This window comes from Ochotona princeps, chromosome 10 (genome assembly GCF_030435755.1).
Source record: "Ochotona princeps isolate mOchPri1 chromosome 10, mOchPri1.hap1, whole genome shotgun sequence".
Lineage (NCBI taxonomy): Eukaryota > Metazoa > Chordata > Mammalia > Lagomorpha > Ochotonidae > Ochotona > Ochotona princeps.
In genome coordinates, this window is record NC_080841.1 from 14,768,025 (window position 1) to 14,892,201 (window position 124,177).

General features: G+C 52.9%; 2 protein-coding genes and 1 pseudogene across 10 annotated transcripts; all 3 read left to right on the forward strand.

Annotated features, from left to right (window-relative positions):
• Positions 1–5,397: 5,397 nt before the first annotated feature.
• Positions 5,398–88,815, forward strand: ATP2B4 (ATPase plasma membrane Ca2+ transporting 4). Of its 8 annotated transcripts, none has more exons than XM_058669042.1 (22): positions 5,398–5,914; positions 48,303–48,974; positions 60,907–61,104; positions 61,648–61,905; positions 62,422–62,547; positions 62,765–62,890; positions 63,929–63,964; positions 65,232–65,393; positions 66,610–66,824; positions 67,076–67,318; positions 67,878–68,119; positions 69,197–69,428; positions 69,828–70,007; positions 70,583–70,670; positions 71,064–71,170; positions 75,627–75,818; positions 76,217–76,430; positions 76,884–77,095; positions 77,867–77,974; positions 79,575–79,751; positions 82,226–82,333; positions 86,923–88,815. In XM_058669042.1, the coding sequence occupies exons 2-22, from the start codon at positions 48,782–48,784 to the stop codon at positions 87,235–87,237; spliced, it is 3,732 nt and encodes a 1,243-aa protein (XP_058525025.1). In that variant the 5' UTR covers positions 5,398–5,914; positions 48,303–48,781; the 3' UTR covers positions 87,238–88,815. The 8 variants fall into 8 exon arrangements, with proteins under 8 accessions (XP_058525025.1, XP_058525022.1, XP_058525024.1 ...); XM_058669039.1 differs by having other exon boundaries at positions 5,399–5,914; positions 82,226–82,413; positions 86,930–87,047; XM_058669037.1 differs by lacking the exon at positions 82,226–82,333 and having other exon boundaries at positions 5,403–5,914; positions 48,303–48,418; positions 48,662–48,974.
• A 6,334-nt stretch (positions 88,816–95,149) lies between these two features.
• Positions 95,150–96,378, forward strand: LOC101519579 (ubiquitin-conjugating enzyme E2 N-like; annotated as a pseudogene).
• A 5,807-nt stretch (positions 96,379–102,185) lies between these two features.
• On the forward strand, positions 102,186–111,810 carry LAX1 (lymphocyte transmembrane adaptor 1). Of its 2 annotated transcripts, XM_058669043.1 has the most exons (6): positions 102,186–102,398; positions 102,715–102,884; positions 107,089–107,198; positions 107,541–107,651; positions 108,169–108,248; positions 109,962–111,810. In XM_058669043.1, exons 2-6 carry the CDS (start codon positions 102,796–102,798, stop codon positions 110,841–110,843), a joined length of 1,272 nt encoding a protein of 423 aa, XP_058525026.1. In that variant the 5' UTR covers positions 102,186–102,398; positions 102,715–102,795; the 3' UTR covers positions 110,844–111,810. The 2 variants fall into 2 exon arrangements, with proteins under 2 accessions (XP_058525026.1, XP_058525027.1); XM_058669044.1 differs by lacking the exon at positions 102,715–102,884 and having other exon boundaries at positions 102,373–102,398.
• Positions 111,811–124,177: the final 12,367 nt, after the last annotated feature.

Here is a 124,177-nt window from a genome sequence, read left to right on the forward strand (position 1 = left end):
TCTGTGACAGGCCAGGGAGAAGGAACAAGAGAAGAACAGCTGGTCCCTGAGCAACAGGTTACTCTTTTTTTGGAATGGGATAATGCTAAGGGAAATCCACTATCACACTCACAGAAACCAGCCCATTGGGGAAATTCTGATGGGCGATTTCTCTGTTTCGATTCCCAAGAAGGTCAGGTCACACCTTGGTTTCAGTTTCAGGAGTTGGAATTTTAGCGTGAGTGACTCCAAGTTGTTAGATGAGTCTGTCTGAGCCCCGGGGTAGAGCTCAGGTCGAGGCATACTGCAACTCTTAGCTAAGGCCAATACGGTGTCCTGGGGAAACTAGCTGGAGCTGCTTGGCCCCGGCCCGCCATCTCTAGGTCTCCCATCTAAACCACACGGTGCTGCTGTGGCTAGCTAGCTCAACACACACCTGATGAGGTTGCCCAGGCCATCCACAGCCCCCACATCTCCTCCCAGGCTTCTCCTCTCTCCTTTCTCGGTTTGGATCTCTGCTTACATCACTCGTAAGGAGTTATTCGAATATCTCACCCTGGACCCAGCGCCATTTCCTCTTCCTCACAGCTCACGAAATTTGCACCAGTCCAGCCGTCCACCAATAGAGCATTTCACCTGAGATCCCACCCACCATCTCCCAGCCCCATCCCCAACTCAGCCCACTTACCAATCATTCTCAGGCAATCACCTGTGACAGTCTCAGGCACCAATCCTCTGGGGCCTGCCCTCAATCCCTCCCAATCTCCACCCCCACACCTTGCACGCTCACCTGAGTGACAAAAAGGCCCCAGGTGCAGCTCGCTCGCTCGCTCTTTCTTTCTTTCTTTCTCTTTCTCTTTCTCTTTCTCTTTCTCTTTCTCTCTCTCTCTCTCTTTCTCTCTCTCTCTCTCTCTCTCTTCTCCTTCCAGCCTCCCTTCCCCCCCCTTTCCTTCCCTTCTTCCCGCTGCTCTCCCACCACTCTGTCCTGTTCCTGCCCTACTGGAATAAACCTCCTAAGATACCTTGTTGCTCACGGTAAAGAACCAGGTGTTTTCAGCTCATGGTAAAGAAACAGGTTGCGGGAGTTAGCTGTGTGTAATAATAACTAGCATCACTCCCCTCACCACCCTCTCTTATCCCCTCCAAACCAGTTTAAAAATCACTCGGGTTTTCAGCTACTTCCACACACTTTCTCCTCACTGTCACAAGTCATCACTCTGGAGTTGTCTGTAGAAGTAGCTTCATATCTCATCTTTTAACAGGTACTACCTAGCTTATGGTAAGCACTCAGATGTGCACCTTCTCCTGTGGCTACCTCCGTGTACCTGTTCTGGGCCCAGTGGATGTGGAAACAGTAGGCATTCACTAAGCTCAGTAATGCTTCTTGAATGAGCAATGTGTGGTGAATGAGTGGATTTAAATGGCAGCCATCAGCTCTAGGTGTTTCTGTATTACTTTCTCTATTATTTGGTACAAGTGACCAAAAAGCCCAGCTTCCTCTAGCCGGTGCATGTGTAATGAGTCACACCATGCACTGGCGTGGCAGAAAGGCAAGGGCACACTCACACACACTGCCAACGCTCCTGCTGGGCCTTCCTGCCTGCCTCTCTGCAGGGACATGGCTCCTTCCCATTGGTGAACTCCGTCCACATGGCCATGAACTTGGCCTCTCTAATCCTTTCAGGGGCCTCACTCTTGCTGCTGCTCACCATTGGATCAAAGCTCTGTTCTGTCTTGGTCTTTGGTTCAAACACTCCAGGAAAGGAGGGGACCAGTTCAGCCTGGCACAGGTTGGGGCGGCACCTCTAGTAAAATGACAATCTCCCTCTGGACAGGACAGAACTTTCCAGAAGAGCAGTCTTGTGGCCTGGGTAGGATGGTTGCAGTTCTACCCACACAATGGGGATCCCCTCAGTTTGCAGTAAGGGAAGTATGGCAAGACCCCAGGAGGGATTGAGGAAACAGATGGCAAGAAACAAGGTTAATTATATTTCCTTCTTTCTTATAGATTTGCTTATTTATTTGAGAGGTAGAGAGAGAGATTAAGAGACAAAGAGATCTTCTATCTTCTGGTTCACCCCCCAAATGCTACATGGCCAGGGCTGGGATAGGCCAAAGCCAGGAGCCACGAATTCCAGCCAAGCCTTCCAGGTGGGTGGCAGAGGTCACCAGAATTTGGGACCATCTTCTTCTGATTTCCCAGGTGCAGGTGCATCAGCAGGGAACCAGCTTTGGCTAGGATGGTTAGGACAGTTTGTATGCCAACCAGCACTCCAAGATGGAGTGCAGGCTTACCCAACTGGCCCCTGCTGGTAGAATTTCCTTCAAGTGATACAAGGGGCCCACTGTCTCACCCCAGGAGACAAGTGCATCTAGAGCTTACTAAAAAAAAAGATTCATTTATTTTTATTTGAAAGGCAGTTAGAGAGAGAGAGAAAGAGATCCTCTATCCACTGGTTCACTCTCCAAATGGCTACAACAGCTAGAGTTGGGCCCAGCCTAAGGCAGAATTCTGGAGCTTCTTCTGAGTCTCCCACGTGTGTGCAGGATCCCAAGGATCTGGACCATATTCCGCTGCTTTCCCAGGCACATTAGCAGAAAGCTGGATTGAAAATGGAACGGCCAGGACTTGAACTGGCACCCATGTGGGATGCTGGCACTGCAGGCAGACGCTTAACCTACTCTTTCATGGCACTGGCCCCTAGAGCTTACTCTGAAGGAAGGATTTATTTTTTGCTGACTGTACACCTCAAACCTGCTGCTGGAAGAAACAAGGCAGCCAGGCTTTGGGATTCCAGAAAACCTAGGCTGTAGGGCTGACTCAGTTACCTACAAAGACTGGCCTGCAGCCCTCCCTGTTGACGGCCACCCTTTCTCCCATTCCTCTCTCCTGTTGACAGGTACAATGGGCGAGGAAGGAGCAGTGCAGGAATTCTCTTCTCTCATCTCCCAGCCAGTCGAGTGGACACCACTGCTCTCAGAGGAAGGAGGCCCTGAGCCCCCATCGAGGCTGGCTCTAGCTGCCTCCTAACCAGCCAGAACAGGGACAGCTTCAGGGTCTCTTCCCCCACACCCCTGCTGCAGAGCCTGCCCCCCTGGAATCCAGGGAGGTTGAAGAGTAGGTCCCGTCCCTCCAACAACAACCAGCCATGAATGGGCATCTTTGGCTCCCAGCTCCCTGCCTGCCTGCCCACTAGGCAGCAGGAGGAGACATTGCCTTTAATGGGACCACACATCTGGCTTAAATTGTTATTCCCCCAAGACAAGTTTACCGAACGGTTAGGCAATGCCTCCGCGCACAGCCCCTGCAGACAAGCTTAAAATATACTTTAATACATTTAAAGAGCCATTTCAGAGACAGGCTCTCTCATGATAAAGATGCAACTGACACTCATTGGGCACTAAAATGTCAAGTTGTTGCTCTCCAGCCGGGAGCCTGACAGCCAACGGCTCCCCGGCTCTGTTCCACTGACTCTCTTTCTCTGTCTAGTCCGTTGTGGCTGCTGCAGGCTCCTTAAGCCAGGCATTTTGGAAGGGCCTACACAAATCTCCTAAGGCACCTGTTCTGTCCTCCAGTGGAGCAGTCTGGGGAGCTGGGAGAGTTTGGAGGAGATGGGAGGGCTGGATGGAGCAAAAGGGGTTCCTCCAATCCCCTGGAAGAAAGAACACCGCCCCCATCCCATTTAGTTGAGGAAGAGGGGCACAGCAGAGCCAGGGGATAATTTGGGGTTTAGTTCCCAGGATAGCTGGTAGCAAGCACGCCCCTCCCTATCCCTATGCAGAGTCCCAGTTCCATGCAGAGTCCCTAGCCCAACCTCACTGCTCTAAAACAATTACTTTACCTTTGTTGATTTGACTATCCCAGGCTCAAAAATACGATGCATATGAATTATCGAGAAATGGTAGGAGAGCAAAAGAAAAAGGGGGGGAAATGACCCAAACACTAGAAAACTGGGGGTGGGGGGGTGGTTGATGGGCAGAAGGAAGCCAGACCCCTGGGACTTATTCCTAACTCCTGGAGGGTGGGGGGGGGGTGTTGGGGGAAGACCCAAGTGAGGAGGACAGGTGCATGAGGGTGTGGGCTGGGGCGGTCTGACCACACATGCCTTTTCTCTGAAACCCTATTGTGAGGGTTGGGGAGCCAATCAGGCAAGCTGTCAGCTGCAGCGGCAGCCTGGGAGGTGTGTGTCACGGCGCCTTCCTTCACCAGGCCAGAGCTAGGCGTTGACTGTGTTTGCTGAGGTGGGTATGGGAACCCATCCGTTCGTGAAGCAGCTGAGGGTGCGTGTGTATTGGGAGCCCTAAGGTTCCAGGCAGAATCTATGGGTGGCACTGTTGCGCAGGGCTGGTGGGCGTGTGGCTGAAGCAGGGCTGTGACCAACAGTTTTTTGGCTGTGTGCACGGGGGTCTGAGTTGTACAGAGGAAGACAGAAATGTGGGCCAGAGGAAAGAGGAGACAGGCTATGAGATCAGGCTAAAGAGGCCTCCCCTCGGGGCTTCATCAGGCACCAGACGCATAACCTGGTCCAGCCAGCCACTCAGTCCTCAATGTCTTCAACGAAGATGAGAACTGAATCTGTAAGGGCTGAGGCCACATCCTATACCTGCATGCCAGGTGAGAGTCCTGTTTCGTATGCATCTGCTGCCTCTCATCACTCTAGCTCCTCACACCTGGGAGGCTGTATCCCTGCCACCCATGTGGGAGACCCGGCTGGAGTCCCTGGCTCGTGGCTTCGGCTCAGCCCTGACCGTTGTGGGATTTGCTGAGTGAACCAGCAGATGGAAGGCCTCTATGTGTCTTTCTGCCTTTCAAACTAACCAGCCCCCGTAAAGGAAAATAAAACCATCTGCAAGATTCTGCAGCTACAAAGCTTTCGCTCAAACATGCTAACACTCTGGGATGCTCCTGTGGTCCTTGGCTGGGGCAAGAGGGGCAACTATGACAGGTGTGTGTATGTGTGTGAGCGCCTTGCGCGTACCCAAGCAGGTCCTTCTACTCGGTGATGCGCACCCCCCACCCCAACACCACCAGGCAGGGGCGCAGCAGGGGCGGAAGGGCAGAGGGCAGGTACCAGTGAGTGTCCACAGACACCCTGCAGGGTTCCTGGGTCCTGAAGCTGAGGAAGAGGTGTTGAAACCTCGGTAGGCGCTGCAGGAAGCAAATCGCCTGCAGAAGCTTCCTTTTCTCCCCTCCACCCAGCAACGGTCGCACACAGCCACCCACACCCAAACCCCACGCCCGCCCCGCCTCCAGCCCGCTCGGCTCGCTCGCGCTGGCGCGCGCGCTCTTTCCTTCTCCCTCTCTCACGCTCTTTCTCTCAACAAGTGAGAGCCGGGGCGTGGGAGGAATCCTGGGAGGGCGGACAAGTCCTCCGCTCCCTTCTCCTATTCCTCTTTAAGACAAACCAGGAAGCCGCGGCGGCCGCGGCTGCTGCTCGGATGGGGCCACCTTAACGGCGGAGTCGGGGTCTGGCGGCGCGCCCAGCTCCGCCTCCGCCGCGGCGCGCTCCGCCCCCGGCCCCGCCCGCTCGGCTCGGGGCGAGCCCGAGAACCCCGGGCCGGCCCGAGTTAGCTGGAGCCGTTGCCATGACAAGCGTTTTCTCCGCGAGGCTCCGCTCCTGACGCCGCGTCCGGAGCCCTGGGGGTCGCGAGGCAGCCTCGAACTTGCCAGGAGGGCTGCATCCCTGGGACGCCTGACAGAGCCGAGGCCCCCGCCCAGCTCCCCTGCGTCGCGCGTCTTCTTCCAGGAGCCCGGGCAGGGCCGGGGAGGAGACCCAGCCAGCCTACTCCCCCCCGGCGGCCTCGGGAGCGGCGAGGCGGTCGTCTCGGCCCCGGCGAGAGCGGAGTGGGGAGGGTCGGCCCGGCGCCGGCCCCGTGCATGGCTGCCCGAAGACAGCATCCCGCGCGGACCAGCCCGGATCGTTGCTAGAGAGAGGTAGGCTGTCCGGGAACGTTTGCAAACTTTACGCTCTTCTTTCCCTCTCGGGCGTCTGAAACTCCCCGCGTGCCGTCTTCCTAGCCCGTTCCATGCCCCTGGGCTTGGAAGATTTGGGGGTCCCCACCACCACCAGCAAGCGCGCGCGCGCACGCACAGATGCGCCCAATACTGCCTGCCTTGCCTCCGGTCGGCTCTGCGGAACCACACCAAAATCAAACAAGTGATGCCTTTTTCGTTTGCTCGTTCCGGACGGTCCGGGGATCCTGGCGGGGGGTGGGTAGGGGTGCGCAGAGATGCCTTTTTCACACCCAAATGAAGCTCTTGGGGGGGGGGAAGCGATTATCCATTACCCCCCCCCACACACACACACACGTGTCCATCCGCCCCTGCCTTTCCCCTCCCCCTTGGCTTGGGAACCAGGAGCAGAATGGAAAACTGTTGCAAAAATATTTTCCGCGTCTGTTCCCTTTCTCGAAAGCCCCAAAGAGAGATTGGGGGGAGGGGGAGCCAAAAATCTTCGGCGGGAAGGAGGAGCTGCGTATATGCGTGCATATGTGGGGGACTTGGGAGAGGGGCTGTCTCGGGAAGTGGGGTGGAGATGGGATGGGGAGTCCGGGAGAAGTTGGGGGTGTGCACAAATGAAATTTCTCCTGCTCTGCAGAGAAACCTCAGCAGTTTCTGCCGCTTGCAAAACATCCTCAGACGCTCACATCTATAATTAGCTTTGGAAAAAGCTGGGAGTTCCCTCGCACCGCCGGCGTGTGTGTGTGTGTGTGTGTGTGTGTGTGTGTGTCCCAAACCAACTGTAGGAGTGTCTCCCCGGGCGCCGCCCCGCGCGCCTCTCTGGCCCGAGGGGAACCAGGGTAAGGGGGTGCCTGGGAAAAGTTTGTCATTGCAAAATGATGGACTGGAGGCGTCCCAGGGGCGGCTGGGGTGGTGGCGGACTGGAGACTGGGACTGTTTCCCTTGCTCTGCCAAGCTCCTAGGCAAGGCCAGGCAGGCGCCTTCCTTCAGCCGACGGGGTGCCCCTAAACGCTTGCAAGGGCGCGGAGGTAGAGACTGCTGCACCCCTTAGGGAGGGGGCACCTGTGCTCCGTGGAACTGGGGCTGCGAGGCAGGCCTGGTCGGGAGGGAGGCTGTCGGAGGAAGAAGCTGGCTGGCGCTTAGCTGCCCAGGAGGGGAGCACGGTGGAGGCTGGGGGGGGGGGGGGTGGACTGTCGCCTCCTCCTCCTCCTGGGGGTGCGGGCTGGAAGGGGGAGTCTGAAGCCCTTTCCCAGAGCCGCCCCCATCTCCTCCCTTTTTTCCATTGGAAAGCTCCCACTCCCACTCCATGCTGCCTCCTTTGCGCTGAGGTTTTCTTTACTTGGCAGGAGGGGAGGAACTGGGGGTGTCCCTGCCTGGGCCAGGTGAGGGCCAGAGGCTGAGGTGAGGAGGAGCAGTCCGCCCCCTCCCCTTTCTGGGAGAGGTATGAAGGAGCTCTGCAGAGGTTGTCCTGAGGAGGGCAGGTCCAGGACCTGTGGCCCGCGAACCTGTGAGAGTCGGGTGTGGGGGAGGTAGCACCTGTGTCCACCCCCCGGAGAGTTGGGCTGGAGCAGAGAACTGGGGAAGGGGGAAGGCGAAGACTCCCGTGCCCTTGTTCAGCAGGGAGAGGAGGGGAATCCTTGTTTGTGCCTCTCGTCACAACAGCGGTCCCGCCCGCCACCATCTTGCTGAGGCGCAAGCCCCGAATCACGCCGGTCCCTTCCCGGCACCGGCTGCGGGTCCGGTTCCTGCCGCTGGGCTGCCGGTTTTCAGAGCTGCGGCGGCGGCGACGGGGGCGAGGAGGGGGGAGAATCTGGTAGACTTGGAGGGCTGTTTCTTGAGAAGCTGGTTCTGGGGCGCCTGCTCTGGCGAGGTGGGGAGTAGGGGGTGCTGCTCCCCTGCAGCCCAGCCCCGGCAAGGAGTGGGTGCTGCAGCCAAGCCACGGCCCCCTTCCCTCTCGCCTGTCTCTGCAGCCAGCAGCGCCTGCGGCTCGGCCCCACCCTCCCGGGCCCTGCCTCGGCGGCGCGGCGAGGACGGAGAAAGCACTTAGCAGCCTGGACCTTCCTGCCTCCTGGCCCCCACGCAGCCCTTTTCCCTTCCCACCTCCGTGTTCCTAGACTCAAGGTCGAGCGTTAAGGAGACTCTGTTGGCCTGGCTGCTTTTGACTGGCAGCGCCCAGCACAGTGCCTGAGCTCTGAAAGCTGTTTACCGAGAAGAGGTGGCTTGGAGGGGGGGAACTTGGGAAGCGAGGGGGAGCCTCAACCAAGCAGGTTCCTTTCTGGCGTTCTGCAGAAAGGGAAGCTGGCTCCGCAAGCTGCTGAGGAAAAGCTGACTGTAGGTTGTAATGTCAGAAGGTGTGGGGTGGGGGGTGGGGGCAGGCAGTAGTAAGGCAGTTAGATTTGCCCGGTGTGCTGAGTGCTGCAAGAACGAATGGGTGGGTGTCGGTAGGCTAGAATGTTGGGAGAATGCCCACCATTCCCTGCGACCTGAGTCCAGTCAGGACACGGGCCCATCACTGCAGCCACCTGTCAGCAGCTTCTCCTCTCATTCAAGCTCTCTTCCTCCAGGAACCCCCACAGGCTGTTTTCTTTTCTGTCAAAGCTCCCAGCCTGAAGACCCAGCACCCATAGACACAGCTCAGCCCACGTTTGGGTCATGCCCATGTAAGGGAGAACACTCCAGAGGCACCAGCCTTTGGAGTGAGGCAAGGAAGGTGTGTGTTCCCTGTCCCCTGTTGGGTTTGACCTTGCAGGGGGATGGTCCGCCCTGGACCTCACTGTCCTTCCGCAGACCAGCTGGCTTCTATTCCTCACCCCCAGGCCATGCCCCGTGTGGGATTCTGCCACTGGTATTCTAGGGTGTGTCAGGGTGAGGAGAGAGGGATGAGACAGACAAGGCCTCTGGGCTCAGTCACGAGGGAGTGACACTTTCCCCACTCATCTACCGTGTTCTATAGTCACGGGAAAGGCATGGTCCCTGGGGCTGGGGCACAGAAGGTTGGTGTGGAATGTTCTGTCCGCAGCTTCCTCTCCCAGCATCTCTCTTTGTCTCCTCTTTCCTTTTCCCTGGCCTGAGCCATTCTTGTTCCACTGACTTATTTCCTCTGTGTGTGGTACAGCAGCACTGATGGGCACTTTCTATTCTGCCTCCCCCTGAACCCAGTCCTGTGTGTTTAGCCCACTTGAAGTCAGACAGGATCCAGTAAGACCAGAGCCCAGGGCTCCTGGCTAGGAAAGACAGAGGCCATGGAAGGTAGCCCATGTGGGAGGCAGCCTAGGCTGGTGGGCACAGGCCACACTCTTTCTGGTCACGCCCACTCTCGGTGCTCTCTGGTTGAGGTCTCCAGCTGCATGGCTTCTCTCTGCAGGGCTTCCCTACATTTCATACACACAAATGCCCAGCCGACCGACATATTGGGAGGAGGCCCTGCGGTGGGAGTCCCAGGACCCCTCTTCTCTCTTACTGTCCTGCCATATCAGTTGAAGTACAGGTGGGGCGCTTAGGGTGGTATCTCATGGTGGGGAGGTGAAGGATGATCAGCCAGGTTCAAGACCAGCTCAGGCTACTTCACAGTGTTGCAATACCAATGTCAAGAGTACCAGCTAGCACCCCCGCCATGGAGGGGAAGGGAGCAGGCTACACCCACATTTACCCAGCACCCCTGCTTTCCTAGGGCCTCATTCAGAAGATGAACATTCACAGACATGGTACAAGTACACGTGGTGATATCTGTAATAGCAAATCACTAGGGAGGGAGGGTGGCATTGTGACCTAACAAGATAAGCGTCTGCGATCCCGTATGGGCACCAGTTTGAGTCCTGGTTGCTCTACTGTGATCCAGCTCCCTGCTAATGTGCCTAAGAAAGCAGCAGAGGATGGCTGAAGTGCTTAGGCCCCTGCCACTAGTGTGGCAGAGCTAGAGGCCTGGCCCAGATCCAGCTAATGCAGCCATTTAAGGAGTGAACCAACAGATACACTCACTCACTCTTTCTCATTCTGCCTCTCAATAAATGAAAAATATTTTTTTTAAAAAATTAGAAATCACTGAAAATTCCTCAAATCCCATCCTTTTGAGACTAGTTGAATGAGCAATAGTAAGTCTACACATTGGAGTATTATACAGCCAGTTAAAGGAAGAAGAGTGAATAGGAGTCCTATGAAATCATACGATGTGATTTCCCGGGATATTATTTAGTAAAAACAAAAGACATACTTTGGGGTGAGAGCTAGGAGAAATAGGAAAATGCTTTACGAAAGCCCAGAGGAAGGATAAAACATGAGCTGGTTACGATGGTTGCCTGTAGGGAGGTAGATGGGTCTACGCTTGAAGCTTTTCCTGTTCTACCTTCTCAGAGAGCTTTGATCCAAAAGAAAGACGCACTAAACCCTGATGTTGCCCACGACAACAAGGTGACTCACAAAACATCAGTTTAACTACAAAGGAAGTAAGTCATTCAAGGAATTTTTCTAAGCTAAATACTCTCACTATATGGCTGTATCTTTAGTGAAGTAGCTTTTCTAAGGATAAGGAGCTGGAAGGAAACCTTGAATTGTAGGCATGTTACTGGTAATGGTATAGTCGACACTGTTTTCTTTGCTGGAGGTTAGGTCAGATGAGTAACTGTTGCTGTTTGTGTTCATCAGGGTCTCACCTAGAGGAAGAGATAGGAAGATGGGATGGGAATGGGAAGGGTGGGGAGGGCTCTGTGCTGTTTGTGAGTTTCCTAGGTCCACCCCGCCAAGGGTCCAAGCAGCATTAAACACATGTGTACCTGAAGTTTAATTTTTATTTTTTTAAGATTCATTTATTTGGGGCCCGGTGGCGTGGCCTAGCGGCTAAAGTTCTCGCCTTAAACGCCCCGGGATCCCATATGGCCACCGGTTCTAATCCCAGCAGCTCCACTTCCCATCCAACTTCCTGCTTGTGGTCTGGGAAAGCAGTGGAGGATGGCCCAAAGCCTTGGGACCCTGCACCCATGTGGGAGACCTGGAAGAGGTTCCAGGTTCCCAGCTTCGGATCGGCACAGCACCGGCCGTTGCGGTCACTTGGGGAATGAATCATCGGATGGAGGATCTTCCTCTCTGTCTCTCCTCTCTGTATATCTGACTTTGTAATAAAAATAAATAAATCTTTAAAAAAAAGATTCATTTATTTGAAAAAGAGAAAGGAAGGGAGATCTTCAATCCACTGGTTTACTCTCCGAATGGCTACAACTACCAGAGCTGAGCCAGGTTGAAGCCAGGAGGTTCATCCAGGTCTTCTGCGTGGGTTTCAGGAGCCCAAGTACTCGGCCCATCCCTCACTGCTTTTGCCAGGCCATTAGCAGGAAACTGAATCAGAAGTGGAGCAGCCAGGACTTGAACTGGCACCCATATGGGATGCCAGTGTCACAAGTGGTAGCTTTACGTGCAGTGCCACGACACAATGCTGGCCTGACACCTGGGATTGAGTTTCAAGGACTGTTTCCCAGGGAAAAAAAAAACACACACACACACACAAAAAAAACAAGGTTGCTTGGGAAAGTGTGCAAGTCCAGGTCTGAGACCAGGAAGTCCAGGTGCACTGGACTGTGATAGAAAGCGAGCACATGTGTGTATCAAAGGGAATGTGTGTCAGAGGGCACAAGAGCTGGTTAATGGGACTTCCACAGCCAGTGTGGGATGAGCAGCGAAAAGCACCACATTGTAGACAAAGATTCCAGGAGGCCCTGTTGACAGATGCAGGGCTGAGGTACAGCATGGGGAAATCCTTAACAAAAATGTCTGGGTTGTCATGAACCTAAAACAATTTTTTTTATTCAATTGACAAAACTAATTTTATATATTTGTGAAGTGCAATGTGATATCTTGATATGTGTGTGACAGGGTGATTAACTCAAACTCACATATCCACCACCTCATATATTTTATCTGTGTGTGTGTGTGTGTGTGAGCAAAAATTTACTGTTTTAGCAATTTTGGAATATGTTACTTTTTTTAAAGATTTATTTATTTGACTAGAAGAGTTAGAAGGAGACACACACAGAGAGATAAAGATCTTTTATCTCTGGTTTGCGGTGGCCAAGGGTAGGCTGGACTGAAGCCAGGAGCCAGGGGCTTCTTCTGAGTCTCCCTTGTAGGAGTCTTTCCTTGGGCCATATTGTGCTTTCTTTCCAGGCATGCTAGCGGAGAGCTGGATCAGGAGTGGGGCAGTCAGGATCATCACTGTGCCTATTCAGGATGCTGGCACTGCAGGCGGTAGCTTTACCCGCCACGCCACAGCACCTGCCCATACTACACGACTGTCACCTGTAGTCACCATGTGCAGTAGATGACAGACGTGTTCCTCTGCCTGTGTGAAACCTCACGCCCCATGGCCAGCACGTAGTGACCTCCCCGAATCAGAACTTTAAATGCACTGATTGGCAGCCCCTCTCCACCCCTGCCGTAGTAACTGATTCAGACTAGCTCACTAATAAATCTGGTTCCTGACAGGCCTCCAACTCAGGCCGCCTGTGGCAGAAAGCCCCTGAGTGGAGAGCTTGGACTGAGGGCATAGTTCCTCACCCTTCTGAAGACGGAAGCCTACGCCCTCTGGTGTCTGCAGAGGGCCCGCCTCCTGGCCTGTGTGTGGCTGTACCTTCACACGGCAGAAATGGACCCCACCTTTCCTTCAGGACTCCACCCTCATCATCTAAGCGCTTCCTCCAAGCCCCGCCTCCTGATACCATTACCTGGGGATGTGGTCACTCCGTAGCACACAGCATCTCACCTTCCAGGTGACCTGGTCCTGACTACAGAGGGGACATTCTACACTGTCAGCTACGTAGTCAGAATCCACAGTTGGAGGGCATCTGACGTTAGCGTCACCCCTGAAGTGCTGCATACCCACCCCCCCTCCCAGTAGTTGTGAAAAATGTCCTGAATCTTTATAACAACAAGACAACATGGAAATGTCCGGTGTGAGCCAACCTCAGCCATGCTGAGCAACAGCTGGGTAAGACTTCAGAAACGCAAGTGTCATGGCTAGGGTGCATTTTAGAATAGTAACGATTTTTGCTCTAAATGAAGATATTTTATTCCAAGTTTAAAATATACCTGAATGCGTGTAGACTGTCGGAGCCTGCTGTCAGAAGCCTATTGCTGGCCTGAGTTGTAAATTTAAATGTAGACTTCATCAAAGGCTGTGGCTGACGGCAGGAGGCAGCCTACCCCGGTAGGGCAGGCCTGAACGCCTCTGTAGTGGTGACCAAGGGAGGACATCTTTTCTATATGGAACACTGTTTCTGATGGGTTTTATCATGAATTGTGAATTTGTGGATATGACACAATTTTACAAAGACACAAAAACATTTTTCTGTTACACATGTAAAAAAGGAAAAAAGAATGTAATGAAAAAAAATATTAAAATCGTGCAATATAGGACCAAGGGGGGACATTGTGAAGGGTGGAAACCAGTCTAGAATGAAAGAAAGCAGAGACATCATAGAGATGTGCAATGGAGAAACTTTGACTGCATCCCGAGTCATAAGCAAGTTAATAAGACATGCTGGGACAATTGGGCGATTATTTCCAGTAGATATTAAATGATATGCAATTATGAAGTTTTTTAGGTGTGGAGAATGGGTAATGTAGTTTTATAGAACAGTATCTTTATTCTTAAAGCTTATGTAAATTTGATTTGGGAGCAAAGTATGTACAAGCTACTTCCAAAGGACTGCAGTTGGCAGGGGGCAGGAGTGTGCATGTGGATGATAGTATTTTAGGAAGTTCTTGGAAAGGGAGAGTAAGCACTTCACCTATGGGTTAAGACGTTAGGCAAGATGCCCCTCCCTGCCATCAGGGTAGCTGGAATTAGTCCCTGGCTCCGGCTCTGGCTCCAGCTTCCTGCCGAAGCAGACCCTGGGAGACGGTGCAGATGGGCCCCGAGATGGACTTCCTGCCTCCCAGGTGAGTGGCCTGGACTGGGCCATCAGCTCACTGCTCTGGCCTGACCCAGTCCCAGCCGTTCAGGGCATCTAGCAGATGGAAGCTCACTTGTTCTCTCTCTTCCTCTCAAGTAAATAAATAAAATTTAAGCCATTAACCAAACTTTGTAAAAATTCTTGGAAAATAGAATCAAAGTGTGGATTTATTTTTGGACCTCCCACCTCTCCTTGGAACACATGTCCTGCCTGAGAGAGAGGATTCACCTGTAGCCCAGAGGTGGTTGTGGGTCAACCTTTCTGGTTCCTCTGGGATTCTCCAATCAGGTGATTGAGAGAGAACCTGTTGTGCTTGTGGGAGCCTTCACACCGGGGCTAGGCAGCCTGCCAGGAGTCCCTGAGCAGGGACCTAAATCACCTGGCCGCCCATTGCTACCCTCCCAGCCTGGTCATGCCTTGGGGAGAGATTGGGTTTCCAGAGTTCTGCCTGCTTCTCTCTCTCTCTCTCTCTTTCTCTCTCTCTCTCTCTCTCTCTCTCTCTCTCTCTCTCTCTCTCTCTCTCTCTCTCTCTCTCTCTCTCTCAGTCTCGTCTCCCTGGAAACTGTAGGCAGGGCCTGATGTTGACTCAGGGCTCTTTCATATAGGACAGGACTATTGATCCTCCAACTGGTCCCCCTTCTGTCTTTCCAGGGAGCCTGAAACAATGGGTGCCATGCAGTTGGAAAGGGGACAGATGGGGAAAAGTGTGCTGTTGTGTGCCCGAGTTGCCCAAGACTGGCAAGCAGAGCCTCACGCTCTGTGTTCTTAAGCCAGGCAGGTGGCATCTCTGGGCCCTCCTCTCACTGTAGCAGGAAACCAGGTTTGGCCCTTGAGACATTGCTGACTCAAAGGGAGCCAGAGAGGTACAATACTGAGTGCCCCAACCGAGCTCCTTTCCTCATGGCATCTGGCACCGGGTCCCAAACCATAGTTCAGCTTCATGCCTCTGTCCACCAGGACCAGGCAAAGGACCTACTTTGGCAATGCCTGCCTTGAGGTTTACAAGTAGGATGAGTTTCAGGATGTCCCCCTCTGCCTGCCTGCAACTTCTCATGGGAAATGTTTCCTTCATCCTCCCGTGATTCTGTCATGTGCCAAGCTGTCAACTAAGGAATATTGGCTAAAAGTAAAGACCAGGCCTTCGGGGTGGGGATGGGGGTGTGTTACTCTTCCCTAGGGAGCATAATCAGTTCCCCCAAAGGGTTATGGGACTGAATCGCATGAAACTTCCATCACATGACCATGTCTGACCTACAAAAGGCAATGTCATACGGCTCAACCCAAATAGTATCAGACATTAGGCTTGTGGGCAGGGCTCCGGGCTGGAGAGATGAGGTTATCATCGGAACTGTGGTTGGAGTAGGAAAAATGTGAGGCCAGCCACCAGCTGGTCGGACAGCTCGCCCTCCCTCTCAATTTAGACTTTGGCCCGGGAGGTAGACATGTTGACTGAGCCCTTTGCATAGACTCTGGTTGGGATTCCAGCACTGGCCTCACTGGTACCTGGCCAGGGCAGCTGTCCATGGATAGAGGGAAGTCTGGTCCGTCTACAGACCCTTATTCCTGCTTCCTGAATGTCTCATTTCATATCCCAGAAGCTGAAGATGGAGAATGATAAGAAGGAGGAAGTGATGCGGACCTGCCCTGCCCTGTCCTGCCCTGCCCTTCCTAAGGGAAGCTGAGAGAGCAGGAACATAGCCTCACAATCAGCCCCATCTGGTGCAGACATGCATGGCCTCGCAGTGGCTGGGAGTTGCTGATGGAACGGCTGGGAGCTGAAGAGGTGTTAGTGGGAATGGGGAGACCAGCATTTGGCAGGATTCGACTGGAAATTATTCTTGGAGGAGGCTTTTGCCAAACAGGATTTGAAGAAGAAAGGCCAGAAGATGGGATGGAGGAGAGAATAGGGTGGAGGGAGATGGGGAGTGGGGCTCAGGTGGAGGGGCCCAGCTGCTGTTTGACAGAGGAGCCTGGGAGGCGCTGGCCCACCTGCTGGAATGCCTCCAGCACCATCCGAGCTAGCACCCATGGCACCAGCACAGTGGCATCTGGCCTGCAATGCGCCTGCTGCCTACCTGCTCCTCTGCTGCCGATGGGCCATTAGGATGGTCCCCTCCCCACCGTCTGTGCTGCAGCCTTCCTGGTAGAGAGCCCCCGCTCACTCATCAGACATCTGTCACGATGTGCGGAGAGGCACAGCTGCCATCCAAACTTGCAGGAGCTTCCTGACCTTGAATAGGGGGAAAAGTCAAGCCGCAGGCTTTGGGTTTGGGGAGGAGAGGGCACAGCTCATTTTATCAGCCCAGGATATTTCAGATGGATGATGCTGGAGACACTTGCCCGGCGATGCTGGTTTGAGGCAGAGTTGGGGGAGCTGCAGCCCTGTTTGTCCCACTCCAAGGACTGTGTTGGGCGCCTGACTCCATCCTCTCCAGACCGACTTCTGTGTGGCTCATGTCTCCACACACAGTAGGGACACCCAGGCCTGGCCTGAGAGTGAGTGGCGATGGACAGCACAGTGAGCTCCCATGGCAGGGGTACTTGGAAAGAAGGGTGCTAGACACATTGCTGTGGTTCTTATTGTTGCTGAGCTCACAGACATCCAAAGTGATTCGCAAAGTTAAAAAGTGAGTAAGCCCCCTAGGGCCCTGCCCTCATTTTCATGGAGCGTGTTTGTCCTCACCACAGCTGGGAGGCTGCACTGGGAAGCAGGTGTCAGGAAAGAGATGGTGGGCAGGGTCCTTGGGCCTGGGTGTCCCTGGCCCCACCATCCTGAGGGCGTGGCTCCTCTGAGAGGTCCAAGGGGAGGCACTAAGTGTGGTTAGCGCATTTTCAGGGTCTGAGTCAACAGGGCGGAGCCGCTGTGATGTGACAGCCCGGGATGATTGTATTGCCAGAACCAATCTGTCACTCATTCGCACGTTTGCTTGTGCACTTATTCATTTATTCATTCAGCAAGCCCGAAGTGAACACAGACCATATGCCAAGCGCTACAACAGGGTGTGGGGAAACGCCGTGATCGAGGGGTGGAGAGGGGGTGAGAATTGCTCACCACCAGCTCTGCGTGTGCTCCCTGAGCCTGAGTGGGGGCTGATGAAGCTCCAGGAGTTTGTATTTATCTTCCTGGAGAGCACATTCAGCCCCAGGCCTTGGGGAAGGTGAGGCCTGGGCATGGCAGGCATGAGGCACCGGTGCAGGGCGGCCCTCCTCTCCTCAGCTTGAGGCAACCTGGGCCCTGGTACTCAGCTGAAGCTGAGTGTCCAGTCTGGTGTACATGTTCCCTGGGTGCATGGGCCTCCTGGTGCTGTGTGCTTGCCTCAGACTCTGATGGGCAGAAGCATCCATGGCTGGGAGGCCCAAGAGTGCCTCATGGGCACTCAGGAATGAAAAGGTTGACTTGCAGAGAAATCCCCCAGTTTCTCATCTAGTCCTCATTTCAGCCACTTCACCCAGCATTTGAGGGGGTGGGGGGCAGTGTGGCAAAAGGGCCAAGAAATGGGCTTAGCCCCAGTTGTGCAGCCTGCACCTGCTAATGCCAAGCCTGAGTTTCCCCACCTCTGACAGCAGTGGAGTGTCCCCTTTCCTCATCCAGCCTATTGGATCTTGTGGTGGAGAAATAAGTTACCGTTGGTAACAACACTGCATCAACATCAAAGTGCAAATTTATCTGCGACTTATTATTCCACTGACCATCCCTACTCCCTCCCTGTTGAGATTGATTTATTTATTTGAAAGGTAGAATGACAAGAGAGAGAGGAAAATGTCTTCCATCCCCTGATTCACTCCACAAATGGGTACAAGAGCTGGGCTGAACTAAGCCCAAGTCAGGAGCTCTAACCGGGTCTCTCCCATAGGTGGCAGAGTCAAGGATTTGGAAGCCTCAGCCAGTGCTTCCCAGGCACAGTAACAGGGTGCTGCATCAGAAGCAGAGTGACCAGGACTCAAACTGACCCTGTGCTGTGGGATGCTGGCTGGCATCCCAGTAGCAGTAGTACGAGTAGCAGCATAACCTGCCAGACCACCGTGCCTGCCCCACTGCCCCCTTTCTAGTTTACCATGGTCTTCCCCTCCATCTGTTTCCTGTCCTGTGCCAGAGCTTGCCCTCATTGTGCCCTCCATCTTTGCATGGCTTAACACCTAACACAGTGCTAAGATGCATCTTAACTAGCAACATTAACGGTAGAAGTGTTGATCCAAGCTTGAAATTAAACCTGGGTTGTCCTGTTTGAGACTGCAAACAGGGAGGCCAGCGCCAATGCTGTCCTCAATACGCAGATGTATAAAGAAGTTCCCAACAATGCACGTGGCTGAGAGCAGGCCCCGCCCAGCCCATCCCACGGATTTCCTCTTTCCATTACTGGGGGACTGACCAGTTGACAGCGACGTCCTGAGACTCACCAGCAGTTGTTAGATTTAGGCTGAGTGGCAGCTGATTTCCAATTATGTCATAACAGCCACCTTCTGAGGCAGGTGCAGGATTTGTGTTAGAGATCATTAGTTTGTAAATAGAAGTTCACACACAGAAGCAAGAGGCAGTGGAGACTTGTAAAGAGCCAAGTGACACGGAGCTTAGGAGTGGGCGCCTTCCTGGGCCTGGGAGCCTTCTGGTACCCACAGAAGGGCTTCCCTGCTCCCACCAGACTCAGCAGGGGAACCAAACAGCAGGCTCTGGCTCCTGGTCCGTGTGGCCTTCCCTCTGCCAGCTCTCAAAATCCAAATGTCAAGAAATGCTGCTGCTGGCTGAGCTCCCGAGTCTACCTGCTGCATCATCCGCCCCCACCCTGCAGGCTGTCTCACCCACGGGATCACAGACAGGAGCCACCTTTCCAGAGGGGAGTTCCCTTGACCTGCTATGGATTCAACTCCGATATGCTGCTCACATCAGACCCACCAGAACCCTGAGCAGAAAACACCCAGTGGACACTCCTGCCCATGAGGCTGTGCACGTTTGCCCAGGATCTGTGACGCAGGTGGGCCTGGGAAACAAATACTTCCATTTTTGAACCCTGCTCTGAGCCAGGCATTCTGTATACATTACCTTTAATTATTCCACCCCCTCTGTTATAGTCTGCACTTTACAGATACAAAAGCTGACACTCTGGGTTAAGTCGGGTAGGCGTTGGGGCTGATATCTGACCCTGCCTGTTGCCCCATCCCCCCCCAAGTCCCCTTTGCCTCCCAAACAATATGGCTTTACTTGACTTATCTGAGATGTAAGTGCTTTGAGGGTAAAGGGCTTTTTGTTCACCTTGAGTAGTACCTCACTTGTAGTGCATGTTCAGATCTCACCAAATGGGGTTTGCTTTGATCACTTCTGGACTCTTGGGTGTCCCAAAATCAGAGAGAAGGAGTGATGTTCCAGATGCTAGAGAAGGAACTGCTGAAATGGGAAGGGGCGCCTTCCTGGGGGTGCCTGTGGCACTTTAACCCTGCAGTCTGTGTTGATGGGGGACAAGGGGAGAAGTTTCTCTCTGTGGAAAAGCCTAAAGGGATACCCCACCCTAGACCCTGCTGGGTTTCCCATTCTGTAACCTGACCCTGAGACCCTTAGTCAGGTGGAGGGGGCAGGTGAAGAGAGATTTCCCCCCATGCCTGGAAAATCCATTGGCTAGATTTGGAAATAGGATGCAGAGGTCCTGAAATGATAGAGAGGAGAATGCTAATTGCCACTGGGTTTCCAGTCACTGGGGTCAGAACCTGCCAGATCTTGAATCCCTTCCCAAACCTTCCTCTATAGCAATCCCAGGGCTCTAGATCACCTCTTCCCCTGCAGATGGAGTTCGATAAGAGCCCTGGGGCAAGGGAGTCGGATAGAACTGGGACCAAGTGTGCCCACCCAGCTGTGAGACTGCAGCTCCCTTCATCTCTGCCTCAATTGTCTCTGGAAAATAGGGGTTTGTGAAGAGTGGTCTGAGGACCCAGCCCAGAGTGGGTGCTCCCCAAGTTCTAATTTGATCTCCTCTACTCCCTCGTCTTCTTGTTTTTCCCCATAAATCCTAGCATCGGCCTGCCTGCCTGCTCCCTGTCCACCTGTGGGCTTAGTGCATTCCTGCAAGGGTCATGGCTCATTATGTCCCAGTAGCCAAAAGGCCCAGAGGTCCCAGCCTCCTCTAGTTCCCCAGCAAAAGACTCGCAGGGCTGGGCAGTTCCATCATTTCTAAGATCCAGGTGACTCTCTTGGTACCAGCGCTAAGGTTTTTATGCTTGAATTTGAGTTTAATGTGTGCTGGTGTCCTGATGAATGGAGGGTAAGGGGCTGCACCTGGGCCGCCTCACCTTCCCCTACCCCACATTCTTCCCCAGGTAATAAATGTCAGTGAGAGCCAGTGCAGGGAAACCTTCTTGCTGATGAACAGAGTCAGAACCGGTGAGGAGGCATCATTGGGCTTTCGTGGAAGCCGTGGTCCAACAGAATCTGCACTGTTTGGGTTATCAAGATGAGCTGCCAGAGTTGCCACTGGATTTGAACAGACTACTGGATGAAGCAGGCAGGAAAGCCCCAGGCTGGCAGCCCCATGCACACCCACACAGAGAGACCTGTTAGTTGCTATGTGGCGGCAGCTTGGCCAAAACCATGCACTAACCAGAACATGGCATCCATGTGCTGGAAAGGGTGTGGCGTTGAGCATAGTCCATATTCCTGCTACGTGGGACTCACTTAGGTGCCCGAGGGAGCCTGTTGGAGTGAGGGAGATTGTCCAGTCTTCTCCCAGTTTCTCAGGTTTTGGCGGCTGGGCTGCTGCGACCCAGCTGTTCTGGCTGCGGCATTTTCAGCCGACCCCTGAGCTGCTTGAAGGGAGGGAGTGATGCCTGAGTCATCTCAGTCTACCCAGTGTTTAGCATAGTCACTGACTTGCAGAGTGATCGGTAGGGGACGGATAGATGGGTGGGTGGCTGGCTGGCTGGCTGGTTGAACAAAAAGAAATGTTTCTTTAGCACTGAGTCAAGATCACAGTTCAGCTTACCCACTTCCTTCCTGGGGCCCTTGTCCGTGTTCAGTATTTCCTCATCTCCTCCCTGTATAATTGCTGAGGTCTCCTGATCATGGCCATGGCTGTCTAGAATCCCACACTCCCCCGTGGACAACCTGGGATTTAAGCCGTTAAAGTCACTCTGGTGTTTTTTGGGAAAACACCAAACCTTGCCAAGCTTTCCATGTGTTCCTGTCTGAAATGAATAGCTTGGGCTCAATGTACTTCAAGGACATTTCAACTCCAAAATTCTCTGCTTCCTCCCACCCAAACAACCCTGTGGATTAATTATAGTCAGTTACCAAAATTTAAAAGTAAGATTTCACATAGAAATCCTAATTTCTTGCTTCTTCCCCCAAATCAGAAGCCCTGACAATACTGACCTACCTTGTTTTCCATAGCAACAGTCGGCAGGAGCTCATTGCCGCCCCATTCCCGCAAGTGTGCGCTTTCCTCCCAGTCTTCCCCTCCCCTGTCGCCTAGCGCGCAGCCGGCATCCCTCAGTTTTGACACTGCCTGTTCTCAGTAGGCGTTTGAATGTGCATACACTCAGAATAAGGGAAATATGACTTGTGAGGGCGGAAGCAAGGGTGCCTAGGACGTGGTAACAGCCTGAGGACTTCAGCTGAGGCTGGGAGTGGTGGGTAAAGCAGCCTTGACGATGCCCCAGGAGACTCTGCTTAGGGACCATAGGGACTTGACCTCTCATCACCGTGGGGTGCTGGTCTGAACAGGAGCTCCTGAGGCTCCCTCAGTCCCCTTCTGTATAACCGTGTGGCCTCCACGAGGAGGGCCTGGGCTACAGCTGAGGACCTTGGCAGTGGTGGTAATCCCCTTTGTCATGCTGCCCAACCTCCTCTTGTGTCTGGCACGAAGCAGGTCAGGCTACTGAAAGGTCACCCTGCTCCCTGACAGCGTCGGAGCTCCAGGGTGCCAGCTGTTTTCATCTGCATGAACTGCACCTGCTCCTGCGAGGCACAGCTTGTCTCCTGCACCTGTTGCTCTAACCAGCTGCATCTCAGAGCTCCCTGGAGTCAACCTAGAACTCTGACCATTGAAGCCTTCTAGCTGACTTGGGCTGAGTTCTGTCCAGTTTTAGCTGGGGTTGACACTCAGCCCCTGGGTCACCATGGCCAAGCCCCAGACAGCAGTGCCCGACTGTGGTCCTAACAGATGACATTCCCTGCGTATCGCCCCCGCCCCCATACACACCCCGTGTCTTCTCTTCCAACTTTCTGGTTTGCTTTCTGTTCTTACCCTTCTACTAACGCTTGATTATTCTATAGTCTGATCTAACTAGTTTTGTGGGGACTTTGTCTTAAAGGAGTATCTACAGGGCCGGAATTGTGATGTACTGGCATAAGCTGCCTCCTGTGATGGTGGCATTCAGTATTGGTACTGGTTTGAGTACCGGCTGCTCCACTTCTAATCCAGCTCCCTAACAATGCACCTGTGGAGAATGGCCTCTGAACCCACGTGGGAGACTAGAAAGAAGCTCGTGGCTCCTTGTTTCAACCTGCGTCAGACCTACATGTTAAGGCCATTTGGAGAGTGAACCAGTGGGTGGAAGAGCTGTCTCTCCCTCTCTTTTCTATAACTCTATAGCTTTCAAATAAATAAACAAGTGTCTGTTTTCTTTTTTAAAAAAATTATTTATTTGCATCTAATTTGAAAGGCAGACACAAATGGAGAAATTTTGCAGCCACTGGTCCACTCCCCAGAAGGCCACAATAGCCAAAGCTGGACCAGGCCATGTGAAAGCCCAGAGCCTGGGACTCCTCACAGGTCTGTCCTGTTAGCAACAGGGACCCAAGTACTTGAGCCATCGAATGTTGGCCCCACCCATGGGCCCTGGTAGTGTGCTTTAGAAGGACATTGGAACAGAAGCAGAGGCAGCACTTGGACCCAGATACTCCAGCCTGGGGTGCTGGCATCGCAGATGGCGCCTCGCTTGCTGCGGCAGATGCCTGCCCCTCCATGTTTGCTTTCTTCCCTTGATATTTCTCAGTCAGTCCTCCTTGTGCAACACCCCTCACCCTCTAATCTTAACCTTTTTGTGGGAACGCTGACACGTCTAACCACATTCATTTTTAAAGGTTTATTTATTTGAAAGGCAGAGTTATAAGGAGGCATGAAGAAGACTCTGAGTGAGCCGTCAGTAGCCCCGCAGCCAGGAACAAGGAACTCCACTCAGGGCTGCCCTGGCGGCGGCAGGGACCCAATACTGGGGTGTCACCTGCTGTCTCCCAGGTGTGTTGGGGAGCACTGGAGGTAGAGGCAGGATCTGAGCCAGACTCTCTGATAGGGACTGCACGTGTCCTGTGTGATGACCATTGCTCTAGTCAGAGCCATTGCATTTTCAGGCGGGCTTTGGTGGTTGCCAAGCAGTTGGTGAATTTTTATCTAGGTGGTTTTTTTGTTTTGTTTTGTTTTGTTTTGTCTCAAGGATTTCCCCCCTTGCTCCCAAATATAGAAGCATACAAGTAATACATAATAACGGCTCACATATATCAAACACATATTGTATACCAGACACCACGCTAGTGCCAGTTCTCCCTCATGGCAGCCCTCTAAGGAAGGCATCGTTGCTCCCCTGCCTTTGAAAGAAAGAAGCTAAGACTCCAGGAGGTGAAGTGCTTGATCCACCAGGTGGTGGCTGTATCACTCAAGCACACCTCCCACCCCCCCCAGAGTTTCGGCCATGTTCTGCTTGGACACAAGATCAACCTGCAAAGAAAGCTTCGAAAATTCAGAAGCTTGTGAGGAGGGAAGTAAGCTCTCGCAGGTCCAGGAAGAGCTGTTTGCATCCTGTAATGTAGGAACAGGCTTTCAACAGTTGATGGGGAAATGAAATGATAACGCACATTTTCTGTTTTCGAAGGCCTGCTCATGCATGTGGGAGAGTGCATGCAGTTTTCTTAAAAACACTGTTGAGAATACGTTGAATACTGACCTTTTAATTTTTTCCTACCCAATGCTCCCTCATGGGCATTCTGCTACATCATAAGGAATTGCTCACAAGTCAGCCTTGGATATGGCTCAGTGGAATCCAGAATAGCAGGCAACTGGAGGCAAAAGGTCAGTTTGGGTTTTTAGAAGATAAATCTGAGACTAGCATTATGGCACAGTGGTTTAAGCAGCTGCCTGTGACGCCAGCATCCCATGTGAGCACAGATTCCAGTGGGGCCCTTGTGGCCATTTGGAGAATGAAGCAATGGACTGTGTGTGTGTATGTGTGTGTGTCTAACTCTGCTTTTCAAATAAATAAATAAAATTTTTAAGATTATTTGTATTGGAAAGGCAGCTTTACAGAAAGTAGAAGAAACAGAAAGATCTTCCATCTACTGGTTCACTGCCCAAATAGCTGCAACAGCTGGAGCTGAACCAATCGAAGCCAAGAACCAGGAGCTTCTTTTGGGTCTCCCGTGTGAATGCAGCGTCCCAATTCTTTGGGCCATCCTCTACTGCTTTCCCAGACTCTAAACAGAGAGCTGGAAGGTAAGTGGGACAGCCAGCCAGGACACGAATCGATGCCCATATGGGATCTCAACGCTAGGAGGTGAAGGATTAGCCAGTTGAGCTATTGTGCTGGGCCCAATAAATATAAATTTTTTAGAAGAAGAGAGAAGGAACAAGATGGTAGTGCCAACATCCCGTGCATTGGAAACTGATTCTCAGAAGCCAAGCTGTGTTGGGCACAGGGGTCAGAAATGGATGAGAGAGGTCAAAGGTGAGAAAGCTCAGAGCTTGTGGGTTCACCTTTGGGACATTCCCTCCCGGGCCTCTGTGTCTGAGTCCCACGTGGAGTGAGAAGTGAGCAGGACAGCCTGCGTCTGAAGTAGGGGCTGAAGTCTTAATGACTTACACAGGCTCGGCTGAGAGCGGGCTTCCTGGAGGAGGCCGGCAACGCCCGGAACGCGGTTCCCGTAAACCAGTGTTGTGGGGTTACTCACTCCTGCCTCCTCCCCCTCCGGGTGTCTCTTAGATGTATGTAAATGAAAGAGAAGCTGAGTCCTTAAGCTGCAGCTACAAAGAAAAAAAGATACTGAAGACAATTTATCCAAGAGTGCAGTAGGGAGAGACAGAGGGCAAGGAGCTGAGGAGTGCTGGAGGCTGTCAAAATTAACAAAAGGGCAAGGTAACCCATTGAGAGTGTGTCTGTGTGTGAGTGATGGGGACAGAGGCCCTGCACTGCGCAGGCCCCTGGATGCCTGGGCACTGAGGATGCCCAGTAAAGACTGCAAGGCACCAGCCACTTGGAGGCTGTGCCAATGACTGCAGTACATTCAAGAATGTCAGAGTCCTGGTGGCCTCTGTGACAGATGTGGGCTGGTCCAGGAGATGTTGGCACATGTTTAGTATAGGATCCAGGGACCAACCTGAGCTGGTATCACTGTGCTGTGTGATTCTGGGTGAAGCCACAGGCCACTTGGTGGCCCTGGCATGTCCCTCTACCTACCTCCTTTTTAAGTTCTTGGGGAAGTGGAGGAGGACTGCAGGGATGAAGGGAGTTGCTTTGGGTTTCCCTCATGAGTGTAGAGGATTGATTGCCGAGACCCACCCAGAACCTATCCTCACAGCACAACAGGAAAACGGTGTTATCCCTGAGTATGCCACTCATCAGCTCAACTTCAACCTTTGCCTCTCCTTGAAACATCCACTCATGCAACATTGAATACCAGGGGTTGGTTACAAAGGGTGAGAGCATGCTTTGTGCCCCACAGAGTGCCCACCAATGCCAAGTTGCTATTACAAGGATTCTTGATTGGGAGGCCCCTGCTGGCCCTCCTCACCCTCTGAGGTGTGCAAGGTCATCTCAATTCCCCAGAGTAGGCTGCTCCTTCTTCATGTTGTAATCACAGCAAGCCTAAATGATGCCCACTCCAGACTGGACAGGCAGGGCACATGCTGATCCAACCCTGGGGAATGGGTCACCCATATTGCACACGTGTGCCCTGTTCTCCAGCTCCCTCCTCTAGGGGGCTGAGCAGCGGCCCATGAGGACATGGTGACGTGTGTCCTGTATGGAGTATCTCTTAGACTCTTCCCCCTTGCTTGCAGAGTGAGCCCTCAGCATGCCTGTGTGCTGTGACACCAATGCCTAGCAAGATGGCATGCTCAGCAGAGGCAGACGCTGTCCCCGAGGGACCGGACACGGGGGCTCTGGAGGAAGTTCTGCTGAGAAGTCCCTGAGCCACAGAAACCACAGGGTTTTGTTGAAGGGAGGCCAGGTGAGGGACGGGGCGGGACCTGGAAGGGGCACCCCGGAGGAGGCCTCCCTGGGCGTGGTCAGGACTACCTCTGCCACAGCTGCTGGGTGCGGCTGCCTGTCTCACCTGGGGCTTCCCAGGAGCCAGCCCTCTGGGGCCAGGTGGGGGGTTCCCTAGGCAGGCACACTGAGGGTTGGGCCCTGAGCCAACACCCCAGGTCCCCCTGGCGCAGGGCCACGCCCAGGCTGCTCAGCCTGTGTGGGGTGGAGTTGGGTCCTGTCCCAGGCATGGGAGCCGCCCCCTTCCTTCCTTCTGGGCCTGATCCCTTTGCCAAGTCCCTGGAGGAGGGACCTGGATCCGCACCTATGACCTGTGGCCCTTCACATCCCCCTCACCACACCCACCCCATCCCAGAACCAAAATTTCCAAGTGGGACTGATTTCTCCTTAGGCGGCAACCATGTTCCCATGCAGTGTATGAATTATGTTTGTTAAAGGGTGGTTCCACCAGGGTACTTCCCAACATTCATGGAAAACAAGATTACAAGAGAAGTTTATTTAAATTGTTTATTAAAATTGTATATCTAAGAAATCTTCAGGGCATCCAAAATGTACACTGTTTAAAAAAATGCTACATGGATTTTGGGGGAAAAAACATGAAAATAAACTTGCCTTTGATTTTCATGTACAAACGTTTGGAGGAACCCTGAGCCCATGAAAAGCAGCATTGCTCTGGCCCCTCTGCTCCCTGGTCGGCTGCTCTTGCAGTTACCAGATGCTGCAAGTGGAAACAGTGAAAACCTGAGGGGGTGTTATTTTATTTTTCTTTTATTTTTACCTCTCCTTTTTCCTTTGGCTTCATTTCTCAGGTGCACCATGTTGGGTGAATCGAATACATTTTCTTCATTGGCTTACCCATGTCCCTCTTGGGCCATTTATAGGTTATCAGTGGTCTGTAACAACCCAGTGAGCATACTTGAACCTGCCACCAAAGCCACCACACACTATCAGTACCGTTTTTCTCCTTCCTCTTTCATCCTCCATCTGAGTCACCATCCTGGAATTTTTTATTCAGCAGGATCTTGATAAGCGTGTCTCCCTAAAGGGATGTACTCCTTAGCTCTGCAGAATATGCTCTCTAAATAATATTCTGAGAATGGTCTTCTGGGACTTACTTCTTTGATGTGGTGTCATGATGCCAAAAAGCATGCCCGTCCAGAGTAGCCGTGTCACGTCCATCGTGACCGTTGCGTGAGAGCCTCCTGGGCCACACCACGGCCCTTCTCACTGGGATGAATAGCACAAAGGTCCCAGCTCCAGTCCCCTAGCATCCATGTGTGTGTCTCCTGGGTTCAGATCCTGGTAGGTGGATCTTTACCTGCACTACGTGTGTGGTCATTTTTGCTCCCGGCAGTGATATGGAAGAGACGGTGTTGTGAGCCTTTTCTTCCTTAAGTTCTCGGTGTGTTTGCCATCCATCTGCCTCATGTGAATGGCATTTTCAAGGTTCTGGGTCTGCATATCCTGGGGTCAGTCTCACAGGCATGGCAGATACTGGCACTTCCTATGTAGAAATAAAGAATCTATTTAATATGCTAAAAGCAGTAGGAGAAAACTGAAAAGAACAGTGAAGGACAGGGAACTCAGCTGACCAGGTGGACACATGGGTAACACAGAACCAAAGAGGGGGCCATAGCATAGTGCGTGAAGCCACCATGGGCTCCTGTTCAAAAGCAGCAAAAGATGGTCCATGGCATTGGGCTCCTGCTACCTTTGTGGAAGACCAGGGAGAAGCTCCTGGCTTGAGACCAGACCTGCTCCAGTTGTTGCAGCTGTTTGGTGGGTGAATCAGCAGATGGAAGATTTCGCTCTGTCTTCCCTCCCCACCACCCCGCCTCTCATGCTGTTTCTCTCTCTCTAATTGACTTTCAAATAAACAAATCTGAAGAAAGAATAGTTCAGGGGTTGGCCAACTTTTTCTGTAAAGGTCCATCACCTAACTTTTTTTTAGGCTTTACAGCCTTCATGCTCTCTGTTGTAACTCAACTTTCGCATCACAGTGTGAAAGCAACCATAGATTATATGTAAATGAATGTGTGTGGCTCTGTACCAGTAAACAGGCCACAGGTCAGATTTGACCCAGACATTATAGTTTGATGACCCTTTGGGATAGAGTAAAAAGACCCTCCCCCCCCAACAAGCATCTAATGAATGCTCTGGAAGGTGATAGTAGTATAAGATAGCGACACTATTTGAAGAAGCAATAATCTCAAATATTGATTAAATATTATCATTATATGTATGAGATCTGATTTGTCCCAAGCGACAAAATTTCACCCCATGATATATCATAATGAGACTACAAGATACAAACGACAAGTAATTTTAAAGTAAACCCAGAGGATAGGTTTCCTTCAGTGGAGTTGGTTGACAGTTGTTTTTGCAACATCAGCAATAGAAGGTTGAAAATAATAATATCGTCAAAGTACTAGGGGAAAATCATTGCTAAACACAAAATTCTACTATTGGAAAAAAATCTTTGCAAGAATATGTGCTGAATAAAGCTCTTTGCAGATAAACAGAATCAGACATTCCTATCAAAAGAATCCCTGCTAAAGAAACTTTTAAAGGAAAGAGTTCAAGAAGAATAAAAATTACCTAAGAGGTCAGTGAGAGTAGTGAGTGATTGAAATGGTAAACAGAACTAAATCTCAATAGAAAGTAGAGAAAATACAGGTGACAGTGTCTGATTTAAGGGGATAGCTATGAAGCTATAATTGTAGTCATTGGTAACCATAGTGTGATAATCAGAGCTTCAGTATTTCATGATCTTTGCTTTCTTTGGCCGGAGGTTAAAGATACTATGAATTGCCTCAACTGGCTAATCCTCCCCCTCAAACACCGGTTTCCATACGGGCCCCTGTCATGACCTGGCTGCTCCATTTCCCATCCAGCTCCCTGTTTATGTCCTGGGAAAGCAGCAGAGGTTGGCCCAAAGCTCTTGGCTTCAGATCAGCTCAACTCCAGTGGTCATGGCCACTTGCGGAGTGATCCAGGAGATGGAAGATCTTTATCTCTCCTTCTCTCTGTGAACCTACCTTTGCAATAAAAATAAATCTTTTTTAAAAAGATATTATCAGGAGTCTCTAAGTCAAATGTACATATTAATATTTCTAAACAAACAGTAAGAAACTAGATATGGTATAATTTCCAAGACAACAAATGAAGAAAATAGGAAATGGGGCAGTTTAAAAATAAATTTTAAGAATACAGTATAGGAACAAAGAATAACTATTTTTTGAGGAGCCTCCCTGTCATTCACTTTGCATCATTAATCTTCACAGTTTCATATAAAATTGATAAAAGAGTCAGGCACATGAGGCAATAAGAATGGTGGTTTCTAGTATGACTATAACTCTGCCTGAAACAAAGACTGGCACTTATCCAGACCACTCATGTTTGTTTCTTTTTGAAGATTTATGTATTTGAAAAGCAGAGTGACAGAGATCTTCTACCCACTGGTTCATTCTCCAGCTGTCTGTATAAGCTAGAACTGGACAAGGCCAAAACCAGGAGCATAGAACTCTATTCAGATCTCCCACGTGATTGCAGGGCCCAGGCACTTGGGCCGTCTTTTTGCTGCTCTCCCGGGCTCATTAGGGAGCTGGATCAGAAGCTGAGCAGCCAAGACTCAGACGGATACCCTAATATGGGCTACTGGTGCTGCAAGTGGTGGTTGAATATGCTGCATCACACGTTGGCGCTACACTCTCATTTGTTGAAGAATAAGTCAAATAGGTGAAAAGTACTGATTTTAACATGAAGATGAGCAGACCGAGGTCTGATAGAGGAGCAATGAGGTTGGAAAGCTGAGACTGAAGCTCGCCTGCTCTATTTGGGAACTTTGTGGTTCAGAGCATGATATGACAGTACTTTTAAATGCATGTGCAAACTGGAACTAAAAAGTAACAGTATTTTGGTGCCAAAAAAAAAAAATGGGAATCCTTTCATCTTCAGGGTCTCTGAAAAGTTCATGCAAAAAGCATGCTTTGAAAAGACTGCATGGATCCCTTTTTTTTTTAAGATTTATTTATTTTAATTACAAAGTCAGATATACAGAGGGGAGGAGAGACAGAGAGGAAGAACTTCCTTCCGATGATTCACTTCCCAAGTGACCGCAACGGCCGGTGCTGCACCGATCCGAAGCCAGGAACCAGGAACCCCTTCCGGGTCTCTCATGCAGGTACAGGGTCCCAAAGCTTTGGGCCGTCCTCAACTGCTTTCCCAGGCCACAAGCAGGGAGCTGGATGGGAAGTGGGGCTGCCGGGATTAGAACCAGCGCCCATATGGGATCCCAGAGTGTTCAAGGTGAGTACTTAAGCCACTAGGCCACAGAGCCGGGCCTATTCCACAGACTGTTTTGAAGTCCCTTCGTGTATTATACATCTCGGCTTTCTTATCTGTAAAATAACTCAGATGGTACCGCAGAACACTGCCCATTGAGACCCCTGGGGGTGGATGGTCCTGACTGGAAGTGTGCTCAGAATGCCCAAGCTGGGACTGCAGTTTAAGCATCCCACAGCAGTTGCTTTCCTTGCCTTCTGACCAGCAAGTCCATCCCCTTAGCTCTGGATTGAACCCGTGAAATGGGCTGAGAGAGCCTCCGTGGTGGCCACAGGAGTTCTGATGGGAGCATGCTGCATGCTACGTGGGGGCACGTGGGTTGTTAATTGTCTTAGAATCTTGTGGAACAAGATTGTCCTTGTTCTCAGGGGCTGATGGTGGTGGAGGTGGTATGTGTGGGGGGGAGTGCTAACCACCTTTCCCACAGCCCGGCAGGGCCAGGGGATGGGGAGAGGCCTGGGAGTCTGGACCCTTGCCTGCTGCAGGGTCTGTGTTCTTGACCCCTGTGCGCCTCGGCTGGCTCGGAACCAGCGAACCCGTGTGCCCAGGCAGCACGTCAAAGGCAGTGCTATGGGGAAAGAGAAGCCTTTGTCTACTTGGGGTTTGGATTCTGGCTCTGCTTGTCGCTCTGTGGCCCCAGATGAGGTACGCAGCCTGTTTTCCCTTCAGTGAAATGGGAGCATTCTGACTCTCTGTTTTTCCCAAGGTCTTTGGGGAGGACGAAGTGAAATGCAGTGCTTAGAAAGCCTACAGACTGCTCTTCATCCAGGGTGCAGAAGGCCCTAGCTATCCCTGCTCTAGTCAGGTTCCATGTGCATTGTGCTGCTCACCCGGGAATTTGGGGAGAGTGGGCAGATGGAAGCTAACCTCATACTCCCGCTCCTCACCTGCCCTCTGCCTACCACCCTCCGTGCCCTCTCTACCCCCACCCTGACTTAATGCAGGGTGTTCAGGAAGGCCAACCCCACCCCTTGCATGGCCGGGTCACCTGCTGAGTTGTTTGCTCTCATCTTGTGGACTCCCATCCCTGGAATGACCCCCCCATTGCCTCTGTGCTGCTGGCCTCCATTCTGTGACCATCCACAGCCCAAGCTCCTGGTGCCAGGCGGCTACTTAGTTCTCCCCGCCCCCACGCTTCTCCCCTGTGCATCCCAGTGTCTGTGAGCTGGCCTATCGCAAGTCCTTCGTGGAAGCAGTGGTGTTTGTCATTTTGTGCCTAGCTTACTTCATGTGTACGTTTTCAGGGTCCAACCACGTTTGAGCATCAGAATTTCCTTTGTGAGTCTATTTGTCTGCCCATGGACCTCCCCTTTTTCTTATTCATTCATTCATTTTTTTTTTATTTGAAAAGCAGAAAAAAAGAGAAAAATAGAACTTTGCATCTGTAGGTTTACTTTCCATATACCTGCAGTTTCGGACCAGGCCAAAGTCAGGATCCAGGAATGCCCACCTGGGTCTCCCATGTAGCTGGCAGGGACCCAGGTCCTTGGGCGATCCCCTGCTGCGTACCTGTGTGCACACGGTTAGGAGTTCAAGTCTCAGCTGCACCCGTGATTTCAGGTTCCTGCTAATGTACACCATGAGAGGCAGGGGGTTGGCTCAAGGATTTTGTCTCCTGTCACCCACATGGGAGACACAGACCAAGTCCCCATGTAACTGAGAACGGTCACGCACTGACTCCCAGGTGGTAAGGGAGGGTGACAGGCACCTGTGCTGTTGGTGAAGCCTGCGCTGAGGCCCTTTCTAGAGGTCCTCCCTTGCAGAAAGAGAAGAGACTGGCTGGCACCCCAGCCTTCCCCGGGGTGAGGGGGTGAGAGCTGCAGTCACCGCTGAGTCTCCGCTCTCAGTGCTGTGGGGTCTGGAGACTTCCCCGTGTTTATGTTTGGGGGGTTGTTTGTTTGGGTTTCGGGATTGTTTCCCCTTCTGTTTGGCTTGGGTGCACTTCATGCTTCTGCAGGCATTGGGCTATAATCTTAGGCCTTCTTAATGCGGGTGTGTCCTGCCTTCTTTATTTAGCCTCCCATGGAAGGGCCTTCCCTCTCCCTCCCTTTCTTCAAATCCTCCTCCGCCCTTTGTTGTCCTTTGTCCCTGCCCTCCACCAGAAGCCTTGCAGCAGCAGCCTCCGTCTACACCACAATCTGTACCTTCAAGGTGTGCCGCCAGAGGATGACACACACAGCCGTCACACACACACACTCAGCGTGTCTCACAGTTGTTCCTGGGAGGAAGCACGAGAAGTTTTATTAGTCCTGTGAGCTCATCAGGCCAGGAATTCCCCAGCCCCAGTGTCCTGGGTGGACCCGTGCTCATCTGCTTTGTTCTCTCTGCTGTCTTTGAGGGACCTGGGAGCCCCAGGCCTTGTCTGAGCTTCATCCGGGCTCTCCCAGTGTTTGTGTGGCCTCCCCCGAGTGACTCATTGGCCCTTTATGTCTTATAAAATCTCCTAGAGGGGTGATGTCGTCAGCCTCATCTATCTCACACGTTGTCACAAAGACCCGACGTCAGGAGTGCTCTGAAAACTGTGAGCCATTGTCTAGATGTGCGTTCTCCACACAGCCTTCGCCTTCTGGTGGGAGCAAATTGTCTGCCTGGTCCTGCTGATGCCGCTTCACAGGAAACCTCCTGCAGAATCGCCACGGAAGCCTGGGACTGGGAGACACCCGAGTCTCTGGTGCTTGTGGCTCAGGACCTCGCACTGGGAAGCCCAGGAGTGAGGGCAGAGACAGTTCCTGCCACTATTTGGTGGTTTCCTATAGAACTTGATCTGCATCACAGGCAATAGATAAATAACTTTGGCTCACAAAAGAAGCAGTAGTCCTCCCATCTTCAGCCTGGGATAGATAACTTTTTTAAAGATTCATTTATTTTTATATGAAAGGCAGATTTATACGGAGAGAGAGAGAAAGAGAGAGAGAGATTCAACTCACTGATTCACTGCCCAAATGGCCTAAGAGTCAGAGCTGAACTGATCAGGGACCAGGAGCCAGGAGCTTCTTCCTGGTCTCCATGTGGATGCAGAGTCCCAAGGCTTTGGGCCACCTTCTACTGCTTTCCCTGGTCATAAACATGGAGCAGCCAGGACTGGATGCCAGTGCTTGCAGGTGGAGGATTAGCCACTTGAGCCATGATGCTAGCCCTGATGAATGGCTTTTTAATCTTTTTTTGTTTGTTTGAAAATTAATAAACCTTCCCTATCCCCCTGAACCTTTTTTTTTCTTTTTCTTTCTTTAACAGTAATTAACTATGTAAAGATTGTCAACAACAACACAATAAAATAGGTTAAAAAAAAAAAAAGAAAATTAATAAACCTATTTTTTAAAATTCAGAATTAGACAAAGAGAGATCTTCCATCCACAGGTTTACTCCCCAGATGGCTGCAACAGCTGGAGCTTGGCCAGGCCAAAGTTAGGAGCCAGCTTTGTCTGTGTTTCCCATGTCGGTGATAGAAACATCGACACTTGGTCCATCTTCAGCTGGTTTTCCAGGTGCATTTATCAGGCAGCTGAATTGGGAGTAGAGCAGCCAGAACTCAAGCCAGCCCCCACACATGATGCCAGTGCTGCAAGAATGGATTGAAAGGGATTTCGGGATAGCTTGTGAGGTGCAGGAGCTTAGCTAAGGCTGACCTTGTGGACTGAGCTTGGCTAGGCCTGAACCCAGGCTCATGGGAAGGCTATTTTGGCAAGCTCAGCCCTGTTTGCAGTGCACCCGTTGGCCAGACTGGATTGGCTTCTGGTTTGCTTCTTTAGATGTTCCTTCAGGACTAATGACTGAAGGAGATGAGCCACATCAGCAGTCAAGTGCAGCTGCTAGCCCAGAGGCACATTCTTAGAAAGGTTGTAGAGAGATGAACTTGGCCCGTGGGTACAGTGCCCATCAGGAGAATCATAGAGGTACAAAGCCCTAGCACCAGCACCACCACCAACAGACATACAGACACAACTGTGTAGGAGCTCTGGGAAGACCTAAGCAAGTTCCAGTTAGCTCAGGGCATAGGGCTGAGCCCTTGATGCGGTGCCCACACTGCCAGTGATTGGCCTCCTGTAGCAGCTGGTGATGGTCAGAAAGCTGGGCCATAGGGTACCCATGGCGAATCATGGAGCACAGCCAGTGAACAAGCCCAGGAGGTATTTCTACCCCTCTGTTCTCGCCTTAGGTAGACGTCTGTCCTGCTTGCCTATCTAGACCACGAAAGGTTGTTGTCCAGCACCCAGCACAATTTGCCTCACAGGTGCTTAAATCTGAATTCAGGGTGGTGATATTAGACATTCACCAAAGCCCCCTATAAGGTTAGGTTTCTGGGAATTGTTTGATATAATCAGTAGGAAAAGCAGGGGCACCTGATTCCTAAAAAGGCCAGGAACTTAATTGGCTGGTACATTTATTAGTGATGAAGCTCTGATTCGTTCAGTTTAACAGCCTCCTAGCTTGTGGCTATCCAAGCCTGGCCCATTCGCCTCTAAGAAGGTGGCAGGCCACAAATGGTGTTAGTGCTGCCATGTCTGGGCATGGCAGCATCCCGAGCAGCTCTGTCTTCCTGCCATCTCTCCAGTTGGAGCCAAGCTGGCACCAATTCAGCGGGAATAGCCTCCAAGGGGGGCTCCCGTCAACTGCCCTTGAGTCTGAAAGGGAATTCCTTGGCTAGGTGGCCAAGGAGCTGATGGCTCCTGCTGGGAGGACTGGGTGGCACGCTGGCACTTGTTGCTGTCCTCCTGCCACTGGCCCCTTTGGAATGAAAGTTGAAAGAGACCTGACCAAGGGAACGGGCAATGGGCCACCTCCAGCTGTCACTGCTGGGACTCCTGACTCACCTGCCTTCCTGCAGGCAAAATTCAGAGCCTTTGGGAAGTCCCTGGAGTCCCCAAAGCATCTCCACTCTGGCCACTGGTTGGACATTGGGGTATGTAGGACCTGGCCCTCCTACTGATGGGGCCTTGGACCCTGGACTCTCCAGCAAGAACAAGAACTGTGCAGAATGTCTGATTCCTTTTGCCACTCTACACCCTACTTTCCCTTTGTCTCCCAACCCCCACCCTACCCCATTCCTGTCTTGACTCTTGCAACCAGTCCTAGAGCAAGCAAGAGGCAGGTCCGATCCTCCCTGTATTCTTGGGGCCAAACATCCATGTGCATTCTCCTGGAAACCATGACTACCATCTTGGATGTCTATGTGCCAAAACTGTGTACTCACACCTGGGAGCTCTCAAGCACATATCCTCAAGAAATGGGATGGCAGCCTTGGATGTCCTAAAGCCGCCAAAAGCAGAGAGTTCCAGAAACCCAACCACCCTAGATTATCTTTCTGCACATGGATTAGCAGCTGTGCCTGATCGGTTGTGCACCTCACTGGCTGGAAATCTAGGGTAGGTTCAACCGACACCTGGCTTCCTTCTGCTCTTCCCTTTTCTCCTTTGTCACGGTCGCTCAAACGGCTGCCTTCGGAGGTGGGATCTTTTAGCATGCACCAGCTTGCTTTTTTTTTTCTCCTGTCTTTTCTCCTTGACATGTTTGTCCTGCCTGCTCTGGCGCTACCTTTTAAAGCCCCGAGTTAGGAGTCCAGGGAGCTGCAGTGATTAACTGCAGAAGCCCAGTGGACAAATCCCACAGCCTTAGATGGTGAAGTTCCCATGGCCATGGCCTCCCCTGTGGAGGAGAGGCCACTCCTGCAGGAGGGAGGGGAAGGGGGCAGGCTGGCGTGTCCTCAGCTTCTCCTTGGACTAAAACCCTGAAGCAAGGGCCCTGCACCCCTTCCCCATGCAGCCCCTGCTGGTGGAGGAGATTTTGCTAACTTACAGCAGCTGGCTAGGGGGTGTGGAACCAGAGAAACAGGGAAACTCACTCAAGTAAACTTCAAGGCAAACAACATGAGAAGCTTGCGATGGCTGGACCCTGCTGTGCCAGGATGTCCCTTGCTGCCCATCCTCTGATGCTCCCTGTTAATTCTTCGTGGTGGGAGAAGATGAAGAAGGCAGCCATGTGCCTGTAGCCTCAGTGTGGGACCAAGGTGGGATGTTGGCACCATCTTGCAGCTTGTGGTTGGATAGGACTGGCTCACGACGTTCAGACAGCCACGGTCAAGTGATAGGCTAGGATGCCGGCTCCACCTGCCGAGTCTCCCAGCACCTTCCTCCCTTGTTCACACTCTGTTGGGAACTTGCTGAATGTCCCAAATCCTGCCTTTTTGTTCTTTCATCCTCAGAATATTTTCCATGTCTCCCCCCTTCCCTCCTCCTCCACAGCACCACACTTTGTGGAACCCACATACCAAGCAGCTTGCCTCTGCTTCAGGCAGTTAGCTGGTACATAAACATGGGAATTAGCCGGGCAGGCCCCAGATGGCCTTGGGAGAAGGTAAATGGACTCTGTGAGCCTCAGGCTTCTCATCCATGAATCCCAGGGACACAAATGGGCTCAGCTCTGGCACCAGCTGGGGCAGCCCCACAAGGCCCTCAGCACGTGCTTCCTTGCTCCTCCTGGCACCCGAGCCCGTGGGGACCAGAACAGGGCTGAGAGCATGTAGAAATGACCCAGGGAAAGAGGGTCCAATTCTACCCAATTATGCTGCCCCTGGAGAGGTGATTGGAAAAAGAGAGAATGAGGGAGATTGAGATAGCAAAAGGAATTGGTTACGGTGAGGGGGAGGGCCGGGTATGGGCACCCGAGAACAAAGCTGGCAGCTTGGGCATGAGGTGTGGAGAGAACAACAAGGAGGCAAAGCTGCACAGCACCTCAGAAATAAAAGAATCAGAAAAGTTCTGCTCCTGCCACTTCCCACAGCCCTGTTCACTGCCACCACCATCACTCTGTGGTATCCCCAGGCTTCCCCTCCAGGGTGTGTGTCACTGTGTGTGTGTGGGTGGGTGGGTAGGGGCAGTCAGAATGGTGGGGGTGCATTTCCCTCATCTCATCTCCCATTGCACCTGGGAACCACCCCCCTGCAATCAGTCCATCAACCTCAGGACCCAGAGAACAGCAATGGCCAGAGGTGGAGCAGGTGCTAATGGCATGGAACCCCTCCCAACTGGCCCTTCCTGGGACTCCCATACCCTTCCTTTCTTTCCTTGGAGAACAGAGAAGGGTGGCGTGTCTACCGATTTCATGTGTTGGGCAGTTGCTATGGTTGGGGTGGGACAGGAAGGAGATGCAGCCTTCGTGCTCCACGGGAACATCATTCACTGTCCTCACCCCTGAAGGGCTCTGCCAGCTGCTGCCGGCTAGGCTGAGTCACCCCCCACCTACCCCTCGTCTCCCCACTGTGGGCCTGTGGCAGTCATGGTCACCCGGAGTCTGGCTGAACAGGTGTCCTTTATAGCCCATGGTTTTGGGGAGACTTACTCTACCTCAGCTTTCTGAGACAGTTCTGCATCTCTCGTTACCTTTTTCTGTGTTTCCGCACCTTGAATGGCCACTTAGCTTGGGTTAAGACCCCTTAGCCCTCGAAGGAGGAGCTTGGGTCTCTGGGACACTGAAGGCATGTGGTCTTTCTAATCAGCCCACTGCCAGGTGCCCAGGGCAGGCCAGCAGGCCCCCTCTGGTCCTCCTCGCTGTCTTACTGCCCTCCAGGGCCTGGGCACTGATGGTAGTTGCTCTTGACAGGCTTAAGCAACGATGCCTGCTCTGCTCTTCTGACCCCAAGGTGCTGCCATGGCTGATTTCTGTCCCAAGAGCTGATTTTTTTCCAGTAGGACTTCGTCAGCTCCCCAGAGCTGTCGAACAGGAGTTTGACCTCTCCCCAGGGGCGTCACTCTCCTCTCCACTGGGTTCTCCTCCCCACAGGGATTGCTCCACTTGCTCTTCCTGAGCCGTGCTGGCATGGGGCAGACACCCAGTTAGAACAGGAGATGAAAAGCATCGCCAACAGTCTGTGCGGTTCACGCTTCTTGATGCTGCCCTAAACTTTATCTGTATCTGGTTGATGCATCTGTTGGTGGTGGGAGGCTCCCCGCCCCCCTCCACCCCAACATATAAGTATCCAGCAATTCAGAGGGAGCTGGAGCAAGGGGAGGGTTCGGAGGGAAGGGTGAAGCCTTACAGTGTCTTTTGGGTTGTATCTGTGACTGTCTGCCATACCGCTCACTGATTGACAACACAGCACATTTATCAAAGTCAGGACACACTTTCAGCTCTGGGGTGTGTATGTGCAGGAGGGGCGGGGGGAAGGAAAGATGTATCATTTCCACATGGGCTCCCCGTCCTTTCCTGCAGACAATGGCCCATAAGCCAATTCTTCTTTTTTTTTTTTTTCTGACTTGATTTTCAGCTGGGAAAGTACACAAAGCAGAGAGCCATGGGGCCTGTCTGATCACCGCCCACCTCCTCTGCCAGAGCCATTACCATGAATCAGGTGCTCATGGACAGGCTCTCCCAAAGGGGGCTCCAGCCTGCCTTTTAGCAGCCCCAAACCCTGACCCTTGCTGAAAGCCAGGGATCCCCATCACCCTGCAAGCTCCCCTTCTCCCCAAGCCCCCTCCCCAAAGAGAGAGGGTTGGCTTGAGTGCCCTCCATACATGCGGAGCACATATATCCCTTGAGTGCTCCTGGAGCCCCAGGGTGGCCCTGCTGCCCACAGGACCCCCTGAAAGTGGCCTTCACTCTGAGAGGAAGACGGAATGAGCAGGAGGCTGCTGCTGGGGGAGGCAGGCGAGGTACAGGCTCCCCTTTGGGAGACTGAGGCAGGGCCGGGTACCAGACCATGGTGGCCAGAACCACACCCTCCTATTTGCAGGGAACTTGCCCTGTTTCCCCCTTCCTGGTTTGGGGCAGAAGCTCCATTTTCTCCCCATCTCCTCTTCTCGGTCCTGAGAAAGTTGTGGTGGCTGAGTTGGGGTGTGTGTGTGTGTGTGTGTGTTTAAAGCTGTTTTAGAGGGTTGGGAAAGGAAAACTCTAAAATAATAAAAAGCAGCCCCCTGTGCCATGACAGGCACATAAATAGCTTCCCTGTAGCCAGGCCGCACACTCACTTTGCCATAGCAACCTAGAATGAGTGTTTATAACAGCCTGTCGGCCGGCTGGAAAACAGCAGCTGCTGCGCCCGGCCGCCCGCACGGGCAGCTGCCCTGGTCTTGGCCTTGGCCTAGGGATAGTGGGTGGTGGGCGGGTACTCACCCGGGACTGTCACAAAGGCAGGGAGGGTGGGGAAAGGCAGTCTTGGCTCCAGAAACACACAGTGAGGCTCATGGGGGTGGTGATGGTAATATTTGGGGTACAGAAGTGAGCCATGGGTGTAAGGGTTTCTGTTTTCCCTTTCTGAATCTGGTGCTCTGGGAGATGGGCTCTGGACCCTCCAGGACATCCCAGTGCCCACTCAGGCTTTGAGAGTCTTGCTCTGATGTCCGATGCAGGTGCAAGGGAGCATGATTGGTCCCCTTCTGGGTTGGAATCCAGAGGTGCATCGCTGGATCAGGAGTAGGCGGAGGCTTCATTTGCAACAGGAAGTGTCAGATGGCCCTGGGGCTGGCATTGTGGCACAGTAGACCAAGCCACTGCTTGTGACACTGGCGTCCCATGTCAGAGTTAAGTCCTGGCTGCTCCACTTCTCATCCAACTCCTCTTAATGTACCAGGATGCAGCAGATGACAGCCCAAGCACTTAAGTCCCTGCCACACCCACATGGAAGATGAGCCGGGGTTCCTGGACCCTGACTTGTGCCTGGCCCAACTTCTGTTGACCATTTGGGGAATGAAGCAACAGATGGAAGATCTCCATCTCCCCAACCTCCATCACTCCTTTGTCAAATAAATCTAAAAAAAAAAAAAAGGCGGAGGGGGGAGCCTTGGGTTGCCGCAGAGGTCTTCTGTCCGGACAGTGTGACCAAGGAGAAGGCCCTGCTAGCAGAGAGGTGAGCAGCTAGCAGGGAGTGGCTAACTTTCTCAATAAACACCAACTTCTCAGCATGGGGTCTTTGTACGCATTTGTCTGTGACTTCCAGAAAAAACCAGGCTGAGTGAAACCTAGAATGAGCAAAAGTGATGAGAGGGGAGAGGGTCTTTGTCCTCTAACAGGTGTGGGAGCCTGACCCAGGGTGGAGACTGGTTATGAGAGTGACCAGGTGGGATGGCCAGAGGGGAACTGCCACCGCAGGCTGGTGCTTGTCTGCTTCCCATCTTATTGAGCCCCTGAGGACACAGCAGTGGCCAGAGCCCTCCCTGGTGGAGGAGGCCAGGCAGCTGTCCCCTTCGCCACTGCGCCCAGGGTCCCGCCAGCACTGAGGCCTGGGGAGAGTGACCCCGCTCTCCTTCCCTGCCAAGCAGGACGCCAGTCCGCGTCTGCTCAAACTTGCTTCTAAAAATAACCCAGGATGCAATCCAGCTGCTAAAAAGCCCCTTTGTTCCCTTGGAACCAAAATGTGGAAAAACCACAGCCGCCCCAAGAAAGGCAATCTGTCATCTGAGGGCGGGCACACCCCCAGAGCTCTTGCAGGCCGGCCGCTGCCCCGGGCTCCGTGTTCCGTCTGCAGCCCAATGGCTTCCTGTGTCTGCTTGGAGCCCATTCCCTCACCAACCCTCCGCCACCACCCACGACCACCACCACAGGGCGGGAGGGCCAGCAGGGATGCTATCAGTGTGCCCCTTGCTGCTACCAGAAGAAGTCGTGGGCTCCTGTCCCCCTGCAGCACCCGAATAACATGCTGAGTGTGTTCTGTCCCTTTCTTTGTGTGAGTTTTGCATGCTGTGAACACCCCACGTCCCCTCTGAGTCATAGAAGGAGTCGGTGGTGACCCAAGCCAGGGTGACTCACAGGGTAGGTACCTCCCCTGAGGCTCTGGGCCCCGGGGACTACCCTTTCCCAACTCAGTGCTGCCTTAGTATGCAGACCCTGGGCTGGTGTGGCCTTCTGGGAACCCGTTCCTGCTTCCCCCCTGCCCTACCCAGGCTGTGGGTCATCCTGGCTTCTTCCCAGTGGTACACAGTATCTTAACCAGGCTGGATCTTAACAAGCGGGATGAGTGGGAGCCTGCAGTCCACCTTGTATCCCTGCCTTACGCCACCGTTTGGGGAGAATGTATGCCCCCTAACGGCCTCGCCCTCTCCCTGCCTCCTGCAGGCGTCTGGCTACAACTGATAAGTTCCACTGTGGTTGTCACAGCATGTGTGGGACAAGGTGGAAGTCTTAGCTATGTTTTATTTGGTTGATTGGTTGATTGGTCCTCAGGGACAAAGGATTCATGGCCCAAGAATATCCATGGTGACGCAAGGCCCTTTGTCGGCCTCCCCTTCCTGTTCCCTGCTCTGTCTGTGGACAGTACTCTAAAGTGCAGCTGTGTATCTCCTGGCTTCAGCACGTCCCTTAGAATGCATAGCACCGCTTTGGATGCATGAGTCTTTACCTGATGTAGAAGCTGTTAGGTCATCTCCCTGCCCCCTGCACTAGGCAGTGTCATCAAGACCACCAATATTGCCCACGTGTGCATCTAGTCTTGTTTGTAACTGTTGCATGATGGTCCTGTCCTGCAGGTCTGTGTTTGACCTACTCATCACCGGGAGAGTGGATCCCAAAGACTGTCCAACTTGCCACTGCCACCAGCAGCATCCCCACCAGCATCCTTGCACCTGTTCCTTGTCAGGCCCCATGCAGGGATTTCTTTCAGGGTTCTAGTCCAGAGGTACCTCACTGATCAAGAAGTATTAGCTAGCCCTGGGAGGCCCTGAGGCCCGTTTTCTCCGGATGGATGCTTTGATTATTGTAGCGTCTGAATTGAAGATGGCCTCAGACTGACCTGAAGCAGCATGCCTGGAAGCTCAGTTCTGGGAACTTTCAGCATCCTGCTCCCAGCCCAGGCCCCAGTGTGCCAGGCTGGTCAGGGCATAGGCCTGGCTGTGGTGCCCGGGCCTTCATTTGGCTTCCTGGCAAGGGTGTGGCTGGCTGGGTGATGATGATGATGACAAATGGTGCCACCCAGCTCATGAACTTTCGCCAACACACTCTGCCTCTGACCTTCCCATGTCTGACGGGGGCCCCCACGGCCTGGGGAAGGGCGTGTGCTCCGCTCTACTTCTGCCAATCAGCAGGGCTGAGAGGAGCAGTCCTGGGAGAGGCAGCCATGGGTGGCAGAGGTAGGGGCTGGAGGCGAGAGCAGGGGGTCGCACAATAAGAGTGACCTGCCTGCCTGGGCTGGAATCTGGGTGTGTGTGGTGGGGGAGGGGCCGGGAATAAGGGGGCCTGTAATGAGGGGGCATGGGAGTGAGCCGAGTTTAAGCGACTCGGGGTGAGGCACAGGAAGCAGTCCTGTTAGAGGAAGGAGAGTGCCTAGAGGGGTATCTCTGCACCTCTTTCAAGTCACAAAGCGATGCAAGGCCAACGGTGCGAGATGAGAACGCAGGAAGACCCCACACACACAGACATACTCCTAGGTGTTCCACATGGGAAGCAGGCAGGCTGGAGTCTGTCCGGGGCTCAGCACCTTCTAGCTGGGGCTGGAGGGACGATAGAGGGGAGGGTGTTGCCCCTGATCTCCTGGCTCTAGCTCCACACCTGCCCAGGAGGTGCAAAGAGAAAGATGTGTCCCTGACCCACTGCAAAGCCTTGTAGGAGTCAAGTGCGAGGGACAGGTGGGCTCAGGTAGACCTTCCCATCAAGGTGTAGGAAGGAAAGGCATGGCTCTGCACTGCCTGTTGATGCTCCCTGGAAGGCAGCGGATTTTGGCTCAAGCATGTGGGAGGTCTAGAGGCTCCTGACTTCGGTGTGGCCCAGCCCTGGCTGATGTGAGTATTTGAGGAGTGAATCATTGAATGGAAGATCTCTTACCTTCTCTCTCTCTCCCTCTCTCATCTACCTTACAAGTAGATGGAAATAAACATTAGAAAAAATAGTATACAGGTCTTACTTGTTTGAAAAGCAGACTACAGAGAGAGAAGGAGTGATGGAGGGTCTCTCCCCAAAATATCCACAACAGCCAACACTAGACCGTGTCAAAACCAGGAGCACCTTTCTGGTCTCCCACGTGGGTGGCAGGAACCCAAGTATTTATCTTCCACAACCTCCCCAGATGCATTAGCAGGGAGCTGGATCAGGAGAGCAACCAGGGCCCAACACAGCCTAGCAGCGAAAGTCCTCACCTCGCATGTGCCTGGATCCCATATGGGCACCAGTTCGTGTTCCGCTTCCCATCCAGCTCCCTACTTGTGGCCGTCAAAGATGGCCCAAAGCCTTGGGACCCTGCACCCGCATGAGAGACCTGGAAGAAGCTCCTGGCTTCAGATCGGCTCAGCTCTAACCTTTGCAGCACTTGGGGAGTGAATCAGCGGAAGGAAGATCATTCTGTCTCTCTCCTCTTCTCTGTATATCTCACTTTCCAATAAAAATAAATGAATCTTAAAAAAAAAAAAAGGAGAGCAACCAGAATTTGAACCAATGCTTATAGGGGATGTTGTTGTCACAGACAGCAGCTTAACCTATTACACCACAGTATCAGCCCCAAACATGTTTCATTTTGAACAAGAATGCTCTTCTGTGAGGGTTGATTTTTGGTGAGGATTTAGCGAAACAGACAAGTGGTGTTCAAAAAAACCCGTGGGAAAAACTCTGTGGATTTCAAGAAGTGTATTCAACCAAAATAAAGTCTTTCATTCCATTTGTTCATGAACCTTTTGAAATACCCTCCTACTGCATATTACTGCTTATGGCCCAACCACCCTGTCCACTGGTGTTCTAGGCTCTACAGGATACACACACACAAACATGACTCTTAATTATCACATGAAGTGCCTGTTGTGGCAGTTAGCACGTGGGGGGTACTCAGCATGAAGTTCCTCCCTTCCAGCCCGTGATCCTGATGAGAGGGAAAGGCAGGGCTTCACTGGAGAGGAGCGAGACTCTGGGTAGAAAACAACACAACAGGTGTGTGTGGGTGGGGGGCTCCTGGTATGCAGCCAGCCTGCCTCCCTCACCCCGAGGTATTCCTGCTTTCCCCCCTCCCCGCCCTCACCTCTTGGCCAGGAATGCTGCCTGCTGGGTCTCTGGCCAGTGAGTCCTCCAGGTGCTGCCAATCTGCCACTGAGCAGAGGCCTTTGGACCCAGGAAGACAGGGCAGGGCAGGACACGGGTGTCTGTGCCGCCAAGCGGCCCATGCCTAGAGGCCAGGGTTGACTAGAGCCACTTAGTATTCCAGGCAGGTCTGTCTGCGGCGCCGCACCAGCCTGCAGCCATCACCCCCAGCCTCTCCTGTTTTCCCGCCTCCCATCTCCCGTGCGTGCCTACATGAGTGGCACTACAGTGAGTAGGTGCCATTGGCAGGGGAGATGTGCTGCATGGTCTCCACACCCCTCCTTGGGCTCTGCCTTACTCTGCTACCTGCACAAGCAGATGCCCTGTTTTTCTCTCTAGGTGGGGACAGATGCCTTTCTTAGCACCCTGTGTGAGGGAGTCTTTGGACTCAACTGGAAGAAACCCAGGGTCCCTCTGCTATGGCTGACTTGTTGGTACAGGGCGTCATGCTCTTGCCTCTGGTAGTTTCTTGTTCGTGAAACTTGCCAGGGAGCCCAGTTGCAGGTGCAGTTGTCAGGCAGGATGGGGTCTTGGTCATGGGCATCTCAGGAATGGGAGAAGGGCTGCTGTACCCTCCTGGTTCCTGGTGTAGGGCTAGTGTAGCTGGAGGGGGAAGAGTGAGAGAGATCTAAACGGAGGTGAAGGTCTCCTGACCCTGGAGTCGCCAGCATGAGGAAGGGCCTCTGAGATGTTGTCAGGAAACGAGAAGTATCCCCACACAGGGACGGAACAAAGTGACACGGAAGATACCGGGCAGTCCCAGCCACACCACTTCTGACCTCCTTGGAGCTTTGTCTTCCCCAGTAAGGCCTACCATACTCTCCCCTTTAGAGTTCTTAGGGCCTTGCCTTCCCATGCCATTCACAGCTTAGGGGGTGAGGTTACAAGACTCTGGTAGGAAAACGTTGAAGCAGCTTAGCAGGCAAAGTCATGTGGGAAGAAGGAGTGGGAGAGCCTTCTCTCTCCTCTCCTCCCCTTAGCTGGCAGAAGACTAGAACACATACCTCACCCAGAATGCCCAAGAGAGTGACTAATCTGGCCTGACAAGAGGTAGTCTTCCCAGGCATCCGGCCCGGCTTCAGGGCGGGGGCGCTGGGAGCACTTGCCCAGTATGCCTTGGCAGTTACTTACCTAATAAGGTCAGGGGCCAGGCGAGCTCAGCAGTGGTACAAAACACACGTTCTGGAGGCTGGGAGCCCAGAGAGGAGAGAGAGGCCTGGGCAGTGACAGGAGAGCTCTCAACATGGAGCCCACCCTGCCGGCCAGCTGTGCTCCGCCCTGTACCAACGGCTTTGGTGCGTGTGGGCCTCCACATCCACCTGCAGCAGGCAGGCACCCCCTGTACTCTCAGCCCCACATGCTCCTGTCTTCACCACACATGTCTTTGTGGGTGGAAGTCTGTCCTCTCTGGTGACCCCAGGGGAGGTTCAGGACATCAGATCCTGTCTGTCACCTCCTTTGCTCTAGTAACCTAGTGGTGATTGTTACCCATCTGCCACCGGGAGTCTCCTTTCTCTGGGGAAGTAGGAACTGCCTGGCAGAGAGAGCCAGAGGGGCACATGCCATTTGCTGTCCTCTGCTTGGTGGGATGAATCCCATGGTGGCTGACCAGCAGACCCAACTTTGTCCCACCCCAGGCGTTCTGAGCTGGACACCAGGCACCTCATTTTCTGTGTGTAGCCTCATGCACCTGGTCGGTAGTGTGACAGGTAGAGGCTCATTCATTCAGGGTGGGTGAGACTGGGCCCTGGGTAGGCAAGGTCAGAGGTGACTCCAGGTCTGAGTATAAATGAGTGGGAGCTGTGTGCAGGTTCTCCTGCAGGCACTGGGGACCCAGAACAAAACCAAACTGGGGGGAAAAATGCTTGGCCTCCTGGGGCAGATAGGGACAGAAAAGGTGTGGTGCTTCGCTTCCCAGTGCAAGACTGTGGGCTATGTCCCAGCATCTTCTTAGAAGGTGGAATAGCTCTATCTAGGGTTTGAGGTGCTGCTACACCCACTGCTGCCCCACCACATGCACACACATGCACACATACATATGCACACACATACACATACACACACATGGACGTATACACATGCTCCCTCCAGGCTTGAACGAGAGGCTGAACTGGCCCTCTGTCCACAGGAACATGTTCCAAGGCCCCCAGAGGACACTGGGACCTCAAAATGGACAAAGCCCTGCAACTGCCACAGATAGTTTTTTTCCTATCTGTGCATATCCGTAATAAAATTTAATTTATAAATTGGGCAAGAGATGAATAAGAATATTAATTTTAAAAGAACAGTGCTATCAGTGTGCCCTAATAAAATCATGGCTGTGGCCTTCTTCTCTCTCTCAGTGTCTTACACTCTGGTCTCCCTGTCCCTGCCTTCCTGGGCAGCTGAGGCTGCTGCTGTAAGGGGGCTACTTGCTGCCTTTTCCTGTGCCAGCCTGCATGGGGGAGGGGGAGTCTGACCTGTGCCTCACGTGCTTCCTAGACTTTGTCCTCCAAGGTTCCCTGATGACATCTGAAAAGGGAGTGTGACACACGTCCCTGCTTGCTCTGCCAAAGTAGTGACCAAAAAATCGATGGATGGGAGAAGCAACAGGGAGTACCTTGCGAGAGGAAAGGATGTGATGCCATCCATCCATCCTACTGGGCCCCATGAGAAACACAACAAAGTGGAGTAGAGATCTTGGATGCAGTGTCCTCTGAGGCCACCTGTGTGTCCTGGTCTGCCTTCAGGATGTAGGCATGTCATCCCAGCCAAGCCCCTTGCCACCCCTGCTAACTGAACTCAGGTCAGTCGGGATGGGCCCTGGAAGAGCCCTTTGTCATTTGAACGGTGGCTGAGTGGCTACTGCTTCTACAAGACACACAGCTGATAAAGGGGCCCAGGGGGCTGAGGGGGAGTCTTTCCCTCTTCAGCCCTGGGTGCCCTCGCCTGCAGGTGGCTCCGCCCCCACTCCCAGCCTGGATGAGCAGGAATGTAGATGGTGCCTCCCTCCCAAGCATCGGATGCACCCTACTTCCATTGGGCTGGTTGGAGGCCCTCAGTGCTCACCCACATGTAGACAGACTTGCCTGCCAAGATGGTGCCGGGGGCCCCTCTGCCCTGTCTGCATTGTTGACTGTCTTATCCCTCCAACCTGGAGAAGCAACCACACTCACAGCCATGAGCCTCACTATCTTTCCTGCTCAGTTTCTTCTGTCCCCTCCATTTAAAAAGGTGGGCGGGGGGGCATCCTGCACTGCCAACTGCCGGAGAACTTTGCTCTTCTCCCAAAAGCCTCAAGACCAAAACTTTTGGTGCTGGACTGACTGACACCTGCAGAATATCCATGTGGATGGATGCTGTGTTCTGGCAGACCGTCTTGCTGGTCTGTGAGTGTGTGTGTTGGGAATCGGGAAGAAGGTGGGACGTGGAGAAGGGCACCTGATAGGCAGGCTGCTGGCCACATTGCTCAAGTTGGGACTCCTTTTCCTGATACCTTCTCACTGGTTACAGATTGAAGTCAAACTCAAGCAGCCTGCTTCAAGGCCCTCACACAGACATGGAGAGTGTGGAGCCATAGAGCCATGCAGCTTGTAACCTTTGCTATCCATGTTAATGATGCTGTGTTGCTTTGTTTGGGAGGCGTGAAGACCAGGGTGTCTCTAAAATACCTTACAGACCTGAGAGTTTACCAGGGAACCAAGGGCCTCTGCTGAGTCAGCTGACTCAACCGGGGCCCCAGCTATCAGTTCAATTCAGACACCAACTGTCACCCACTCCCCAGTGCTGGCATGGGTACCTTGCGTCCTGGCAGATGCTGGATCCTTGTGGCCACTCTAATTGTTTCTTTTTGTCTCTGAATCTTTCTTCCAGAGATCCAGTTGTCATCGGTATCCAGGAAGCCCTCCTCTTCTTTCTCCTCCTCCTCTTCCTGCTGCCATTCAACCACCGCAATTGCTGGTTGTTGCTAAGGTTGCCTCCATGGTAACGTGTACGTCCTGTTTATACCTCTGCCTGGGCAAGTCGGTCTGAGCTAGGAACCTATCTACCCTGGTCCACCACGCCATCCCCACCTGGGGACACCAATCATTGTGACACGAACGTCCGGCTTCCACTTGGTTCCCCCAGCTTCTTCCTCCTCTCACTGCCAACCTTACTCCTGAAGAGAAGAACTAGACTCAGGGTTGCTGCTGTGGAGCGTATTGCACAAGACAGCTGGTCTGTCTCCTGACAGGGTCCCAAGAGCAGCAAGAAGTGCGACTAAAGAGGACTGGGAAGCAGGAGACGCCCACCTGTTGAAGGGGAGACCCCTCCACCCCTTGTCTGGGCTAGGGGCTTGGTAACAGCTGGCAAAATGACGAACCCATCAGAACATGCTTTGCCAGCCAATTCGCTGGCTGAGCCCCATGAGGGGGACTTTGGCTGCACACTCATGGACCTGAGGAAGCTCATGGAGCTGCGGTCCACTGATGCAGTGACCCAGATCAACGTCCAGTATGGAGGAGTCCAGAACCTCTGCAGTCGACTAAAAACCTCCCCTGTGGAAGGTAAAGGCCGGGGCTGGGGTGGAGCTGGGGCGAGGCTGGGCCTGGGATGGGACTGTGGCTGTGGTGGGGCTGGGGCCGGGGCCAGGGCCAGGGCTGGGGCCAAGTATGGGACTGTGGCAGGTCTGTGGCCAGGGCCAGGGCTGTGGCAGGGCTGGGGCCAGGACCAGGACTGGGGATGGATCTGTGGTGGGGCCAGGGCCAGGGCTGGGGCTAGGACTGTGGCAGGTCTATGGCCAGGGCCAGGGCCAGGCTTGTGGGGGGGCTGGGGCCAGGACCAGGACTGGTGCCAGGTCTGTGGTGGGGCCGGGACCAGGGCTGAGGCTAGGGTTGGTCTGAGGGCCAGCACTGGGACTGGAGCCATGGCCGGGCTGAGGCCGGGGCTGGGCAGCACTGGACAAGCATGGCTAGGGCCCCAGAAGAGCAACCTCCCAACTACTGGTGGAGGCACATTCCTGAAGACCTGGCTGGTCTGGGGGAACAGTCTGGGGCCTGGAGAGCTCTGTCCTCCCCAGCCCTAGTGTGGTGGCCACTGTCCTTCTCTCTCTCCTCTGTGCCCGTGTGCATGATGGAGGGTATCCAGCTTGCCAGTGTGGATGGTGTAAAGGCATTGGCTACTACAGAATGTAGTTCCTTGTTCTATAGCAACCTCCAAGAGTTGAAGATGGAATTCTCACCCACGCCAGTGGAGCGTCGTGGGGGCAGTGGCTGATAGGAAGTGTATGGAGTGAAAAAGTCCATCTGCCCCAGGATGGGTACATGACTGTACCCACCACATCTTTGGATGCCATTGTTTGCTGTCAGAGTTACAGATGTTTTTTGCTTTTGTTTCCCAACCGTGCCTGAGGCACTTTTAATATAGCTCTTCTTAATTGAATCAAAGAAGAGAATGAAAAATCCAGCTTCATTCTTGCCTAGCTCAGCCCAGCTGCCCAGTGTACCAGGGACTGATGAAATTTTGCCTGATCAAAAAATGTAGAAAGGAAGCAAATGGAAACTTCAGCCTTCTGGCTTTTCATGACTTTTGTATTCTTTACAGCAGATTCTTGCCTGGTCAGGCAGTCTTGGCAGGGTAGCATGAGATGGAGCAAGGTTCCTGTTCTTTCCCGGCCCACAGCTTCTCACAGTCTTCTGTTTCAGAGCTCTCCTTGGGGTCTACCCTGTTTAGGATGAAAAAGGGTTAGTGTGATCTCAGCATCTCTACAGAGTTTTTGTATCTTATTTTCCTTCCTAAGGGGATTCCTAGAATTCAGTTTGCTACCTCGTACGCATCATGTTCAGATATCCCCTGCATCCCTTACTGAATAGCCCAGCCTCCCTGAGCCTGCTTCTCCCTTGCAAGAAAGGTTAGTAATACCCTGCGTGCACAGTTACAGAAACTAAATCATACTATGTATATCCAGGGCCCGGATGCCTTTATAATATCTGAAGCCATGCCCTTTAACACAAGTGCCAAAGGGGTGCGGTCTGTCCCTGTGCCTGCACAATGACACTTGGGGAATTCAGTCCCCATCCACCTCCCCAACTGCAGGCTCAGTGAGGACGATAGCAATGGCTTGCTTCTGCATAGCTCCTATCTGCCTTCTGATGACCGCCTCTCAGCCATGGGCTGCCTCTCCTCTACTTGTCCTTTTATCTAGTCACTTTTGTAGCTGTGTTGGCCACTAGTCACTGCCTGCTTCCCAGAGAGATCCCGTCCCCAAAGACCAGTATCCAGTCTGCTTGCTGTTCCTGCAGAACCGGACACTCAGTGATCTTGGACCCTTCCCTGACATGGTTGCCATCCTACAATTGAAAGTCACCCCCTCTGGTGGCAGGTGTCTCTCGCTACACATCCTGGCTGTGGTTCTATCCCAGAACTTCTACCACTGGCACAGCAGTCTGTGGTCACTCCTCTGCTTCCTCAGATCATGAGAGAGAGAGAATATGAATGAATGTGTGTGTGTGTGTGTGTGTGTGTCCTGGTCTGTTTCCATGCAAGACTCATCCTGGAGCTGGGGTAGCAGGATATAGGGAAACATTTTTTTTTTTGAAAGATATATTGGGAAGGCAGATCAGAGTAACAGAGAGCAGGAGAGACCAAGAGAAAGATCTTCCATCTGCTGATTCATTCCCCAAGTAGCTGCAACAGCCAGAGCTAAGCCAATCCGAAGCCAGGAGCCAGGAGCTTCCTCCCAGTCTCCCATACAGGTGCAAGGTTCCAAGGCTTTGGGCCATCCGCTACTGCTTTTCCAGACCATATGCAAGGAGCTGTATAGGAAGTGGAGCAGCTAGGACTTTAATCAACACCCATATGGGACTCCAGTGCTTGCAAGGTGAGGATTTTGCCACTGAGCTATCGTGCGAGGCCCAGGGAAAGACATTTTGAGCCCCAGTGCCAAGAAGCATCTGCTGCATGTGTAGGATAATAACGGGCCAGGGACAAAGAGACATTAACCAGCCAAGACCCAGGAGTCTGCTTGCAGCCCAAGGGTGCTGCTGGGCTGCTGAGCTGGACAGGTGAAGGCAGAGTGGCCAAAGGCAGGTGCTGTGGCTATAAAATGCTGCTGTGCACAGAGGACCACACTGAGGTGTCTGGTGTGACTCTGTCTCCTGTGGGAGGCCCTCCTACAGATGCAGAATAAGAACAAAGATGTCTCTACAGTGCCTGAAGGCTGTGGGTTGGCAGCTGCGGTGATGTGAGACCAGGGAGGTTGGTGCCTGGAGTCTGATCTGCAACTCTCTGAGGACCCAGAGTGTGGATCTGACCATAGACAGCAGGGGTCAGGGACAGCATTTCTGACTAACACATTGGTTTTCCCAGATTTATGCCATTCTGAAGGCAGATGTAAGCTCATCTCTCTCTCTCTCTCTCTCTCTCTCTCTCTCTCTCTCTCCCTCTCTCTCCCCCCTCCCTCTCTCCCTCCCTCCCTCCCTCTTTCTCTCTCCCTCCCTCCTTCCCTCCTTCCTCCCTCCTCCCACCTTCTTCCTTCCCCCTCTCTCACTCTCACTCTTCCTCCCTCCCTCCTTCTTTCCCTCCTCTTCCTCCTCCTTTTCTTCCTCTTCCTTCTTCTTCTTCTTCTTTTCTCTCTCTCTCTCTTTCTCTCTCTCTCTCTCCCTCTCTCTTGCTCTCCCTCTCTCTCCCTCTCTCTTTCCCTCTCCAGGCTAAAGGGGTTTGAGTGACTTGCCTTAGGTCACCCATTAGGTAGAATGTGATGCAAAAGTTCCCTTTTCTGCTGCTCATCTGGCTGCGCTCTAGCCCAGGGGACCTCAGACATGGGTCACACACCAGGTGCACATCGGCTGCGGGAGCAAAGATGTCACTTGAGGTTCTCATACCCTGTTTGGAGTGTCTGGGCTTTGATTCCCAGCTCTGCCTCCCATTCCAGGAAAAGCAGACGGGGAAGGGGAATCCAGCTTGGCCTGCCACAGCCTTGCCTGTTACAGGTATTTGGGGAATGAACCTGCAAATGGAGAAAAAACAATCCCTCTTTCTCTCTCACCTGCTACCAAATAAACAGATAATTTTTTAAAGCTGATTTTTCATTCCATTGCCTGATAAAATGTCACCTTGTGACCCAGTGTCGTGTTACTCTTGTGTCCCTGGGAATGTGTTGGTTGGAGTAGGGGTGAGAGCTGGCTGGGATCAGCCAGGGTCTGGGTCCAGTGTGAAAAACCCAGAGACAAAGCTGAGAGAAACACAGGGAAGGAGCTTTGGGAATTCAGAGAAACGAGAAGAGAGGCGGAAGAGGCCCTGTGCTTAAATCTAAACGAGGAAAGGTGCCCGTCTCTGGCTGTGTATAAACCAAGGCAGAGATGCAAGAGTGAGCTGGCCCGAGCAGACCACGTTGGCCTGGGTTTACCAGGAGGGAAGAGCTGAGCATCTTGTGCCATTGGAAGCCTTTGAGTTTGCGTCTTTCCCCCATTTCAACGTCTCAGCCCCCTCCCTTAGCTGTTTCTCTCTCCTTTCCTGCCCACATCCTCTCTCCAGTTCCCAGGAACCGGAGAAGTTTGGTTAACATCAGCTAGAAGATAGCCTTTCTCATCATCATCATCATCCTTTTTTGAAAGGCAGACAGACACAGAGAGATCTTCCATCCACTGGTTCAGCCTCCAGATGCTTGCAGCTGCCCGCTGGGCCAAGCCAGAGCTGAAAGCCAGACCTCCATCTTGGCAAGGACTCAAGTACTTGAGCCATCACTTGCCACTTCCCAGGAAGCTGGACCAAAGTTGGTTATCTGGGACTCAAACCAGGCATTCCCATGTGGGATCAGTCTAACCGCCGCCCCACAGTTCACCTGCCCACGCCCGCTGCCCATGCCCCCAGACCTGGTTCTTAGCCTCTAAGCTGTTCCCCAAGGCATCTTACAGCCTTCTGAGCAGAACTCTTTGGTGAGTCTGGAGAATCAGCTGTGGCTTAAGCAAAAGCATGGCTCCCCTCCCTCTCTGTTTCCCTAGCATTTAGGAAGAAGGACTGGTTGACTCTGGGTGAGAGATCCTTCTGCCTGTCTGTGTCCTTCCTTCCTGACTGTCCTCAGCTACGCTGCCCTACTGGGAAGGAGGAGGGCGGAGGATGATGGTTTCCAAGGAGAAGCTGGGCCAGCACTTGACTGAACCAGAAAGGATGAAGAAAGGGAACTCAAGCTACTCACCAGGGGCTTTCTTCCGAAAGGCCATTGTGCACACTCTGGATCTGAAAGGATGTGGATGGGACCTTGTAGTTCATGTTCCTTCTGTGCCTTTCCACCTCTGTTCTCTGCAGAGTTGAGGGAATGACCATGGGCTACTGAGAACTTGAACTTGAGCTGGGGACACAGTAATGAACCTAACAGCCAGTCTCCCATTCCAGAGAACTTCTGCAGGCTAGCGAGCTGCCTAGAGTTGAAGGCAGACTCAGAAACATAGCCGCAGGGCTGTGGTGGGGAAGAACACAGCACTCTGCAAACACACTGTGTGAGGACTCCCTGAAGGGGTGCAGGGGAAGGGGGCTTAGACCCCTGTGTCATGTAGGTATGGCCTAGATCATGCCCCGTGGGCAGTGCTACCTCTGACCAAATGTTCTGTTCAAAAGTGAGTCTCTCTGCCTTCCACCTCCTCCCCTCCCATGATCACTGCATAGCAGGACATCATTCAGGGTACTGTAAGCAGTACTGCCTGAGCATGCAGGGTAGTGTACGCAGTACTGCCTGAGCATGCAGGGTAGTGTACGCAGTACTGCCTAAGCATGCAGGGTAGTGTACGCAGTACTGCCTATGCATGCAGGGTACTGTAAGCAGTACTGCCTATGCATGCAGGGTTTAGGGGGCTGAGGGTCCCCAGGGAGTAATGTGGGGAGAAGAAGAAAGGAGAGCAATCTATTACATGAAAGCCCAAGTTATAACTTTGTTTCATTAACCTCAGGATTTAGCTGTCACTTAAAGATCTCTGGAGTTTAACTGTGTCCCTGTCACCATGCCTCCTTGAGGGCAGTGGCCTGTTGGACTAAGAACTGTCCATTTTGCACCCAAGGTGGGCATGGGACTGGGCTCTTCCTCAGTATGACCAATGGAAATTTCTAGGAGCATCCTCAATCTGGAAAAAAATCAAGAGCATATCTCCTGTGAATGTTCACCAATGCCAGATTGCTGTTAGTACTCTCAGCATGGGAGTGTCGTTTGTGATGTAAAATACACAAATGTACACGTGTCTGTCCACATCTGATAGTGGAGTTCCGGCTTCGAGTTCTAGCTCCTTAGCTTCCAATCCAGCTTCCTGCTAATGTGGGCTTTGGGGGACAGCAGCTGATGGCTCAGGTTCTGGGGTCTCTGCCACCCATCAGGGAGACCCAAACTGGGTCACACATGTGGGGAGTGAACTGTCAGATGGAAGATCTCTGTCTTTCAAATAAGATGAAAATCGATACATAAAATATTCGAAACATTCTGGTAGCCACTTCCTATAGTCCCCTTAGAGACCACTACTCCGGGGAATGCCAGTCCTGGGGGATGTGGGTGACTAGGCCAGGAAGGTGAGTGGAACAGAAGGGACAGGGAGGAGAGCCACTGGCTTCTTGGAGGATTGTTCCCTACCCTTTGCTGGCGTACCCATTTTTAGGAGCTTCTGATCTGAGGATAGCAGCACAGCCTCTGTGCATCTTCCTTGACCTCCTCATACTGCCTGTCCCATCCTGTAGCTGCCGCCTAGAGCTCTCAGCCAGGTCTACAGCGAAGTACTCCTCAAAGCAACCAGAGCGTGGGCGCAAAGACGAATGTTCTGTGGTTCGCTCTGTCCTTCACCCTGGGTGCACTCGTTTAAAAGTGAGGAACTCAGGTCAAAAGAAGATCTTGGGAGGGGGCAGGGAAAGCAGAGTGGGGGTGGGCAGCAGAGCCCAGACAGCCAGCCCCACAGCCGCCTCACAGGAATACTATGGTCGGGGTCGAGGGGTGGGGGACACAGAAGAGTGACAGTGCATCCCTGTGGCTCTACTGCCTTTGGGGAAGTCCAGGCTGCAGCCCGTCTGGTTGGAGTGACATGCCTAGGGCTGCAATAGGCCCGCAGTATATGACAGTCATGGGCTTTCTCTTTCTGACCTAGCCACCACAGGCTCTGCAGATTGTCTCCTGCCCACCTGCTCCTTGCTCTGAGCAAGACAGGAGGGCCAGTGGGGAGGAGGTGGCTAAGCTTCCCGGAGGATCCCAAGGCCTCCCTGTTTTGTTCCCGGATCCTCTTGTATGCATTCCTCGGGCAGCTCAGCAGCCAGGCTTGCAAGCATGTTTGAGTTAGGCTTGGTTTTTGGTCTTGCATTGAACCATCGGCTGGGAGTGGGAAGAAGGATGGCTGAGGCGGACGGCGCATCTCCTCCTTGCAAGTGGGGCTTCGGCTCTCTTTATTTAGCTCGAAGGTGTGAGCGCCAGGAATGTGACACTGGGTGGTAGCACAGGCTGGCTTTGTGTGAGAAGGTGGCAGAGCAGAAGGCGACAGGAGGGCGTGCTGGGAGCTTTCTCTGGCCTGTGCCAGAGTTGGAATTAAAAAAAAAAAAAAGAGGGGGGTCACGCTAGAAACAGAGAGGCCTGCCCCCAAGGAGATGCCCACCTCGGCCAGGCTCTGTGGACCAGAAAGGAGCCTGGTCCTGCCGGTCCCTTGTCCTCCTGCCATGACCTTGAGCTGGCAGCTCCTTCCCTTGGGGCTGGGAGTCTGGCGGGTAGAGGCGAGTGCTCCTCTCCAGGCCGTGGGCGTGTTAAGCAGGAGATGCTGAAGTGGGGAGGGTGCTTTGCACAGCATGGGAGAATAGCACTTGGTGGGCAGCAGGCGGGGTGTGTGTGTGTGTGTGTGTGTGTGTGTGTGTGCGCGCGCGCCTGCCACAGAGCCCAATGTGGGTTTTTAGGAACTCCTTCCCCTCGTGCCCTGGTCAGGGGTTGCTCAGGCAGGACATTTTTTCTTAAAGATTTATTTATTTTTATTGGAAAGTCAGATATACAGAGGGGAGGAGAACCAGAGGGAAAGATCTTCCTTCTGCTGATTCACTCCTCAACTGGCCGCAGTGGCTGGAACTGAGCTGATCCAAAGCCAGGAGCCCACAGCTTCTTCTGGTCTCCCTCGTGGGTGCAGGGTCCCAAGGCTTTGGGCTGTCTTCCATTGCCTTACCAGGCCACAAGCAGGATGGGAAGCAGAGCCGCCAGACACAAATTGGTGCCCATATGAGATCCCAGCGCATGCAAGGCAAGGACTTGAGCCACTAGGTCACTGCACTGGGCTTCTGGCAAAGGCATTCTGATGCCTTCCCACCGAGCCCAAGAAATGGCTGCGCGGGACACTTGTAAGTGATTCTGCTGCCTCCTTTGGCCTGGATGGATGGCAAGTCCCTTCACGCTGCTACCCTCCAGCCCCACCCTTTCGGAGCTGTGTGGGTGCCGATAACGGGGTGCTGCTCCCTGCCTTGGGCCCATCCCCAAGGGCTGGGCCCCACTTCTCTCCACAGCTCCCCCGCCCAGGTCCTGCACAGGCTCACAGCAGACACAAATATTCCACTGTCGCATTCCCCGCCCTCCCTGGCATGGGGTGGGGGCGATTACTTCACTGCCCAGAACACTCCAGCAGGGGTTCCGTGGGGTTCTGGGGCCTTCAGGGGTGGATGGGGCTGGCCCTCAGCCTTCCCTATGGGTTTCTAGGCAGGGAAGCCCTCTCCCAGCTCTCCTTGGCATTTGTGGCCAAGATGGGGCCTGGGGATTCCCCAGGGCGGAACCACCATGTGTGTGAAATGACAGCTGCTGAGCTCAGGGCCTGAGAGCCTCCTGGGGCAGGAAGGATTGGAATGGAAAAGCCCAAAGTGGGGATTGGCCAGGCTCCCGGTCCCACATGGCTTCCCCGTGCAGGCCACATGGCGCTAGCTGCTGCAGGATTCCCAAGGCTCCACCTGCCCCGCCCTGCTGCAGGGCACACTGGGAACTGGGACAGACACTTGACTTGTTAAGGTAGCCACAGTCAGAGCTCAGAGCAGCTTAAGGTGGAGCAGAGAGATGGGTAGAAAACAGCCAAAGGGAACAGGTGTATGATTTGGCGGACATGGAGGACAGAGCCGGGCCTCAGGTCATAGGTGTCTTGCTTTGCTTCCAACCAAATTGATGTCCCCACCCCCTGAGTCAGTAAGATGGGATCAGCTGTCCTCAGATGTAGCCAGCGAGAGCATGCAGCCCTTCCCGCCGAGCAAGAAGTGGGGCAGGCTGCAGACAGGAACCTCACTGCCAAAGGTGGGACAGGATGGGGCAGACTGATCCCCAGAAGCCCAAAGCCTCAGCCCAGTGCAGCTGCCTGCCACGGGCACCCAGCCGCCTCTTTAGGGTACAACACTGCCACTCACTGACCCAGGATCTCAGACAACCTCACCACACCTTGGTTTGCTTCCCTGTAAAATGGGCTTAGCAGTAGCTACCACTTGTGAAGCTTGAATTGGAAGGCACAGGCATGCCTGGCGAGGTATGCGGCACCAGGTCTTCCCTCTTCCCTCCTTCTGATCATCTATTGAGTCTGCATGTACACAAAGGGGTCAGGCGCTGCTCTAGACATGAAGGACCCAGACAAAAAACTGGCTCTGGAGGGGCTGGGCAGACCTTTAGTGGGCTGCATCATGTCATCTGTGAGGTGACAAGACTTGTGGAGGTTGACGGCCAGTCCCAATGAGGCCAACCTGCTGGGCTAAGCAAATGCCATTGTGGACAGGTCAGGCTAACCATGAAGGACACACTGGCCCAGAGACCCATGGAACAGGAAGGAGACGGGGTGTACAGAGGCACTGAGAATAGCAGATAGGCAAGCTGGGCCGAAGAGCAGTGAGCAGACAGGGCTGAGGGCTTGGGGGCTCGCGAGAGGTACCCCAAGGTTGCTGGAACCACCACGGGGCTCTAGACAAACACACAGCTTGTCCTGCCTCAGGTCTTAAGAAGGCTCCTCGGGCCAAAGGACTGAGAGTAGGAGCGCAGGCGGCAGGAAACGGGGAGAAGTGGCAAGAGCTGATGGTGGCCTAGGCCAGGACGATGGCCCTGGCCATGGGACAGAGAGGAACTGGTCTTTGAGTGCGTCTTGAAGATAGAGCTGGTGGGACTCCCTGACTCAGTGGACCCAGGAGAGAGGTGGATGGGGAGGGGGCGAGCACAGGAGAACAGAGTCTGTGTACCCTAAATGGGGTGTTAGATAAATGCCTTGAGGGACAGGGCTTCCTTAGCCATGCAGACACCCCCTATAGTGTCCCCACTGGCTCTCATCCATGAATCATTGCGAAGGAAGGACGGGACCCCAGAGCCTGCCTCTTCAGAGGCACCTCAGGTAGGCCTATGAGTGACCATGAGCACCTCCTTCCCACTGGGCAAAGCCTTGCCAGCCCCAGTCCCCAGGGAGAAGGAGGCGGCTTGGCCCTGGCCTCGGGCCTCGCTGCCTGTCCCTGCCTGCCCGCCAATCCAGCTGCCCTGCCCCAGCACTCTGTTCCCAGGCCCTCGCTCTCCCTGCTTGCTGGGAACCTGGCTTCTCCGGCAGTGGAGGCGGCCAGCGCCTGGGAAGCAGCTCAGCCAGCCTCCAGTGCCCTGGCCAAACTCGCTCCCTGCAGGCCCCGGCCGGGCCCCTCAGCTGGCCAGTGAGAGGGCCACGTGTCCCCAGACCCCTGTTCTCGCTCTGGAGCACTAACCAGTGGAAGTGGTCTCCCCACTGTAGGCATCTCCACCAGTGGCTGCCTTCCCAGCACCCCTGCAAGCAGTATTCCCAAGAGTTCCTGCTTCGTTAAGATGTGATTCTGGCCTGGGCGTAGCCCACGTTCTTGCCCTTTGAGGCTGCAGCGTGGCTCTGCCTAGTGCAGGGGGAGGTAACACTTGCCACGCCCCACACACAACACACCACCTCCATGTAGGCCTCCCTAGTCACCCTGGGCTCCACTGCCTTTATGGAGGTCGGCCGAGCGCCTCTTCCGAAACTCCAATCCGGCATGGCTGTTAACCTTTATTCCACCAGAGGAGACCCCGCCCTGCCTGTGGGGAGCTCATCCAAGCAACCAAGAGCAGCTGGTGCCAAACCAGGACTAATTTGCTGCCGTGTGTAAACAGCCTGATGGATGCCAACTGGCGTTGATGACCACTCTGGGCCTTCCCCCCTTCCCTCACAGGGCCAGGAGGGGGCCCCAGCCTGAGGGAAGCCTTGAACAACCCCACCTGTGGATGTGCTAGAGACAGGTGGGGGGGATCGTAGACCACATGTGTGTCATGATGTGTACACCATGTGTGGTGTGTCGTATCCTGTATCAGGTTGTACACCGTGTGTGTGTGTATGTTGTATCCTATGTCACAGATTGTACACCGTGTGGTGTGTTGTATCCTGTATCAGGTTGTTCACCGTGTGTATGTTGTATCCTGTGTCACGGGTTGTGCATCGTATGGTGTATTGTGTCCTGTATCAAGTTGTATACCGTGTGTGTGTGTGTGTGTGTGTGTATGTTGTATCCTATGTCACAGGTTGTATACCGTGTGGTGTGTTCTATCCTGTGGTATGTTGTACACCATATGGTATGTTGTATCCTATGTCACGGGTTGTACACCGTGTGGTGTGTTGTATACTGGGTGGGGATTGTGAGCTATGGAGTAGTATGTGATGTGTGCCTATGTGCCATGTGAGTTGTGTGTGATATGTGATGTGTTCGTGGTATATGTTGTGTGTGTCATGTGTTATACACCATGTATGGTATGGTGTGTACTGTATGTGGTATATTGTGTACCATGTATATGGTGTGTGTATACCAGGTAGGTATTAGAGAATGTGAGATACACAGTGGCGTGTGAGGTGTGTCTGTGTGCCATGTGAGTTGTACGTGATGTGTGTGCTGTGTTGTATGCTTTGTGTGTGTGTGTGAGATGTGTGGTATATGTTAGCCTAGGTGTGTCCCTGTGGCCATCTGGGCCACTGAGCCTATATGGCATCTGAAGCCTTCCTGACGCCCCGCCGGGCGGCTCTACCTACACACCAGGTCAGTGCTGACCGAGGAGCGGGGCACGAGTCTCAGCCCCAGTGAGTGATCCCCTCGAGGCCCTGGTGGGCTGTGTCTTCACAAAGCATGGCTTTGGGCAGATGGCCTTCGTGCGGAGCCAGCAGGTGGAAACAGCTGCACATCTAAGCAGCAGTGTTCCCACATCAGAGCAAGGATTTCCAAATTACTACACTCAGAGTCAGCTGGAGGGTGCCAGTGAGGAGCAGGACAGACTGACTGCCGCTAGCTTGGCTCATCTGGGTTACCAGAGCAGTAAGTTGCCCCATCTCCGTCATCAGCTGGAAAGTTCTAGACCCACCAGTGCTGGGCCCACTGCGAAGGTTGGTGACGCTCGCTGGACCCCATGGCTGAGGAAACGGGAAATGAGGCATCTTACTGGAAGGATTTTCTGAGCCACCTTCTTCCTCCTTTCCTGTCTCCCTTCCCTCATGCATCCGCACCCCCTCCTTTGGGCAGGTCTCTCTGGGAACCCCGCGGATCTGGAGAAGCGCAGGCAGGTGTTCGGGCAGAACCTGATCCCCCCGAAAAAGCCCAAGACCTTCTTAGAGTTAGTGTGGGAAGCCCTCCAAGACGTCACCCTCATCATCCTGGAGATCGCCGCCATCATCTCCCTGGTCCTGTCCTTCTACCGGCCGCCCGGGGGAGAGAATGAGCGTGAGTGTTAGCAGCCCAGTGCACGTGCATGCGTGCGCCCCACTTCTGCTTTCCACCCCCAGAGGGCGCCTGCTGTTGGTGGTTGACAGGTCACAGCGTAAAGCTCAAGCCCAGAGTTCAGGGGGAGGGCCGCAGAGGGACCCCACTAGTGGGCAGGAAGCTGCTGCTTTGACCCGCTCCGCCCCCCGCCCCTAGCAAATCTCCACTCAGTATGTCCCAAATCCTGCTCAGCCAGCCTGCACAGCCCTGCTGCTCCAAGGGATCCCAGTGACAACCTGGCATCCCGGGCAGCAGCCGTGCGGCCTGAGCATGTTAGTCGTCCCTATGTGACTTGCCTGTTGTTTGGACTGACATTTTGCATAGGTTGTTACCCTGGTGCTAAGACAACCTCCATCCCACTGTTCCAAGAGGCCGGCTGCTCCACCCAAGGGCTCCATGTGGCTTTGTGCCATGGGGGGCGGGGGCAGTGGGAGAGCACCTGCTGTCCATGTCAGCCAGAGCCCCTTGCTGACCCCGCCCCTCCCTCCCCCACCCCTGGCACAGTGTGTGGTCAAGCCACACACAGCGCAGATGATGAAGGGGAGGCGGAAGCTGGCTGGATCGAGGGGGCGGCCATCCTCTTCTCGGTGATCATCGTGGTGTTGGTGACGGCTTTCAATGACTGGAGTAAGGAGAAGCAGTTCCGGGGGCTCCAGAGCCGCATTGAACAGGAACAGAAGTTCTCCGTCATCCGAAATGGCCAGCTCATCCAGCTGCCAGTGGCTGAGATTGTGGTGGGCGACATCGCTCAAATCAAATACGGTAAGGGTGCTGGGCTTCCGGGGGCCTGGACCACCTCCGCTTTCACGCTCCGCAGGCAGATCCTCTGGCAGAAGGGGGCTGAGAGTGGCTGAGAGCCCAGAAAGAGACACCCCCCCCAACCACCCCCAGCCACCCCCAAAGGTGTGCTGGCTTCTAGGCTCAGACTTAGGGAGGCGATGGGAAGGGCTTTCTAGGAATGCCATGGTTGAAACCTAGCCAGGGGCTGGCGCCCTTGTATTTTAGGTTTGCCAGGGCCCGTGTGATATTCTGGCATAGGGAAGACTTTGGGGTTTGTTCATTGTTCAGATTTCTTTTAGCTAAAGAGGAACCTCGTCCTCCTTTGCACAGAGGCCAAAGTTCTCTTTGAAAGCCATCCTCCCACCATTCAGGCTGCCCGCTCTTTGGCCTCTGTCACGTCCCATGGGAATAGCCCTGAGATGGAGTGGAAGCGAAAGAGGGTCCCTGCTCCTCGTGCCCTGTCCCTCACCTCCTTCACTGCTCCCCTGTGTGTACCAGGTGACCTGCTGCCAGCAGACGGGGTCCTGATCCAGGGGAACGACCTCAAGATTGACGAGAGCTCCCTGACGGGAGAATCGGAGCACGTCAAGAAGTCCCTGGACAAAGACCCCATGCTGCTCTCAGGTGCGGCTGGCCTCTACTGCCCACACCCTGCCCTTCTCACTTTGTCCCTCACCCTTCCTTGGGAAGCGCATGTTATAGGGGGGTCTGGGAGGGGCTCAGCTGGTTGCAGGGACCGTGGGATGGGGGGGAGGTTACCCTGAGGCCATGAGACACATTTTCCTTACCCCTCCTCCTCCACGTGGTCTGTTTGTGCAAAACCAGCTTCCTCTCTGTGTAGGAACTCACGTCATGGAAGGTTCTGGCCGGATGGTAGTGACCGCTGTGGGTGTCAACTCCCAGACTGGAATTATTTTTACCCTGCTGGGGGCCAGTGAGGATGATGAGGAGGAAAAGAAGAAGAAAGGTAAGAGGAGTCCAGGGTCTTGGAACAAGAGTCCCTTTCCTGTGACCCTTTTGTGGCCAGACTCGGAGACAAGGGGGCTGTCTGGAGGAACTGGAGTGGGAAGAACCCACAGGAACCAGGAGGACCCAGACATGCCATGTCTCTGGTGGATCAGCAGGGGACAGGTTCTAAAGCCGGCCCCGCAGACCAGCTTGCCAAGGCCTCCAGCCAGAGCTCACGCCATCCTCCTCCTCTTCCTGCCTTGCGCTGCTCCCTCCAAGGTTCAAGGGCCTTTGAGACTTGTTGGCAATACGGCTGCGTGGATTCCTACACCACAAGGGCAGGAGTGAGACAGCCAGGAGAGCGGCGCAGGGTCCCTGGGCTCAGGCCAGCCTTTGCCATGGGTCCTTGTGAATCGCAGAAGGCAGACCAGGTTTCTCAGGCAGCAGGAGAGGTTTTCTGCCCCCTAGCAGCTTGGAGGACCATCCCTGAGTTGCTCTGTTCTCATCACTGTTTTCGGTTTATCCTGCATCCACCTATGTAGATAAGGAGGAAGCTGGCCTGGTGGCACTGTGCTGATGGGGTCCCCCGTGACCCCACTCCAGGCCATCACCATCTGCGCACATGGCCCATCCCCCTCTTCCTTACACCTCCCACCCCCCATTTTTCCAAGCAGTGTAACTCAGGTCTGGAGCATGAAACACACACACACACACACACACACACACACACACACACACACACACACACACACACACACACACACACACACACACACACACACACACACACACACACACACACACACACACACACACACACACACACACACACACACACACACACGCAACAACCTTGCTGTCAGAGCAGGCAGCCGAGGTATGACAGTGTTGGCCTACATACCCACACGCCACTGCTGCCTCGAGGATGAGTGAATGGAAGCCCAGATGTGAGCTTCCGTCCTCCTGGGCTCTGAGCAGGACCAAGCAGCTGGACCTGGGATCTCCTGACAGTCCCTCTGGGTTTCCACTCCACTTTTCTCTTTCTCATTTCAAACAGGCAAAAAACAAGGAGTCCCTGAAAATCGCAACAAAGGTAACCTCTGCTCGCACTCACTTGCCATCTCTGCCTGCCCACACTCAAATACCCCACCCCCCCAGGCCATCCGCCTTCTCCCTTCCCCTCTCCATAAATCTGCTACCTTTGCCGCCTCATCTGGAGGAAGGTGCAGAGACTGGGCTGGCCATAGTTGCAGTCTGAGCTGGGGCCACAGCACCCTCTGCTGTTGGCTCCTGGAACCTCACACCTAGATTGGCCATGGAGTGGGTCTGCCTTTTCTCAAGGCACTCAGCCCTTTGCTTCAACGCCCTCTGCTGGATCTGGGGAAACTTTGGGGGCAATTGGAGCAGACGGTCCCTGCACCCTCCTCTAGTTAGCTTCCGCATTGGTGTCTGGCCTGCTGGTCTCAGGCCTGCCGCCACCTTGCTGTCACTCCCTCCGCTTTGTCCCTTCCCCCTGGTCCCGTGTATGTCTCTCTCGCATGCACACTAGCTATATTTGCATCTTGGGTATCTCTGTGGTGTCTGTGTGTCTGACAGTGCAGTCAGCATCTCGGAAAGGGGTTGCCTCAGGTGGGAGGCCAAGGTGTGATCTCCTTAGCACCCAGAGGGTCATGGTGGTCTTTAGAAGTGAAGGCACTGCAGCAAGGACCCCAGGCCAAACACCAGTCATTTACTTCCGGTTCTCCTTAACCCATCTACTCCAAAGCCAAGTGCTTTCAGTTCTGTGTCTGCCATGATCCCAGCTTCCTGTTCTTCCCTGAACCCCAGCATCTTTCCTGTCCCCCAAGTGCCGCCCCCCACCCCCATGTTGGCTCCCCTCGGCCCCATTCCCTTTGTCACTCAGGGGAGGAAGGGGCTGTCCTCCCCTGATCTGGCAAATAATCGGTTTCTAGACCTATCCGCAAAGCATTCAAGGACCCCTGGGACTCTAGATGACCGCACCCCCACCTCCCCTCAGCCTGCTGTCAGCAGTTACCGACATAAGCCCTGGATGCCAGGCAGGCTGACTACTAGCACTGGCGTTCGCAGGGCCGGGATTAATGCCCTGCCTGAGATAAACCTGGCATGGCGCTCCGGGGAGCCGTCACCCTCTGTGTCATCCCCCAAGTCAGTCACCCCATGGGTCCTCATAGAGGGGGTGAAGGCCAGCTCCGTGGCCAGCAAGGTGAGGCGTGGTCACAGGTGCTGGCATGTTCTCCAGGCAGGCAGGAGGGTCTCTGCCTGTCCCCCACTTGCCTCGCTCCCTCTTAGTGCCGTCCCCTTCCTTGCCCACTCACGGGTCCTATTTGTGTCCCCACCAGCAAAGACCCAGGATGGCGTGGCCCTGGAAATCCAGCCTCTCAACAGCCAGGAGGGGGCCGACAACGAGGACAAGGACAAGAAGGCGGCCAAAGTGCACAAGAAGGAGAAGTCGGTGTTGCAGGGCAAGCTGACGCGCCTGGCCGTCCAGATCGGGAAAGCGGGTGAGTGCGCATCTGCCACCACCTGCCGCCGCCCAGCCCTGCCACTCTGGGTTCTTGGCACTGCCATCCCTTTCTCTCTACACCCACCAGGATCGGCGAGAGGGAAGCTGGAATTCCCAAGGGGCTCGTGGGGTCCCTCTGGCTGAGTCCCTGACCCTGATACCCCATAGGTTCTCTCAGAGAGAACTGGCCCCCTGTGCATCAGGCTCTGTGGCACAGGGTCTTTTCTCTAGGCACAGGGAGCTCAAGTTTGCATCCCACCCCTGGGGAGCTTGGCACCTGCTCACCTATCTCAGTGCTGGCCTCTGGGTCCCCTCTTGTGGTGGCAGCATGTGGCACAAGCAAGGTGCTCCTCCATCAGTAACCCAGGCTTCTCTGTGCCCCCTTCCTTCAGCAATGGTCGGGGGAGGCAAAGCAGTTCATTTCTTGACCCCACCCTTCTGTGTGCCACACTCACAGCCAGCATTGTTGTGTGTGTTCTGGTCCCGTGGACTCAGGTCAGCGCAGCTGGTGGGACCTGGGAGTCTGCATTTCTGCCAGTCCTCCCCACCTCCAGATGCCAACTCACTGAGCACATGTCCTCATCAGCCTTGTGGCACTGACTCTACCGTCCCCAGGAGCAGGAAGAGGCTGGCTGCACATGCCATTAGGAGGTTCACATCAGCTAAATCTTTAAACAGACAAAAAGGGGATAACCAGAGCCACCTGGCCCAGGGCTGGCACCATAGAGTGCCTGCCTGTGTGTGTGCCATGACAGAACACATCAAAAGCACTGGTCACAGGGATTGAGGGAGGAGGTGAGGGTGGCCACGCAGGGGAAGTGCTGGCACCACGGAGGTGTTCTGTATGCGTGCTGTAGTGATCCAGCAGCCACAGGATCCGCAGCATCTCCCTTCCAGCACAAAAGAAGCCAACTGGATGACCAGGGAGTAGCCAGCATCGGTGTGGAGTATGTCATGAGTCCAGGAGGCAGGAAGGGTCTGGAGGTAGAATGTTGTTCATGGAAGACTGTTCCAGAAGGCAGGCCAACCCTGCTATGTGAGTGAGGAACATGGCCAGCCAGCCAAGTGCTGGAACCATGGCCCGTGTCCTCTTCCTCGCACCACAAGGCTCATGAAATGGCCACTTAAGCCATCAGCACGCAAGACCCCGGCTGCGGCCGACACCCCCCAGAATGCCCTCAAGCCCGCTTCACACAGCTCCTCTCCCCGGCCAGGTCTCATCATGTCTGCCATCACTGTTGTCATCCTGATCCTGTACTTTGTGATTGACAACTTCGTGATCCAGGGGAGACCGTGGCTAGCTGAGTGTACCCCTGTCTACATCCAGTACTTTGTCAAGTTCTTTATCATCGGCGTCACAGTGCTGGTGGTTGCTGTGCCCGAGGGGCTGCCGCTGGCCGTCACCATCTCCCTGGCCTATTCGGTGAAGGTGAGGGAGGCGGACTGAGCCTCTGGCCTCCCCCGGACATAGGTGGGGGCGGGGGGCATCATGAGCCTTTGAGGGCAGAATGGGCCACCCTGTCTCCCGTAGACTGGCCTCTCGCCTTCCCTGGCCCCCTGGAATGATCGTAGCCCAGCAAGGTCTTCCGAAACCGGGTAGCCTGCTGGCTGGGGCATGCCCTTTGTAGTGTGCTTAGGAGATCCCCGTGGGTTTCCTCTCAAGCGTCCTCTCTGTTGTAGAAAATGATGAAAGACAACAACCTTGTGCGGCACCTGGACGCCTGTGAGACCATGGGCAACGCCACGGCCATTTGCTCTGATAAGACGGGCACACTGACCATGAACCGTATGACTGTGGTACAGGTGTATGTTGGGGGCACCCATTACCACCAGGTCCCAGGCCCTGACGTCTTCGTGCCTAAGGTCCTGGACCTTATTGTCAATGGCATTTCCATCAACAGTGCTTATACGTCCAAGATTCTGGTAAGTTCTTCCTCTGTCTGAGCACATCCTGCTCGTGGAGACTGGAGGGGAACGTTCATTTGCTCGGGGACAGTGGCTTGCTGCTCTTTGGGTGCTGTCCCAGGCTCCATTTCTCAGCAGAGCAAAGACTGGGGAGCTTTCCTCAGGAGTAGCACTGGGGCTGAGGTTCTATAAAAATCTAGGGCCCCAGGCATGAAACTGTGGCATAGCAGGTAAAGCTGTCACCTACAACGCCAGTGTAGGGGCACTGGCTTGAGTCCCAGCTGCCCCACTTCTGATCCAGCTCCCTGCTGATGCACCTGGGTGACGCATTAGAAGATGGTTCCTGGTTCCTGGCTCCTGGCTTTCACCTGGCCCAACACTGTCGGAGTGAGCCAGCAGATAGAGGAGCTCTCTTTCTCTGTCTCCCTCCCTCTGACTTAATTTCAAATAAATAAGTTAATCTTTATTTATTTATTTATTTATTTATTTTGCTAAGAGGTCCTTGCTGCCTCCATCCCCTGCCTGGCAGTAACTGGGGCATCCTCCATGGTCCCCCCTCGTGTGTTCTCTCCTTCAGCCTCCAGAGAAGGAGGGAGGCCTACCGCGGCAGGTGGGCAACAAGACCGAGTGTGCCCTGCTGGGTTTTGTCACTGATCTGAAGCAGGACTACCAGGCGGTGCGCAACGAGGTGCCCGAGGAGAAGCTCTTCAAGGTGTACACCTTCAACTCAGTGCGCAAGTCCATGAGCACCATCATCCGCAAGCCCAGCGGCGGCTTCCGCATGTACAGCAAGGGTGCCTCCGAGATCATGCTACGCAAGTGAGCACGCGCCCCTCACCCCACCTCCTTTGGAGGCTATCTGTGAGCCAGCCCTGCAGCCCCATGGGACGCAGTTCCCAGTACTCACTGAGCGTTTGCTCAACCAGGCATTGCTTGGGGTGGCCTGTATCCTTTGATCGTCATGACCGTGCGATGGGACTGGTTATCCTCCCTGACATGTGGGTGAGGGGACAGGTCTAAGGCCACTCTGGGAGATAACAGCCAAGCAGCACAGTGGGGAAATGATTCCACGGAGGAAGCACCATGCACACAGCATGTGCCAGAAATGTGTGTCTGCCCCACTCTCAACTCTGATTAGAAGAAAGGCATATATCTTAGAAAGTGACTAGGACTAGGTCCCGTACAAATTGCTAGAAGCTGACCTTCCTAGCTTAGGGTCCTGGGTGGTCAGAATTGCCCAGTGCCCAGGCTGGATCTCAGCCACCTGCCTTCTACGTACATTTCTTTGGTGGCAGCCCCTAAGCACTGAGTAGCCTTATGATACAAGGAATGGAATAAGGCTGGCTTTCAAAGGTTGAAAGAGGGACCAGCGTGGTGGTATAACAGGCTGATCCTCCAGCTGCTCCACTTCTGATCCAGCTCTCTGCTTATGACCTGGGAGGGCAGCAGAAGATGACTCAAGGCCTTGGGCCCCTGCACCCACATGCAAGACCCATAGGAAACTCCTGGCTCCTGGCTTCAGGTCAGATCCCCATTGCAACCAATTGGGGAGTGAATCAGAGGATGGAAGATCTCTTTTTCTGTGTGTGCCTCTCTGTTTAAAAAAAAAAAAGAAAAAAACAAGAAATCTGCCTTTCAAATAAGAAAGATCATTAATTTTTAAAAAAGTCTGAGAGAGCAGGTGGGTCTCTGGTGACTTGTAAGTGCCCTCCCCATGCACACACTCCCCACCTCAGAAAGAGGGACTCAGCATAGCTGCGGCTGGAAGGGCTCCATGGCCAGGAAACAGCGTCTTCAATACTGAGGGGCCAGAACGCCCGTGAAGGCTCGTGGCAACCTTGAGTAGAAGGGAAGGGGGAGCGCTGCTTGCTCTGAGCCGTCCCCTCCCCCCGCCAGGTGTAACCGAATCCTGGACAAGAAAGGGGAGGCCATGCCATTCAAGAACAAGGACCGAGATGACATGGTGCGCACCGTCATCGAGCCCATGGCCTGCGAGGGGCTGCGCACGATCTGCATCGCTTACCGGGACTTCGATGACGCCGAGCCCTCGTGGGACAATGAGAGCGAAATCCTCACCGAGCTCACCTGCATTGCCGTCGTGGGCATCGAGGACCCCGTGCGCCCAGAGGTGACGCTTCGGCTTGGGGGGAAGAGCGAGAATGCGTGGGTGGCCCCTAGCAATGTCCCAGGGTACAGAGGGTTGAGCCTGGGAGTGCGGCACAGAATGGGACACAAGAGTGTTCAAAAGGTGTCTTTAGATGCCATCTGGGCTATAAATGAAAGGACCAGCTTGTACCCCTGTTCCTCAGGCAAACGTCTCCTAACCCTTCTGGCACATCAGGGCACATCCCAGTGCACCTGCCCAGGGTGGTTGGCAGTGAGGCGGCACTGTACGTTAAAGTTACCAGACTTAGTCCATCCCCCAGGCCAGTACTTGTCGGGGGCCTCCCTCCTGTCCCCCACAGAGGGATGGCTCACCATGGGCCACCACCCCCATCTCCACCTTCCCTGTCTTCTCTCATCCCAGGTCCCAGAAGCTATTGCCAAATGCAAACGAGCTGGCATCACCGTCAGAATGGTGACCGGAGACAATGTCAACACAGCCAGAGCCATTGCCACCAAGTGTGGCATCCTGACACCCGGAGATGATTTCCTGTGCTTAGAAGGCAAAGAATTCAACCGACTCATCCGCAACGAGAAGGGCGAGGTGGGTCCCAGGGGTGGGTGTGGCGAGGAACCAGGTCCTCGCAGAGGAGCCAGGCAGGGCTGCGTGCCACTAAGACATGTGGGAGAATGGGCAGTTTCTAAGCCCTCATCTGCGGTTTAGAGTCAGACACTGCTGTCTCCCAGAGCCACTCGACCAGCAAAACAGGTGGGTGTCTTCCTCCCTGCTGTCATCAGTCACACACTAGCTCATGTGTGTTTGTCGGCTTCTTCAGTGGCCTCTCCCGTGTCCCTGGCTCGGGGTTCAGTGGCTTGGGCTGTGAGTGGCCGTGGTCTGGATGTGGAGTAGGCCAAAGCTTTCTGGTCTATGCAGAAATCAAACATAACCTCCAAAACACCTGGAGCTAGCGGCCAGTCCCAGCCCCAAAGAGGGATTGTGGGAAAGAGAAGACAGCAGGGTCTCTGGCTGCTGTAGGCCACTCCACCCTTGGACATGGAGCTGGCTTCTGCTGCTCACCACTCAGGGACCACGAGAGCTGTCCCCAGGGGCAGGAAGGATGTAGGTCTCTCAGAACTCCACTGTCATGTGTTTGAGCCCCGTGGGTCTGGTATTGGCAGGTGGAGCAAGAGAAGCTGGACAAGATCTGGCCTAAGCTTCGGGTGCTAGCGCGGTCCTCACCCACGGACAAGCACACACTAGTGAAAGGTGAGTCGGGGCCAGGCCATGGGCAGTCAGGGGCGTTGGCCAGAGCAGTCGTCCTGTGCTGAGAGCCCCTGGGCCACCGGGGAGAGCATGCCATGCTGTGGAGCGAGCAGCTGAGCCTTGGGTGGCTTTTGGCTCTTGGAAGTGTGCCAAGATCTCGGAGACGAGCCGGGCAGGCAAACACTCCTGGTATGTGAATGGAGCAAGAGGCGGGAAGCGACCCAAGCCAGTTCTCTCTGTTCCCAAGTCTTCCTGTGTCTTCCTCTTCATCATGAAACAGAAGAAGAGGGATTAGGGGAGACAGGGACGGGGGCTAGGATGGCGAGGAAAGACATGCTCTAGGCTAACATGGCTGGCGGCCACATGCTCACGGTGGGGTGTGTCTGTGTTTCCCAGGTATCATTGACAGTACTGTGGGGGACCAGCGGCAAGTGGTGGCTGTCACTGGTGATGGCACGAACGACGGGCCCGCCCTCAAGAAAGCAGACGTTGGTTTTGCCATGGTAAGCTCAGCACAGTATCCCCACCCAATGGCAGTGCACCTGCTGCTTCCTGTGCCTGCACCTGCCACAGTGGGCTCCTTCCTCTAGCCCCAGCCCTTCTCTGCCCAGCCGCTGATGAAGTACATAATGAGAGATCTGCCAGGAATGAAAGGTTGCTGATAGAGGCAGGACAACCACGGAGGAGCCCATGAACTTGGTGCTGCTGTCTGCCTGGACAAGCCAGAGAAAGGGCCCAGGCCACAGGGTGGGCTGGCAAAGCCATGTGTCCCCACTAGCTCACATGGCTCATTTGGCTGGCCACATCAAAGCAGTGGGCAAATATTCAGAAAGTCATGCAGCTTTAAGGAACTCTTGTCATAGAACAAAAGGCCAAGTTCTCCAGGAATGGCCAGATGTAAAATGGTAGAGTCATGTGTAAATTCCCTGTGTATCTGTCCCTTGCCTGCAGCAGTCAACTCATGGCCAGTCTTGTCTGAGCTTCCGCCCACCCATTTCCACTCTCCCCACCTGAGTTTCTTTCATTTTTAGAGGCACAGAGATGCAGAGAGCAAATGAGCATGCACACCCTCTGGCCACTCCTCAGATGTTTACAACAGCCAGGGCCAGCCTGGAACCAAAGCTGACAGCTGGGAACTCAGTCATGTCCCCCATGCAGGTGGCCAGCAGCCAGGTTCTCGAGCCATCACCACTGCCTTCTGGGATTCACTCAGGCCGGAAGCCAGAATTGCTAGCCAGAGCCCAGAAGTGGACACAAGGACTCTAACATAGGGCGTGAATATCTCAGTATCTAGGCTGAATGCCTGCTCCCAGCAGATTTGTTATTGTTTGAAGGATTTATTTATTTTTGTTGGAAAGGCAGATTTACTGAGGAGAGACAGCTCTTCCACCTGCTGGTTCACTCCCCAAATGGCTGCAGCAGCCAGAGCTGGGCCAGTCCAAAGCCAGAGGTCAGAAGCCTCCTCTGACTCTCCCACATGTGTGCAGGAGCCCCAGGACTTAGGCCATCCTCTGCTGCTTTCCCAGGCCATGAGCAGGGAGTCGGATGGGAAGTGAAGTATCTGGGACACAAACTGGTGCCCAAATGGGAATGCCAGTGCTGCAGGTGGAGGGCTAGCCCACTACCGCCACATCAACCCCCAGTTGATCTACTTTTAAGCAAAAGCAAGACACTGTATCATTTCATCCATAAAAATTCTAGACCACATCTTTTGATGATAAGTTTGTGTCAATCAGATGTATCTAAAAGAAACATACGGCGGTGATCACATAGTATAACCGAGGGACCCTCACTCTCATCCTGCACCTGGTCAGCGTTCTCATTTCCTCAGCTGTTCTTCAAGCATATCTGTCTAAGCTGGGGTCCAGCAAGATGGATTCATTCACACCTCTCTTTCGTTTTTCTAAGACTTATTTACGTATTGGAAAGACCAAGTTAGAGAGGAGAGACAGATGTTCCGTCCCAGATGGCCACGAGTCTGGGCCGAAGCCAGGAGCCAGGAACTTCTTCCAGGTCTCCTGCAGTTGTGCAGGGCCATTGTGCTGGCACCATCCTCCACTGCTTTCCCAGGCCATTAGCAGGGAGCTGGAAGTGAAATAGAACAGCTGGGACACAAACCAAGCCCCCTAAGGGATCTCAGTGGTTGCAAGGCGAGGATTTAGCTACTAAGCCATCGCACTGGACCCAAGCTTGATTTTTCTTAAGATTTTTTCTTTTTCAGATTCATCTTATTACTTATCAGAAAGGTAGATTTACAGAGAAGAAAGACAGAAATAGATCTTCCATCTTTGGGTTCACTCCCCAAGTGGCCTCAATGGTCAGAGCTGAGCCAATCCAAAGCCAGGAGCCAGGAGCTACTTCCGGGTCTCCCACATGGGTACAAGGTCTCAAAGCTTTGGGCCATCTCTCTACTGCTTTCCCAGGCCATAAGTGGGGAACTGGTTGGAAATGGAGCAACCAAGACGTGAACCTGCATCCGTATGGGCTCCGAGTGCTTGCAGGGGGAGGATTGCCCAATGGAGTCATCATGTCAGGCCCTCAAAGATTTGTTTACTTGAAAGTCAGAGTTGCAGAGAGAAAAAGGAAGACACAGAAAAAGATCTCCCATCCACTGGTTCACTCTCCAAACAGCCACAATGGCCAGAGCTGGGCCCATCCAAAGCAGGGAGCCCCCTCCAGGTCTCCCACATGGGTGTAGGGACCCAGCCCCCAAGACCATCCTCCACTGCTTTCCCAGGCCATGAGCAAGGAGATGATCAGAAGCAGAGCAGCCAGTCTCAGGCCCAGGGCTTTATCAGCACTGGACACTTGGGCACCTCCTGCCTGGCACATGCCAGCACTGCAGGCTCCAGAAGGAGAGTGTGCAGGTCAGCCACTCACTCTGGACATCGACTCCATACCGTGGAACCCACCCCCTTGCTTCCGAGAGCCACGTGCCCATGTGCCAGCCCTGGGCCCGCCTTGCCAACACACAGGAGAGCAGTCACAGCCAGCAGTGTCTGCTGTTTCCTAAACAATCCCCTTGCCTCTTTCTTCCCTGGCTATTTAAGAATTTTTTTAATGTTTCTTCATTTTTTAAGCTTTATTGATTTGAAAGGCAGAATTATAGAGAAGGACAAGGAGAGATGGGAAGCGAGATCTTCCATCTTCTGGCTCACTCCCCAAACAACCAAGAATGGCCATGGCTGGGCCAGACAGCAGCCAGGAGCCTGGAACTCCACCCAGATCTTCCACATGGGTGCAAGGGCCCCAGCACTTGGGCCGTCCACCACTGCTTTCCCAGGCTTGTTAGCAGGGAGCTGGATCAGAAGTGGAACAGCCAGGTTTTGCACCAGTATCCATAGATCATGCTGCCGTGGCAATGGCAGCTTAGCATGCTATGCCACAGCGTGGGCCCAGCCAGATTTGAAAGAGCTGTTGTTTCTGCACAGGCCATCCCATGCTGGGGATCTTCTTGGTCATATTGTTGTAGCATGAATTTCCTTTAAGCGAGTGGTTTGAGAAGCGGTCATACTCTAGATCCTTCCTCTCATGCAGGAGCTGCCAAAGGACAGTATTGTGATTTGATTGATTTGTTAACTTCTACAGAAAAGAGACCAGACCCTGTGCTTCAGGTCCTACATGAAAGGCAGGTGGGATATTTCGCTTTCTTGCTTTTGAGACCATGAGTTGGCGTTTTTAGGGTGCTCCAAGGGTGACCAATGAGTCCCTTTTGCTGTTATCGGGGTGTGGGCATCGTGACAGCCTCGAGGAGTTCAGTGCGCCCAAGGTGTTTCAGTCCGGGTGCTCACTGCTACCCTGGTGCTCAGACTGACCCATGGGTGTCGCCGTGCCCTGGTGGTGCCCATGCTCATGGCTCCGGCCGCTGTGCCAGAGTCTCACCTGGCAAGGTGTTCTCGGGATGCTACATGAGTGCTTGACCCCAGAGCTGGAATCCCATTTTATCCAACAGGAAGTGGCTGTGGGAAGGCAGTCAGCGCCCGAGGCTGCTCTGGCCAGCTCAGTCCTCAGCTGTGAGGCCTCCCTGAGGCAGAGCGGGGAGGGACCCTCCTCAGCTCCCTTTCCCTTTTGCACTTGTTGATTTCAAAGATCATTTCAAGGGTCCAGCGCAGTAGTCTAGCAGCAAAAGTCCTCAACTTGCACGCACCGGGATCCCCTATGGGCACCGATTCTAATCCCAGCAGCTCCATTTCCCATCCAGCTCCCTGCTTGTGGCCTGGGAAAGCAGTTGAAAGCCTTAGGACCCTGTACCCACATGGGAGACCTGGAGGAGGTTCCTGGCTGCTGGCTTTGGATCAGCTCAGCTCTGGCTATTGTGGCCACTTGGGAAGTGAACCAATGGACAGAAGATCTTCCTTTCTGTCTCTTCCTCCTCTCTGTTTATCTGACTCTCCCATAAAAATAAAATAAATCTTTAAAAAAAAAAAAAACATTTCTAAATCCTGACATCGCCGTTCCGCCGGAGGGGAGAGGATTGTCACTTCCACCTTGCTGCTTTTATGTCACCTCCCCAGCTTTATGTTTGTATGTCAACAGCTGAGGACGCTGATTCCCGGTGGCGTTAACATAATTATTGTTGGTACTGTCCTAAAATAGCTGCTATCGTCGTCATCACACACCCGCTAGAGCCGGGCAGCTGGTCTTCTGGTTCTGTTTGTCTGTAGGACTGCACACCAGAAGTCCATTAAGCCAGTTTTTCTTTTATGCAGTATGCTAGCAACAGGCCAGGGATGAGCAGAGCCCCGGTCTGGGGGCGGCCCCTCTGCAGCGTGACCCTAACCCAAGGGCTCCTCTACGTCCTTCTCCGTGGCTAGAGCGCCCTCTGGTGTGTATGCTCGGCCCTGCCATTGCTCGGCCATCAGGAAATGGAGTCGTGCCACAGAAGGCCGTGGGTGGGCAAGCCCTACCCCTGCCCAGTCCCTCACTGTGCCGCCTCCCGCCTCCCTCCCCACCTCCCAGGGGATCGCAGGCACAGATGTGGCAAAGGAGGCGTCAGACATCATCCTCACCGATGACAACTTCACCAGCATCGTCAAGGCCGTGATGTGGGGACGCAACGTGTATGACAGCATCTCCAAGTTCCTGCAGTTCCAGCTGACGGTCAACGTGGTGGCCGTGATCGTGGCCTTCACGGGAGCCTGCATCACCCAGGTGAAGTGCGTAGGGGGGTGGACTCAGGTGACAGGAACGAGGTAGGGGCCCAGGGAAATGGGGTGCCGCGGAGCTCCCCATCAGTGTCAGGGCAGGAGTCAGCTCCCGTGGGACCATGGCGTCCGGCTGCTGGTGTAGAAAGGCTGTCCACCACTTAGCACTGAGGTGTCACTCGGCCTGTCATGGGCACCCACACAAGCCTGCCCCATCCCGCTCCTCCAGCACAGCCAGGCTGGCCAGGTGTCATGGGCCCCACTAACAGGACGAGCCTGCAGCATAAAGAGGCTAAGTCACTGTCGTCTGGGTCACCCAGGTGGACGTGGGTCTGATCCAGCATGGGTGGGAGTTGGGGGCTCACTTCCGAGGAGAGCTGAAGGGGCTGCCCCTCCCCCATGCAGGACTCGCCCCTGAAAGCTGTGCAGATGCTCTGGGTCAATCTGATCATGGACACATTCGCTTCGCTGGCCCTGGCCACAGAGCCACCCACGGACTCGCTGCTGAAGCGCCGCCCCTACGGCCGGAACAAGCCCCTGATCTCACGGACCATGATGAAGAACATCCTGGGCCACGCGGTCTACCAGCTCACTGTCATCTTCTTCCTGGTCTTTGCTGGTGAGCGCGGGGCAGGGGCGGGCTGGCCGCCGGCTGAAGGAGCTGGAAGGGGAGAGTGGCGCCACCTGCTGGTGGCCTCCTGTGTGGCCACCACCTGGTATGCTGTGCTGTGTGTAGCTCCTCTAAAGGCTTCCATAGGGATGACTGCGTGGACCACCCTTATAGATGAGGACACTGCAGCTCAGGGCACTAAAGTGTAAACCTATGTCCCCCTGACTCGTGAGCTTCATCTTTACCCGCCCCCTACCATTCCCCCCGAGCCACAGGTCATGGAGGCAGAAGGCCAGCGCAGAGTGGGCCGGGCAAGGCAGGCAGGTTGAGGGCAGGGTTGAGAGGCCAATGTGCAGTGGCCAGGCCAGCTCAGATACTGATTACAGCCCCCGTGAGTAGCCAGCACAGTCAATGCCAATGTGCATGCCCCAACGCAGCCCACCCTCTCCCCACCCACCCCAGGTGATAAGTTCTTCGACATCGACAGCGGGCGGAAGGCGCCCCTGCACTCGCCGCCCAGCCAGCACTACACCATCGTCTTCAACACCTTTGTGCTGATGCAGCTCTTCAACGAGATCAACTCTCGCAAGATCCACGGCGAGAGGAACGTGTTTTCTGGCATCTACCACAACCTCATCTTCTGCTCTGTGGTCCTGGGCACATTCATCAGCCAGGTGAAAACCACTAGTGGCTAGGGTCAGGTGGCTGAGCTGGGAGCCTGGATCCCCCAGACACTCACGAGCTACGGGGACTGGGGCTGGGGATTCCAGATTTGCTTCCACTTTGACACCTTGCTTTAAAATTGGAGCCCAGAGTGTCCAGGGCTCCAGTGCAAGATCACATGTTGAATGTAGATACAGTAGGGCTTACAGAGTCCTTTCCTAAATACACAGACATTTCCCAGGTGCCAAGAGAAAGGCCAGGTGTTCTAGCCCCTCTGGATGCCTCCTGGCCACAAAGGGCACCTGCGCTCGCAGTGGAGGCACAGAGAAAGAGGAATACTGTGGGGCGGGGTGGACACAGCAAGTGCAGCCTGGGCTCCTGCAGGAAGAACTGGGGTCACTCTTGGGGTGAAGGGCCAGGCCCCTTCCTTCTTACCTGAGTCCCAGATAGAGTAAAGCATCCAGGGAGCAGGGCACAGCAAGCTCACCACATGCTGGCACTGGTGCACACCCAGCCCTTCATTGCCATGCCTTCTCTTGGGCACCTGCTGGCCTTCGCCACGGGCTGCCTCCACTCCCCTTCAACTCTGACCTTTCACGAGTCAGAAGCCGAGGAACTGCGTCTGCCACCTGACCCGGGTGTCCCGTAAAGATCACACCTGTTGCCCCGGCTGCCCTCCTCAGTGTGCTTGTGCGGGTTGGAAGGTGACATGGCTCCCATGTATGGGTCTGGAGGGCCAGCTTACCTCCTGCTGATGGCGGGCTGCCCCATCTCCATTCTAGGTTCTCATCGTGGAGTTTGGGGGCAAGCCCTTCAGTTGCACTAAGCTCAGCCTGTCCCAGTGGCTGTGGTGTCTCTTCATCGGGATTGGAGAACTGCTATGGGGCCAGGTGAGTTGCCGCATGGCCTCTGTGTGCGCATGCACGGTCTGTAGACATTGCTCCTCTACAGGAGATAGACGTATAGCTGCGGGGACACCCAGCTCCCCTGTCCTCACCCAAGGTCCCTCCATCTCATAGGACCAGGGCCAGCATTTTAGAAATTTCTGGTCTGTTCTCCAACCATGCTTAGCTGAGATAGGCATGGGACTTTTTAATGGACTTTTGCTTGATTTAAAAAAAAAAAAAGCTAAAGGCATGAGGCAGGCATGAGGCAGGCATGTGCAGGAGCCAGCTCCTTGTGTTCAAGGCAGGCTCTGTTCTCCGTTCCAGCTTCCTGCCCGTGCACACCCTGGGAGGCCACAGGTGACAGCCCAGGTACCTGGGTTCTTGCGACCAAAGCAGGTGACTCATATTGAGTTTTAACCCCCTGACTTGAGCCCTGCCAGGCCTGAGCTGTTGCAAGCATTTGGAGAATAAACCAGTAGATGGAAGGGCTTTTTCTGTCTCTCAAATAAATAAAATAATTTTTTAAAGACATGCATTTATTTGAAACAGTGACATGGAGAGAGATCTTCCATCTGTTGGTTCACCTCTCAGAAAGCTTCAGTGGCTGGGGCTGGGCCAGCCTGAAGCCAGGAGCCAGGAGTTTCCTTGGGTCTCCCACACAGATACTGAAGCCAAACACTTGGGTTGTTTTCCGCTGCTTTCCCAGGTGCATCAGCAGGGAGCTGGATGGCAAGTAGAGCAGCCAGGACATGAACCAGTGCCCGTGTGGGATGCTGGCATTGCAGGTGGCGGCTCTGCCCTGTTACACCACAGTGCTGGCCCCGGTGATTTTTTTTTTAATTGAGGGTCCTAGGGGTAGGGGTATTCCCAAGCCGGTGTGTTTATCAGAACAACTGACATTGCTCAGTGCTCCCTAACTCGTGTTCCTCCTTGTGGGTCTGGCCTCACCAGGGCCATGGGGCCTTGCCAAAGCATGGCAGCCCTCCTGTAGCCCAGCAGCTCCAGCAGCCAGCTCATTTCCAGACACACAGAGCCAGACCCGAGTGCCCGTGTGGGCCCTGCCCCCTCATCCCCTTGTTTGTGAAGGAAGAGGGATGCCAGGTCCTGTACCAGCCCAGGCTTCTGCTGTAGGTCTTCCAATAGCCCTCACATGTCCCCCGCCACATGGCGAGTCCCACCTCCTGCACATGCCATGCCCGAGGTAGTGTCATGTGACCTTTCTCTCCCAAGTCCTTCCTCCATGCCTTACCCAGATGCACACCGCATGCTGTCTTCTCCCCAGATCCATTGTCCCCTGGCTCCCCATCTCGGTCCCTTCCCATTGCAGCTCTATGTCTCCTGAGTGACACACGGCAGCAGGGAAAGTGTTAGCTGAGACAGATGGATGTGAAGCACTCACTCGTGCACGTTCTTGCCGCTCTGTGGCACAGAAGGCGGTGGAGCGCCTGGCTGTCCGTAGGCTCCTTACAGACGGCCAGGGCCCCCTCTTTGCTTCTCTCCCACCAGGCAGGGGATACAGGTGCACAGCATGGCCCCCTCATCCCCACGCCGAGGGCCTGCCCTACAACTGGAGAGGGTCACAGTTTTTCCTGTCCTTCTTCAGATCATCTCAGCCATACCCACCCAGTCCCTCAAGTTCCTGAAGGAGGCTGGCCACGGCACAGCCAAGGAGGAGATCAGCAAGGATGCCGAGGGGCTGGACGAGATCGACCACGCTGAGATGGAGCTGCGCCGAGGCCAGATCCTGTGGTTCCGGGGCCTGAACCGCATCCAGACCCAGGTACTCTGCCTGTGGCCTCAAAACACCCCACGTGGGAGAGGTTGGGCGGGCAGCCAGTGTCTCCCCATGTCAAGGTTCCCCACTCCAGGGCAGATGAGTTTGGAGACTCCGTGTGGGCTCCTGGGAGAGGAGGGTGGTCCGAGCACCAAGGCCAAGGCCCCTGTGTGCAGAACCCGTTATCTAAGGGTGATGCTGGGGCCCCCTTACTTAGCCTCTGTCAGTCAGCAGAGACCAGCAGAAGGTTGGGTTAGATCCCTGGGTCAGCACCGCAGCAGGCCACACAGCCCTCCATGCAGCTGTTAGGGTGCCAGGCGCGCGATCCAGAGGGCCCGCAGGGAAAGCAGCCCACCCTCTTAGGTCCCCCCTCACCCACTGCCTGCAGCCCCGCTACCAGGACAGGGAGCCTGGTGGTGACAATAGCCACTTCACACTGGAGTTCTCTCCTGCAGGATTTAGACTTGCTTTTCAAAAAGCAACGGGAAGCACCTTCTTGAATGGGCTGGACATGCTGCCTCTCTCGAGGGTCTTGAGAGTGGTCCCGGGAGAGCAGGCCTGTTTCCCACTACAGCTGGCTGCAGATCCCTAAGACCAGTTTCTGTCTCAGAAGTTGGCCTCGACTTGGCCTGGGAAGTCCCAGGGCCACCCCTTGTGCTAGTGCAGGGGAGACAGAATGTTAAGCCTGGCAGGAACAAGTTTCCCACGGGCAAGACCACAGACAGGGGAGTTGGACAAGGACTGGGCTGGGGAATCCTGCGGCGGCTCCCGCACCTCCTGCCAGAAAGGGTCAGCGGGGGTCGGGAGAGGGGGACAGTTCCAGCAGAAGCAGCACAAACCAACCCCTTCCTGGCTGCTGAGCCCATCAAGTGCCCCTAGAAGCTGGTGCCTGCAGCTCCGATCTCTGAATCCCCCTGTGCTTTCCTTTGGATCTATTCTTTTCTAAAATAACCTCTCTGCTTTTCTTCCCTTCAGGACCACCTGCCTCCTCTTCCATTACATGGTTTTTTTTTCCCAACCAGGATCCCCTCCTGCCTGTGCCTCCTTGCGCCCTGCTTGCTACTCTCCTCTCCTGGGCGGGAGGCAGGGCTGAGGTCGACCGGAATTCCTCTCCGTCCACACCCAGCCCCCAGCCCCCAGCCCCCAGCCCCCAGCCTCCAGCCCCTGGACTGTTCACCTGTCTGTTGGGTCACTCTGCCCACGTAGCCTTACACGACCTCTCCGTGTCGGAGCACAAACACAGCCCGTTAGAGATGCTGCAGGGACCAAAGCCATGCTCCTCCCTGTGCACCTGCCTCTGTGAGCTGGAAACGTTTCATGGATTTTCAGGGAGTTTGTAAATACAAAGGTACTTCAAAAAGTCTGTGGAAAGTGGAATTAAGTGGAATTGTAAGATAATGTTCTTTCTGATAAAAAAGAAATCTCGATGTCTTCATTTTCCATGAACTTCTTGAAGACACCGCCTGCCCCCGCCCCACCTTGGAAACAGGGTTTGGCTCCCTGCCAATGTGCCAGGGGAACTGAGGTCAGATACCTGGCGTCAGCACCTTCCCCGTGTCCCCGCTGGGCTGACCCTGGGCGTTAGGACTGTGTGTGTCAGGCCTGAATCTGCCAGCCAAATCCATAGCAGGTCAAAGAATTCCCTCTAATTGCCCCCTTGGTTTTTAGGTTTTGTGGGAAAAAGGATGCAGGTCACTCTCCCTCTGAAGAGAGCAGCACCGACGCAGACGGTTGGCACAGGCCACGGCCACAGCTGCCACCACCAGCCCGGCTCCTCCACGCAGGCTTCCTGCCCAGGTGCCAGGCCCTCAAGGGCTCCAGGCCCTTCACTGGCCACAGGGTTCCTGAGCACCCTTCTCAGGAGTTCCCATTCACTTCCATCCAGGGAAAGGATCACCTTAGAAAAGATTCCAGAAGGCCATGAGCCCCAGAGTCTCATGGTCCAGGGGCTTGTCCACTTTGGTCATCCATGTACCGTCCACGACACTCGCTGTGTCTCTTGTTTAAACGTGCAAGTTATCTCCCTGGAAACCCTGCCAAAAGAAGCATTCGGGCTCTCCTTGGCCAGAAGGTTCCCCACCCCTAGGCCAAGTCAGTACAGGTCAAACCCAGCACAGCCGGCCTGAGTGTGTGCACCCGTGAGGTGTGCTGCCGTTGGGAAAGCCCCTTGGCGTGCGAGGTCCCCGAGGAAGCCTGAGTGCCCGTGGAAGCCCAGCCTAGGCACCAGGGAAGAGAGAATGCGATCATGGGTGTGTCCCTTGGCGCCAGGGAAAGCTTCCTTCAGTGAACTGCCCAGTGTGTGAGGGACACCCCTCCTTTTCCCTCTTCCCAGCCGCTGCTGTCCCCTGCCTTGACCCTCCACCACCCTTCCTTACTCCTCTCTCTCTCCCTCTCTCTCTCTCTCTCTCTCCCTCTCTCTCCCTCTCTCTCTTTCTCTCTCTCTCTCTCTGAAAGCTGTCTCACGCTCTGATTCTTTGCAGATCGAAGTAATTAACACATTCCAGACGGGAGCCTCTGTTAAGGGAGTCCTAAGGCGGCAGACCATGGGGCAACACCTTGATGTAAAACTGGTTCCTAGCTCATCCTATGTAGCCGTTGCACCCGTCAGAACCTCCCCCACCACTTCTGTTGCTGCCGCCGTGTCATCTCCTGTGGGCAGTGAGTGAGAGTCTCTTATGATGCATGATTTGCTAAGATGACCACAAGAGAGCACGTGGCCTCCACCCTCAACTCCCCCGCGGTTAGCTCTTCCTTTGGGTATTTCCCTTTAACCTTTGACACAAGGGAAGAAAAGGGGGGAGGTTAAAAAGCCCTCTCTAAACCAGGCTGTTAAACCTCAAGTGTTGGAGGCAGTAGTCCGTTCCCCAGTGGTTTCCCTGCATTCCTGGTCTCTGTTTCCTTGCTTCTGTGGCGCTGTGTTCCGTTCTGCGTTGCCTTTGCTGCTGTCGTTGCTGTCTTCTTGTCTTTGGCTCCATTTGGATATGTCCTTGTTGCTTCCGTCTTCTCCTCCTGCCTCTCTTGAGTGTAAACTTGCCCTCCCTAAGCTCAGGGCCAGGCTAAGGCCGAATGCAAACCCACCGAGTCTCTCCACTTAACGGCAGCAGAAAGGGAGCTGGTGCACCTGCCCCCTGGATCTGCGCCCTCTGGACCCCGGCACGGCTGAGCCAGGACTGAGCCAGGACTGAGCCAGGACTGAGCCTGCTGGGGCCCCGGTCCTTGGCTGGCTCTGTGTTGTTAGTGGGCAGTCTCAGCGCAGCAGTTGTAGCTGGCTGAGCAGTGGAGAAAGGAGATCAGGTGAGAGTGCAGGCAGGATGCAGCATCCTTGTCACCTGCCCCTCCGGGCCCTTTGGGAGACCAGGCTCCTGCTGTAGGCCACAGTGGATTCACTCTGGCAGGAGAGACAGGTGACAAAATCAGAGACACCCATGGTTTACTTCTTTCACTAAACCTTTTCCTTTTTTAGGGGTTTCTGAAGAGCAACTTTTTTTTTTTCTTTTTTTTTTTGCCTCTACGCTGGTTCAATTGCCTCCTCCCCCCGACCCCCAGCGAGCCCTCTCCGTCTGATTTGTACTGTTAGGAACTCCTGTTCCAGACAGCCACTCCATCACAGTGCTGTCCACTCGGGCTGAGAGCAGGTGCTCCTGGGGTAGATTCTTGGATTCTTGCTCCTTATCCTTTCCCCTTCCCAGAGGGGACACAGAGAGGGCAGGCAGCTAGCTCCTGGCTGACAGTAACCCAAAGGTGTTTAATGATGATGCAGTTTCTCTGTGTCAGTGCCTTGTGGGGCCTCACAGGTCTGCCACTCCCCTTCCAGCCCCACCACCAACCCTAGCACAGAGGAGAAGGAAGAACCCCCGATACCTTGTCTGTGGTTCACATGATTGTGAACTGGCCAGGTTGACAGGAATTGGGCTTGTTTTGATTTCTGAGCTGACTAAAAGTATGCCAGTATGAGATTGAGATGTGGAGCTGACAGATAAACACGCGTCCATTGGCTTGGGGGGAGGCAAGAAAGAACTAGATCAATGTCACCTTACAGATTGCCACGGCCCTCTCGCTCCAGTGCTGCCGTATTCCTCTCTCACTTCCTACTTGCTTCCCCATGTGCCCTCCCTCCTAATTAGCCTCTGTGCTTTTCAAGCCATCCCTCTCTGGCAGGAAGGGTCAGTGTCAGCCGTCAGCAGTGTCAGCAGTGATGGGCTGGCAGAACAAGGCTGAACACCCAGTGGCTTCCAGAGCAGGGCTGGCCAAGCCCTCCCAGGCGAGCGACTCCAAGCCCAGGGAGGCCACACCTGCTCTTTCTCCAGCTGTGCCTTCTTCCTTGCAAGTCCCCGAATTCATAACTGTTCCCATTCCAGATCTCAAAGTGGGTTAACCCTCATTAGATAGCTCTTCAGGGGTTCCCCCTCCAGGGATGCCTCCACCCTTGTCTTCCTCCAGTTGAGGAGATGCAGTCCTCTTCTGTCCACCTGCTCGGCTCCAGAGAGTGGCCCTGGGCACTCACACCCGGCCGGTGGTCCTGCCTGCTTGGGCTCCAAGCCATCCTCAGTCAGCCATCTTGACCCATAGCTTAGGTGCCCGGAAAAAAAAAAAACGTGTCCCCTGGAGATTTTGAGACATGCTGACCAGAGAGGGGAAGGTGGACTGACTAAATGGGGAAGACTTAAAGCTGTCATGCCACCTGCTTCCCTACCCCCATCTTAGCTACACACGCTGCTCCAGCACTACACCAGCTCCCGGGAGGGGCAAGTGCCAGTATTGCCATGGACAGTGGTGACACATATGTTCCCCCAAGTCGTTGGCAGAGTCGAAGAGCCACCTGGCAGAGCCCCACACTCTACCTCCTCACCCTTCTCTCTGTGCACAGGCCAGATGGTCCCCCATAGCTCTCTGATCCCTCTTCACCTGAGCTTCCCTTACAGGTTTGCTTTAGAGCCCAGAAGGTCTGCAGACTAGCTGGATGACTTGTCCTTACTCCCCCCCAATAGCCATCTTCTCATCCCCAGTTGCTTCTACTCTCCTTACCATTTACCTGTAACAATGCTTCATCACCCAGCAGGTGAGAGGAAATGCCAGCCCCAGGGCTCCACACCCTCCCTCCACTGGATTTTCAAGAACAGATTTCCCCTGTCCTCGTTTCAATGGAACACTCCCATTGCTTTTTGGAACTAGTGGTAAAAGGTGCCTACCGCCCTGTGGTACTCCTTAAAAGTTTCCAGATCTCAAGATGGGCGGAAAAGGCAGGCCGTGTCATCGCTTGGGCAGCAGGTGGGATGGTTTTGGACACACTCGTTTGACCCGTGTATCTCCCAGAGCCATGAGAAAGCACTGAGTTTGGATTCATGTGGTGCAAGGCACTCCACTCTGAGGTTTGATGTCGATCAGGGAAAGTCTGGGGCATCTTGAAGACTGGCTGGAGCTGCCATGGGCACCTGAGCTCCTCCAGCTGAGAGCCAACGTGTGCCACCAGGTAAAATGCCCCCATGCCATGCTCAGAACGAGCCATAGAGGGATGGAGATGCAGCTGCACAGCTTTGTTCAGTCAGGTGCATGTGCCCAGGCTCCCTGATTTCCTCCTGGCTGAGGTGCTGAGGGGCCGAAGTCCTTGCCTTCTACACTTGGGGCACCCTCCGTGCCGAGTGGATCTGCAGGCTCTGCTGGGAATGAGGACAAGCAGGAAACTTTAGCCAGTGGGCACGTGGCCTGCTCCAGGCAGAAGGGACCACCAGCACTGCATAGTGTTCCAGAAGGTTCTACACAGTGGCAGGAAGCCCCAGACAGGCGATTCAGCCCTTTTATGAGGCTGACTCTTTGTACACTTCCATCTCCCCACCTTCTTCTCTCAACACAACCATGTGCTTTTGCCTAAGAGGTGGGAAAGTGAAAGAGCTGCCCTCCCCACCCCGCACCCCTAACACCCGGCCATCCCTCCTGTGGGCCTCCCACTTGCCTTTCGGACCGAAGACTTTGGGGACCAGCTGGGAGCAGCCACCTCCCAGGGACCAAAATTATCCTGCGACTGCTTCCCTTCCTTGCCCTCTTTCCTCCATCTTCCTGGCATCCAGTCCTTGCCCCCTACTCCCATTCTTCCAACCCAGGCTCGGGGCCTGTGGGTGAGCGAGTCCTTTCCTTTCGGCGCAGGAAGACAGACAATGAGCTGGGCCCATATGTTTGGTTTTGCCCGGTAAAGCCAACACCTTTTTCCTTTGCTCCATCTTCTTGGATGCTCCCTATGAGAAAGGCCGCCTGTCTGCAGCACTGCTTCCTGAACTAAGCTTCTCCCCGCCTTTCTCCTCCTCCTCCTCCCGGGACCCCATGTTCCTCTTCACAGTTTGGAAACAGCTGGAGAAAGTGGCACAATTGGGCCCAGGTACTATGTGTCAGAGCCATGGAGGTGGAATGAAGTTGTGAGACCCAGGTCTTCTCTCGGTAGGCAGGACAGAGCAGCCTTGTCCTCGACCCAGAAAGTTCTGCTTCCCTTCGAGGCTAGAGGACACGTGGAGGTTGTGGGATGTAACACCGTGCATGTTGTTCCAGCCACAAGGGCAGCTTGTGAAGTTTGGAGTTTTCCTTGCCTGCATGCTGCTGACGCAAGCGAAGACTGGTTTGTCTGCTTGGCTGCCTAGCATCAACAGTCGCTTGTCACACGGCGTGCGGATTGGTTTTACATTGGCCGTTGGAGGGTTTGGAACTGCTAATTCAGCTCCCCTGTGTAATTCCTTTCATGTCACATCCTCACGGTGTTTGGCCTCTACACAGAACTCCACCTGCAAGAGTCATCTTGTCTTAGTTGGGCTGTTCATTTGCACCTAGTTCCCACGTCCCTGCCCGTCCTCCGGAAGAACTAATGAATCTGTTTTCTGTTTCAAGAATGGATTGTTTGGGAATGCTACCTCTGCTCCTCTGGGTCTCCTTTTTTTTTTTTTTTTTTTTCTAATGCAGCTTTTGACACATCCGGGTGTTTCCCCTCACTCGCCCTCACCCCACTGCCCCTACCCTCATGCTTGGCGTTGGACCCGTGTGATGTCTGTTGTGCCCCATGGTCTCTTGGTTCTGGTTGTCAAGCAGTCATATTTTGTATTGGGGGCTTTGTTTCTCTCCTAAAAACACCGGTTCCTCATTCTGCTGGCTGATTTCTCACCTAGCAATTTTCTCCTCCTCCTTTCCCCCGGTGTAGATCAAAGTGGTCAAAGCCTTCCATAGCTCCCTCCACGAAAGCATTCAGAAACCCAAGAACCAGGACTCCATCCACAGCTTCATGACCCACCCTGAGTTCGCCATAGATGAGGAGTCGCCACAAACACCACTCTTAGATGAGCAAGAGGAAGAAAATCTGGAAAAGGCTTTGCAATCCGGACCACAGGCGTTCCCGCTGGATGGCGAAGCCACTCCGTACGCCAACAAAAACAACAACGCCGTGGATCGCACCCAAGCGCAAGCCGCTGCCTCCCGCTCAGACAGCCCTCTGCACAGCCTGGAGACCTCGGTCTGAACTTGCCTCCTCTGTCCTCCCCCGTGCCCTCCCTACTTCCCTTTTCATATGTCCCATCCATGAGGTGACCGTACAACTTTGCGCTGATGTGTCGGCCACTCCCAGGTGTGTGGGGACACCCCTACACCCCACCACCACCACTACCACCTGACCATGAAGAGGCAAAAAAGGCAGAGACCTACCTGAATTGCAACCTAACCTTGAGCTGGGGTTTGTAGTGGAACCCTGTAGAACCCCAGGCGGGCAATGGTAGCCCTTTCTCCACCTTGGGGTGGCAGGTTCCCTCTGTCCAGCAAAGATGATGATCCCGTTGGTGGCGTCACCCCAGCCCAGGCCCTCCCTGGTATCTGTACGTGCGTGACCTTCTGACTTCTGGATGTTATCCTGAGTCTGTGCCATGGACGAGCCGCGTGGAGAGTTCAGGGTCAGACTGGCAGCCTCAAGGGCAACGCAGAGGTCTGGCTAGGATGGGTAGAATCAGTGATTATTTTGCAAACAACTTGGCCCAATTCAAATGCTTCTAGCTCTTTCTGCCCTTCCAATCAAACCTCCCCAGGATCCTTCCAGTCTCTTCTAACCTTCGCTGTCTTCCTTTCCTTTACTTTATTTTGTTTCTGTTTTTCAATCTTGCGATCAAGAGACTAGAAAGGACGTCAGACAAATCGAGGAGACTCTGGCCATTCTCCTTTCTAGCCCTGTGGAAACCTCAGTGTAGCTGCAAGGCAGTTGGGTTCCTTTCCGGAAAGGTCCTTGGGAAGCAAGTAAGAGCCGAGAGGATGGTCACCCTGCTGCCAGGTTCCCTTCCACTTCTGCTAAACAGCCATCTGGTCAGGCGGGTGTGTGACTGGCAGGTATCTGGGAGTGCAGCCTCGACCAGGAAGCTTGCATGTGTCAGATAGAAACAGTCCTGACCTTGGCCCTGAGTGCACTCCCTGCTGTTTCTCAAATGGTGGCAGAAGAGTGAATCAGGGTGACCCTGCCCCCACCCCAAATCCAAGAATCAGGAAGCTGGCAGGTCTAAGACAGGCCTTTAGAGCAGACAGACACACGTGGAAAAACCACACGGCTTTCAAAGCCAGAGCAGGGCCTGGGCTGCTAGGTGCAGGAAGCCAGAGGGCTACTCAGGAAGGGCTGGAGAAAGCCTCCCCCTAGGGGCCAAGAACCCTGCATTCTGATGCCTGCACCTGCCAGCTGGCCTGCATGGCCACTTCAGCTTTTAGGTTTGCTCTCTGCCACACCCCACTACTTACCAGCCTCTGGGAAGGCCTCCCCCACCCCGACCTCAGCTTTTCCTGGTCTTCTGAGAGGGAGAGCCTGTGATGATGTACTGCCTCACGCGAGCAGCGGGCCCAGCCTGAAGAGCCCCCCTGCTTGCTGTCTTCTCTCTCTCCCCCACCACCACCACGCGCCCTCTCCAGCAGCACATCCCAGCTGCCACACAGCACAGCCCCGGGTGCCTTCTCCCCCCTAACCCCCGGAACACTGCCTAGAGCCTCCCCTCCCCACGTGCCTCTCGGGAGCTTGGCAGGAGGAAGCCCCTGCCCATTCCTGCCCACGGTGACAACCTTGTCTTCTGTGTAGCGTTGTGGGGCATTTTCCCTGGAGATCGGTGACACCCACCACCACCTCCTAGAACGATGGGAATGAAACAAAGGGGGCTCGAGGTGTGTCAGCTGTCAGCTTGCCACTTGGGCTGGCGGCAGCAGGGGTGGAGGACGCACCGGTGCCCCAGGCCTGCCCACTCCACCCACTCCCTCACCTTCCCCCCTCACCTGAACCCTATAAGGCAGGAGCAACAGAGAAGCCATGCCCCCTGCACTCCCCACCCCCCAACTGCCACATTCTCCATCCTGACAGGGCACATGGGGTCTGGGTCTGGATTTGGTAAAGGCAACGTGCATCAGCAAAGTTTCTTGTCTTCAGTGCTCACCAAGAGGTAATAAACAGCTCACCTAAGGTGTCGAGGTGTTCATAGAAATATTCCTTACATACATTGGGAAGATTGCACTCTCACTCGAGTCTTTGATTACCTCAGATCATTCTCAAAAGCAAGCCAATGCCAAGCTCTGTAGGCTCTTTGATCAGTTTCTGCTCCCAGAAGCCCCTCGTGGTGCCTGACAGGTGACCTGGGAGGCCTCATGTCTACTTTCTGGTTTTTTTTTTAAAGTCAGATGGTTTATTTTGTGTGTGTGTGTGTGTGCGTGCGTGCGTGTGCATGTGTGCGTTCTAGTTTCCATGGTAGAAGAGAAAATATAGAAATATTATGCAAAAAAATATATATATAGTTTTCTTTAGCTCAGAAACGGATCTTTTTAAGTCAGCCATATGTGTTTTTATTTAAGGGATTTCACATGCAGTGCCATCACGGACCCCCAGTGAGGGGATTGCCCACCTAGCTCTTGGCTACAACAGGTGACTCCAAGGGTCACTCACTGGTTTTACAACCAAGACACCCTACTTCCTTTCTCCAAACAGCCATCTTTGTACTTGGTGGGGGGGATTTTTTTTTTGTCGGATTCTAGCCTTTTTTTTTTTTAATATAAATGTCGTTGATATGGAAATAAGTAAGTTTTGGTGTTTACATGCACGTATCTTTTTTTATGTGAGTTTTTTCTACTCAGTTGCAGCGATCCAGCGGACATTGAGTACATACGGCGTAAGTCCCTAGCGCTTCTCCCCTGAAAACGGTGCTTTGGCTGTGCATAGGGTCTCACGGGGAGAAGGAGGGAGCATCGGGCCTAGCATCGTCTGTTGAGAACAGAGAGAAGAGGCGGTGGGGCATCGCAGCTGGCGAGGGCCCCCTCCCACGGGAAAGGAGCCCACCTGTGCCCAACCCGGCCCAGCCTGGCCCGCGGAGCCTGGCTGCCATTAGAATCCAACCATCCACCAGTGGCATGCACCCCAGAGACGAGCAGGCAAAGTGGGGCCAAAGACCGTAATAACTCCTGGTCACCAAGATGCTCCGATCTGCGGTTTGCTTTTCTCTTTTAAAAGCTCCATTGCTTCCTGCTTGCCTGGGAGTTTTCCACAAGTAGGTTTTTGTACAAGGAGTTGATTGGTGAATTGGTGACTCCTTTGCTCCCTGAGATAGGTTTTGTGCTATGGACCAGAGGGCAACGGAGCTCTAAGCTGGAGACAGCGGTGATGGGTTCTGGCCCTGGGTGACAGGCTTAGGGATGGGCGTCCCCCGACAGGGAGGGAGCCAGGCACTTGGGTTTTTGGGGGTTTTTTCTCCTTTTCTGCCTTGAGCATTGGAGGGGAGAGTGGCTCAGCTGCCTGAGCGACAATGGACCTCAACTGGCGCAAACCCAGAGGGGCCTGGCTGACTCGCGTGTGCCAGAAAATCCTCAGCACACTCCTTGCCTCTCTGCGCCACTGCCCTGGCGTCCCAGAGGAAGCATCCCATGGTCCCGTCACCCTCTGACACCTCCTCACCTGTCCGCTTGCAGAGGGACCACCATGCAGGTGGGTGTGAGTGCTCGGGAACTCCAGCCCCTCACCCAGGATAGGCCAGCCAGCTCCTCTCCCTCGTGGCTCCATGTGGGTCCTAGTTGCCCTCCCATCCCTGCCGTCCGGCCTGCTGTCACCTTTCACCTTGACTAGGAGACACAGGGAGGGGAGCAGATCATGCTTGGGTTGGCTTTTGGTTCCCATCCACCACCCCACCTCATCCAGTATGTATATATGCCATATATTGGTGCCAAGAAGCCTGTGTATGTTTTTCTCTTTGCCAGATATGACCTTCAAGTCCCTCCTTCTTTACGCTAGCTAGTAGAACATGCACTGGTAATTTTGTACAAAAAAAAAACAAGTAAAACAAAAGGTTGATTCTTACAGTCTGCATGACATAAACAGACGATGCTATTGAAGCGATGTGTGTGCCATGTAGTTTGCAGTCAGCTTTTACCATGTACCTGGTCTGTAACTGCATCTTGGTATTCTCTAAGCTCTGTGGACGCTATTTTGCATGTATTTATGTGGTTCTTGGGGTGGGGTGGGGGACCACTATAAACGGGCAAATCTGACATTTAAATGTGCTGTTCCACTGAGAAGGGAAGAATTAGCAAAGGTGTTTTCAAAGGGATCATTTTTTTAAGGGTGATGGGGGAACCCAATAAAGCTTTTTGCTGCTGAATAGAAGCCAGCACTGCCATGCACTGAGAATAAACACCCATGGCCACCTCTCACTGCACTGTCCTCCATGTGTCACCGCCTCTGGCCACAGCCAATGGGTGTCCTGAGTTGAAGAAGGACCGGTCAGAGCTGCCCCACAGAGCAGGTGCAGACTTGGCGCCAGGGACTCACAGCCTCGTAGGATAGGACAATCCCTCCCCTGCCACCCCCACCCCCACCCCCACCATGGTAGATGGCAAGTCCAGGAGCTGGGACTCCTGGGCTTCTGCTCAGGTGGGCACATGGCAGGCTCGGCAGCCCTTCCTGTCTTTCTCTGCAGCCACCCTGCTGGCCATGGGTCCCTTCCTTGAGTATGCAGCAAAGCAGCTCTTGGGATAAGGTCCCAGTCTCAGGTCCCAGTGGCTTCCTGGAAGGCCATCCATGTTCTCGCATGGAGGCATTGCCACAGCTGTCACTGCGGGACACACCAGAGGTCTCACTCTTCTGCAACATCAGAGACGGGAGCAGGAGCTCTTGTGCTTCCCACAGCCCCTCCAGGAGGGGTTACAGCCAAGGGCAGCCCCACCTCTGCTGGCCACAGCCTCGCACTGGGCGCGGGCTCATCCCACTGTGTACCTGACCCGCTTACTGTCTTTACACCAGGGGCTGGGAAATAAATTACAAATCAAGTTCAATACACAAACCCACAAACACAAGTCAAATTTTACATTTTTTTTTAATGAACCAGCGTTTATCTGATCACAGAAGTCACAAAATAGTCACCAACAGAACTGAGGTGTTTTACTAAAACTTGACCCTGTGTCTCTCCCACCTGCTGTCTGCCAGACACCCGGCCTGGGCCTCATTGTCCTACCAAACAGAAGCTGTAAAGCTCCCCGCCTCCCAACCCCTACATGTGACAAGGAAGATGAGGAATGAACCTCAAGAATATTATTCATGGGCTCGGCAGCGTGGCCTAGTGGCTAAGGTCATCGCCTTGATCCCATATGGCCGCTGGTTCTAATCCCGGCAGCTCCACTTCCTCTCTGTCTCTCCTCCTCTCAGTATATCTGACTTTGTAATAAAAATAAAATAAATCTTAAAAAAAAAAAATTTGAAACCTTTAAAAAAAAAAGAATATTATTCATGGAGCTGGTATTGTGGCGCCACAGGCTAAACCTCTGCCTGTAATACCGGTATCCCATACCGGAACACTGGTTTGAGTCCTGGCTGCTCTGCTCCTGATCCAGCTCCCTGCTGATACCCCCAGGGAAGCAAGCACCTGGGTCCCTGCCATTCATGTGGGAGACCTGAATGAAGCTCCTGGCTTTGGCCTGGCACAGACCTGACTTGCCACCATTTAGGGAGTGAACCAGGTGATAAAATCTCCGTCACTTTTCCATTTAAACCACTAAGTCCTGTTTTATGAAAAAAAAATATATATATATATATATATATATTTATATGATTCTAGCAGAGACAACTGTACCCTCCAACAATGCAAGGGTCATTAAGGCCAACATGGGCATGAGGGTGTGGCGCAGGGATTGAGGTGCTGCCAGGGACCCCCCAGCCCATCTCAGGGTGCTGCCTTCAAGCCAGGCCCTGCCTCCTCTCCCAGCTTCCTGCTGGTGTGCACACTGGCCAGCAACAGGTAACGGCTCAGAGTCCTGGGTCCCTGTGCCCCACAGAGGAGACCCAGGTGAATCTCCCAGCTCCTGCTTTCAGCCCCAGCCCTGGCTGCTGCAGGTGTTTGGGGAACAAACAAACAGATAGAAGGTCAATCTATCAAGTAAATTTTTAAAAGATTGATTTTGGGCCTGGTGTAATGGCTCAGTGACCAAATCTTCACCTTGCAAGTGCCCGGGATCCCATATGGGTGCCAGTTTGTGTCCTGCTTGCTCCACTCCCCATCCAGCTCCCTTCTTGTGGCCTGGGAAAGCAGTAGAAAATGACCCAAAGCCTTTGGACCCTGCACCCATAGGTGCACCCTGCACCCAGAAGAAGCTCCTGGATCCTGGCTTCGGATCAGCTTAGCTCTGGCTATTGTGGCCATTTGGGGAGTGAACCAATGGACAGAAGATGTTTGTCACTCTTTCCATAAATATGATCTGCCTTTCCAATAAAAATAAATATATTTTGTAAAAGATTAGTTTTGCTTATTTTTAAAAACTACTTTATTGTTTTAAGATTTTGTTCATTTTTATTGAAAAGGCAGATTTGCAGAGAGAAGAGACAGAGATCTCCCATCTGCTGGTTCATTCCCCAAATGGCCGCAGCTGCAGGGTTCCAAGGCTTTAGGCCATCCTCTACTGCTTTCCCAGGCCACAAGAAGGGAGCTGGATGGGAAGTGGATCAGCCAGGACACAAAAGAGCACCTATATGGGATCCCAGTGCCTGCAGGAGGAAGGTTAGACAGTTGAGCTATTGTGCCAGTCCCTGTTTTGTTCATTTGAAAGGCAGAGTCCAGAGAAGTGTGGCTGTTCTTCCATCTGCTGGTTCACTCCTGGGTCTCCCACGTGGGTGCAGCAGCTCAAGGACTTGGGCCATCCTCCATTGCTTTCATAGGCCTTTAACAAGGAACTGGATTGGAAGTGGAGCAGCCAGGACTCCAACTGGCACTCATAAGGGATACAGGCACTGCAAGCAGCGGTTTAATTTACTGTGCCACAGCACCAACCCCAAAACAATTTTTTAATTACAAATTTTTTTTAAAAGGCCAACTTGATTCTGGCCAGTTTTGGTGTGTAAGAGAACACTCTTCCTCCTCCCTACCCCAGTTTTCCAGGAGGAGGAGGCTGCTTTTCCCTCCATGGTTGTTGAGGGTCCCTGCCTCTCCCCTGTCCGGCATCCGTCTCCTCTCCATACCGGGTTGACCTGAAGTTCCCTCCCAAGTGCCCATGTGATCGGGCAACAACGCAGATGACTCACTGGGTACCAGGGTGGTCACCAGGCCCTGACCGTGGTCTGGTGGACCATTGTCTTCTGGGGCCTGCGGGGTGGAGGGAGCGGTAGGGATTTGAGGGTGTGGCCTTCTGGCAGCAAGGAAGTCAGACTGAATAAAATCCGCAGGCCTGCCTCAATCCCTGTGCCTCCAGGGCAGCTGCCTACAAGGCAGCGGTTCACCTGCTAGACTTCTGGAGAGTGCCTCTAGGTTCTGAACTGGCCTGGAGCCCTGCGGTGAGAGCAAGAGACCCCAGACCAATCTCCCTGGGTCCTAATAACAGTTCACTGGCCAGCGCCACCTCCTGTCCTCAAGCCCCACCCACCTGCCTTCCAAAGGACCTGGTCAAACCCAAAATGTCATGTCACTTGCTCGCCTTAGGAGTTTACACAGTCACACCATGGACTCTGAGCCAGGGGGAAGTGGTTGCAGCAATTGGAGGGGTGGGGGAAGGAGGGCGAGGCCATCCTCGGTCTGAGCCCACATCCAGGAGGCATCCTTTTGCACCTGCCGGTTCCTCTGCTCATTCCTGCCAGGTTCTGCCCAGGCTCTCTGCCATGAAGGACTTTGGGTTTTTAGCTCCAGGTCTTCATGTCTTGTGAGAGCACTTATTAGAAAAAGGAAATGGGGGACCAGTGTTGTGGAAAAATGGGTTAAGCCAGTTCCAATCCCGGCTGCTCCACTTCCCATCCTGCCTCCTGCTAACGTGCATGGGAAAATAGTACAACATGGATAGCCTAAGTGCTTGGGCCTGGAGGAGGCTCCTAGCAACCGAATTGAGCTTGACCCTGTCCCAACCATTTCTAACCAATGGATGGAACATTCTCTTGTTCTTTCTCTGTCTCTCCCTCTCTCTCTAACTCTGCCTTTCAAATTAATAAATCTTTAAAAAAAAAAAAAGGGGGGGGACTTCCATTCATGTGTGAGGCAAGCGGAGCCAGAGACAAGACCAAAGGCCAAACTCAGGATCTGACTAGATGGCCGGGCTACCCTGCAGGACCATCAAGGAAAACCAGTGTTTGCTGGCAGAACCAGTTCCTGGAATTAAAGCAGAACTAGATGGAAGCAACGCCTGCTTGCTTCATGTGGTCATTGCCGGCCCCCAGGATTCCCCTTTTGCGGGAGGGACTTTTAAACTTGAACTATTCCTTCCAGAAGAATACCCAATGGCAGCCCCTTAAAGTACGTTTCATGACCAAAACTTATCATCCTAATGTACAGAAGTTGGAAAGAATATGTTTAGGTATTTTGAAGGAGAAATGGCCCCCAGCACTGCAGATCCGCACAGTTCTACTGTCAATCCAGACTTTGTTCAGTGCTCCCAATCCAGATGATCCGTTAGCAAGTGATGTAGCAGCGCAGTGGAAGAACAATGAAGCCCAAGCCACAGAAACAGCCAGAGCGTGCACTAGGCTATATGCCATGAAGAATATCTAAATCAATCTGATCATCAAGGATGTATCACTTCTACTGCCCTGCCAAGACTTCTTTTGTTGCTTGCATTTGATGGACACAGTCTTAGAAACATTACAAAATAAACACCCAGACATCTTCAGTCCTTTGGTGATTAAATGCACATTAGCAAATTATGGAAATCGCTGTTGTAAAGCATGAGCAGGGCTAGAAGTATCGTGTGGATTGTGTGGAAACGGTTGAAAAGCAGTGGCCTGGCTGCTTTGACTCATTTCCCTCGTGGGTTAGGATAAAGCACTGTGAATGGAGGTAGTTATCAAGGCTCGCTGCAGGGGTGTGGGTGTTTTTATTTTGTGAGGGGAAGAGGTAAGCTTTAATTTTATGGGCTACGCCCCCCTCCCCTTTTTAATGGTGATTAATTGCATTGGTTCAAAGCAGCTAACCAGTTCTTTATGCTCTCTAGCCAAGTCTAACTTTGTTTAGACTGTACATGGACAAGTTTGATTGCTTGAACCAAAATGGGAGCATTAAACAAATGTCTCAAGCCTCACTAATAACATCCGGACTTTGCTATCAAGTGTAGATTCCCCCTTCAAAAAAGCGTGTGACCATTTTGTACGGCTTGTCTGGAAACTTCTGTAAATCTTATGTTTTAGTAAAATATTTTTTGTTATGCTAAAAAAAAAAAAGAGGAAGTGAAAATCCATGGTGGGTTGGGCCGGGGGCAGGGGACTGACAACTAGCAAAAGCCTTCAGCCTGGGAGGCAAACACAAATCCATGGCCATACAGCACCTGCCCCCACACTGGAGTCAGGCAACCCTGCCTATTCCCTGTCCAGCCTTTTGACTGAGTTGTTAAGTTTGTCTCTCAGCCTTCCACAGAGGAGCCAAACAGCACACCACCAGAGACCTGGGCTCAGATTCCCACGTGCAATGACTTGGGTGGCGGGAGACATGGATGGCCACCCTAGTCCCAAGTCCACGCCTCAACCCTCAGGGTTCTGTCTACAGAGACCACCACATGGCACGGTAGTTTTCCAGCTACACTTGGCCTTTTGTGTCTGCTGACACCTCAAAATGAACCTGAACTAGCCCATCTCGAAGGTTCCCGCTGGCCCTGGAATGTTGTGATTCCGATTCACAAACAGAACAGTCTGAGCTTAAATCATGCAATGTGCGGGTGGCAGTTGGAAAGACCACTTTGCCTTGTTTGCATCCTGGCTCAGTTCTCTCCTATTAGAATTGCCAGAGCATGCACAAGTCAAACAGGGTTAAAATTGGCCACGACAGACAGGGCTGCTGCAATGACTGCCTTGGCAGCGGGCTGATGCTCTGCCACCTTGGGGCATGCATGGAAAAAAGCCACGCTTGAGATTCTAGGGCTCCAGCCCAATGGAGTTACATGAGATTGGAGAGAACCAAGGTGCTTCGTTGGAGGGAGGTGATAAGAGCCTGACCGGGCCTCTGAGGACCCCTGTCTTCATCTTTTCCCTGCAGCCAGCTTGCTGGGCGGCCCGCGAGTCTTTGCAACTCTTTTGTCCCGTGTGTAGTTGCTATAAATAGCCCCTGGGAAATGCCTCCGCAGAATCTCCTGGCGTCATTTCATCTGGAATGAATGCAGAGAAAGAGAGAGAGTGCGTGTGTAACACAGTGCATACCACGACCTGTGCAGGCAGGCTCTGCCATGAAGACAGATTTCACTATACCCTTGAAGTGCAAGAAATGCGCATCTTGCCTTTTCTCCCTCAAATCCAGCCCCGATGAGCTCATACTCATATCCACCGCCCCCTCCAGATCCTTCCTCCCTGCCATTTCTTGCACTCTTGTCTCTGGTCACTTCCTTAGGGAATTATGTATGAGAGTCACCATGCCTGGGGGTAGCTGTATACACTGAGGCAGACAGCAAGTCAAGTGGGACACAGGAGGAAGGGTGTAAGATGGGCATGCAGAGAGGATGGGGCAGCTCTCTCTCAGGAGATGTGCTGAAGAGAAGCTAGGGAGTGAGCAGGGACAGCCATACGGAGGCAAGAGCACCAGAGACAGGCACCGTCAGTGCCAAGGCCCTGGAGCAGGAGGTCTCAATTTGCAAAAGAGGCCAGGGGTTGGAATTTTGTGACTCAGTGAGAGAGCAGTCAGCTCAGCTCAGCTCAGCACCTGTGCCTTGTTAATAAACTTGGCTTCCAGGAAACAGGAATTCACTGAGAGTTGCAAAGATCTTGCCATGTGACGGGGTCATGCTGGGTGCTGTGTGGTTGCTATCTAGACGGGCATGAAAGCTCGATGAGGCCTCAGCTAGCACACACGGCTCAGGTGGGGCCAGCCTCCTGCATGTGGTCCAGGCAGGTCCAAGTCCCACCTGTCCTATGGCACACAAAATCACCCCAAATGGGTGGGTATTTGACTCAATCTTTAGGTCACCACTCAAACACTCCTGTCACATCACGTATCTGAAAACTTGGGTTCTAGTTCTCGCTCCACTTCTATTTTTTAAAAAAAGATATATTTATTTATTTATCTGAAAAGGCAGTTACAGGCAGAGAAAGAGAGGTCTTCAATTTGCTGATTCACTCCCCCAAATGGCTGCAACAGCTAGAGTTGGGCCAGACCAAAGCCAGAAGCCTGGAACTCCATCCAGGTCTCCCAAACACTCCACCGCTTTCCCAGGTACTTTAGCAGACAACTGGATTGGAAGGGAAGCAGCCGGGACTTGGACCAGTGCCTATGTTAGAATACTAGCATTCCAGGCAGCAGCTTAGCCCACTGTGCCAACACCAGTCCCAGGCTGACTTAAGTGTTTGGGCTCCTAGCTTCAGCCAGCAGTTTGCTTCTGAATATCTCACCCCATCCCATGAACATGTTGCAAATTCAAGACCTGGGATCACTTCTCAGGAAGGCCCAGCTGCTACAGTCCGGCCCAGTGCTTAACTCCAGCATACAATCCATAAAACCTCATTGCTACCTGCAAGAGCATCAAGGCACCCCCAGCAACGGGCCTGGCTGTGGGACAGCGGCGCTCACACACTGGCAAGCACAAGAGGCAGGTCCGGGCTTGGCAGAGGCAGCCTCTTACATCACCATTCAGACATGTTTAGAAAATAAGTCCAAAGCAGGATATAACAAAACAGCGCAAGTCCTGCAGCCCAGAAATGATTTGAACACAGGTGTTTTAAGGAATGTTTTTATTTACTTCAAAGGCAGAGTTACCAGAAAAGAAAATTTCCTTCCATTGGTTTCCCCCCCACAAATGGCCACAATGGCTGGAGCTGTGCCAATCTGAAGCCAGGAACCCAGAGCTTCTTCCAGGTATCCCACATGAGTGCGGGGGCCCAAGCAGTGAGGCCGTCCTCCCCGGCTTTCCCAGTTGCATGAGCAGGAATCTTCAGAATGGAATTTTACTGAGACTTGACAAGAAGACTGCTTATACCTGGTATTGAAAAGAAGGACTTCACACAAAGACCTCGAGTACAGAAGTGACAATGAGAGGGCCCCTGGCTGGGTAACCAGAATGCTGGCCTCTGCACCAGGCAAGGGCCACGCCTACGTCCTGTGCAAACCCATAGAGCTGAGGGATGAGCAGTGACCCGCCAGCGCATGTTTAAACAAGTAACACAGGGAAGGCAGGTGCACTTCAAAAGAGGAAATGAGAAATACCAAAGGGAACAGTCCTCAGGTCTAAAGGAATGATTAAAATCACAGTAGGGTAAGAAGAACCCTCACTGAATGAGCTCATGCCAAGCTCAAAACCAGCCCAATTACTGTTCACAGCACTGATGAAGAAACACTGTAATTGTGCCCAGCACGGTAGCCTAGTGGCTGAAGTCTTTGCTTTTCACCTGCCAGAATCCCATATGGGCAATGGTTAGTGTCCCGGCAGCTCCACTTCCCATCCAGCTCCCTGCTTGTGGCCTGGGAAGGCAGTGGAGGACAACCCTAAAACCTTGGGACCCTGCACCCATGTGGGAGACCCAGGAGAGGCTCCTGGCTCCTGGCTTCGGATCGGCGTAGCACCGGCCGTTGCGGCCACTTGGGGAATGGACAAGCAGATGGAGGATCTTTCTGTCTCTCCTTCGTCTCTGTATATCTGCCTTTCCAATAAGAATAAATACATCTAAAAGAGAGAGAGAGGGAAAAAAAAACAAAGAAATGCTATGATCCTCATCATTCTACATCCAAGCAAATGCCCTAAGAAGGGCTGACCTGCCAGCTTAGCTGGGCGCCAACCGAGCTCTTGCCTCCCAGGAGTGACTTCTAAGCTTCCCAGAGCTGACAACACCACAGACTGCCCAGTAGCTGCTCCATGCCGGGGCATGCCAAGGGATCTTGCTCACTTGGAGATATAAATCTTTTTTTTAAAAGATTTATTTATTTTTATTGGAAAGGCAGATATACAGAGAAGAAGGAGGGACAGAGAGGAAGATCTTCCATCCGTTGATTCACTCCCCAAGTGAGCGCAATGGCTGGTGCTGCGCCGATCTGAAGCCGGGAACCAGGAACCTCTCCTGGGTCTCCCACATGGGTGCAGGGTCCCAAAGCACTGGGCTGTCCTCGACTGCTTTCCAGGCCACAGGCAGGGAGCTGGATGGGAAGTGGAGCTGCCAGGATTAGAACCGGCGCCCATATGGGATCCCGGGGAGTTCAAGGCGAGGACATTAGCCACTAGACCACGCCACCGGGCCCGAGATATAAATCTTAATCCTTTGAAAAAGTTCCTGGGAAATTGTCATTCCAAGTGTGAGGGTGGGGGATGGGCCTTGCGGGCCAGCCGGTGTGAATTGGGATGCCACGGTCCCATTTCGGGATGTCTGAGATTCCATCCTGCCTCGGCTTCTGGGAGAGCCAACTTCCTGCTGGTGCACCCAGAAAGCTGCGGAAGATGGCTCAGGTGCTTGGGCTCCTGCCAGCCATGTTGGAGACCAACTGGAGCTCCAGGCTCCTGCCTTTGGCTCAGCCCTGGCTGCTGCAGCCATTTGAGGAGTGAAACAATGAATGGAAAATTTCTCTTTGTTCCTTCCTCTTTCTCTGTTATTGTCTTTCAAGCAACTAAATAACGCTGCTTTTTTTAGAGGAGAAACTGCAAGTTAATTTTGATGCAAAAAGAAGTGTTTCGTAATACATGGAAAATGCAACTTACGAAAAGACCGCATGTGGATTTCAAAGATTTTTGTGCTGTGATGAATTCGTAATTCCACTTAGCCGTGAGCATCCGGAAAGGCCCTGCTATAACTGCGCGTGCCATTCAGCCACTAAAATCACGGGAAGTGGTTAAAGGGAAGCAGCAAAGCCAGTGCATCGAAACCTACCCAGTTTCTCCTACTGCCAAGGGGGAACATTTCAGCAGCCTGTTTTGACCAAAGGGAAGGCAACGAGAGCGAGACACACGGGCGTGGAGACAGGGCCTGGGGAAGGGGCCTCAGCGCTCTCCCCACAAAGGTGCCCCCTGCTCCCACACAGGTCAGGAAAGGGTCGAGCCCCACGGAGAAGGTGGCCAGTGTGACCCCAGAGGGCCTGGTCAGAGAAGCAGAGGAGGCTTTGGAATGCTCTCCAGCAGGGGGCGTGCTTTGCTGGGGTCACAGGGCTGCTCTTGTGGGCTCCAGGCTCCCACGCAAGTCCCGCTGTGTGGGTTCATGGCTCTGGTCCCCAGCCCTCTTCACCAGGGCGAAGGCTCTTGTGAGGGTCCTGTTTCAGGCTGATCTGAAGAAGAAAGGTCCAGCCAGGGTCCAGCTTTAGACCCAGCTGCTGGGGACCACCTCAGCTGCCTGCCAGGCCAGTCCCCTCTCCCTTCCGCCACCTCTCCCCAGCCCAGCTGTGCCAGGGCTGGCCTGCAGCCTCAGAGCCTGTGTGAGCCTGGAGGCCAGTGGGCAGGGGCTGCTAGCTATGAGAAGCGGACGACCTCCATGTGATGCTGAGGGTCGTCTTCCCTGTCATCCATCAAGGTGGTTTTCTTGGACGAACCTGGGGCTCCTCCTGCCCACAGGACGGCCCAGGATGTTTTAGGAGAAACACCGACTAGGAACCGACTCTCCTCCCGACTTCGCCAAGCAGGACGGTGACACTGCCAGGCCCTTGAAGACGGCCTACAGGACGAGGGCCGGAAGGAGCAGCAGCCTCCAGGGGCCCCGCTGACCCAGTGTCAGCTCCATTCTTGGGGCAACACCAAAAGCAGAAGCTGTCAAAGCAGAAGCTGTCAAAGCAGAAAGCATGATTGTTCAACACTTGGAAAACCTGTGCTCACCCGCACCCACTCAATCACCAAACAGCTGAACCCCCAGTATCCCAGAAACCCCGCAATGGGGGATAGTGACCCAGGCCCGCAGGCCACAGAGCTCCCCCAGACTCCCAGAGCCGGTGGGGAGAGGCACAAAGCTGCGCAGTTTCCTGCCCAGCCTTCATTAGCACGTCGGCGGAGTCGGTGGCACCACTTCCTGTGGCTGACGCGCCATTTCCATTCTGACAGAGTGGTGTTTTTTTTTTTTTTTTTCACACACTTTGAGGGTTGGAGGAAGATGAGCTTCACACAGAGCCTCTCGTGGAACTCCTGGGCATGGCCTGTGCCCCTGGGCCCCTCATGTCTGCCCCAGAAGACAGAGGAAGACCACTGTGCCTGAGCCATCCCCCATCACTTTGGGAGCCCCAGAACCCAGGCGAGCATCACACAACCCCACAGCCAACGCCGAGAGGGAGCCACAGCAAGGTATAGCCAAATTTGCCTTTTTTGGGGGGCCTGGCACTTTAAGGGATAGGCAGTGTTGGGGACAGGGAAGAAAGTTCTAGAACAAGAGGTTGGAAGCTTCAGAAAGAAGTAAAACCAAGAGACTTTTGTGGTGAGGGACTTTGGGAAGCAAAGATTTAAGAGGCTCTGAGAAGTAAAAAAAAAAAAAAAAAAGCAGGGGGGCGTCAGGGAGTGTTGGGGAGATATGTTCTTACAGTATCTGCTAAGAAACCAACAACGAGAAGTGGTTAGATGCAAAGCACAAACCAATTTGCCTTCTCTCCTGGGACCCCACCAGGTAGGAGGAACAGGAGAGCGGCAGACACACTGACTGGTGCCAAGGCAAGCACACAAGGCTGAAGCTGGGACACACTGCACCATGGGCACCCACACCACGATCCTGTCAGAATCAATAGGGAGAACACTTGCAGCCCACACTCGGCAGGTGGCTCCGAAAAGTCAGGAAGGGTGAGTGACGGGGTGTGGTGGGTGCTCCCCCAACCCTTTCCCCTGGGAAGGCCCCATGCACCTTGGGGATCCACTGCTCCCCCCCCACCACCAAATAGGCTAGGGTCCACTGAGACCCCCGACTCTAGGCTCAGAGGATTTTTTTCTGGGGCAATGCTGGGAGACCAGGTGGAGATTTTGGGAAGAGAGTCTGGGGACAAGGGAAATCTGTGCTTACATGGGGGCTTAGTGTTGGTGGCTCTGCCTCACTGAGCCGGCTTCTCTCAGGGGCACCCTGACCCCCTCTTCAGTCTTTCTTGCATCAGGTCCCACCAAACCCTCCCCACCCCCCCAAAAAAGAAACAGGAAGTGGGCAGGTGGCGCATCAGTTTTTAGGCACCTGGGATAGCCACATCCCACTCCACTCTGGAGTCCAGCTTCCTGCCAGTGTGCACCCTAGGGGGAGGCAGGTGACAGCTCCAGGACTTGGGCCCCTGTCACCCTTGTGGAAGACCCAGGCTGGCTTCTGGGCTCCGGGCTTTAGCCTGGCTATCATAGGCTTTTCGGGAATGAACGAGCAGGTAGGAAATCCATCTCAAACTACTCTCTCTGTCTATATAACATAGAAATTAAAACATAATAGAAGCAAAAGCCCAGTTTCTCAAGGTTGTAACTGTAGATTCTAAAAACTCACCGTAACTGAAAAATTTAATGACAGGCAGAACAAAGGGGTGTCTTGGGGATACAGAATCTTACAGAACTCCCACCAGCAGAGGGAACAGCAGCAGTTGCCAGCTTCAGGAATACTGCTGGCTCCCAAATTTAGTACCACAATGGAAGTACACCTGCTGGTGAGACAATTTAACATGGCTGTCATCAGGGGACACAAATGTTACTGCAGGGACAAACATAGTCACCTGCACAGAGATGTGGGTGCTGATGAGGTCCTGAAGGCTGTCAGAAGCATGGGAGGTTTATTGTGCATTGACATGTTGCTTTGAAATACTGTATATATTGTGGAATGGCTTAACAATGCATTAGCATGTGCGTTAGATTACATGCGTCCTTTCTCAAGAGGGCAATGCTTGAAGTTCACTCTCTTTATGGCTACAGTGTGTTGCTATTAGCTGTCGTCACTACTGGGTACAGTCGATCTCTAGAATGGATTCCTCCTAACTGTGGTCTTGTGTCCTTCAGCCAGAGCCTGCAGCTCCTCCCCCAGCCCCCGTATGCCCTTCTCTTTTGATTCAGCTCCCTCAGATGCTGCCACTGCTTGTGGGTTCTCTCGCTCTGGCCTTTCTGTGCCTGAAGGACTTACTGGGCGTAGCATCCTCATGGTCCAATGGTCCATCTGTGTTGTCCCAGACAATGAGGCTTCCTCCTGTGAGCTCAGATGGATCAGTTGTTTGTGTGGAAACCCTGTGTGTTTTGTCCGCATATCTGCTGAGGATCTCATGGGTTGATTCCAGATTAAAACAACCTTGTGATCTGAAGTGCAACAATCACGAGTGTGCAGGAGTTGCTTTGGTAGGCTGGTTTGATTTCTTCTCCTTGTGAAGGGCTGTGGATGCACATGGTCATTCTAGCTTTTTTTAAAGATTTATTTATTTTTATTGGAAAAACAGATTTATAGAGAGGAGAGAAGAAATATCTCCCATCATTGATTTACTCTCCAAGTGGCTGCAACCACTGGAGCTGAGCCAATCCAAAGCCAGGAGCCTCTTCTGGGTCTCCCACATGGATGCAGGGTCCCAAGGCTTTGGGCCATCCTTTACTGCTTTTCTAGGCCCACAAGCAGGGAGGTAGGTGGGAAGTGAAGCAGCCAGAATGAGAATTGGCACCCATATGGGATCCTGGAGCATTCAAGGTAAGGAATTAACTGCTGAGCCATTACGCCAGGCCCAGTCGTTCTAGTTTTAATGTAATTTTTTATTGAAAAAGCCAAGAGACAGAAAGAGCTTTCATCTGCCAATTCACTTTCCAAATGCCTGCCACAGTCAGGGTTGGGCAAGGCCCCTAAGCCAGGAGCCTGAAACTCCATTCAGGTTTTCCACTTGGGGGCAGGGAGCCAAGTACTAAAGCCATTGCCTGCCTTCCAGGATTGGCAGCTTCCTGGACTACACTGTAAATGAAAGTGGGGTTAAACCTGGGCAATCTGGGATGTGGGGATGCCAGGAGGCCACTTACCCACCGTGTCACACCACCCATCCCTGTTTTTAATGTTTTGAAGAATCTTTACCCGGTGTTCCATATTGGCTGTACTGTTCCAAAACTGTTTCTGATTTGTTAATTCATTCGCTCACTCATTAAACAGACCCGTGCTATGTACCAGGTACTGGGTAAGGCACCAGGTGAACAGGACGGACAGAGAGTTAGACGATGCACAGGTGTCTAGGAAACTGTGTACTATACCATCAAGCACCTGAAAATGCTATGAAGAAAAACAGAGCAGATCAAAAGCCACAAGTGTACCCAGGGAAGACAGAGGTGGTGGCAGATCAGAACAGACCTGCAGGAGATGAGGGACTGGGCCTCACAGACAGCTAGGTGGGTGCAGGGGAAGGTAGGGCAGAAACATGGCTGTGCTTGCAAGCATTCAAAGTCAGAGGCAAAGAGATGAGAAAGGAGGCCGGGAAGCAGGCAGTGGGGGGCTCACCGGGGCCTGCGAAGCCCTCACTGGTTGGACGATTGTCAGCGGCCCGAATGTGACGGGAAGCTGTTACTGGCAGAGAGAGGATGGATTTCTGACTCACTCTGTAGCATGATCACCCCTGCTCACGGGTGACACCAGCGTGCTACAGCTGAGCGTGAAAACAGAGAGAACTGCTGTGGAGGAGGGGGTGGCTGCATGAGTCCTGCCCAAGGACAACAGAGTTGGCTGTAGAGGACAAGAGAGGGGTGGGGTGGTGCAGGTGCCCAGGCAAAGGCAGACAGGACCCACTGGGTGCCTGGAGGTGGCCCGTGAAAGGGGAACAGGGATCAATAGGAGCCTCAAGGTCTTCAGCACAACACCTGGCTGATAACACACATCAGTGCTGGAGCAGGCTTTCGGGGGGGGGGGGGGGGGGAGGGCAGGAGTCCGTGGGGGGTGACATGTTCTCTGGACAGCTTTGAGGAAATGTTCAACAAGAAGTCAGATAAACAAACTCAGAACTCAAAGAGGTGTCCGGGTTTGGGGCTGGCAGGTCAGTCACAGTCTCCTGTTGCCACTTGAGCATGTTGCTTCCTGCAGCATCCTTGTAGCCGCCTGGGGTTGCAGTCAGCTGGACACAGCTCGTATCCTGGCCGAGCAGAGCAGCAATGCCCACCCTGCCAGGAGAATCATGCCTTGGCTCCCTTCCACATGGCAGTTGAGCGTTGCTTGGAGACCAGCTCCACACATGAGTGCTGTGGGAGTTGCTCAAGTTCATGCAAGCTGGACTCTGTCACGGAGCCACTCCCTGCTTGGGCAGTTGAGTAATCCTCTCCTCCCAGCAAGTCAGGAGGCCCAGAACAGGGAGCCGGGGCACATGCACAGACTGGGAGAAGAGGCTAGGGTGGAGCGAGTATGACCTTTGGAACCAACAGACCTTGACGCACCTTCCCGCCCTGTCATCGGGGATGTGTTCCTTTTCCTTTATTATCTTATTAATGTTTACTTTCATCTACTTGAAAGACAGAAAATAAGAAAGACAGATCTTCTACTTGCCATTTCACCCCCCAAGTGCCATCACGTACCAAGTGGAAGCCTGGAGCCTGAAACTCCATCTGGGTCTCCCACAGGAGTGACAGGGCGCAAGCACCTGAGCCATCACCAGATGCCTCCCAGGTGCACATTAGCGGGGACCAGGGTTACACGCAGTGGTTCAAGCTGCGGCTCAATGTGCCGTGACACAACACCTGCCCCTGACTTTTTTTCTTTCTGAGTCAAAAATCTCATGTTCCTCAGGACACACACACACACACACACACACACACACACACACACACACAGATAAGACTGTTGTAAATACTGAATTCCACATGTAAATCAGGTCAGCATTCAAAAGAGATAGTCCCCTCCTCTCTGGGCTGTGTCGCTGTCCATGCGGTGTCTCTAATGACCTCCATCACACTCCTGGGCCTCCCCTCCCTGCTCTGTCCCTCGCAAGTCCTTGGGCTCCAGCTCCAGAAGAGAACAAGTGACTTTTCCACCCCAGCGCACCCCACCGTGGCTGGAGCGTGTGGTGTGTGGTTTTGCTTCTAGAGACAGGGACCAGAGTGGCGGCATCATTTTGGTCTTTGCGGGACTCCTGGCTCTCCTGCTGGTTGTCACTGTCGCCTGCATCCTGTGGACGTGGAACAAAAGGAAGCAACGTGAGTCCCCTATTCATCCCGGCTGAGGTCCAGGGGTATGCATGACCCCGTCTGGCCCTCAGGACCCCATTCATTTCCCTGGGGGATCACTGACCCCGCGGGGCCCTGGAGAGCGCTGGGCTATTCCTGACACACACAGCTAAGGGCTTTGCTGCCAAGGCCCAGCTGGTCCGAGTTCACAAAGACAAGCACTGCCCTACCTCATCCAGCCTCCGTCCACAAGTGTCCTGCTCATTCCGCTCAAACGGAAATGGACACCTGAGGAGAGGTGGGAGAACCTCTGCATGGTTGCAGTCCAGCGCCTCTACCACATGCATACGCACCCCTCTCCTTGCCTTGCAGGGCAAGTCCCCTACCTGCGTGTCACTGGCATGCCCTCGCTGACCCTGCCTCGGCCTAGACAGCGTGCCAAAAACATCTACGACCTCTTACCTCCAAGGCAGGAGGACCTGGGTAGGTTCTTGCTTCATTCTCATCCCTGGAGTTCAGGCTGTCCCAGTGTCTGCATCCAGAATGCACCTGTCACCTCCCAGAAACTTCCAGGCCTCCCCCACCCTGCATCCTCTGCCTCACCGCCCTTTTCCCAATGCACAGAATGAGCGTGAATGACTCCAGTGACAGAATCCTCAGGGCCCAAGAAAGGTGCCGAGGGCGGCCGGGGCTGGGGCTTCGGTTCTTCTTTGAAGGCATAATAGTAGCAGAGGAACGCTGTGAGAGTGCAGGCCTTGGGGGAGGCCTGGGGAGGGGTGGGGGCCCTGTGCTGGAGCTTTCTTTCCAGCCTCTAAGCCACCCCCTTGCCACCACCAGAGTGCTCCAGCACCCTGAGTCTCCAAGTACAAGCTCCCCCAGGCTCTGACACAGAACACCAGGGACCATGCCTACCCAGTAAAGCCAGGCAGTGGGGCTTGCTTGGGCCAGGTGTTCCTAAACCTGGCCAGCTGTCTCCAGGATTTGTTTTCGGTTCTTCCAGGGAGACCCCAGGTCAGCAGCATCCGGATCTTCAACACCGAGAGCCTCCTCTCCAGAAACTTAGAACCCCCTGGGCCTGCGGTGAGTGTCAAGTGATGGGCAGGTGTCAAGTGATCCTTTAGGGATGGGCAGAGCACAAGCAGGGGAGGGAAGGGGAAAGAGTCAGAGGTTTTCAGCATCTGTATTCCCAACAGAAAGATGGCGTTTGCCTGCAACCCCATTCCTAAGAGCCTGGGCCTCCTTCCTGTGCAGAGGGAGAGGCTTGAGCCAACAGGAGCAAGCGCTTGGGAGGTTAAGAGAGGCCTGGGACACCAGCACATGATGTTATGGCTGACAAGAGTGGATGGGGTTTAACAAAGACGTGATCCAAGTGGTGCTGCGGCCTTCCCAACTTCCACCTCGGGAAAGTGCACACGCGCTCTGACCACAATGCTGGTGCCAGAAGCCCACCCTCTGAGGTCCACATTGAATGATTTCAGCTACTCCCTGCAGTAGAAGTACTGCTTCCACAGACAGGGTCATGGGTCATGGACAGAAGTGTAGTTGACTCACGGTCATGGAGGCTGCCAGGTCCCACCTGGAGGGGCTGCATCAGAACACACAGGAAGGCATTGCATGGACAAGAGAGAGGAGCAGACTAAGTTCAGCCTTTCACCGGGACCCTTGATCCACCACCCCAGAGCACAGGCTCTGCAAGGTCCCTCCCCTGCCCCTGCCCTACCGCCCAGAGGCTACACCTGCGCATGGAGCTTGCAACGCTGGAACCTGAGGACACATTCAGCCCTCGGGAGAAGGGTGGAGCTGTTTTTGAGATCATGGGGCTGGAGCTGACAGATGAACAACAACAGCCCCAGGATCTGGTCATCCTCTGGTTCTAACGGCACCTGTCAGAGAGGAGCCCAGGGTTGCGAGAGCTGGGTGCAGAGGCATCAGGACACTGCAGAGCCAGCCACTGTCACAGATGAGAATTTTGCTAAACAAATTGGTCCCTGTGTGTCTGGTCACCCTCTGCAGAAGCTCCAGGACTGCACGGCAGCTCTGTTACCTCCTTCTCCTCCCACTCCTGTCTTCAACACTTCCCAGCAGAGTGAGTCCCAGAGACTAAGAAAACAGGAACCCCCAGTGTCCCTGCTAGTCCCAGGGCATTTACAGCCCTCATGTCCCTAACGAGCTTGGACTCTGTGATGTTGGAGGGACAGACATTGCAAAGTGAGGACATTTCATATGGAGGGTCTAGATGTCCAGGTTTTCTTGAAAACCCAGACATTCTGGAAACATCCAAGCAGCACCCTTCAGGGGCAACTGTCAGGGGGCCTGTGTCACAGAGCCCCTTGTTGAGTGGTTCTGGGTCCCAGGAACTATACTTAGTGCTTGTTCTCAGGACTCCATTGGTTCAGCACAGAATGCTGAGTGGATGCCACAGTAATCCTCTTACAAGCTAGGGAGCCAAAGAACAAGGAAGTCAGGGGACAGAGTGTGGGGTGCTGACTGCCAGCCTCTTACTGCCTGCCATGCTTGCTCCCAAAATGCTCTGCCGGGGCCAGCCTCAACCCATCTACAACAGACTCCTCCCCTCCCACAGACATGCACACCACACCCCAGAGCCAGTTGCTTTCCTTAAATTCAGCCCCCACACTCACGTCTCCCTGGGACTGAGCATCTAGCAGGTACATGGTACGAGGGGTGGTTTTACTCTGACGTGGGGACTGCATGGCAGTGCCGCGCAGGGAGGAGCAGACAGCCCATCCTCTTCTCTACTTCCTCCCATCATCTCATTTCTCTTCTTCCTCGCAGCCTTCCCAAGTAAGCAGCACCCACCAGGGGCATGAAGTCCACGTTCCTGCCTTGGGGTACGCTGTGGGTATCTATGACAACGCCCCCATGTCCCAGGTGTGCAGTAACCGGGCTCCTTCTGTACACTACATCAACGTCCAAGCCCCCGGGCGCCACGTGAGCACCTCATCAGAGGACTCCAACGATTACGTCAACGTCCCCACCACCGACGCAGTGGCTGAGTCTCCAGCTCTTGTCACCAGCTCCCTTGGAAGCCTCTTCATTAATCCTAGCACCCAGAGGCTGGAGTTCCCTGAGGAGCGACAGCAGGGTTGTGAGTGTGCCAGCGACTATAGCACCCTTTGGTACCCAGGCACTGCAAGCAGCAATGATGCGCTCAGCGATGGGGAGGACTCGTCCCAGGCCTCTGATGACTATGTCAACATGACAGGCCTGGACCCTGGGGCCAGGCAGGAGCAGCCCTGGGGGGTCCTGCAGTGCTGCAGAGAGCATGGAAATGTGACCCCGGTGGAACCCGATGGAAGCCAGCAGCAGGCTGGGGGAGAAGTGACATCCCCAAGTCCTGACCACACAGCAGACAGGACAGTTGGCCCAGAGACCCACAGCCAATCTCTCCCACAGCGGCTGCTAGCAGCTGGAGATTTGGTGGCCTTCCAGCTACCAGTGCAGAGTGACAACAGCCAGCTGAAGCAGGAGGAGACCTCCAGCGAAGAGTCGGATGACTATGAAAATGTGCTCGTTGTCCACCTGGGAGGCGGGCATGTGGAGCAGTGGCCTGCTGAATTAAGAGCCAGTTATCCAATAGGAAGGTCTCACGACAGGATCTGTCCTGCCAGCTTCGCAGCCACTGAAGAGCCTCAGGAAGACCCTGGACCACCCTAGTACTTGAGCAGATTCCATAGGTTCTTCTACAAAGCAGCGGCCCAGCACCAGGGCTCTGGGACAGCCCGAGCAGGAAGCCAGTGTCTCCATACCAACCCAAGGCAGTTGGCACGGCTACCTTCCAGGACTGCTGGGAAACGAAGAACGAATGGGAGGGCCCTCTAAGTGAGCAGTGGGCCTGAGAAAGACTAGGATAATTTTGTGAGCCAGAAGGGAGGGAGAAGGGAGAGGAGTGAGTGGGCCAGTTACGTGGCAGAAACAGGATGGTAGGCAGATGCAAGAGGAAGGCCCCTGGATGTCTGGGGGAACTGCAGGGCCTCCACAACCACTTTGGTGTCTGGCAGCTTGTCAGAAGCACACACCTGACTGCCACCCTTCCCTCCCCCCAGTTCTATACCTAGAAACTGCTCCAAGTGAATTGAAAACCTGGGCTCCCTCAAAAACCTAAGCATGACTGTTTCTAGCAGTTTTGCTCATAATTGCCAAAAAGCAGAACTAACTCAGGTGTCCTTCACCAGGTAAATGGGTGAGCTGGATACCCACCCCAGGGGTCCATCCACACCCAGCAATTACAAGGAACAAAGAATTGGTTCACACAGGTGATGGGAGCCAGATTGTATCTGGTCTGATTGCAATTAAGCGATATTTCGGAAAAGGAAGACTACAGGAAAAGAAAGGAGACAGTGCTGGCCAGGCTAAGGGGAAGGGGGGCAGTGACTGCAAAGGGGCTGCTGGCAGATGAGCCAACTTGTGCATTAGTCAAACAAAGAATTGCATGCGTGCAGGCTTTTAACAAGCTAGCCAGGCTCTCGGGGCACCCAGGATGGTGGGTTGTGACAAATCAATCTAACTGTATTACTGTGTCACCGGTGTGATGTGAACTTTGCTTAGGGAAGAAGGAGCTAACCAAATGAACTTTGGAAAACAATGTTTTGACTTGCGTAAGGTACAGTGGCAAAGAGCTGGGCGCCAACACTACACTCCAGTTGGCAAATTTGAGTCTCGCTGTGGTAGGAGTTAACAGTTATAAAATCACATATGCCCTAAGGCTGAATCAGTAAGTAAATCTGTGGGAGATAGGGAGAGACAGATTCCTCGCTTTCAGAAATATACAAAACAGCAAAATAAGAAAGCCTACCAAGAACCCCATGGTGCTGACTTCAAGGGGCAGGACTCCACCCTAGGAGCTCAAACATCACTGAGTTAGCCCCACCCTTTCTCAAAATGCCTGGTTTGAGTGGCAGCTCTTCCACCGCCCACCCAGCTTCCTGTGAGGCGGCTCCAGCACCTGGGGCCCTGCGCCTAGATTCCTGACTTCAGCCTAGCCCAGCCCCTGCCTGTTGTGGGCTAAGGAGTTGATCAGCACTCATTAAGCTGAGCACTAACAGGAAATGGGCTTGCAGCTAAAAGCACCTGGTCTAATGGAACTCATTGGCATCCTATTGTTTGGTTAGTGGGCTTGGGGGAAAGAGTATAAAAGGAGTAATAAAGGAAGGCTTCAGAGAGACTTCCACCATCACTGGTCTCCTGTTGGTGCTTCATCCTCGGACCCTCTTTGTGTCCACGTTACTGGCTCTGCTGGTCCGAGCACCTGCCTGTTACCGGCTGGGAGCTGAACCAGCAATGGGAAAATCTTCCCCTTTCTGTTTCTTCCACTTTGTCTCTCCACCTTTCAAATAAAAAATGAAAATGCAATTTTAAGAGAGTTGGAGACGGTGTGAATTCATCTTTATAGATAATCTATATGCACATATATACACAAATACAGAGATAAACAATACATGTGTATGTCCATACTCAGACCTGCTTCCTAGTGCTGAGAGCACCCAGGAGCAAGAACACCCAAGCACCAATCATGGTTTCTAAATACTTTTCTCCAAGAGAAGGAACCAGAGCTCCTTGGAGAAATGGCCTGTTCTACAGCCAGGGCAGGAAAAACAGAAAAGAAAAGGGAGGCATAGAGAACATGCCAAACGGAGCTAATCACAGAGCGGGGGAGGGGAACGAGGGGGCAGCACTGCGGTGTTGCGAGTTAGGCCTCCACCTGTGGTGCCAACATCCCACATGAGCTACTGTGCAGGTCCTGGCTGCTCCACTTCCCATCTAGCTCCCTGCTTGTGGTTTGAGAAAGTAGTAGAGCATGGCCCAAAGCACATAGGAGACCTGAAAGAGGCTCCTGGCTCCTGGCTTTAGATCAGCCCAGCTCTGGCCACTGCAGCCTTCTGGGAAGTGAACCAGCAGGTGGAAGATCTTCCTCTCTCTGTCTCTCCTCTCTATAGTTGACTTTGAAATTAAAAAAAAGAAAAAAGTGGGGGAGGAAGAAGGCGAAGTTGAAACAACTGAAGTAATACAAATGAATGATTAATCCCCACACCCCATGCGATGGCTCAATTGGCTAACCCTCCACCTCCAAGTGCCAGGATCCCATATGAACACCAGTTCATGTTCCTGCTGTTTCATTTCTAAACCAGCTCCCTGCTTGCGGCCTGAGAAAACAGCAAAGATTGGCCCAAGTCTTTGGAACTCTGCACAAACATAGGATACCTGGAAAAAGCTCCTGGGCATTCAAACTGCTCAGCCATTGTGGCCATTTGGGGAGTGAATCAGTGGATGGAAGATCTTTCTCTCTGCCTCTCCTTCTCTCCGTAAAATCTACCTGTCCAATAAAGATAAATAAAATCTTTTTTGTTTTTTTAAATTAATGATTGGGCTGAGCGCCGAATCCTAGCAGCTGAAGTCCTCGCCTTGAACGTGCTGGGAACCCATATAGGCGCTGATTCTAATCCCGGCAGCCCCACTTCTCATCCAGCTCCCTGCTTGCGGCCCTCCATCTTGTCTACCTTTCAAATAAAAAATGAAAATGAAAATTTAGGCCTGGGAAAGCAATTGAGGACGGCCCAAAGCCTTGGGACCCTGTACCCGCGTGGGAGACTTGGAAGAAGTTCCTGGCTCCTGACTTCGGATTGGCACAGCATGGGCCGTTGCGGTCACTTGGGGAGTGAAACATCGGACGGAAGATTTTCCTCTCTGTCTCTACTCCATGTATATCTGACTTTGCAATATAAATAAAATAAGTCTTCAAAAAAAAAAAATGAATGATTAGTGCTAAAAACGTCGCCAAGGAGCCACTTGCGAGAAAAGAAGTGACCTTTATCTGAGCCAGATGATGTCAGCCGGGGTCACTCCCAGAAGGTTGGGCCCTGAAAGTTCCCTGTTATAAACCTTTATAGGTGCGGGAGCCAGTAAGCAGGAACTACAGAAGCAAAAACTCCACTTTGAGCCTTGAACTGTCAAAACCACCTACCCGGTTCCCAGCACTTGTTATCAGGGTTCTCGGCGTTTTATCTTCTGCTGGGCGTTACAGGCCTTGTCGCTCTTGACTCAGAGCTGCTAGCTCGCGTCCCCATGACTGCCGTGCAGGTCATCCTCATGGGACCTGCGGGTGAGTTTGTCTGTCTCTGAGGCTTTCGTGCAAGCCTGTGTTTCTCCTTCAATTAGCATTCTGAGCAAGAGCTCAAAGAACAAAGTAAATGTCCATGAACCCACACTGATGGTTGAATAAATCATTAAAATAGAGAAAAAATGATGGATATTCCTTATGGATGAATTCCAAATAACACATGTAGGAAGAAGGAGGGCAGTTGAACAGCATCATTAAAATGTCACTGTTGATGCAGGCAGATTCGCTGATGAATGCTTAAGTTGGTAAATGACATTTAAAGGAAAAATAACATAGTTGTGTGGCCTCCAAGAATGTCCCCCAACGTATTTCTTTACTGCCATATTGTTGTTTAATGAATGGCAGGTTTACAAAGAGGAGAGCCAGACATAGCTGATTCATGCTCCAGATGGTTCCAACAAGCCTATCCAATCTGAAACCAAGACCCAGGAGACTCTGCGGGTCTCCCACCTGGCAACAGGAGCCCAAGGACTTAAACCATCCTCTGCTGCTTTTCCAGTGTTACCAGAAAAGCCTGGTGGGTTCTTTTCCTCAGCTTAATTCAGAAATACAAAGCCAGGAATTGGTTGCAGACAGAGAAGTTTATTTGTGAAGTGACCAGGCAAGCAGGAAAGAAGAGGGAAGGGGAGAGGGAGAGATACCAAAGGTTTGAGGAAGGGTCTTGGGTTTTTAAGTATTCCTTGACCCCTCCTTGTTGGGCAGGAAGCTACAGGCGAAAGGTTCCCCATTGGTGTTCTTCTCTTCACCAGTTAGGAAATGGGTGGGCAATGCTTGTGCCACCCACTTAAAGGTGTGGCCAAGATTTCAGCAGGCTTGGACTGTCTCACCAGGGCATAAGCAGGGAGCTGGATCAGAAATGGAGCAGCTGGAACATGAACAGCCACTCATATAGGATGCTGGTGCTACAGAGGCTTAGTTTGCTGTACTACCATGTCAGCCACCGTGTTGGTTTAATCACCTGTCCACAAATCATCTGATACCTTTCTTGGCGCTTAATCTCCTCTCATTCAGTGTGGACCCCACTAAGTGACTTTTTTTTCTAATTACTAAAACACAATAAGGGGAAAATACTAAATGCACAGTGGAAGAATCTGTCAGATACCACCTCACCTGTTGACAAAGTTAAACCATTAGCAACCAGTCACACTACTGTCATGTGCTGCTGATACAATCAAACATACTTCCCCAAAACCCACAGCTCCTGCCTTACCAGAAATGGCATCACACAACTAAAAGCCTTCAAAATGTCAAAATCGTAAAATTCATGGAGAGATTAACATCACAGCTCAAAAGAGACTAACCAAAGAGGCATGATGACCAAATGCAGCATGGTGGCTTGAATTGGATCCTGGATCAAAAACAAAGCCAAAAGATGTTTTGGGAAAAAACCCAAGAGATTTTTCTAAGGTTCATATTTTCGTTAATGGCATTGTATCAATGTTAGCTGCCTTGGTTTTGTGCCTGCACTGTGGTTACGGAAGATGTTAACAGTGGGAAAGTTGAGCAAAGAGTGGACAGGGACTTGCTGATCTGTTCCTATGACTCTTCTATAAACCCAAAGCATCTCAAAACAAACAATAATTATAAAACACAGACAAGGCGAAAGCCAAGAAATCAAGGTTCATCCCAGGTCCATAAGTGTCTGCCACGTGCTCTGTGTTCAGCCAAGTGGATGTAACGTACCACACCTGCCAGCATGGTTGTTCTGGTTGTCCTCTGCTTGGGAGGACTCACTTCCACCACGCGTCCAGAAGCACAGTGAAGGCATTTTTCAGCTGTTCCAGCAAGGACAACATAGACTAAGCTCTCACGCCCAGCGGTCATGCTCTGAAAAATCACTAAAAATGCTGACTTCCCGTGGGCTTGCCTCCACAGGAAATCCAGTGGTGGCTTTCTAACCAGCTTCTAGTCACAGCTTCCCCCGCTCATCTGCACACACCTTGCCTTCCGTGGATCTCTGCTTAGAGCCCATGATATCCTATGCCACGTTGCTTTAACTCACACCTGTAGGTAGTTAACCTGACACCCCATTTTCTGCATTAGGCACAACACAGTCATCTTGTCATTGGCAACCCCAGACTCCACCAAGCTGGGTGGTGGGGGGAGCACTTGGAACATGACATTACCGCATTACTCAAAGGTGCAAAACCTGTGGCACAAAATAGGCCATGGGTAGGGCTTCACAGAGCAAGAGCTGAAAGAAAGCGAAGTTTGGCTGTGCTCAGCAGTGGGTGGACATGTCTGTATGGGTCCCCCTGCCTGGTGTCCCCACATGCCCTTGAAGACCAGAGGTGCCAGGAGCACTGATGCTGGGCACTAAACCAACCTGAACAAGCAAGTGGATTCACTGAGTCCACAGATAGGCTTTATGGAGAGTACATACATACAACGTAAAAATAAGAAGTGTGGGCCCACTGCTATGGCTTATCAGGATAAGCTGCTGCCTATGGTGCCATGATCCCATATGTCCTGACTGCTCCACTTCCAATTCAGCTCCCTGTTAATGTGCCTGGGAAAGTAACAGAGGATGGCTCAAGTGCTTGGGCTACTGTCACCTACATGAAAAACCTGGAAGAAGCTCCTCGCTTCAGCCTGGCACCCCACCTGGGATAGCAGAACCCTGTAGGGCAATACAGCACCAGCCCAAAGGCGAAACAGGTGACAGCTCTTCTACCCATGCGTCTATCCATTGTGCTGTTCTAGCTGCTTAAGACATGAGCCTTCGGGACTCCATCTGTTGAAGTGATACAATTCAATACCAAGGAAGTTCTACAAGGAAACGGGGAAAGTTGTAGACTCTCAGAGTGGTATGGGTCTTTCTATACATGAACCCAAATCCAGAGAGCTCTAGAAAAGTCGGTAAATCTGATTGCTATGTCAGTTTTCTATTGCTGCTATAAAACCTTAGCATATGTACAAAACTAGTGGTGTCAGTCATTACCATTGTCCTACAGTTCCAGTCTTCCGAAGTCTGAAATGAGTCTTAGGGCTAACCCCAAGGTGTTGGCAGAGCTGTCTTCTTCGTGGAGGCTCCGAGGGAGGATGCCTTCCTTGCCTTTCCACCTTCTAGAGGTGGCCTGCCTCCATTCAATGGCTTGTGGTCCCTTCCTCCCTCTTCATCTCAGCCCTTACTCTGTGTCACCTCCCTGTGGACTCACTCTCCTGCCTCCTGCTTGTTTCCTTACTTTCACCTAAAAAAACAGTTACAACATTTTATTTTGAATTGCGTACACACACAAAAAAAGATGCAAAAATAGGAGCAGGTGTTTGTGGTGTGGCTCCTGCCTTCAGCCTGGTCCAGCCCTGGCTGTTGTAGCCATTTGGGAAGTAATCCCGCAGATGAAGGATCTGTTGTCACTCTCTCTGTCACTCTGACTTTCAAATAGGTACACACATCTTTTTGTTTTTAAAGATTTATTTATTTTATTGGAAAGACAGATTTTTACACAGAGAAAATGAGAGAAAGAGAGGTCGGTCTTCCATCCACTGGTTCACTCCAGATGTGCAACCTTCAAACCAGTGCTCACTTACACATCCCATCAACTCCATTTCCCTCTAGACACTTTTCAAAGATTTCTCTTCACTTTTTGTTTTTAGCAGTTTAATAATGGCTTCTAATTATGACAGCAACAAGGTTATTGAGTTGGTGAACTTGTGCCTTTCATTAAATGTGGGAAGATGGGGGCAACTGTTTCTTTTAATACCTTTCTCCTCACTCTCACAATGCCAATGGCATAAATGTTAGACATTTTGGCATTTTTCTGCAATGGTCTGTGATTCTATTTGTTTATTTTTCCCAAGTATTTAGCTCTGGTTTCTCGTTTGGTTCTTTTTTTACATTTTATTATTATTATTCATTTTATGATACAGTTCCATATTCCCTAATCCCAACCCCAATTCCCTCCCCTCCCAGTTCCTCTATATCACTACTAACATACAGTTCTTCATACACAGTCATATGTCCATCATTGCAGGCATGGACAATGGCAGAGTCCAGCATCCTATTGTCAAGATATAGTAAACAGTTTCATTGTAAGTCCATCTTTGTCTGGAAGCAGAAATGCATACTACACTGCATCCTCACATCTGGATGTTAGTCTCCATTTCACAACTACTGTATATCCCCTCAAATGAAAAGTCATAATACAAAATCAAAAATAGAAAGAAAAATAGAAATTTACGATACCATGAAGTTAAATGACATGTTACTAGATATGACAGTCTCCATTACACAGCTACTATACATCCCCTTAAATGAAGAGCCACAAAACAAAATCAACATCAGGGAGAAAAAAGAAATTAACAACACTATGGAGCTAAATAACATGCTATTAGATGACTAACATGTAGCTGAAGAAATGAAAATCAAGAACCTTCTTGAAGAAAATGATGCCACTGCATGATCTACAAGTTATTGAATGATTCAATCAGAAGAAAGTGTTTTGAAGAGATGAAACCAACAGAAAACATCAAAACTCATGCGATACAGTTTCCGCTGATCTTTGTTCGTGAAGTGTGTCTCCTCCAGACAATTAACAGATGGATTTGTTTTTTAATCCAGTCTACTAATCTATGACATTTGATTGAGCTTAAGCCATTTACATTCAGAGTTTAATATGTATGAGTGGTACTTTGGTCCTGTCATTTTAGGAATGTGTTGTTCATTGATTTAGTCTTCTGTTGTCATTTTACTGGGATGTTCTTCCCGTTTGCCTTTGGTTTTGGTAGGTGCTATTCCTCTTCTCTGTCAAGAGAACATCTTGAAGTATCATTTGTAAGGCAGATTTGGAAGAGGAATATTCTTTTAACTTTTCTTTACTGTGGAAGAATTTTATTTCATTTTCAAAGACAAAAGAAAGCTTTGCTGGATATGTTATCCTAGGCCGACAATTTTTTTCTTTTAGAATCTGGAATATGTCACTCCATTCTCTTCTTGCCTGTAGAGTTTCCTGTGAGAGATCTCCTGTGAGTTTAATTGGCATTCCTTTATATGTCAATTGATTTTTTTCACGTGCACATTTAAAGATCTTTTCCTTATGCTCAATTGAAGAGAGTTTGATGATCATGTGTCGTGGTGAAGATCGCTTTTGATCAGGCCTGTTGGGAGTTCTGTGCCCCTCCTGGATCTTGTTTCCCAATTCTTTCTCTAGATTAGGGAAATTTTCCTTTATTATTTCATTAAATACATTTGCAAACTCAGCTTCTCTTTCTGCACCTTCTGGGACTCCCATAACTCTTATGTTAGGCCTACTAACAGCGTCTTTCAACTATTGAATACTTTTTTTGGCCTGATCCAGCTCTGCTTCCAGCTTTTTGTTTGCTTCCCCGATGACAGGAAATAGCTTCCAGTTCTGAGATTCTTTCTTCTGCTTGCTTCATTCTATTGTGGAGACTCTCCACTGTACTCTTAATTTGCTCTACTATGTTCTTAATTGCTGATATATCAGCCCTGATTTGCCTTATTATTTCCTTAAATTCTTTGAACTCTTGTATGTGCTTCTCATTGTTGATCAGAAGCTTTAAAATGAGTCTTATGGATTCTGTGTGCCCCATTTTCTCGATGTCTTCCTCAGTTAACTCTGAGGTTGGCATAGGGTTTTGCTCCTTTGCAGGGGAGTTTTCAGTAGTATTCATTGTCCCTTTGTCTCTTCTTTTGCTCTTGATCATTGTACTGCTGATTAGCAGTCTTCTCCTTGGGGTTGGTTTCTAAGCTGTGTCACCCACAGATCTGCAGTTTGATTTTAATTATTGCAGTTGGTACACAACTCTTTGATTGAAGCCAATTGTGCCACTCCCTCGAGCGAGTTCCAGGTCTGGGTTCTTATGTTAGATTTCCACAAAGAACTCAGTAGCGGCCACGTTTAAACCCTTCTCTCCGCTGCCCCTTTCCCCATTGGCCTTAGCTTTCCTCCCTGCTTCTCCAGCCCTCCTCCGCCACCCTTCTTCCCGCCCGTCCTTCTTCTCCTTGTCCCGTTTTTCTCCATTGTCCCTCTCCTCTTGCTCCAGCCCTCGTTCCTTTTTCCGTCCGTCTCCGTCATAGTCTCTGTCTTTCTCATTGTCGTCATCATCCCAGTCCGTCTATCCGTCCATCCCTTGCTTTTACCGGCTACTTTTATATCATTCTCCACCAATCACTTCTCCCCGTGGGTCCACTTGGCACTATATGATAGGCCAGTAGCAATGACATAATCGCAGCGAGGGCATTAGCCTATCCCTGTGACTTCCTGTTTACCTGCTGGCGAGACCAACTCCGCCTCCTGGCCCTTGGCCAACCGCCATCTTGCAATGGCCGCTACCAATCCCAGGAGCAGCTTTAGCACCCTGCTCCCCACAGACCGGTACAATGCCACAGTTGGTATTATTTCCGGTGGGACCAGTGCAATCCATGGATCTCAGCGAGTTCTCGCAAGCTCAGCACATGTGCAGTTCACTGTTGTCCCCTGAAGTCCTAAAGCTTTTGCCACAGTGTGCAAAATGGTGCCTCACGTGCCTCTACTAGAGTTCTTTCCCTCATAGATCATATAGTAAAAAATTTTTGAAGTCCACACAGATTTTCATAATATACGTTTCCATGAAGTTTTTTTAAGATCTAAATGGACTTTATGTTTGGTTCTTTTCTTATAGTTTCTATTTCTCTATCTTTCTGATAACTTCAGGTAGGCTTACCCTGAGCTCATGAAACGAAAGTTATAACAGGGCTTTAAAAGTCTGTCTCTGTCTCAAGATGGCGGAATAGGGTAAGGACACTTTGAAATGGATGGAAAAACATTTAAGCAGAATGATGCAGAGAGGACAATTTCCAGGAATTAGGAGAGAACAGAACAACAGCAGAGGGGTACCTGGAGACTGACAGACCCAGGAAATCAGCGGACACAACGGTGTGGTGTTGCAGTGACTGATAATCCAGCAGCATTCAGCTAATGGCGATCTGAACTCCACCAGCAGCCGGAACTCCAGGAACAACCAGGTGGGAAGGGACTTCCACTGGGAGCTTGGGAGGTGAACCCAGACAAAGAACTGTCCATTCTGCTGGTCCATTTGATTTGACCAGGAGCAGAGACAGAGCAGCAGATCCCAAATGGGCAGTGAGGAAACAGGGTGGCTTTCACAGCCCAGTTAGCCCCCTAGAACTGAATTGGGTGCCATTTTGCATAAGGAGGTAAAGGCAAAGGAAAGGACTGAGCATATGCTGAGCTGGGAGGAACTCATTTCTGACTCAATGAACTACAGCAACGTGGCATTTTACAGGTTCCACCCAAGACAGGTGTGGGTAGCTCTCAGACCTGATGGCCAGCAGATCAAGAACTCTAGTAGTGGCACGTGAGGCACCATTTTGCACACGTGGCAAAAGCTTTAGAACTACAGGGGACAACAGTGAACTGCACATGTGCTGAGCTTGCAAGAACTGAGTTCCATGGATTGCACTGGTCCCACCGGAAATAATACCAACTGTGGCATTGTACCAGTCAAAATAGTTATGACTCATAGATCATACAGTAGCCTCATCTTCTGCAAGAAGGTTCTTAATTTTCATTTATTCAGCTACATGTTAGTCATTTAGTAGAATGTTATTTAACTTCATGGTGTTGTTAAATTCTTTTTTATTCCTGATATTGATTTTGTTTTGTGGCTTTTCGTTTAAGGGGATGTATAGTAGCTGTGTAATGGAGACTGTCATATTTAGTAACATGTCATTTAACTTCATGGCATTGTAAATTTCTACTTTTTTTTTTAAGATTTATTTTTATTACAAAGTCAGATATACAGAGAGGAGAGACAGAGAGGAAGATCTTCCGTCCAATGATTCACTCCCCAAGTGAGTGCAACGGCTGGTGCTGCGCCAATCCGAAGCCGGGAACCTGGAACCTCTTCTGGGTCTCCCACATGGGTGCAGGGTCCCAAAGCACTGGGCCGTCCTCGACTGCTTTCCCAGGCCACAAGCAAGGAGCTGGATGGGAAGTGGAGCTGCCGGGATTAGAACCAGCGCCCATAGGGGATCCCGGGGCGTTCAAGGTGAGGACTTTAGTTGCTAGGCCACGCTGCCAGGTCTACTTTTCTTTCTACTTTTGATTTTGTATTATGACTTTTCATTTGAGGGGATGTACAGTAGCTGTGAAATGGAGACTAACATATCTAGGTGGGAGGATATAATGTAGTATGCATTTCTGCTTCTAGACAATGATGGACTTACAATGATACTGTTTGCTATATCTTGACAATAGGATGCTGGACTCTCTGCCATTGTCCATGTCCGCAATGATGGACATATGACTGTGTATGAAGAACTGTACTTTAGTAATGACATAGAGGAACTAGGTGGCGGGGAGGAATTGGGGTTGGGCTAAGGAAAATATCAGGAGCCTATGGAACTATATCATAAAATGATAATAAAAAGAAAACTTAAAAAAAAGAAAAGATATCAGAAGTATCATATGCAATAAATGTAAGAATCATTTTGAACAAAAGTGTTTTCTAGAAAAAAAAAAGAAGTCTGTCTCGGACCCCAGTGCAGTAGCTTAGTGGCTTAACTCCTTGCCTTGCGTGTGTTGGGGTCCCCTATGGATGCTTGTTCTAATCCTGGTGGCCCCACTTCCCATCCCGCTCCCTCCCTGCTTGTGGCCTGGGAAAGCAGTTGAGGACGGCCTAAGGCCTTGGGACCCTGCACTCATGTGGGAGACCCAGAGGAGGCTCCTGGCTCCTGGCTTTGGATTGGTTCATCTCTGGCCATTGTGGCTGCTTGGGGAGTGAATCAGCAGACGAAAGATGCTCTTTTCTTTCTCTCCTCCTCTCTGTAATTCTGACTTTCCAATAAAAATAAATAAAAATCTTTAAAAAAGAAAAACGTTGTCTGGAAGCGTCAACATCCAAGTCATGTTGAAATTGCCATCTGATAACTGTGCTTTGACACTGGGTCACGCTCTCCTGCTCTTAGATTGTGTCCCGGGCATTTAGAAGGTTGTGTTGCATCAGCTTCAAGTGCCACTGATGTCCTGTGAAGAAGGCTAACTTTTTTCCATCAGAACAGGCTATCCAGCCAGGAAGGGTCACCCTGCTGGCTCTGTTTCACTGTGAGCAGTAACTTCCCCTTCAGCTCAGTTCTCAAAGGTTTTGTGGTGCTGGCTCGGGTCTGAGCCCTCAGTGGAAATGAATCCATGTATGGATTCATTGAGTGCCTCCCTCCAGCTGTCTGCCCAGGGGTGGGGAAGGGGGACCTGGCCAGGCACTTGAGCATCCCTGCAGCATCTTAGCTACTCCCCCAGCCTTGGAAGAGCAGGGAGAGGAAGAGGAGGGCTACAGCATTCTTCGCCCTCAGGTCAAAGCTGCGAGGGCCAGCAGAGGGTAAGCAACCAGCAAATGCCCCAACATGGTTCTCTTCTCTGAGTCTCCACTTTAGTCTGCAAGTTATCATTTGTTTAGCTCCAGGACCTACGTTAGTTGCTTTCCATGCCATGCCCAGTCTTTCGTTGTTGTCTGTTGGAGAGAAAGGCTGTGGTGGGTACATTATTTCCTCTTAGGAAGAATAATAAAAGCCTAACTTTTTATTAAACGTTTGAGTTGTTCTATTGCAAAGAAAATTTTTCTGGCTTGTTCAAAATGGATGCAAGGTCCATTTTTGGACTCATCCGCCTTTTTTCAACTATCTGTGAATTAAGCCAGGTTGGATAAGAGCCTTTGAAGTGCAACAGTTGGAATGTTACAAAGAAAGAATGAGAACCAGTTGTTTCTGAGGACTCAGTTAGCCACACATTGGCAGAAGCATCTGGCACTGGCTTTCAAAATCCAGTTTTTTAAAGAAGATTTACTTATTTATTTGAAAGTCAGAATAACAGAGAGAGAATCTTTCATCCATTGATTTACTCCCTAAATGACCACA

What these genes read in the sequence shown, in the direction of transcription:
- LAX1 (XM_058669043.1), top strand. Translation starts at nt 102,796, where the DNA reads ATGGGCACCCACACCACGATCCTGTCAGAATCAATAGGGAGAACACTT. An exon ending in GTGGAACAAAAGGAAGCAAC is followed by an intron (nt 107,199 to 107,540) that starts GTGAGTCCCCTA and finishes CTTGCCTTGCAG; the next exon opens with GGCAAGTCCCCTACCTGCGT. An exon ending in TAGAACCCCCTGGGCCTGCG is followed by an intron (nt 108,249 to 109,961) that starts GTGAGTGTCAAG and finishes TCTTCCTCGCAG; the next exon opens with CCTTCCCAAGTAAGCAGCAC.
- ATP2B4 (XM_058669042.1), top strand. Translation starts at nt 48,782, where the DNA reads ATGACGAACCCATCAGAACATGCTTTGCCAGCCAATTCGCTGGCTGAG. An exon ending in AGGACCCCGTGCGCCCAGAG is followed by an intron (nt 69,429 to 69,827) that starts GTGACGCTTCGG and finishes CTCTCATCCCAG; the next exon opens with GTCCCAGAAGCTATTGCCAA. An exon ending in TGAACCGCATCCAGACCCAG is followed by an intron (nt 79,752 to 82,225) that starts GTACTCTGCCTG and finishes GATTCTTTGCAG; the next exon opens with ATCGAAGTAATTAACACATT.